This window comes from Micropterus salmoides, unplaced genomic scaffold (assembly GCF_014851395.1).
Source record: "Micropterus salmoides isolate LMB-PRFRI ecotype aquatic unplaced genomic scaffold, ASM1485139v1 Ms_hic_scaffold_18, whole genome shotgun sequence".
In the NCBI taxonomy this organism is placed as follows: Eukaryota; Metazoa; Chordata; class Actinopteri; order Centrarchiformes; family Centrarchidae; genus Micropterus; species Micropterus salmoides.
The window spans coordinates 19,910,609-20,054,787 of NW_024040928.1; the positions used below are offsets into that span (position 1 = coordinate 19,910,609).

Sequence of the window (144,179 nt, forward strand, 5' to 3'; positions counted from 1 at the left end):
GGAAAGGGAAAAAGTCAAAAAACATAATAGAAATAATTCTTAGCAACAGTTCCTTTGTAACCTTCAGCTGATCAACAGTCAATAAACAACATAGATGTAATCTCAGTATGAGATCCACTGCTATGTGAACAGAGCCCCCCAAAATAAGCTGCTTTTCCATTATAAAGTAAAGGCAACATGGGCTAAAATTACCAACAGCTTTGGGCTTCGTCTTTGCACCTGCTGATCCACTTGTATTTCTGCCACACAAAATGTGGCCCTAAAATAAGGCAACATGTGGCACAGATGTTGTAATCTTAATCCTGTTGCAATGATTGTAAAAGTGATGTTTTACAAAGTCCACTTTATATGTTACTTTACTGGTTACTTGCTTACAAAACATTCCAGATAATGTTTTCTAATGATAAAATGTATTTTGTGTACCGTACAGTATATGGCCATAATAACTCTGCATCAGTCCACATACTCCCTGTGGAATCTAGAGATAGGTTCTCTGATAGGATATAATACCATGTGATACAGTAAATTGATTTGCATACGAGGTGTTATGGTGTGAATATAAAGGTTGATTTGTCACATTTGTACTGAAATACAACTGCTGCTTTACTGAACGCTCAGTAAAGAAAAACATTATTTAGCAAATGGTTTTCTCAGGCACTTCAAATTCAGCTGGAGTCACACAGGTAGCTACAGTGGACTGTGGTGCCTCACCCCTGTATGATGAAAGCATGCATCACACAGTCAACTTCCCCTCCTTGGCAGCTAGAGGACAATCTTTCCCACACCCCCAAAAAAGACATGAGAAAAACGTTACATAACAGTGAAGCTAACAGGGGAGGAGGGGGAATCCTCAATATTTAACACCTCTCATTCCACATTCACTTTGACTCAGACCGAGGACTAACCTTCTGATCTCCCCCATCAAAGCTCACTCACAGTCACCTCACATCTCCCTCTATCCAAGTCTAATCGGCCCTGATTGGCTTATGAAAACCCTAATCATTGAAAATTACTTATTATGTGATGCCGGTATGTGTGGGTTCTGAATAACTTTGAAATGGTGATCAACTGAAGGAGGGTTTTTCTGTGTGCCTACTTGATTTGAAGTAGCTGTGTGCAGTCACTCTATATAGATGTGGTTTTGAAAGCTAATGAGACAGAGAAGACTCGTCTCCTCAACGGGGAAGGGGGCAGCCAAATCTCTGACAGAAAAACGCTACAATTTTCCTATTCTAACCTACAGGGACATAGCAAGCTTATGGACTGTATGGTACTTCATCCGTGACTTTACAGAGAGCTTGAATGTTGAATGATTTTCAGTGGTATCTAATATGTTACATTGACTTATACTATGTCTGTGTTGACAGTGAGTTAGTGACCTTATCACCTTTTAGTTTCATCGTCTATTCCTATAATTTGCTAAAGGCAGCCACTTAGAATGTGTCCATGCACTCAACTGTCAACTTGTGACTTTATCTTACGTGATTCCATTTTACTGTCTTATGGTAGCATGTACTATAGATAATTTTTTACCTTTCTTGTGTTTTGTTTCTGCTATTTAATAGTGGGATTACATTATTCATTATGCTTAATATTTTCGGCCACCCTAGCGGCGTGACTCCATGGATGGCAAAGTCAGTCGGACCCTCTGCATTGCTCCAGCCCCAAATCCCAAGCCCTGCCATCCTCAAGCTGTCCCCCAGATGCCATTGGACTTTTTTCCACATCACTTGACCTTTCACACCTAACTACACACCTGTTCTCGTCTCCCTCATCTGCTCTGCAGTTACCTGGCCTACTCCACCCACTCTCTCACTTGTTTCCACATTCCCTCAGCAGCCCTGCAGATACTTAACTGGACCTTTCCTACTCATTCCTTGCCAGATTGTCAAAGTTGCCACTGAGTATCTGATCTGTTCTGTTTTTTTTTGTTGTTGTTGTTTTTTTTTTACCTGTGCTGGATCTACATGGACTTTGACCTGCTGCAAAGTCCTGCCTGCCCCTCTAAATTTGTTTGCCTGTTTGGACTGTTTTGCTGGTGTTGACCCTTGTCTGCCTCATGATTTTGTAAGCCTATTTATTGTCTCTGCCTCAGTAATTGCTTGTACTCTACCAGTCAGCCTGCACTGTCTGCATTTGGGTCCTATGTCTATTACCCCCATGAAATCCTTAACTTCTTGATGGATTGCCATGAAATTTGGTATCGATATCCATGGTTCCCAAAGGAAGGATCTTAATGACTTTGATGATACTTCGGACTTTTCATTTAGCGCCACTAGAAGGTCAAAGTTTTCACTTATCCAGTGAAATACCTCAACAACTATTGGATGGATTGGTACATTTTATATACAGAAATCAATGGTCCCCTGAAGATGAATGCTAATGACTTTGGTTATCCTCTGACTTTACATTTAGCGCCATCATCTGGGCAGAATTTAAATCTGTGCAATTCTTTGGGTTTTATTTTGCATGTACTGCTCACTAATGGTAACAGTTTACTTTAGTTCCCCCTATTTTGCATTTCCCAGCAATATACTAACATGTAATAAATAGTTTATACACAAACTACCATGTAGTTGTAAATATGGGCATTTTAAGTGTTATATAAAGTAAAAACAGTATTGTCAACTATTGAGTTCTCCTGTGAAGACACAATTTGCATTCTTTCAACTGTATTGTCCTATATTGCCATTCATTATCTTATTATACACTTATGGATGTCTGTAGCCCTTATTAGCTAATGTTAACATGCTAATGTGAACGTGTAAACTAAGATGGTGAACATTACACCTCCTAGACATCAGCCTACTTGTCATTTTTGTCATCAGCATCGTTAGCATGCTGATGTTAGCTCAAACACAGCCGTGCCGAAATACAACCTCACAGTGGCTGTAGATACTTTGTCTTGTTTACAGTTTCATCTTCTCTGTCTGTAATATTGCTCTAGGACAGCAGCTGTTTGATCTACTGGCCTTGTCTTGCATGGTGGCATTTCAACATCTTATGGTGTCACATAATATACTCTTCATGTCTTAAGTAAATAGTAAGCATAGGCCTAATTATATTTTTATTTTTATTTTATCTCCTACAGAGCCACCTTAGTGTTGCTGGTTCCAATACTGGCCGAGTTTACAATGACCTGACCCTTCATTATGGTATTTTGATCTTCTATGACATTCTTATAATACTGCAGTCTGAGTACTGCTGGGATACTTACAAATGGCACCCTTCCCAAATTAATTATCACATTAGCTGTTTTCTGTCACGAATAATACTTCCACCAGTGCTGTTGCCTGTCATTTACCACAGAATATTCTGTGGAAAACTGTTGCTCAGTTAAAAACAAAAGACAAACACACACAAAACAACAGGGGCAAGAGGTGCCCGAAACAGATGGCTGTTTTCTCTACATAAGTAAATTGACTATAAATTAAATTCAGTTCCCCAGTGTGTGTGTGAGTGTATGTGAGAGAGACAGAAAAAGGGAGAAAATGTACATCTGTGTTCATCTTATATATTATATGGAGCTGGGAGTCACACTGAATTAAGTTAAATTGAATGTTTCTGTATCACATCACTGCCAATAAAGCTAATGCTAAATGATTTCTCTTTAACTATTGGCAGCAATTTGCTCATGTGTATTAGCTTGTAGGATACTAGAGGCTATTGGTTTCCCTCTTGTCACTCCAACGTATTTGAATTGAATAGTGATTGACAGAGCGAGGAGACTAGGAAACGGGAGAGAGAGAGAGAGAGAGAGAGAGAGAGAGAGAGGGGGTGGGTGGGGGTGGGGGGTGAGCCTATCCGGAGGAAGAAGCAACTAGGGAAGAAGCCTCAGCAGTTGCATTTGCCAAAGCGGCTCCACATAGCCAGCAGCCTGCACTCCTAAGATTCACCTTTTAAATTTGACATGACAATTTTTGAAACCATTTTGAGCCACATTCGTTCTGTCTCTCGCGCTGTCTTTGTTGTGATGGACACGCGGCTGGAAATAGGATTTCGTTCAACGTAACTTGAAGGCAGCAGCAGTTGTTGGACCGGCGTTTTTAGTGCCTCCTCGCAGCGGATTTACAAAGCCTCTCCGGAGCCTGCGATGATATTCAGCACCCTGGACAGAGACTAGAAGCATTTCAGCACGCTGGACAGTCATTAAGCGTTTCATCAACCCGGACAGAGACTAAAAGGTGCGCTGAAGGTAAGCCGGCAGAGTTGAACTGCAGCTTTTCGCCTGTATCTTCTTGTTAGTCGGGAAGAAAAAAAATCACTCAATACCACCACAATATGTTGAACGTGCTACGACTTATCGCAAGACTGCTTTCGGAGAGAGACAGGGTAGATACATGAGCAGCTACAAATGGGAATAGCCTAGGCTGGGTTAATTTATTTCAGTGTTTTAAGCAGTTCAGCCGAGTTTGTTAGCCTATGAGTTTAAAGGGAAAATGTCATCAGTGCTGCCACTTTCTACCGGGCTAGTTTGTGATTCATGAGGTGTGCTGTGGCAAAGGAGGCTGCAGTAATCTCTAAACATTATTATTATTATTATTATTATTATTATTATTAGCCCTGTGTTTCTGTATAAGGCGAGCTTTCGTTCGCTCTCCGTCAGTTTTATTTAAGGCAGCTCTTTATTTTGAAGAGTCAGCGCGTGCCCAGGCAGAAGTGGCTCGTGCCTCCAGTCTGCGCGGAAAATCAGCCCATCCATGTTTTGAGGCCCCCACGACCACCACCCGACACACACACATATGCTCACACCACCCCCAGGGCACGCGGCCAGCAGCCACTAAGAAAATATATAACCCCCGCGAAGCCCAGTGCTTTCTCACCACACCGATATTTCAGAATGACTATCGGATAATGATCACGAGAGAGGTGCTGCTGCCTTTTAACCTATGCATTGACATTGTATAACGTTTTTTTTTGCGATTAATTGCGTGATTTAATATGTGTGGGCAGCCTGTGGGTTTAGCTTTATTGGCACTTCATCAGGAAACATGGTTGCTGCATGGACCTTTGAGGGGCCTGTTTAACCAAGTGAGTCCAAAAGTTGATCTTACAGGTCTGTCCATTATAATGCTTAAAATGTTTGACAAATATAGGTATGTGTCAAGATGTTTTGCTCAAATGATTAGGGAATCTAAGTTTATGAACATTTTCTGCTTTTCTTCGTTGGACATTAAATAGTTGGAACTTTAGTAGACATTTTTCACTTTCACTTATTTCTAGAGGTTTGTTTTTTTTTTCATTTCAAAATGTGAAAAAAAATGTTAACCCCTTCTGGGTGGTGCCCTATGTGGCCATCGATGTTGTTTATTGGAAGTGCCGCCATCTGACCAAATGCTTAATCGACTGATCAAAAAAATTATAAACATAATAATCGATAATGAAAATACTCATTGGTTGGATCCATAGTTATAACCCTAATGCCTCATGTGTTGGTCACACTGTCACACTGAAGGACTTACATCCTTGTAATCCAAGCTGCACATTAACTGGTGCTGGGATTAGACATTATTTTGACCTTTTGGTTACCACACCGATGCTTGAAATTGATGTGGCCACACAGCTTCCGTTTTCTCGCTTGCTCCATGCAGCACTCGAACTGTATGCTGCTTTTGCACAAAGAAATTAATTCTGAAAATGTAAAGGGAGAAAAATGCCCATGTCAGGCCTGTTTGAATAAGAGGTGACCCCCATGCATTTTGCCCGCGGCATTCTAACAGGCTCTGATAGCCACACACACATACACACACACACACACACACACACACACACACGCACGCACACACAGACTGTAAGCATACACACACCCTGACTGTGTAAACCCAGTGATGTTAAGTCTTGGTTTTGAAAGCCTTGATTTTAATGATGTTCATTAGGATTTTGATTACACTGAATGTGTGATAACTCTCGGCTCGGCGTTAAGTGTGTGTGATATGTTGACTGAGACTGTGAGTGACAAGAATTTGGTGGGAGGAAGCAAGGCGTGTGAATCATAGCAGGGATGTTGCCACAGGGTTCCACTCCAGTGTCCTTGTAAGAAAGAAAGCACATTTTGATATGCCAGTTTTGTCTCTGGGTTATTAAGCTCTGGGCACTAGTGTATAGAAACTGCTGCTCTATATCATGGAGATGATGAACTAAATGCAAATTAATCTTTCATGCTCAATTTATTATCCAATAAACAGACTATGAATTTGAATTAGAATAGTGGCCCTACAGAGGGCAGGCCACACAATTGCCCGTTACCTCTCTCTAAACTGCCTTTGCCTAGTCAGAACTCCAAGGGTTGGATAGCAAGTCAGACACTGAATTCAGGGCATTTATGTGGAGGTGTATCTCGTACCATAAAAGCAAGGCCACTTTAACAGTCATTTGCCACCCAGAGGGTTACCTCTTCACTTGTGCACTGTCTCAAATTGTGACTCACTGAAAAACATGACACAACACACAACCTTGGCGTCATCAGTTACGAGCCCCCATTGCCATCCAGGAGAAAGCAGGATGATGGGCTCTGCTTTAGATTTTCACATTACATAGATTGAGTTGCTTTTCATGAGTGTGCACTTTACATGTTCACTGCACAGTGGATCATGTTACTGCATGCCTGGAATTCCATTTATGGGCCTCTTAAAATCCAGGCCCCTGCTAGTAACGCAATTAAATTCAACACTGCTACAACTACATGGTGGGCCAGTGTGAAAGCCAGAGAGCAGGCCGAGGCAGTGAATGCCCACTCACCCTCCTCACTCCACAACCCCTCCCCCTCATCCCGTCGCATAGTGAATTGTGGTCAATTTGAATGATCAACCGAAGACAATCTGGGAGGCAATGTCTGTCGCAGAGAATATTAGGCTGCAATGAGCCGCACCAATAAAAAGTCTGTGTGTCCGGAATAGTCAATGTGATTTTTCACTCCCCTGTGTGTTGTAGCTCCCTTTAGCACACATAGAAAGTAGAAAAATTAAAGTGCTCTGTCCGTGCTGTGCTAGACTCTACTCTGGGCTACGCTAAGCTGTATGGTGCTGTGCTGTGCTGCGCTGTGCTGTGCTGTGCTGTGCTGTGCTGTGCTGTGCTGTGCTGCGTTGTGCTGTGCTGTGCTGTGCTACGCTCTATGTCATTAGCTGAAACACAGCTGCTGTTCCATCTGATGCAGTAAGCACTCAGCTCATCTCATCGGTTCTCAGCCACTGGTTTTCCACTTCAGAATCACTGTGCTTCGGAGAGCTATAATCTTACTGACATAATGGCGTCCACTCCAATCAATAGCCAAATGGCAGGGTGAATCAATAGCTACCATACTCTACAATAACGTGGCCTGGGAGTGGCATAGGGGAAAGCAGCCTGCAACCATCACATGTTTAACTCTGGAAACTCTTTGAAAATATACTCCTTAATTATGGATCAAAAATACCAACCTTGTTAACGAGCCATGTATTATGAATTGCTGCATGATCTATGCTAATGTAAGCACAGTTGAAAAAAAAACTGGCACCTCTTTGCTTGCTTGCTTGCCTCTCTCTCTAATCACTACACATGCAAATGCACACACACACACACACACACACACACACACACAGTATATGCAACCAGAAGCACAAAAGTAAAACCAAAACTGAGATATAAAACTTTACGTACTTACAACAATAAGTATCTATGATTGGTCAAATAAAATATTCACTCTTTTTTAACATTTTGGATCCTTCTCATTGGCACACTTCTGCACAAACCAGGGAATTTCAACATTAGGCAAGAAGGCAGTGTTCACACATCCAACTTATTCAGTTAACGGGTTGTTGGTGTTCCCTGAGGAGCCAGAAAATTCACTGGCTTTTTAAGTGTTAATCAAGTGTTTATCCAAGCCTAACTTAAAAGAACTCTAAGATAAAACATTTTATATGTAACAAGGCAGCAGTGAAAACATTTCTGCAGTTTTATCTAAGAGAAAACAGCTAGTGTTTTACATCCTAGAATAAAGGTCCCTTAAACTATCCTGCTGTTTGAATTTTTTTGTCTGCAGCATCCTCAGAGATAATATTATGCACAGCAAAAACAGGCATAATGGTTTTGGCAACAAATGGAAAAGGTAACCAGGTAAAGAGCTCAGTTACTGCTGTTATTCCAACAGAGATGCAAATTGCCTTGAATGGAAGATAAGAAGTTTATCTTTCTGTCGGTACCGCACTTTAACACGGCAAGAACCAATGTGTGATTAGATCCAGCTTTTTTTTTTTTAAATCAATCCAACCCCAAATGGCAGTTTCTCTGGTGGAGGGCAATTTGGCAATCTACTCAGCATCTCATCAAGCAGAGTTTCAATAGCCACACTGGACGCTTATGAATCAAAGACTTTAAATCTTTAAAGAGTGTGAAGCTGGAGGAGAAAACAAATATGCCAATGTGGATTTTGACTTGTCACTGCCAGTGTTGAGTAAGACAGGTAGGTGTTGGTGGTATCATGAAATTCTGCACCATCTGTGTGGTGGTTGGATGACATTCCCACAAATGTCGCCATATAGGTAGCTGCTTGTGCTGTTCCACACACACAAGCACAGACTCACTGCCCACATACACCTACTTAGTTACAGCCTGCTATATACCCACCCATACCTCTTACAAGCACACACACACACACACACACACTTGCTTCCACACATTAAAAACCATGCTTTAAACAGAGTGTGGCTGTACAGGTATATAGCGGTGAAATATTGGAGCCACTGCAGCCCTCAAGGCAGGCAGTTATCAGGGATACAGAACTGATGGGAAATCAATCAGCTCAAGTGGAGTGGCCGGGCCCGTGGTGAAGAGAGGAGTCTTGTCTTTTCCAGATGCATGCCTGATGTCTGCAGCTCACTGTTCTAATCACTGAAGCAAAACAGCATGCATTTATATAGTAAATGCATGCACGTTTCCACCGTATGTATATATGCATGTGCTCTATCTATCTATCTATCTATCTATCTATCTATCTATCTATCTATCTATCTATCTATCTATCTATCTATCTGTCTATCTATCTATCTATCTATCTATCTATCTATCTATTCCCAATTTCTACAATATATGTACATGGTAACTATGACGGTGGAACATAAAGGTGGACATTAATTGAAGGTCACATGTCTATACACTTGCTTTCCCCTATGCACACTACTTCCTGCATTAGCTCTGAACTTTGGCGCTGATGGTACTAAGGTCATAACTAAAAGTCTCTGCAAGTCTCTGAGAATTTACCACTACCATATCTACTTTATGTTTGTTCAGCTCAATGTAAAGTGGGTGATCCAGTGTCAAACAGATCTGTTACATCCCTATGTCAACCTCAGATCTAATTCATGCTCTGTGGCTGCGCATATGTGTTATGATCACGTGATGATGTGTTATGAGGTACAATGGTAGCAGCTTTTGCCGAAGCCAAATCATATACAAAAATGAACAGGGCAAAGTAATGTACTGTAGCTGGAGGCTGTAGGGGATTTAAGTGTCCATAAACATTACAGTTTTTCTCAGTTGCTTTGGTACATTTCTCAGATCAGAACTGAAATTCTCAAAATTACTTGTTCTACCTCCACATCATCTCGTCACTTGTGTACATCATAAAAGCAATTTCTCATTGTTTTGAACAAATTGTAAATCCTTTGACACACTGATGCAAATGATTATGTACAATTGTCTGCTGTTTCCTACGTTATCAGTTTCTTATGGTTCTCTGTTGAATAGTCTTACCCCCCAAAACATCTAGGCACAAGTTCATTGCAGAAGTCACTACATGCAAAATGGATGAACACGTTGTCAAAATCGTAGTTAAAAAAAGTCAAACTTTATTCTCATTCTTCGCATTCAAGTAGACAGCTGAACAAAATGTTGTTTCGTACTACGGTAGCAACACAGCCCTCAATCATTCACCCGATATACACAATACCACACACAGTGAACAGTAACAATACACAGTGAGCAGTGAATAGTGCAATATATATAATATACGCCAGAAGATGTATGTACTTCTATCAATCATATTTTCTATACATTATTATACTTTTTTTTTGTAAATGTCTCCTTACTGTAATTGATAAAGATATCCATTGTGATGTGGACAAGAATCTGTGACCTGACAGACGGGAACATCAGCATAAGGAGTGTTTCACATACTTACATTTCTAATTTTGTAATGTCTTCTGTTATGCTATGCAGTGCTGTAAAACAGTCCTTTCTTTTTCTTTTCTGCATCACAATGACATGGTCTGTCAACAAAGTACAGTTTTTCTCAGTCGCTTTGGTGCATTTCTCAGATCAGAATTGAAATTCTCAAAATTACTTGTTCTACCTCCACATCATCTCGTCACTTGTGCACATCATAAAAGCAATTTCTCATTGTTTTGAACAAATTGCAAATGCTTTGACACACTGATGCAAATGATTATGTACAATTGTCTGCTGTTTCCTACATTATCAATTGCTTATGTCATGCTGATGCCACTGACTTTGGTACAGGTGATTGTGGGTTCGATTCCCGGTCAGGGCGGGGGTTATCCAGGTGATCCCTTAGGCAAGGTCCTTAATGCTACCAGACTACCTCAGACATGAGTGACACCGCAAATACAAGAGCCATACCGGCTCGGACGTCGCCCGGGTTAACAAGGTCCGTGTCAGGTGCTAGGGAACCAGGGCAACCTGATGACAAATGGGCTACTGGAATAAGACATTCATGGACTAGAGCAGAAAACATGGATCTGATGCAATGCTACTATATATATATAGTAGCATTGCATCAGAATGTTGTTTTCCCCTGACAACGGGATAATTAATTTTCTCGTGATCACAAGATAATACAGGGGCTGGCTGGTGCATTTCTTTAGGATAATTTCAAAGCAATTACTAGTGTCACTGGTTAGCTCAGTTGGTAGAGCAGAGGGCTCAGTTTTATTAGTTTGACTCCGGTTCTTGTTGACTTTCTTTTTCTTCTTTTGTGTGTTATTTATTATCCAATTCAGCAAAATTGTTATGAAGAGATTGAGGGGAATCCAATCACACATTTCCCGACGGCTATTTCAAAGATTCGTCCGTCAGGAAATGTGTAACGTTACATGGATTCCCCTGAATGAGAAGGAATTTCCTCTGCCTGGGAATGATGAGGAAATGAAAAGTCCATAGGTTGGTGGATGTGGACCAAACGCCAGAATGCATCCAGCATGTGCTTTACAGTAATGTGAGTGTCTTTTCAGAAGAACTTTGTTTAAGAGTATTATGAAAAATATAAAAAAGAAAAAGTTAGTCTTCAGTGAGGGTTGAACACACAACTTTAAATACACGAGTCCTGTGCTCTACTAAGTGAGCTAACCAATGATACTATAAGCCACACTATAATTACCATTATCGTTAACTTGAAATCATGAGAAAATTATTCCGTTATCATAAGAAAGCAGAGTAAAAAAATGTTTGATTGTTTGATTAGGGCTTCCGTAACTTAGGGCTTCCATATATATATATATGAATGTATATATAGATAGACATTCTATACATGTCTATTAGAATTTTTTTGTAAATGTGTCCTGAATTGATGAAGATATCTGTCGTGATGTGGAAGAGAATCTGTGATCCAACAGACTGGAATGCCAGCCAAAGGGGTGTATCCCATGCAACAGTCCTGTCTCTTTCTTTTCTGTATTATAATGACATGCTCTGTCAACAAATTACAGTACGAACAGTAAAAGCATAGCTGTGATTCCTGTCCTCTCTCCTTGCTTGTTCATAAACGAGACTCAAGGACTTGTCGTTCTGATGGCACTGACAAGTTCAATGACATAAAGACTTGCTTTTGAGAGATAGACTAAGGATTTTGAGCAAGTTATGGGCTTTTGTAGGTAATCCACTGTGTTGTGCTGTTTGTACTACCTGTTTCAAGAAATGCACTTAGTGTTTTACAAATGTTAAGGATGATTCCAAAAATGCACCAAAGCTAGAAAAACTGTACAGTACGAACAGTAAAAACTTAACTGTGAATCCTGTCCAATCTCTTGCAATCTATAACTTTATACTGTTGAAATTGATATGTCATATTGAAAAAGTGCAGCCTTGTGCATTTTCAATCATTCTCATCAAAACGTTAGCCATAGTTTACATCAGAAAACACTTTATAACACTGTTATATTGATAACATGACTCAACATTTTGATCTTGTTCATAAACAATGACACAAGGACTAGTCATTCTGATGGCATTGACATGTTCAATGACACACAGATTTGCTTTTGCGAAGTATTTTGAGCAAGTTACGGGCTTTTGCAGGTAACCCACTTTGTTGTGCTGTTTGTTTGATATGTTTCGAGAAATGCACTTACTGTTTTGCAAATGTTAGGGATGATACGAGAAATGTACCAAAGCGAGTGACAAAAACTGTAATATGTAATATTTCCCACAGAGACTGTTTCCTTTTTAATGATTTTAAGTAGGAATGTAAACCCATTTTCATGCAGAGTTCTCAATGGATTCATCTTGACAAGAGGCAGGGACAGAAAGTGTGTATGTCCGTCTATGCCCCATTTCAATTTTCACATTTTACTGAAACTCTCATGTGTGTTTGGCTGTGAATTCACATATGCACATACATCATTTCATGCAGAACAAGAGTGTAACATCAGTGCTCCTGTTTCTGGTATCTAATAATATTAGACAGGAAATAAACCGTATAGTATGTTTTGCTTCTGTTTACATGTGTCAGCTTCTCAATTCCATCCTCCTGTGTCAGTACTGCAAGCATGTGCACCTGTCCAGATGGGGTGTGTGTGTGTATCCACATTTGTGTGCTCCCTTTATGAGTGCATTTCTTCCTATTTGTGAGTATACAGTATGTGTGCAATGTGTGCGGGAATCTACTTGAGCATGTGTTTAGGAGAGCGTGTGTAAGCTTGTGCTGGTGTATCTACGATTTGTGCTTGTTTGTGCATTTGTGAGTGGGTAGGAAGCACTATCAAATAAATCACTTTGTGCAGTAAATAACTTTTAATTTGACACCAAAGGTCAGGGAAATCAAGTGAACATTTTAGAGTGAAAAGCATTTTGATATTTTCCACTTCTTTGAAGTTCTATTAGGCCGCTAGTGAAAGCTACAGATGGGTGACAAATTAGAGGGAACATAGGAATAAGTGATTGGAGAAAAATAACAAATGTATCCAAATGTCTAAATGTTTCCATACAGGTCAGGAGGGGGGACACTGAATGGCTTAATGATTATGAAAATTATGTAAATCATGTATTTCCAAAACGTCACATTTTCCTTAGCTAAGAAAAACTGACTTGTATTCAGCTTTGTGACGACGCATTTTTCAGATAATCGAATGAGCTGTGAAATGTTTTATTTAAATAAGGATGCCCAAAATTAACCTTTAGTTCGTCTGAAAATTTAAAAGAAAATTGGAGATATATGAAGCAAAACCTGTGAGCTATTTAAGGCAGTCAAGACTGTCGCTACATGCTCCTCTCCCTGCAACATATATCCAAAGCAACCTTTCAACCATGGCAGTGTACTTAAGCTGTCAGTGCTCTGCTCACTCTTTGCTGCCATGCCTGCTGCCACACCGCTCACCTGAAAGCTATGCTGTCACTTGCTGCTACTACTTCTGTTCATATAGCATTTCAAAAGCCCCTTCGTGACAGAGCGTCCACCTGTAACGAGAGTACATTCTCTCCACTCCCTGCTGTGACTGCATTAAAGGTGTACTGGAGGCTCACGGCATACCAAAATTTTTAAATCACATCACAAAAAAAAATCCCATCCAAATTTCAAAGTACGTTTTTTTAGAGAGTTATGACATTTACCACTTTTTTTTCTTTTGTCCTGGTGTTCTGTTAGCATGAAAGTGACATCTAGGTTCAGATCTGGGTCCCAGGGTGACAAGAAGGCTTGGCTCTTCTGGTGGCCCCGTCTGTAAGCTGCCATGCTGGTTAAGAAGCAAGACGAAATGATTGCATCTGGAAAACAAGCTGATCTGAAAATCAGCCAGACACAGTTTAATGTAGTATACATCAAGGGCCTGGGTATGTTTATGAGTGTAGATGTCCTCAAAGGGGAATCTGTGCGTGTGTGTGTGTGTGTGTGTGTGTGTGTGCGTGCAACCATGTGTCACCATATGTCTGTCTGTACAGCTGTGTGCTGCTCGAACAGATTACGGCGTGGTCCAGTAAGTTGAATAACAGGATAGATGTGCACGTATGTGACAAATTTCACCCAGCTGGAGGACATAGAAATATTATCATAGTATTATAATAACACAATGGCATATTGTACTGACAGTATCCTGATGTTTATCTATTTACTAATGGACAAAAACAGCCTGAGCGAAGGTTCAGCTAAAGCACTGTCCAAGCTGAATGCATACAGTAGATAATCAGGGAACGTCATTGGATCGTCCTCTAAACATGCTTACTAGAGCAAGTTGCAACTGTTCCTGTTGAAAATAATGTTTGGACAACCTTTGTCAGAGCTGGCACTGCCGTCCAGGTGCGGTTGTGGGTAATTACAGTGTGTTTGCTTGTAATTAAGTCAAGCCCACGGAGTCAGCACCCAATCCAGTCTAGGCTCCATGTGCAGTGCTCCAAAACACAGGCTCTCATGATTTAATTACAGCACAAACATACACACACATGCACACACAGAGAACAGTGAGCCAACAAACCGTGTCTCATACCATCTTGTATTGCTCTCTGTATTCCCCTCTCATTTGTCACCTGCCGGCCTTTGCCAGACCTCCACAAATTCAATGGCTTTCTGGGGTACAGGAGGATGGCCACCATGGCAGGGAATTAACCCTGCTATATGGGGCCACCTGACCTGTCTGTAGGACATTATTGCCTGTGTATTGTACGTTTCAGCCCAGTGAGCGCATTAACTATTGTGTATATCAGCATCGATACTGATCAAGCCTGACGAGGGGAAAAGTCAGACTCCCTCGGCTGGGCTGAAGCCAGGACTGGTGGACTGATTAGTCCACAGCGGTTGCTGGTAGTTGTTGCTGGGGGGATAAATGTTGCTTCTTATGACTGTGACTGTGGCTCTAAAAGGCAGAAGCAGCTGCTGCTGCTGTGTCACTGCCCCTGGGCTGTGGAGGGGGACTCTGGAGATATAGGGCCCCTGTCCACTCCTTCTCCCTCTTCCGTTACTCCCTTCCTCTATCTCATCTCTCCTCACCTCACCTCTCTTTCTACCCTCCCTCTCTCCCATCTTTATTTCTTTCTCAGGAGCACTTAAACACCAGCAACAGATAATGCAAGGACACACACATACCCGGCAGTGATGTACTCTCACATGTACTGCTTCGTTTTCTCTGTGTGGGCTCGAAAACAAAAGGCTTGTCCTTCTTATCTTTGCCCGTTGTCTTTATGCCTCTCAGTGGATGTGGATGCACACAAGCATGTGTATGCCTGTGCACATTTAGGAGAACGTAGAGGAGAATTATTCAACATACAAATGTGGGTAAGTGCTTGTGGGTTTTCATTTTTTCAGTGATGAGCAATGTATTTTTTTTCACTGGCCTGTCTCTCAACTCAGCACGGCACTAATAGGCATTCTGCAAGCCACTCTGCTCTGCAATTAGCTGAAAACCATGGGAAAAACATTGATAAACAAAGATGAAACAATTCATGCCTTGCCCGTCGCAAAGCCCTCAATCGAAGTCAAATGCTATCATCATCCCGGCAATGCATTTCGGCAGGTGCAAGCCCACTCTGCCAAACAAACTACTACGCCCTTGAAACACATCAAACAGAAGCAGATGCAAGTGCCTGTTTGTTCAAACACTTATTAAAAGTCCATATAGGCCATTTATGTGGGTGTTGTTGCTGGAACCGGAGCTTAAGCGGTGGTGGGTGCTTCATCCTTGTCCACACAGTGCTCTGGCAGTGTGGGCCCGGGGCTGCTGCCCATAGTTTCATGTCAGAGCCAGAAACAAGGACTGCAGCCACCACCAGGGCTGAAAAGCTCCATCATCCAGCAAACACGCTCATCCATCCTGAGCTGGCTGCAGAGTAAGAGATGGCTCGAGGAATTAAAAAAAAGAAAAAATAACATCAATTGTTCTCTTTTTTCTCATTGGCTTTCTATCTTTCCCTCATTCTCATTCCATAGATTTCTCTCATTTCAGGCTATTTCTCTCTTGAAAATATTTACACTTAATGAAACCCAACCAGCATACTCCCTGAAGCCTGACGTGTTTGAACATTATTGTTAGCCTCAGCAGATCAGTATCACTGTGTTACCCGTTCGTCTGTTTGCAATAGCTAAAAAAAAATTTAAAAATGAATTTTTTTTAACCTCAAAAACTCTTTGGAGTTGTGTGATGAAACCAGTAGCATCTGGGTCCTCCAACAGGTTTTTCATCTGAATGCTGTCAGGCTAAATAATATCTCTCGTATCTCATATAGCTCTTAATCTCTCGCCAATAATTGAAGTGTAACAATAATGAAATGCTCACACACCCAATCACAGCAGTCACTCACAGTGATGCAAGTTGATGGAAATTCAAAGTGTAGGCTGGAAACTGGACGATGGGCAGAGTTGTATCACAGCAGCAGACAGACAGCATATTGTATTGGTCAAACAAGTGCTCTGCTGGCACTCTGTTTACATCAGAGCCGGTCATCGGGAGTCAGGGAGGTGAATCGGAGGTTGACTGGTGCCTTGCTTCACTGGTCTCAGTGAGTTTTACATGGTATCTGTCAATAGCAGTGACATGCTACAAGGGACATTTCTGCACTCTTTACTGCATTGGAGAAACTGTGTGTCTGTATAGTGAAGCACAATGGGCAGCGCATAACACTAACAGTTCCCACAGGGCCAACACAGGAGTTTACTGTATGTATTTGTACAGTGACAAAATACAGAGGTAAAGAAGAAACAGGAATAAAGCGCAGGTGGAAGAGAAAATGGTGGTGATGGAACAGCGGATAAGACACATGCCTGTGGTGTGAGAGACCCAGGTTCAATCACCCACTGTGACACATTCACCAATGTGAACCAATTAGGATGGATAAGAAGAGTTAAGAAAAATGTAAAGAGCTTCAAACACTATAAACAAGTTAGGAACTTGTAGAAATACTAAAAAATATTTTAAAAAGCATGCATCAAATAGGATTATACTAATATCAAATGTAGCACCCACAACACCATTCATTATTGCTACATACAGGACAAACAGCAGCATTCATTAAAAATGTGCCTGACCCTGTTGTTTGTGCTTTGTGAGTCAAGACTGATTGAATGCTGTATTTAAAAAATAACTAATACATGCACTTATAGAGCTGAAAGAATTTGGTGATTAGTCAGTCAGCAGAATAAAAATTGGCAACTATTTCAATTAGAAATTAATGGTTCAGTAATTTCACAAGCACAAATGTCAAACATTCCCTGGTTACAGCTTCTCATTTGTAAGATCTGTGGCTTTTCTGTGTCTTATTTGATAGTAAACGGAAATATTTTATCTTACGGGCTCTTAATTGGACAAGTCAAGCAATATGAAAATGTCAGCTTAAGCTTTAAGTATTCATTAGTTGTAGCCATAATGTACTGTATGTACTACATTAAACTACATTTGTATTTAAGAATGTGTAGTTAAACTGGGCAAATGTTTGAGGAATTACTTAAAATGCTGTTAAAGTATTGTTGAAATTGTATATTGAGGCTGACAATATGAGCTCATTGAGTAATATTTATGTTGAGAGGACTGCCATTGATCAGACGAAAGAAAGATGTTGAGGCAGAAAATGAGGTGGCCTAAACATTAGAAAAAACAATTTAAAGCAGTCCAGTTCAACACAATGCAGACTACACCATTAAAACATTGTGTTGAACATTATTATCTTTGTAAAGTTCAAATTTATATCTGAGCTACTGCATTGGCTTGCATTAGAATTTACAGGTGTACTTAATAAAGTGGTCACTGTGTTTATGTTTTGTATGCTATTTTGTGTTTGAAGTTTATACTGAACATGAACATGAATAAATTGACTGAAATGGAATTATGTTGTGTAGAATGCAAGCTAAAAATTAGTTTGCAGAGGTAGCCCCCCGCTCTTTATCCCAGAGCAGAGTTACATGATTCATGATTATTGTCTGACAACAGCCTTGCATTATGTTCGCCTCCCTCCTTCCAGCCCACAGTTGGGGGCTTTGCCTGATCAGTGTGTGTTCTTAGCAACTCCATCTCTTTCTAATTAAAATATTTCACTGTGTTCTCCACTAGGATTTCACAGAAAGGTCAAGCTGACTGTTCTCCCATTTAGGTTTCGGCACATTCACAAAGGTCTTGTTTGTCACGACGATCCAGGCCCAGTACATCCACGTGACAAAAATATCAGTGACTGATAACATTAGGGGTTTTTGGAAGTGTGAGATTTTGGCCTGCGCCTCGCTCAACACGCTCCAATTCCATCACACTCACTTACTGGCGTAATCACCTCATGTTTCATCAGGGCTTTCCGATGGGACAAATGATCGCTATAAAACACAAGGAAACAAATTAACCACCGGTGTCAAGATTTTAATGGTTCCAATTAGTCAACACTTTGGGGAATGTGCATTATCAAGAACGATGGCATGCCCCTTCCAATCTGTAAATTCCACCTAGTTTGCACCAGTCAGAACAAATATGTCCAACAGTGTTTACACTTGTCCTACAGGCCTAACTTTACCGTAACTGGTGTTGATTAAGTACACTGTACATGATATGAGAACAGTGTATTCAGTCAGACTGACATCACCACCCTAAACACACACACACACACACACACACATATATCTCCACATGCCATCATCAATGAGGCTTATCATGTTTTCATGCCGAAAAGGATGGCAGCTAAATGTCCAGACAAATATGTATTTAAGGCAACAGTTTCTCATCTTTGTGTTCTTTCTTCTTAAGTGTTGCCCATCAGTAAAACAACTCAAAGAAACCTAGGCAACTGGATAGCAAATATTTCAAACTTTATATTACTTATGGTTTCCTCTAACTTGCTTACAGAACTTAGAGTTGTGATTTGTATGTACATCTTCCAGCTGATCCTGACTGATCCAGATTACATCCTTTGGAGCATTATTCTTTTGGCACCATCTCCCTTCTGTGCAATGGTCTGATTCCAGACAGTGACAGTAATCAATCAGTTACCTTTAGTAGGCTTTCCAATGGTTGTGTAGCCAGCAAGAGCTACTTCTATCATTGTACAGATAAAAGTTAGATAGACAGATAAAATGTATTATTTCCTTTAAAAACACTGAGTAATTTCAAGTGTAACAACATTTTGCATTTTTACACTAGCAGTTTTTTGAGGCTGTGGTGCTTATTGTAAGGACTGTTAGATATATAAACCAAAGAAACGGACACATTGAAATGTCTGCACCAAGTATCATGCGGTCGACACATTTCTTTCTGAACTACAAATCCGTTATTATAAACCGTATAATCCCCTATAACAATAGTAGAAGTCCGGTTAGGGAATCATCAAAGTCAATAGAATCTATCAACTGGATGTCATGAATTTCTGTGCAAAAATTGTGCCAATTCTTGTGGCAGATGTAGAGATACAGTATTTCACTGGAAGTGGAAGTGAAATATTGCGCTGCTGATGGAGTAAAACAAAAAATCAGGGGCTCACCAAAGTCAGAGAGAATTATCCTCTAGGGGCCATGAATATTGATGCAGAATTTTGCTGCAATCCATCCAATAATGAATGAAATATTTCAATAAAGTCCACATATGTCAACCTTATGGCGGAGCTAGAAAAAAGTTCAGGGACTCACCAAAGTCAGTAGGATTCGTCCTCTTGGGAGTTTGAATGTCAGCACAGACCAAACAACCAACATGGGCGTGTAGCTGCTGGCACGGCTAAGACTACAAAAAAGAGCGCTATAAAACGAGGTTTGTGACAGTGTGTTTAAAGAAAACACAAATATCATTGCCCAATTTTAAAACAAGAAAGACAGAAACAAATTAAAATGATAACCTAAAGACATTAACAAAATGAGCAGCAGAGATTCAAACAACAACAAGCTTACCACAGGGAGAAAGACAATAATATACATAAAATTAATGAGAGTAAGGCAAATAAAATAAATGTATTCACTTTGCAGAACTAAATCTATTAAAAGTACCTCTCAGGCCCTGACCGCGTGCCATTGCATTCTACCGATTTAGGCGTACTGTATTATTTGGCAAACCATTAGCACAGATTTCTGAGAAATACTGGACCTGTGTTAGCAGAATATATGGAATAATAGATTCCTTTTTGCTGCAGATATTACACACCCCAGGCCCATTAGCCAAATGGCACTGGAATAAATGCCTTTGCTCCACAAAGAGTCAGCTGGATGGAGAGGTCTGTAAATGGCTGGACTGCACAGGATCTGACTAAGACTTCCTATTTATTGAAATAGAAATAGAAATATGTTCACCCACATTTGGTTTTAAGGCTATGCTCCGGCTGAGACCCACACCTTGTGTATCTCTAACCAGTTTCCACCTCCAATGGCTCACCCATGCTTTTCTCATCCACCTCACCATGGCTTGTGGAGCGCTACACTGCAGGCAAGAGAGAGCAGATGAGGGCTCTGCCTTCCCCGCCTTAGCACGTTTCCCTCCACTCGTATCAACGAAGAGGCTTGCCAACTTCCTGTGTCACATAGGGGTCTTAGAGGGTGAGATGCTGCTCTTATATCCTCACCCTACCCATGCCTCCAGCCCCATCCCAAAACCCTCCTGCCGCACCTACCTCTGCTTCCTCAGCTAAAATGCCTTAAGGGAATAGAGGAAGGGCAGAGGAGACAGACAGTAAGCAAGTGTGTGCGCAGATGATAAGGCTGACGTGAGTGTGTGTGGGTGTGTTTGTGCATGTGCGAGACATATTGGCGCGTGTGAGAATTTGTGTATGTGTCTCAGAGCTCTGGCATGTTAGCATGCGAGTGAGAGAAACGGTATGTCAGATTTAAGTAAAACCGTAGAGAGATAGAAGCAGAGGAAGAGACTTAAAAGCACGCTGTAGGTGTGCGGCTGTGTGTGAATGATAGAACGCTTGTGACGCTCATCGTCTTTCTGCTCACGGCCGCGGTTAATTATTCACCGGGGTTGTGCTGCAGAGATGAACTGAGGGGCTCTGGGATAAAGGCACTGGAGGAGGAAGATGAAATTATAAAATCCTAATGACGGAACTCTGGCTGAATGGTAATTTCTTAAATTGATTTTGAAGAGGTGCCCAGACAGAACCAGCATGGAGAGACATTGAGATGAGGTGAGGGAGAGGATTCCTCCCTCTCTCTCGTCTCTCTTTCAATCTCTCTCTCTGGACATGTTCCAGCCCTCTTCACCTCTGGCCTAATCTTCCTTTTTATCCCTCACTTAAGCTTCACCGCCACACGTCTGTCCTTTTGTTTCAATCCCCTCTACTTAACCTCAACTTTTCACCTCCCTCTACCCACTTTTTCTGTTCACATATCTCTACGATGTGATTATTTTATTAACTATTATCTCACTTTTATGCACAGGACCTTAAGTCTCAATCCTCTTTGAGGTGAGCTGCAATGTGGTTTATTTGGAGTGAGAATGTAATCTGAACCAACAATAGAAAATGAGCATGAATGCATTTAAGTTATGCTGAAATGGAAGTCACCATCTGAAGGCCAACGGCCTTAAAACCAAGCACAAAACTATGGTGATGCGTATATTGAGATATTTCTTTAATGAATACATATTCCAACACATTTCGTGTTCATCATACACACAATATTGAGAAAGTGATGAAGGCACCCCAAAATGTTATCACGTTAGACAAAAATTTTAACTGACACAAGCAATCATTCTACACATTCTAACTAATAGTTAAAGTAAGTAGTAAGTAGTTCATTATTGTGGCAGTAAGATGACAAAATTGACATCAATCAAATTACCTGTTCATCTAAAAAGTAGCTCCATCACAAAACTACCCTTAAAGTCACACATTGTCGTGGTTACCTTTCATTTGTTTCTGACTTAACAAATGAGTCACATGTTAATTTGTGGAATTGGATGTGTTGGTGGGCTCATTTTTTAACTTTGGAGCGAGCCAAGCTAGCTGTTTCCCCTGTGCCTGCAGTCTTTATGCTAAGCTAAGCACATCCAAGCTCCAGCTCATATCAACATGTCTTGGTTCAAAATTTTAATAAATCTGTGCTCAAGTTATCTGATCAGTCAGCACTGTTTGATTTAATAACGAGGTAAAATGACGCAACGCGTGATACACTAGATGCTGCACCACTTTTGCTGCAGTTCCAGGGACATATGGGATTTTACATATACTGAAACACTCTTTTCCACAAATGCCTTTTCAGTAGCCTTAGATTGAGCTCATAGACAGCTTTGCTCTTAAAATCCATACAGATGGAGTCAGAATCTAAGAGTCACGAACTGTAAGATGTGATAGCCAAGGACAGTAACATCCTTACCGTCTGAAATGCTTGTGTGCAGCATGAATACCACTCTATCTCTTTACAACCATATATATACCAGTATTTTAGCATTTTATTTTTATCCTCAGGGTTAAATAACTGGTCTTGTGACTGAAAACCATCATTAGAAGCAGCTAGAAAAATGTGAGAGAGGAAGTTTAATGCATACTATTCCCCTCACACTCAATAGCTACTGTGAAGTTGCCACAGAGCCAAGTGCTTAACCTCCACCTGCTCTGGTGGAGTAGTTCAGTAGATCTGTAAACACGGATCAGAGGAAGCTGAGTTTACTTGAATTAAACACATTCTTCCTCTTTTACTCTACTTTTACACAGTTTTACACCACCTGTACAATCACAGCGCATGAATCCACACACAAGCAGAGATATACAAACACATGCCGCTTTGATCCTCCCTCTTCAAATCTCCCTCTCCTTCTGTCAGTTCCCTTTAGCATGTGTCCCTCTCCTCCCTGTCTGTCTTCTTTCTAGTCGTCTGTGACCACCACGCCATCCTGGCCAGGCCTGTTACCCTGTTATCCGTGCAGCGGGTCGCGGAGGAGAGCGAAAGCACAGTGATTGACAGAGATAAGGCCTCTAATTAGAAGCAGTGATTGGGCGCTCTGGAGGGGGCTTAGCTTCCTGGCAGGCAGAGACAGAGGAGACAGAGACGTACGTATCCAGGGCGCCCAACCCCTCCGCAATTAGCCACACATCTGCTATCAGCGATCAGCTCAGTGTCCCTGGAACGGGGAGACATTCGGCAGCACGTTGCCTGTCAATGTCATTCATTGTCCCTTTTCCTTCCCTTGTGCAACCCGCTGCCACCCCACCCGATGGATTGGGTAGATACTGATAGTGCCACGTAGACACAAACACACACACACACACACACACACACAAACACACACAGAGCATGATGAATATTCATACGGAGTTGTAAGCACGTCTGCAGGAGGACAGAGAGAGGCAGAGAAGCAAATACACAGTCATGCATATACTGCATATAGTGCGCCCACATGTTCAGTCACGGCTGAATACATTAATTCCATTGATTCCTTAATGTATCTCATGATATGTCTTATAAATGGTGCATGTAAAAATTCATACATACATGCAGACACCACCAGAGGATGGGTTTAAACAAATGGAATACATGCACAAGCAAACAAGAACAGACACACCCACTCTTACTGTATATGCACACATTTAACATACCATTAGCGTGTACACTCCTGACTCAGTACTCTTACCGAAGGCTTTGAATTTACAGTGTTAAAGGACAATCAGCCAGAGGAGATTTTACAGCCCGAGCAAAATGTCACATCATCTCAGCACCAAGTTTTATGACTCTGATCTGGGTGGCTGACACTGAAGCGGCACTCACAAGCATGTTCAAAATGGAATAATAGTACGTTATGACACACAAGAGCATACATCACAGGAGTTCTTTGCAGCAGGAATGTGCTGTCGGATAGAGCCAATTTATGAGCCTATATGTCTACAGCCTAATTCCAAATATGAGGGAGCCGTCATTTGAATAATCTACACCGAGGGAGCATAAGGCTAAGGGATATTTAACATGATGAATAAGCCAGAGCCGTACAACTTGTGCTATCTACTAAGGTCTTAAATCTAGAGTCCTGGCCAGGGCTAGAGGGGTGAGAGTGTGGATGGAATGAGTCCATGTTGGTCCAAGGCTTTCAGAGAGAGAGAGAAGAGAGAAGGCCAGACAGTTGACCTGGAGGATGAGTTCAGGAGTGAGACACAGGGGGCCAGCTACGCATGGACTTAAACTAAAGAGATTTCTCAACAGAGACATCCACTGAAAAGGCAAATTAGTATAGAAACAGGCGTAATCCATGTCTGTGAAACAGACCACAAGTGTTTTCTCTCCAGGGAGCAAGGTCTTCATTGAAGCTCTGTTCTTCAATATCACACTGTAGACTCTGCCAGGAGACTGGTCACCTCAGCAACCAAGGAATTTGGCTTCAACATGCTTTGTCAAACACGCCACGTCGTGTTGACTATTCGGCCTCCTCTGTATTTTAAGTCATTAAATAAAAAACGGTACATGTTGTTGAGGTTCACTTCTGATTCCAAGCACTTGTTCTTCCTCTCTTGCTATGTAAATATAAACAGCATGAACCTTGAACAAATGACCTTGAGCAAGGTCTGAGCAGTGAACGCTCAGCATAATAGGGAGTAGGAGAAGATTGTTAGCTGTGTGTGGGGTGATGAGGGCAGAGTCGTATCCCCTTAGCGCAGGTCAAACAGGCTCTGTGAAATAAGAAAAGGGATGCAAAGAGGTGGAGGCAGAGAGGGAGACAGCGGCAGAGAGGGAAGGGGGGGGGGGGGATCTGTGAGCTCACTCAAGGAGAGAAATGGGAGAATTGGAGCATTTCCCCCTCGTGGATACTCAACATTTATGACCAGACAGAGAGACAGAAAGAAGAAAGAAGAAAAAAGACAAATTATGTGTATTCTTTATACCTGTGTGTCTGTCTGTCTGTCAATCACATCTGTTAGGCTCCTCTCTTTAGCATTTTAGGCAAAATCCTTCCTGACACATGAGTCATCTTAGCCTAGAAAAGGTAGAACTGAGGTACAGTAAATAATAACACCAACACAGATCCAGACCGACCATCTGGGAACATACAACTAGCTCGCAATCATTGCCACCAAACTTTGTTATGCCTGCTTGAATTATCGCAGAGAGCCAAAAAATTGCTAATCTCTATGCAGTTTGCTTCAACTGGACAATATAATGTAATCAAAGTCTTTTTGAAAAAGGTGAAACATCATACTGGGGTTATTTTTCCTCATGATAAATGTTTCCAACAATACTGCCAAAGAAGAACAGTGATAATGAACAATAGTGTTGTAGTACTCGAGACTTGGTCTCATCTCGGACTCGACCGCATTTGCACTCGGTCTTGTCTCGGTCTTTCTCATTGAGGACTCAGGATTTTATTTCAAGACCAGAACTTAGGGAATATTAATAAATTGCTTTTGCATTGTCTAATTTATTTGTTAACATCCTAACTTTGATTGGATGTAAAACATATTGCTTCAAATGCAACCAATAACCCTATTTAAAAAATGGGTAACAGCTGTCACCCCTCTTCACAATGGTAAGCATGAAAAAGGAGTGTTGAATAAAGATGGTTAAGTTGATATCAGCTCTTAGTGTTTGTATGTGGGTGTTTTAATGGGACTGTGGATCTTTCAGATCAATTTAAGAAGTACCTGTAATGTCGTTCCACATTTATTGTGTCATGTAATGTGGGGAACTGGTCTCAGCCCCTAAAAGTCTTGGTCTTGTCTCGGTCTCAACAAACTCTGGTCTTGGTCTTGACTTGGTCTCGGTTTGGGCAGTCTTGACTTTAACACTACTGAACAACTCCCTGGATTACATTCAGTGACAACATTTTTACAATATCTTCACATGGCAACTAATGTGAGTTAAGGGCAAGATTGTGGAATGCATGACAAACAAACTATGGTTAAGGTATAGTTGGGGTCATGCAGCTAAAACACTGGGTCAAGGTTAGGGGGGAAATGTGGTAACAGTTACTGAAACAGTGAATGCTTAATGCAGGTCTGTGACAGGACACAAACTTTGATCTCCTGCATGAAAATTTGACATGCAACAAACTACCACCTCGAACCCTGTGACTTTAAATTTCTCCTCCTTACATTAAGCACACAATATGTCCTGCTTTGGCACATAATCATGAGGCGCAGAAAATATGTTTTTCATATTCATTTAGCCTCTCTGTGTCTTTGCCTTTCTGTTTTGATCTTATTAACTCCATGGCGTAGTGACACATTTGCATAGTATCTCAAGAGCACAGTAGAAAGACATTTTAATAGAAGTTTCAACACTTGCAGCATTAGAATTTAAAAGTACCTTTCTGCTGTATGCAAACTGAATATAGCAGCACTGTGACTGTCTCATTATTATAATTGGGGAGCTCTAGCATGTTCTGCTGTTACCAGGCTAATTTTGTGCGCCTTTTTCTAGCTCCTACTATTCTTCTCTTGTCAAGATGCATGTTATATTTCCAACTTTGGTGTTATGATATTTCAAGCATTGCTTGTGATGTGCCGAGGCGCTGGAGTCTCATAGAATCTGTGACTGTGAGGCGGAGTGAAGGCTGAGTATTTATGAATGGCCTTTAACAGCAGGGGAGAGATGAACTGTTGGATTTTCCCTGCTCTCGTTTCTTCTCCTGCACTCTCTTCTCTCTGCCTCTCAGCCCCCATCCCGAGTCAGTGTGCGACATCTCATTGTACGTGACATTCAGCCTCAGTGTGAAAATCAGCAGATGGGTAATTTTGTTTGTATGGTAAGTGTGTGTGTGTTTCTGTCTGTGTATGGAGAAAGAGAGTGGGTGAGGGAGAGCTAAGGAGCAGGGAATAATTTATGACCGCTGTACCCTATAATTAGCAAAAACTAAATTGCGTGTCAATGTAGGAGGCAGTTAAATAGGGCTCCACGTCTGTCAAAGGACATTAGAAACCTCAAAAAGAAATACAGTAGCAGGCGACTCACTCCCTCTCTGAGCTGAAAAAAAAAGGATTTCTAAAATAGGAGCCCATGGCCTGAATGATTTTAGACCCAGTTTGGCGAGACCAAACCGCCAATAACTTGCTGATGAATTGCTAATTCTCAATTACTTTTTGGCTTTTAATCTGTTAATAAAGGCGACAGCACAGCCCACAGGCAGAATCACATTTGGAAACACAGAGAACACTCTAAAGAAAAGAAAGCAAATTGCTGTTTTTTAATTCTTTCTCTATACACTTGGCTGCCTACAAAGGTGCAGGCTAGCCTGAGGTTTGTGTATATGTGTGTGTGTGTGTGTGTGTGTGTGTGTGTGGTATACATCAGCGTTGCACTTCCACAGATGGAGGTTGTTCTCATTTGAAAAGGCTGACAGCGGTTGGCTGATTGATCAGATTTACTTTTTAGCTCACAACAACCCCCTAAGCTTCATCTGAGACTTTGAGTAAGGACGGGCCAATATTTTTTCTCACTGTTTAAATCAATTCATGTCGCAGTGTTCACAGTATGACTCAAGCTTTAGATACAGAATTTAGATAAGAATAAGACTTTATTGACAACAAAGAACAGCTGTTAAAATTATTTATTAACAGCTATTCTTATTATTCTTACTATTATTATTATTTGATTCTCATCTTTAGATTTTTAGCTAATTGTAGGCCTGAACATTGAAGAACAATCTAACTAGGTTTTTCTTTTAACAGTGTAATAAACACATCTCTCATGGAATATAGGCTACATCATGTAAAATGTATGAATGTTTCAATGGTCAAGTTTCAATGGTCTTGAAATAAATTTGTGAAATCCCAATCATGCAAATTTGACTCAATATATCACAGAATTGTATCATAGTTGATTCATTATACCAACTTCTTAATATTTACCTTTATACTTACCTTTATACTAGACAAGATAGAATAACTCATTCATTCAAATCTCACAGGAATCCCAAAGCGGTTTAAGCATCTTCGAAAACCTTCAAAAATGACTAGTCCACACAAAAGTAAGCACAACTTCCTGCACATCAATAAACAGCAGTGGCAGACCAATTAAGTTTTTGATATTGGAGGAGTTTGTCAGCTGGCTAGCAGTGTAGAAGGCACCGCTGACAGTCTAAATAGTTGAAGTGTCTTCTCTGAAACTAGACCTCTGTGCTTTAGCCATCTGACAGTAAACTGGGAGGTGGATGCATTCTTAGGTAGATGGATATCTAGGAAGCCTGTGGATTTCTCCCTATGCAGCAAAACCTGTGTCAAGGGTTGTGGAGGTGTAGGAAAACACTTTAAAGTGCAATAAGCTACATATTAAGTACTGCAGTGTTTTTTTTCAGCCCCTTGATGCACAAAATCACATTCGTACATCACAATATATTGTGACATACAGCCAGATCAATACTTTTGAGCCAGAGAACAGCCATAGAGCACTTTGCACTCATTGAACATCCTCAAGCCTCAAGACAAAAGGTGGCTGGGCCTTTGCCAGGTGGACCCTTGTTTCCTTCCTGATTTATAGAGGCTGGTGAATTCAGCAACACATTCCTATAATTGCTTTATGCATAAACTGGCATTTACCATGCATTGTACAAACACGCTTGTTTGAAAATAGTTTTTCACAAGTTTCCATATTTCACAGTTTAATTGTATGCAGTCACATAATTAATAGCTCAGATTTTAATTGCTTATCTTAATGGCTCCTCTGCATTGTTGATTGTTTGTAAATTACTGCGTAGCATTGTTTGAAGAGCATGACATAACAGAAGATTATTAGTGTGCCCCATCTGCTTCAGGGTCTCTGTAGGGTTGTTTACATCAGACAACCTGATGTTCATGTCATTCTTTGATGCATGGCTTCAGATCTTCCTAACTGACAAGAAGATGCCTGCTTTAAGAATAGAACATGCTAGAATGTGCTGTTATCATTAAACGAATGCCAGTGATCCTTGATGTACTTGACTAAGCCCATTGTTAAGAAAGGACCTACTACTTCTTGCACGCATTGCATTTTAGGATTGATGGCATAGTCCATGCCAGGAATTTTCATTCTGTTGTGGGGAGTGTTGAGTTCACTATATGAAGCATACTTTTCACCCTTACAATCAAATAAAGTACAGTAGCAGATGGCATATATAGTGCACTGCATAGTCAAAAGGGTGTGATTTATGACACCGCCTAGTGCATCCTAAAAGTGTAAGTTGTCACTCCAAGTCGCTACAAAAAAATAGGTTATATGTGCCCACACAGTCAGACTATGTAGGTTCAGTGCAAAAATAGGTTGTAGGAGCTAAAGAGGGATGGAGGCAGCTAGTGTCCATTAAAAAGAGGAGGAATATGTATTTCTGTAACTGCAAGGTTGGACTATTTACATGCTGTGTCTTCTTAGCTGTTTTGCTTGCCACTAGTAACCCTAGATTCAGAAAACACCTGCATTTGGTTGGAGTTGGAGGGTGTGTGAAACAGCCACTGCTTCACTGGGAAGAGTGGAATCACTAGCTAGCTAGCTGTTGAGGTGTCTGTATGTACCTCCACACCGTATACTATCTGCGTCTTAACCAGACTACCTTGTCCTCTGTTTCTACACATGTTCACTACTATGCATCATGATGGATTTGTTTAAAAGGCACCGGTCTGAGAAACTAGTTACTTACTTTTGTAAAGTAATTATTCAATGAGTAAGGAGCTAGCCTTAAACAGAAGAGGAGTACTATGCATTCCTGTAACACCAAAGTAGTAGTCTTGTTAGCTGCCAGTTAGCCACCGGTAAGCTTACATTCAGGAATCGCCTGGGTTTTGTTCAGATTCGGTGGGTGTGTGAACCCTGCACTTTCACTGTAAGCGTAGAACTTTTGGAGTGCTCTCTGCAGTCACTAGGGAGTATCAGTATTTGATTAAAGTTTTCAAGTTGCTGTAACTGTTATGTGTGATAGCTGAACAGCTACTGCCTCACAATTGCAACACACAGCCAAATGATCCCATTGACATCAATTACGCAGCAAAAAACTCACACTGCTGAGAACATTCACAACAACATACCAAAAGCCACCACAGTATGTTCACAATGACACAGCCCATAATTTACTTTTAAATCCTTAGTAGACAACACTCATAATAAGGCCTGCAAGGTCTTATGGAGGATCAAGTCGACAAAAACAACCAGTTGTACAATTTTTTGTTTTTGGTAAACTTGTGAGTAAATATAAATAGAATCCCTTAGAATAGAGATGCACTTCTAAAGTTTAGAGTCACACCCAACCACAACTCTGCAGAAGCAGTTGCCAAGAAATGGGACACTCCCCAGAAAGTCGCACGGCAAACAATTGTCTAATCCTGAGTGAAATATTGTTTTCCATTTCATTATCATACTAAGCAGGTGTCGCCTTCAGCACACACCTTGTCCCTGAGACACATTCAAAAGTTTTGCAACGCTTTGTCAAATGCTGGTTTCACTTCACAGACGTAATAGAAAGCACATGAACAGAATCTGACAAAGATCCTCATTCACTGCCAAACATCTCCATTACAGTAAATGATCTTGTACTCAGTTTTAAAAACCTACCATCCTTAAAATGGGGAGCATTTCTCACACCATCAATAGATTTTCTTCACTTGCTTCATGGAAAATAAGTTTTTAAGACTGAATGTGAGATGAAATGACTTGTTGAAAGAGACAGTTTTTTTGCTTCTTTCACACTCTCATCATAAATCCCTTGCTGGTAATATTAAAATCTGTTTCCTCTGCAAAGCTATCCGTTTTAACTCCCAGCTCATTAGCAACACTTCAAATCCTCACTGTATCCCATCTCTTTTGCCTTTTATTCAATCACGTGGAACAGCAACCCTTGCTCTCTCGCAGCAATCTCTCACTCCCTCTCCAGCTTGCTCATCTCCTTTCTCGTTTTCTCTAGTTACTTTTCCCTTTGAGGACAATGAAGGTGTCCTGGTCTTGCCCTTTTACCTGCCAGTGCACATCTGTGTTATTCAGACTAGTGGGAACAGCAGGGTGAGTGGGTGTTTAATTGAGATAGAAAACAAAGTGAGCTTTAGCGGTTATAGCTGACAGAACTCAGAGGATTCTTGCTACATTTTCAGTCACAATGTGCAGCATTATCACATTGCCAAAAGGATAAATCCTGAATATGACCTGTGAGGTTTTGATGTCTTTGGGAAGTCATTTTACCCTCAAGTTGGCTGGAAAGCAAACAGAAAGGAAGCGTGACTGGAATGAGGTATGGATGCCACCTCCCTTAGGGTGGCCAGATTAGAAATGGCGACAGTGAATGCAGGAGGAGGAATTGCAAGGCATGGCAAAAGAGCAAGCTTAGGAGAGGAGTGGGTTATTGACACAAAGATTAAACGAATCTCCCAGTAACACCTCTGGATTAAAAATAACTATAATAATTTGGGTGTGTGTCCCTGGGTGATCCCACACTCAAATTATTATTAGAGAAATTAATACGAGAGCTGGTATCGCATGTGCAAATCAATATGCTTGTTAAACTCTTGCATCATTGCATGAGAGGATTAAAAGAGAAGTGCGTAATAATGTGTTACCATGGTACAGCTTCAATACCATGCCAATGATGTCTGTCTGAGTGTGTGTGTGTGTGTGTGGGTGTGGGTGTGTGTAAAGATGAGGGGTAATGGTAATCACTGCGGCACTTTATGCTCTTTTGTAGCCCTCAATTTAAAAAATTAAAGGGGGCGTCCAACAATCACTTGAGGAGACAATCCAATTATCAGTGTGAGGGGTAGTTACAGTGTGTGCTTGAAGCGTGTGTTGTTTTTTTTCACAGAAGGGATTAAAAGGAAGCTAGACTTAATTATTCAGGAATTCGTAATTGTTACTCAAGTTTAAGTTGCAAAACCAAAAGCAAGGGACACGGTAGCTGGGGTTTATGTGTGGTGTCGCTTCACTGACTGCAATGTGGGAATTTTGATAAAAATTAAACAAAATGAGGGGTTATTTCCAGGGGGTGAGGTTATGTCTACTTGATCAGAGCTCAGAGCAGCATTAGAGGCCAAAGCACATATGGGTATTAAAGTGTCTTTTATAGGTCAACTGAAATGTCCGAGACCACCTGCAATAATTCTTAAATTGAGTGTGGTTTCTCTTTATAAGATCGGGTTGAGACAGACGGCAGAAGTGGCAGTGTTTCCACATTTCTCACTGGGTTTATTTCCTCTTAAATAATGACAAAAGCGGTCTTCATAGGCTATAGAAAAAGCATCAATCAACTCAAGTATTGGCAGAACATCACGTTTTTTTATCTTTAAAGCTGCACTAATCAATAATTTTATATGAACAATGGCTCAAATGACTACATGCAGTTTGAAAAGGGTTGCTCATATGAATCTACAGTGAAATATCAGCAACTCTGCAGTTCCCAGCGGCTCTATACATAGTGTCTTCTAGCTTATTCTTTTGGTTTTATGGCCTGCAACTTCGTTTCCACTCTCACCACTCACTTCAACATGGTTTCCAGCTCAGCAGGAAGCTGTTTTTAGCAAAAAAAAGAGCTCTAATGAACTCACTGTACGATTACTTGTCCAACACCAAACAGCAGACAGACACAGTTAGTGACTAGCTGGTGAACATACTGTAGTGAAGCAGTAAGCAGCTAAAAAGCGAGATATTTCCCTCAGGAGTTGGTGGAAACCAAAAAAAAGAGGTAAATTCCATATTAATGCTGTTGCTCAGTGTCTGTTGGATGTGGAAAAGGGCCACACTTTTGTCATATAAACTTTGTTATACAGGTGAAACTCGAAAAATTTGCATATCATGCAAAAGTTCATTTATTTCAGTAATTCAACTTGAAAGGTGAAACTAATATATTATATAGACTCATTACATGCAAAGTGAGATATTTCAAGCCTTTATTTGATATAATTTCGATGATTATGGCTTACAGCTTATGAAAACCCCAAATTCAAAATCTCAGAAAATGAGAATATTGTGAAAAGGTTCAGTATTGCAGGCTCAAAGTGTCACTCTAATCAGCTAATTAATCCAAAACACCTGCAAAGGGTTCCTGAGCCTTTAAATGGTCTCCCAGTCTGGTTCAGTGGAATTCACAATCATGGGGAAGACTGCTGACCTGACAGTTGTGCAGAAAACCATCATTGACAACCTCCACAAGGAGGGAAAGCCTCAAAAGGTAATTGCAAAAGAAGCTGGATGTTCTCAAAGTGCTGTATCAAGGCACATTAATAGAAAGTTAAGTGGAAGGGAAAAGTGTGGAAGAAAAAGGTGCACAAGCAGCAGGGATCACCGTAGCCTGGAGAGGATTGTCAGGAAAAGGCCATTCAAATGTGTGGGGGAGCTTCACAAGGAGTGGACTGAGGCTGGAGTTACTGCATCAAGAACCACCACACACAGACGGGCCCTGGACATGGGCTTCAAATGTCATATTCCTCTTGTCAAGCCGCTCCTGAACAACAACGTCAGAAGCGTCTTACCCGGGCTAAAGAAAAAAAGTTTCTCAGTGGTCCAAAGTCCTCTTTTCTGATGAGAGCAAATTTTGCATCTCATTTGGAAACCAAGGTCCCAGAGTCTGGAGGAAGAATGGAGAGGCACACAATCCAAGATGCTTGAAGTCCAGTGTGACGTTTCCACAGTCTGTGTTGGTTTGGGGAGCCATGTCATCTGCTGGTGTTGGTCCACTGTGCTTTATTAAGTCCAGAGTCAGCGCAGCCGTCTACCAGGACATTTTAGAGCACTTTATGCTTCCTTCAGCAGACGAGCTTTATGGAGATGCTGTCTTCATTTTCCAGTAGGACTTGGCACCTGCCCACACTGCCAAAAGTACCAAAACCTGGTTCAATGACCATGGGATTACTGTGCTTGATTAGCCAGCAAACTTGCCTGACCTGAACCCCATAGAGAATCTATGGGGCATTGCCAAGAGAAAGATGAAAGACATGAGACCGAACAATGCAGAAGAGCTGAAGGCTGCTATTGAAGCATCCTGGTCTTCCATAACACCTCAGCAGTGCCACAGGCTGATAGCATCTATGCCACACCGCATTGAGGCAGTAATTCATGCAAAAGGGGCCCAAACCAAGTACTGAGTACATATGCATGATTATACTTCTCAGAGGGCTGACATTTCTGTATTTAAAATGCTTTTTTTTTTATTGATTTCATGTAATATTCTAATTTTCTGAGATTTTGAATTTGGGGTTTTCATAAGCTGTATGCAATTATCATCGAAATTATATCAAACAAAGGCTTGAAATATCTCACTTTGAAATAAATGAACTTTTGCACGATATGCTAATTTTTTGAGTTTCACCTGTAATAGGTCAGTGTTGTTTTTGTTCTTTTCAGGTATGTTTCTTGGCCCCATACATTTGTAATAACACTATGTTTTGTGCAATGCTTTCGAGTAAGCATTTATGTTTACAGACACAGGGCAGAAGGGAGTAGCCTGTGCTATGTGGGGAGCTGAATTGAAACCAGAATCCTCATTCAAAATCACACTGACATTTAAATACAAATGACCCAAAATCCAGCCTTGGAACTTATCCTTGTTCAAGAGTATGCCACGCAATTCACTCCAAGATGCCCATGATGGTCTCCAAGGAATATGGAGAGCATCATGGGTTAAATGTCACCAGTTTGACAGACTGAGGCCAGATGAGTGGCTATAGGGGTAAGATGCCAACAAAGGGAGAACAGACAGGAACGGCTGAACATGGTTAACATTTCTTAGACAGGTCACATCTAAAACTTTATAAAGAAGGGAGAAGAGAGTGTGGGTGGAATTCAAAAACCAAACATATCATTTTATGAATGCTGGAATCATGGTTACACTTCGATAAAAATCATAAAGGGTTCAAAATCGATTAGCAAGTGCTGTAGTAGGTACTCATTGATCGTAAAATATGGATGGTAAACCCCAGGATTTACTTTTTCAGAGAGGCAGATGAAAGAAACCCTCAATGAGAACACTGAGTTACAGAGGTTAATAAAAACCATGGCAAGGGGCTCTGGGGTCTGTGTAGTGCAGTAACTCAATGTACTAAGTTCATACGTTTGATGTCAGCCTTTTCCAAACTGCGTGTTAGGAGAAAGAAATACTTAAAGAAAAGGTTAAACTTCACATAGTCGATGCCACTTAAACAGCATCATTTTTGGACAGTACTTCATGAGTGTCTCATCTCATGTGTATACATCGGGAAACTAGTCATCTTCGCCCCCTGTGTCAGTGACTAACTGCCAGGCGGGATGTCAGAGGGCTGCTCTTCACTTTGATGATGACTCGCTGTGGCATGGTGCCTTTGATCCTCTCCCCAGCTTTGTGAATAAAGAATACACTTTGATTGACGCTGCGCACATTATGGCCGTTTGAGAGTTGGCAGGAGAGAAAAAGACATGTCTGTCATGTTGAAAAGGCCCCTGTCTCTGCTGCTCAGGGCCAAGTTGGAGGAAAGCACTTTTGAACTCATTTCAGCATCTAACCCCATACAATGCCTACTATGGGAGCTTACCCTGCACAGCAGCTATCTCTTCGTTGTCATGTGCAGCGTGCTTGATTTCAACCACGTTTGATCAACACCCACAGTTCTTTAAAAGCACAGACAGCCCGAATACAGATTTAGTTAGTTACAGTTATGTGGTGAAAAGAACCCTCACTGCTTATCACACACACAATGTGACATGGCAAAGTAGAGTGAGGATCAGCCTTAATCAACCATAATGGGTGATAAAATGAAACAAAGCAGAACACGGGCTGCTTCTTAGTTTGAGACCCTTCTCAGTATTCTAACCCAGTGCAACCTCATAAGCGATTACAAGCATATTATGCAGGGATGACAAGAAAACAAGAGAATGGGAATCTAAGAGCAGCGAGGAACATACAAATACGGTGGATTGTGTTTTGCCTAATTGAGGTGTGTGCCTTTGAATTGCACAAAATAGGTGGAAAGGACTGAACCTGTCAAAAATAATAACAACAAAATGCAAAACAGACATGTTCAGAATTTCGACACACCGCCACACTAATTCCATTAGATACAGTAGACATACACTGTGAATAATGCATCGCAGACGAGGCTAAGCCCCATGAGGGCAGCTGAGTTTGGTGGTTTAAATACGTTAAAGAAATGTGCTGAGCGCCTAAGAGATGTCACACACATTCATCAGTGCGACTGGGGGAATCAAGCTGACATCTTTGAATACAACCAGGTTGGTTATTGGAGACACTTCTTAACAAGTATTCAGGGATTTGGGGATATAATTCTATGCTATAGTCAGTACAGATGTATGTGATCAGTGCGTGGTTACAGAACATTGTCTGAAAGATGGGATTAAGACATGACCTGCAGATTGCCATCCTGTCAGCAACCTTTCAGGGGAGGAAAACGTATGTGTGAGAGCTTTCCTACATGCATTGCATATATGTGTGTTACGCTTCTGTGTGTGTAAAGAGCATTTGTTCAGCTGAGTGGTGCTCTGTGTACTGGGCGAATTCAAAGCAATCTGCCACCTCTCCCAAAACTAGCCAAGCACTGACTGTAACACAAAGGACGGTGCAGAACACCTGCTGAGATGATGGAGATGGCTGGCAGCCAAGACAACATATGGGTCTCATTCTGGCCCTAATAAAGACAACCTGACACAAATATCGGACAAAACGGACCACTCTGGAGACACGCACCGTCCCATTGCAGTGTTTCTGACATTGACATAAACATTTGATCATCCCTGGGGTGATGAGGGAGGAGAAAGGAGAGCAGAAGCGTGGAGAGAAAGCAGAGTTTGGGGTGTAATGCGATACATTTAATGCATAACAATGCAGCATCCCACAAGCATAAACATCGCAGTCTTGTTTGAAGCCTACAGGTAACAGAGCATACCATCCACAGTTGCAGGATGAAATGATTTTTCTGCTGTAAACAAGTGCTAGCTCACAGCCTCACAAGGTGTACAAAGTGTCAGAACACCTCAGTGTTAAAAGAAAAGCTTCTTGAAGCTTGGAAGACTTGACTATCCTTAAGCACTGAGCCTGTGTCAAAAAAGACTAACATCAAGAACACAGGTAATTACGTTAAGTTGGTGTTTGAAAGGAAACTGTTTTCGTGCATGTTCAAAAGCAGCACCTAGAAACAGCACCAGTTAAAAATCCTATACGCTTGGATTAGATTTTTTTTCTACATTGTAAGATAGTGGAAGAAATCTGAGCCAAAATACTGTTCTTCCAGTTGTGCTGACTGTCCTGTTCTTTGGCCCAAACAGATCCTTTTTTACTGTGTTTTTATAACAATTGGCAAAACAAACTAAAGCAGTAATGTCACTTGCTGCCCTAACCTTTGTCCTTGTTGTGATCCATGTTGAAGCCAGCAGCCAGTCAGGGAGGCCAACAGTTATATATATATAAACTATAAATATAATATAACTGCCTGACAAGAAAACGCTGGCTGTTTAGAGATAATGGCCTGGACCACTGTCACAATAATAGCCTCCCTCTGCGAAGGAATGTTGCACCGCCAGTTCACAGTCCTCCCTGTTGCCTATTTATAGTACACCATAATTAATACGTTGTAATTGAAGCATATAAGCAGAGCTGGAACATACAGCGAGCAGCACATAGAAGCCTCATGCTCTCACGAGGGGGAAAAAAAGTAAAGATGTGAAATGATAGTCGTCACAGCTGTCAAATCACATATCAATAGACATTTCTTTCCTTCTCTTTTCTGTTTCCCAGGGCTAATCTTCAGCCTCGAGTCATTATAAATAGGGAACAGAATACGCAAAATAGAGCAGTGCAATTCTGTCATCATTTCACACAGACAAAGGAACTTTTCCACAGTATATGACAGAAAGGATTAATAATCATCTATTACTGCCAAAGTTCATCAGCTTCCTGATTCGTGGGGTGCCCACGTAGCCTCAAATCACGCCGATGACATCTTGGGATCCATGTTTCGCTGCTGAAGTGATAATTCCTGGGAGGTTCAAACCATCCAATTTAGCACTCTCATATTATCACGCCGGCTGTAATCCGTTCATTAGGGAAACAATCTCAAAGTCCTTTTTGATAATTAATGGCATTTAAATGATGATGTGATGTACTGTATATGTGGGAGCAGCCTTCCTTATAGCATGTTAATGATACACAGCATTCTGCTAATCAGTCAATTAATCACCATCTTATGAATTTAATCTCTTACTTAGGCCCTGTTCTACATAATGGGTTTTAAACATTCAAATCCATGCTTGGATTACAAATGAGGCTCATTCATTGTGCCATGCTCTTCTTCAACAGGTCTTCCACTGACAACCTTTTTTTTGAAATGGATATGTCGCAGTAACACAGCACAAGCACAATGCATCTATTGAAATTTTTTGCAAGGATCTCTTAATCTATGGTTTTTTTCTTGTTTTTTTTTTCTGCCCTTTATGGGCGGATAGTTCATGTTCTTCAACGGTGGTATTGTCTGATTGAAAAAAAAAACTTCCCCACAATATTTGGATCTCTTTCAAAAAGCTCAAAAGCCCATTCTGCTTTGGTGATTTCACACAGCACGACAGAAAACAAACTCATGTTTATTTAACACGTACTTAAATCTCATATCAAGAGCTCAGTTTGTCAAAATGGCAGTGAAATAGAAGTCTTTAATTTAGAAAAGTAAACATGGTGGTGGAACAATTTGTAATGCATTGCTGGATTGGCTTTTAAAATGAATCCAATCAACATACAAATTTTAACTTTGGCCTTCAGCTTTTGTTAAAAACATTTTACTTGATGTTCCTTCCAACCTTGGTACCTTTTACAAAAGGATTTTAACTAATGACTAATGACTAATGACTTCATTAATGGCTAATGGCTAAAAGCCAAAAAGAATAACTTTTGGCTTACCAGGTTGTGAAAAAAAATGCTCTGGCACATAACCTCTCATAAAACAGCAAAGTGTTGTTTTTACACTTGATTGTAGCATGATTTTGTTACCTTTGGACAGAGTCAGGCTAGCTGTTTCCCCTTGTTTCAAGTATTTATGCTAAGCTAAGCCTGCGGGCTTCAGCTATGTATTAATTGGACAGCGTTAAACTCTTTATTTTACACCCAGCAGAAAAGGCAAATTAGCATATTTCCCAAAATGTTGAAGAAAATTCTTAATTAGTGACATTTATAACCACAGACTTGATGGCTTATTATAAAGTGTGTAACCCATGAGCGCCAATGTATTACTAACATTTATAACTGCAAAATTACCAAACAGAGACCCCAGCCACTCTCACTGCAACTGGTCTCCCCACCACCGTTTGCGGCCCAGGGCACAGTGCCCCAGGCTTCAGAGGCAGGTGCGACAACATCTTACAGCAGGGTGAGAGCCCCCCCCCCTCAAAAGTTATTCCCCTATTTGTCATCCAGCCTCTTTGCCACTCGTCGTTAGAGCACCATGGCATCGAACATAATGTGCTTGAAGCTCCGAGTGGAGCCATGATGTATTCAAACACGTGTTTTGTACTATCTTGGCAAAGGAGGGATGGACAGTTCTTTCATTATTGGTGGTTGTTTCTGAGCCACAGTTATTGCAAAATTTCTGAAGCCACACGCTGGAAATATTAAGCTTGACTGACTGAAAGTTTGTGTGCACAAGCAGTAATTGACAATGCATTAGAGACTCCTATTGGCTCTGATTGGATGTTTTGTTCAGGGAGCAGTGTATTCTTACAATTGGTATTAGGAGCACTAGGATTTGAAGATCTGTGGATTTATTTTTACAGATTATCTTATTATGTACCACTGTCATAGTATGTCATAGTGACAGTTTTAGCAAATATAACAAAAAGTTTTTTTAACAGAATTCCCTACTGCAGCTTTAACCACCAAGCTGGGTCGCCTCCTGTTGCTTTGATTTTGACCTTCTTTAAATCTGTCTCATGTAGGTCCCTCATTTTTATGGAAAAGCAATACTAACTCACTAGAGTGCCCCTTTAAGATCGATATTTAATGCTTATATGCACTCAAGGGTTTTTAACTTGTCGTTTTTTATCACATTGAGATATATTCTGAAAAACTGAAATAAGCTGGAACAATCCAACAGGTCAGGTATAACCTGTTCTTTACTGCACTGAGACACACTGTAGAGGCAGAAGTTTCATGGTCACTTTGCTTTAGCCAAACAAGTTTGGTTATTGGAGCGCTGCCAGTGCTCTCTGAATGATACAGTCGTATCTTGATTTGAAACGTACCTCAGCTGACAGAAACACTAATGTGATTTATTTGTGTTCTGCCTGAAGGATCCAGTGACAGGAGGAGTAGACAGAAATGAACAGAGAGAGCGACAGATAAATTGTAGTTTCTGCTGAAGCTCACCAAACTCAAACCAAAGCAGACGTTTCTACTCAATTAACACGTTTCACTTTCTTCTCCCCCAGCCTAGTTTCCTCTCTATGCTAATATTTAGACATGCTGTGTTTCTGACGGATGAGGCCAGTGCATAAGTTGGGCTCCTGCTGGCGAGTTAAGCGCTCGGCATCTGTACAGTTATTTTTTTTTTTTTCAGAAAGTGCTGTAAACATCCGAGTGGACTGTTGATAAGAGGCCTCCGTTGACCCAACCTGTCACACGCCTCGACACACACATCAATTGGAATATTAAACAGGTCAAAACAGAAACACCTTGAAACATCATTCAACAAAAATAGACTGTAAATGGAGCTTGAAGCGAAGGTAAAATAAAACAAGAGGAATGTTATTTATTATCAATATACAGTTTGGCACACTGTAGATATTGAGCATGCATGAAGGAGACATATTACAGTTGAAATGTGGTTTTGTTTTCTGTGCGATTCATTTTTATACAAAAGGATTTTGTAATTGGCATTTGATAAGGTTGCTGAAAATAGTTTCATATTTGTACCAAAATACTTTAGTATACTTTAATATATCAGTGTTTTGTATTTTGTAAATCATAAATACTTTGTGAGAAGTCTATGTGATGACATTATAAAAACACTGCCTCTGATTGGTGCCTACTCAGTAATTTTCCCAGACTTGTTGAGATCAGAACAGAAAATTAATATAGACCCGAGGAAGAAGGTCAAGGTGAGAAACATATAGGTTTCCATCGCTTCTCATCTATCTTTAGCATAAATTGCTACAATTCTTTTGGTGTTCATTTTAGTAGCCTGGGCTAAATCATTTACCAATTTCAAAAGTTCAAGTCAACCTGAGTTGCAGACCTCACAGTTAATGTTAGATCTGTTAACTGGTTGCATATTTCAGATTTATCGCATGAGAAAAGTTGTTGCTCTCAAACATTGTCCAACTGAGTGAGGGTACTGGTAAAGGGAAAGATCAAATAGTACGATAAAAGTTTTGCAAAGTGATTTGAGAAAGTATTTTTATCATTTTTGGAATACAAAAATACAGTAGTTTATTTTGATACATGACGTGGCTGCTGTATTTTGTAGTTTATTTTGATACTTAAAATTAGAGTATTAAAAATACATTTTGATGAAATTTTGCCCATTGCTGACTGCAATCACTGCATAATTTTCCTGTTTCATTTTAGAAACTACAGTACCTCAGATTGACTCAAAAAATGTGCAGGTAATAAACTCTTTGCCATAATTTTTCCCATTTACCCTAGGAAATATAGTGCCAAGTAATGCAACAAAAAAAAAAGAAACAGAGTTGCAGAGCAGTTCGCTATTGTATGAGACTTTAAAATTGGTTTCTACAATTTCTTGTAATAAATCCTCTATTAATTTAACTCCCAAAATTAAACTAGTCAGTATTATGGCCCCAAATATGCTGAATATAATAACATTACCATCTGAGAATATTAAGCCATGCATCCAGATGTCTTGTGACACATCAGACAATTGAGAGGTAATGACATCCTGGAGCAGTCTTACTGTAACATGCGCAATATGTTCTGCCCTATCAATAGTGAAACAGGCTATATTTGAGCCAAGCTGACACATTACTTGGCTCCTCATATGTAGAAGGCCGTTGGCAATGAAAACTGTGTTATATGGCCCAGTAGTGCTGACAGGTTTATTTCTCCTCTTCTACCCTCCCCCTCTTCTCCTCTTTATTTCTCCCTATCTAGGCTGGCACGTGGCAAGCGGAGGGGGGAAGGATGGATCTTCAGTCCGGTGTAAGAGCCTCCCCCCAGGGAAGCCAGCGTCGGACGCAAGGCCTCGTGGGCCGTTGACCTTCTGTCTTCGTGATTTATGGCGGCTGGGGGCCTCTGGCCACTGCAGACTCCTCTCCTCTCTCTCTTCCGTTTCCCTTCACACACACTGCAGGATTGCAAGGAGCCACACACACTGCACCACCGTCTACAGGAGTACCCAAAGTGGAATTCCTCGCACATGCTGAGCTGCAGCACTGGCACGCATTCATCCGCTGCCTCCTACACTGTCTCATACAAAAATAAACACCTCCATAAACATTACTACACTGCAGCACCGTGTCCTGCAATCCTATCGCATGCCCATTAGACCAAGCCTGCTCTCTGAGTAGACTCCATTTGACTGTGTGTGGATTACTATCAGTCATGGTGTGTCAGCTGTAGAGCCCTTGGTGTAGCTGCTGCTCACGGGCAGAGTTGGATCAATGGAAGTGCGCTGAGTAACGAGGTGATGTTCCTGTTTTCACATGGTCTGAAAGCAATCAGCAGCCAGCATCTCTCCGCTGACTCTACACACTGCTCTCCTTCTACATTGCAATAACCGTCCTCCTCTACGGACTATCAGTGCAGTGACTTATTGTATTATTTTAATATTAGACACACCAGCTGGACATTTGGTCCTATGCACACCAGAGCTGTCAGAGCACATTAAATATATTTTTTTTCTCCAGACGTAAAGGTGTATAGCGGACACAGTGCCGTATTTACCTTTTGGACTATTTTTACTTTTGAAAGCTGGGGACTGAGAGTGAGAGCCTGCAGGTGCCCTCACCATGGTGTTGCCACCCCCAGACAAACGCCACGTGTGCCTGACCACCATCGTCATCATGACCAGCATGGCCTTCATGGACGCCTACTTGGTGGAGCAGAACCAGGGTCCCAGAAAGATCGGTGTGTGTATTATAGTGCTGGTAGGGGATGTATGCTTCCTCATAGTGCTGCGATATGTGGCAGTGTGGGTTGGTGCCGAGGTGCGCACCGCCAGACGAGGCTACGCTATGATCCTCTGGTTTCTGTACATCTTTGTCCTAGAGATCAAGCTCTATTTTGTCTTCCAGAATTGCAAGGCAGACAGGAAGAGTTTGGAGACAGTGGCCCGGAAGGCCTTGACGTTATTATTATCTGTATGTGTACCAGGTTTATACTTGGTTCTTGTGGCTCTGGACAGTATGGAATATGTGAGAACTTTCCGTAAGAAGGAGGACATGAGGAGTCGTCTATTCTGGGTGGCTCTGGACCTGCTTGACCTGCTGGATATCCAAGCAAACCTGTGGGAGCCCCAGCGGACAGGCCTGCCCATCTGGGCCGAGGGCCTGATGTTCTTCTACTGCTACATCCTGCTGCTCATCCTGCCCTGCGTTTCACTCAGTGAAATCAGCATGCAGGGGGAGCACATGTCACCCCAGAAGATGATGCTCTACCCAGTTCTGAGCCTGGTCACCATAAACGTGGTCACCATCCTCATACGAGGTGTAAACATGGTGCTGTTTCAGGACAGCCGTGTTTCCACCATCTTTGTTGGAAAGAACGTGGTGGCCATCGCCACCAAAGCCTCCACCTTCCTGGAGTACCGCAGACAGGTCAAGGAGTTCCCCCACCCACAGAACGCCATGGCGCTAGAGCTGCAGCAGAACTCTGTCAGCCACACGCAGCCGCTACCCAATGCGACAAGTTTGCCACATGAACCTTCACCAGCGCAGGACGTCATTGACACATGACCGCCAGCGCTGACCTGAGCACCATTAGAAACTGACTGCTTTTTATGAAAGCTCCAGAAGTGGAGTTAGATAGAGAAATCAGCTGCATGACAGGATGATATTCTGTTCTTGTCAAGCCCACATGAACTGCTGCGAAACCATAAAAGAGATTTTCAGCATCACCTGCCTGTCAGAACATACTGTAAACCTACACTTGACTCTGAGTGCAGCGTGCAGACTTTAGAAATCAAGTCAAAGGTTTTTATCGTGCTGTTGTGTTTTTAATTGTTTCAAATGTTTTAAAAGTTCCAACATTTATTAAGAGACAATCTCCACACTGCGCAGCCCAGTGACATTATGTTGTGTAAAATGGATCGGTGAGTATCTTGTATTTTTTAAAGGTCACTTTTTCAACAGTGCATCTATGGCATTTCCTTTGAATTCCAGCACCAAAGGACATACCACTCAGTGTGAAGCACTGATGGAGAGGAGAGAGTGACAAGGGTCAGTCATGGGGTTCTATCTGGGCTGTGCTAAAGCAAGGTTGGTGGCAGACAAATGCTTTTCCTTCTGTGTTTGTTCTGCTGAGAAATGAGGTCTGGAAGCTGCTGCCTCGATCAGTGTGACACTTTACGACCAAAGGTCTGATTAAAGCACTGGAGCTCAGCACTATACCGTCAACTGCAGGCATCCAAGCGTGTGTTTTAGTGTGTGCCCGTGTGTCTATGTGCACGCACACTAGTCTCTAGAGTATGTATGCCTGCAGCCGTACCTGTCCGCCACAGGAGGATTTAGGTTATTTCAGATTGTTCTGGAACAGATGCAGTTGGTTGATGTGTGTGATGAATTGCAAATGAGACAAAATACGTAGAGATGTCAGAAGAATAAAAATATGATCGGGGTAAGATAATTTTTGTTTCCTGTACTGTACATTCCTCTAAAACTAGCTCAAGCCTTGAAGTCAGAGAATACGGAGATCAGAGTCCAGAGAACGCCTAACTGAAGAATTGACAAAAGATAAAACATACATACAAAAACATACAAACAGAATAGTTTTTCTGATGTTATTCAGTTTATTATTATAATTATCCTTATTATTATGTACATTCTTTACTTGTTGGAGGCCAATGACGTTTTAATAAAAGCATAAATAAAAGAATAATGATGACAGCATGGTTTCTTTTTCCAAATTGTTAATTATGTTTTAATAAATATTATTTTTGGGTGTTTGGTGCTTTTGTTGTGCTTGAAAGCAACATGTACACAACAGCAACAGTTACAGCAAAACCATTTGAGTTGTGTTTTGCATGGAAGAATCCACACAGCACATAAATATTTAGGCTGAGCATCATCCTCCTGGACTCTGGCATTCATTTCCTACCCCCAGGCTCCCACGTTTGAGGAAAGGAAGCAATGAATTCATCTTTAAAATGTGATAAAAATGTATGAACCTTTCCTCAAACCATTTCCCCCTTTTTTACACAGTTCTCTTTATCAACTTACCACTTGCCTTTTTGTTCTGTGAACACTAATCTTCTCTGCACCGACCCGGTGTCAGTTATCAAATAGAACTTTTACAGCTGATGAATTGCCTTCGTGTTCCATAGAGAATTTTATTAGCTGACCCAAGTGTTGTGGTGGGAGGTGGAGAAGGCAGCCACATGAGGACAGTCACTTTAGTGTCGTCAGGTTAACGAGGTTAACTGCTGACCTCAGCTCACGGAGACACACTCTCAGACCCTCAACGGCCCCACTCCATTAACGATAACTGTCAGCTGCAGAGTGACAAAGAGACTGGATGATTATCAAAAGAGTTTCGCTTCTTTTTACTTAACACAACCATAATGTAGGACATTTTTATAAAGATTATTCTGATTTCATCCATGCTTCTCTAAATAGTGGAAAGCCATTTCTAATTGAACCATTACAGCTAAATCAGACTGCAAAGACCAGAACAAGCTTCAGTCCTATTATCATTTACAAAAGGTACATGTGACGGCAATTATTCTTTGCCTTAAAGCTATTATTTATTTAAGTTGTCTTCATTTGTAGGGTTAAACCTACAGAAAAAGGACAGATTTAAGTAGGTTTGCTCACTGCATAGCCAAATATCCATAGCAAAGCAAAGACAACCAATGCAACAGCTTAATTATATTTTTATTTATATTCAGGTAAAATTGTGCTTGGCTGGCAAATTGCTACAAGACCAAAGTTATAGTTTATTTGCTTACTCGCAAAGTAAAGTTTTTTAGCAAAATATGCAAAATGCACAGAGAGGAAGACTCACACAACCTTGTTCAGTAAGGTACAGCACCGCAAGAAACTAAATATACACAGTGAAGTGCTGATATCATTTCTCACGCCCACTATATGGTTGCTTCAAGCTCATCAAACATCCAATCGCTTAACTGGGTGAGCAGGATCAGTTTGGAGCTTACGGTGTCTGTACAAACTGCCAGTCTCTTCTCTCAGAATCTCTTCTGTAGAAATATATTGATTGATCTTGCCGGTGGAGTGTTAAATATTTCTGAGGCATATCTCTCCGGGCACATCCAGTTCATTCTGGTTGTCTGTTTTCACTTCAGCTCCTATCTTACAGTAACTCCCCACCATGCGGCCTAATTACAGACTTGAGAGTGTGAACATAGTAAAAGAGACACAGAGAGAAAGAAGGCATTCATTCCAGATATTTCCTAAATTCCAGTTATTCAGGATCGTTCCGGTTCACAGTTTTTGATTCATGATTCCTATCAATACAAATAACATTTAACTCACAAAGTAAATTGCTGAGATCTGGTTACATGGAGACATCACAAAAAAAAGATCGGAGCAAATAAACATGTGATCAGGAGATGATACAGTACAGTAGTACATGCACATTTCTTTTTCCCTGCAGCGAGGGATTATTACTGATATTTTGGTTGCCCTGACTTTCAGTTTTACCTCCAAATAAAGTGGTTCAGATAATGGACTTTTTGGCTTGTTTACAACCGATCTGATCCTCCAATGCACTCTCATACAGTTGTCAGTTCTCCCAAAACAAAACATCTAAGATCCTTTTCCAAAATGACAGGTGGACCAGACCTTAAGTAGGTTACGTAAGTCATCTACAAAACAATTTTTAACATAAACATGTCACCTTTGACTTTACACACAGGACTCAAATCTCCATTTCTTGACAGAAACTTCTGAGTTTACTTGACTCAAGTAAGACTGCTTTAAAAAATAGACATTATAATAGATTATATTTATCAATTAAAGCCTAATGATTTTGCACTGTACTGTGTACGTAATGTTTGAATTGTAACAAAAGTCCTTGGTTAGACTCAAACCTAGGATCCACTGTTGCATAACTACATTGCTGCTGGACACCGGGGTACAATAGATTTTCTGTTAATCTGCTTTTTCACTATGCCTAAATTCGTTCTCCCCCTGCATGCTGATTTCACTGAGTGAAACGCAGGGCAGGATGAGCAGCAGGATGTAGCAGTAGAAGAACATTCTGTTTTCACATTAATGCAAACATTCCATTACACTGTTTACTGTCAGTCATTCGTCACTCACAGGAAGACATATAACTCTCCTGCAATAAGTAATCCCTCAAAATCTTGTCACTTTACACACTTTACTGTCATGCAGGTGTCTATATTTAGAACGTTCTTGTTAGCGGGGACAGCAGTTAATCTAGGTTTGACTCGGTGCAACGTAAACAAGTAGATTAGGGGAAAAAATCTAATTACACACCTCGTGCTCCACAAAATGATTTGTTAAATATAAATAAGCTATAACTCTAAATCTTGAAATGACACCGGTATCGTGTTTTACCGCTAGCAGAACAACAGACGCAGCATTGTGAGGTGACAAAATGTCTTGAGGCTTTGTAGCCTACGCTGATAGCTGATAGCTTGGTTGGCTTTCTGCAACTCACATTATTAAATCTCTCTTATGCTGTCTAAACAGTAGACTCAGCAAAAAAAAAAAATACTCAAAGAATGGGAAAGGAGGTCCAACATTTAATTAAAAACGTCCTCCTGTATGAATAAGAGCCACAAAACCAGTCCTTGGTAATATTTAGAACCTTTATGTCTGTGACTGTGATCAAATCTGTGTTGTCGTCTGGATCACAGCTCATTGTTAGGCTTACAGCATAATGCCACTATTGTTTGAATAATCTCGTCCGAGCAAGTGGTTGAAAGGGGGTGGGGGGGCGGTAAATGGCAAACTTGGGAATAGAATAAATTACCTGTGGCTGCCTCTGCAAGAGATCGCCTTTCCAAGATGCGGGGGATTCATCTATAAATCACCAGGGCTGCAAATCAGGAATGTAATTGTGCTCTCTCCATACGTAATAAGTGGGTACATGTGCTTTTTCTCTCTCTGCCTTTGATTTACTGTGTATCCATGACTTCCTGAAGCACTTAGTCTCTGCAAAATTTAATCAGAAACAATCGGATGAAGGTGGTGTTTCCAGTGTTTCAGACTCTCTCTTTGGACCACCCTCGGATTTGCTGACTTGTGGGAGTTTATCCACTCAGTTGCTGGTTACTCTCTCTGATTCACCCTTTTTAGTAAATGTCTCTCTGTTCTCATACCGTAATCACTTTGTTGGCCACTTCAACTTTACTATGCACGTTGTGCAGTAATCTATATGGAAATCACTTTGACTGTGCCTCTATCATAAAACTGCAACACATTTATTGTCCACAAGAGGCTGGGTCAACCAATAATGACCTTCAGTCCTACCAGAAGTTTCTAAAGGTTAGTGAGACAAAATGTGTTATGGATGATGACATTTCTGCAGCCATGTGTTTGCATATTCACAGCTCTCCATGATAATTGCTCTAGGCCTGGTGTTTGCAAACTCGTTAGACTTTGAGATTTATCCAGTGGCCAGAAACATGACTCCAAATGAATGCTTATGTTGCTTGATGTGTAAATAGGTAAATGTTGTTGTTACCACAATCAGGGGCATAGCACAAAATTCTGGGCTCTGTACATAGGCATTCTCGATGGGCCCCTCCCAGCATCCATGGCTATTAATTTTAGTATATCTGTGTTCTCAGTCCCCCCCCCCGCACCAATTTTACCAATATGTCAGTGTTGAATTTACACATTATTGCGCTGCCAAGTGGGGCACATACAACAGATTTATGTAATCAGGTAATGATGAGATCTTCTGCAAGAGAGACCTGAATGCAGCATATAGTAGGAAATATAGCATCAGAGTATCAGACATCGCATAAATAGATTTGAAGAAGAAACTTTATATTGTATCATTGTATCATTTAATATTAGAGATGGTTGTGGAGAACTTTGTCTTACACATTGGTCCAAAATCTTCCATAGGTGTTGAACTGGATTGAGATCTGGTGACTGTAACGGCCAATTCATTTTATTCACGTCATTTCCATACTCACCAAACCATTCAATGAAGTTTAGTGCACAGAAGCATTTGCATTCTCCTCTTTTATCAAGTTTTCCCTCTGTCTGTATATCTTGGTGCTGAAACAGATTAACAGCACACCCGCACACAAATAAAATAGCACTGATTTAATGATTTAATCATTTTCCTATAACATTACATATAATTCACTAACAAAGGGGGAGCAACCCATTTCAACTATGGATAACAATACATTGAATTATGACCATGGCTTCTACTGAAAACCAAGCAATGTATCTGAGTCAGCTTTACTGTTTTGATTTAAAATTTGATTTAATTCTGAGTGTGAATGTCATTTCAGACTACAATAAATGTAAACCTTGGACTCGTTCCAGTACTAATGTGTTCTTGCGATGATAGAGGTCTGTAGAATAGCCTAACAAAAGTCCATAGCACTCAGTGATCTATGGAACACTACACATGCTAACTTTAACCTTGATTAAAGGGCTCAGTGCATGACTCACCATTATTTTTTCTCAGCTGGTCTTATCAGAACTATCAGTCTCCATTGCACACTGCCAGCTTCACCAGGGCTGACTACACCTCATATTCATACATACATAGATAAGAAGGTATTGTGTTCTTCATGAACTGTACACCGTGTGCCGAATGGATTAATCACTGAGCCACAACGCACAGGGGAACAGACTGTGGGAGCTGTCATAAACAGATGCATAAATGAAAGTTGAGCAAGCATTGCAGTCATGCAGTTGTGAAAACAGCTGGCTGTCCTCTGAGTTTATGGCTTGATTTCTGTGCTGTTTTAAAAGGGGCTTTATTGTTGGCTGGGTTGCTAAAAAAAAGACCCAAAAAAGTCAGTGACCACAGATTACGGCTCTGATAATGTCACTGTCCTCATCATCATTCAGTTTATTTTAATTTGATCTCGTTTTAAAGTTTGCAGATGATTTAAATACCAGGGAAAGGTCACATGGTGGTAATTGAGTATATGATAGCAATGTACCACTTAAGGATTGTGGACTGTTAGCTTAGAGACTCAATGGACTTAATGGACTCGGCCAGTAGATTTTGTGTTTTGACTGCTGAATAAAAAAGGTGAGCCACAGATTCAAAAAGAGTTTCTGGGTGTGGATGCAAAGAAAACCACTAAAAAGAAGCAAGTGTTGAGATAAGTTCCCAAAATTGCCTTTAAAATGTTGCTGATGCGCAGTTATTGTTCATGTGTTAAATTGTTTCTATTTGAATGCTGTACAGTGCTTTGGAAAACATCATGAACTAGAGGGTTAGTTCACTACAATCAAACAGAAAAAAAAAGTTCACTTCTCTTCCAGATGACCTACCTAATTCAGCATCCCATTATAATAATACAAACAACAAAAACACCACATAACCCCACAACATGCTGTCCTGATGCATAAAATTTGTATTGTGAATCACTCGTTGAAATGGTTTTGTCATTTAAAATGGTGTGTTTTTGACGCAGGCTTTTGGAAGGACACCCCCATGGGGGCTGCAAGATAAATCTGAGAGCTCTTGGGTAAACAGAAAGCAGAAAAATATATGTTACTGCTAGATTTAGCACAGCTTAGAATAATGTGTAGTTTTCAGATTTTTTTTCAAATCATTTATTCGGGAATTACTGGATTAATTTTACGTTTACTCATTTGGCAGATGCTTTTATCGAAAGCGACTTACATTTGAGGAACAACATATAAGCATCAACAAAGCATCAATATAGCAAGACATCTACAAGTGACAATAGATACTAGTAAGAGCTGCAGGAAATACTAGTAAGAGCTAATAGCACGTATGGCATCAATGGGTTAAATATGTAGGGAAAGAAGTAAAGGTAAAAGGTAAGGTAAAAAACAATAGTGACATTTTACATCTGAAGGTACCTAAAACAAACAAAACAGTCTGAGGAGGAACTGACCAACACCCAGTGACATTTGCAATCTGTGATAAAGGGTGGTAAGGGCTTTATTTTTAAGAAGGAACAAGACATGAAAGGACTGAGATCCACTGCTTTAACAAACACTACTTCCTGGGAGATAGATTACACCAAAATCCAAATTACTTTCTGTCAACATTTTTTATCAAAACAATTTTTTAGTAAAAAGTAGTTCCAGTGAAAACTATTCATGGTGAAGTCTCTGGATTATCTTGCATAACCAGGATATTGTTTCTGGAAAGAGATGATGCTGTTGAATTTTTTTATGTTTTTTTTTTTCTTTGCTGTGAGCACCACAACGATTTCCCACTGGAGGCAGAGCTCTCAGAGACAATATCTCAAAAGCAAAACTATCTGCATGGACAAATAACAGTGAGTAACAGTGTAATATGGGTGATCTAACACTTCAAACAAAAATGATGCAGAGTTTACTTGCTAATGTCAGTATGCTACAGAGGAAGCCAAACCAGCCCAGTAGTTATGGACACAGGGGCGACACACAACGCTGTGTATTCAGTAGCTCATGAAGCCCTTTTGAGGGACTGCAGCAACCCAGTTTGCTCACCATCCATCACTGCAGCACAACAATTTACCCAAACAGCAGAGCGGAGTCAAAAATACTGGCAAGGCACAAACAAGGAGAGAAAATGTCCCCAAACTGTAACTGTGGAGGCGGTAGGGTGAACAGATAAACAACTTTTCAAAAGCAGGATTACGGTGCTGTATAAGTCGAGACCAGGACGCGTGGGCCTTGTCTCTAAATGTGGCACAACAAATGGTGTAGGGGAGCTAAGCCGCCGTTCACGGGAGACACGCAGTAGCTGCCCAAACAGGCTTGTTAGGGGGAAGAGAGGGAACTCGTCAGTGCACAAGATCACGGCTGACAGAGAAGCTTGTTAACTGCAGCACGGTAGCCAAAAGGGTGGCTCATTAGGGAGGAGCACCAGTAGCCTGCACAGGCCATGCTGGTCTCACCAGATGGCTGCCTGTCTGCTGGTTGATGAAGGCCATAGACATCTTTAACAAATGATGTACAGTAGCCAATGTTTTTTTTGTTCAGGAAATCATATAGAAAGCATTCATTCCAGTCACAGCTTGATATTTGACTGCCCGAGTCTTATTCACTTGGGTAAAGGAGCTCAATTTTCATTTCCTCCTGAGCTATTACAAAGTTGGTCTATGACACTATGACTCCTGTTGCAACATTGCCACCTACTGGTGCCAATAACTAAAAGTCAAGATTGATGGAGGCAAGATGAAATCAAACCATGAATTTTCCCTATCACTCGCCCCTCAATGGACTCTTCACATGTTGTCAGCCGTCACTATAAATAACAAATTGTTTGCAATCACCCTGTCTGGCTGAGTACAGGGCACTTCAGCTTGATTATCGCACAAGACAAGTTTCCAGTAAGGACCAATAAATCATTATTCTTCATTCACATGCAATTGCAGCAATGTCTGAATCGTAAGTGGGAGTCATTTAGATCTTTTCAGGGTTGCTTCAACTGATAGCAGATGATTTATTTGCTACCTAATCTCACACATATCTCAAAAATTAGTGAAGAGTATTGTTGCATGGTATTACTTTGGGTGTTGACTGAATTTATGCACAGCTGACTTGATTGGAAAATGCTGGAACTTTAATTAAATTATCAGTAAATTTTTTAGTGAATAAAAGCATGGCCAGCAGCATTTAAAAAAGGATGAGATGGCCAGAATATATAATTTTTTGAGGGGGCATAAACTACTATTCTTAAAAAGTGCTTTAATCACTGCTGGCGCAACAGAGTAGCCATGAGGAGTACATTAAAATCATTAACTTTACCTTAAGGGTCATTTCACCAAGAAAGATATCTCACATATCTTAAACTGCTCATATCAACTGTGAAAGCTGCACTGTGTCATTTTAGTTTAAGGGAAAAAAAACAAAAAAACTGAGTCAGCAAGTCTGAAATTTTCCTCCAGTTTTGTCAGTTCTTGTTAATTAAATCCTACAGTAATGAAGTAGAATAAACAGAAAAGACCATTTTAGTAGAGATAACAAGTTATGTATACCTTCGGAAAAATAGCATTTTAAGCAATACATTAATTAAATGAGTGGGAAACAATCATTACCAATAGAACTATTTCAAAATACTCCCATTACAAGTAAAAAGATGTGCTTAAAATCCAACTCAAGAGAGCCACTCCATCAATTTTACACATGTTCAATTTATTGGTCATGTGGAGTAGGCTACTACACAGCCTTTCAAGACAGTTGTATGACAATTGTCATACATGGGTGTTTCTGGAAAGACCTAAGGTTTGAAGTTACAAAGTTGCATTATGGGAAGTGGATCCAGTGTTTAAGCTCGACTCATACTAAGGTATCATGGCCCCCGCTGCTTCTATTTTGACCATTCCTTTCATAATCTCTCATAAGCCCCACCTACCCCCAAATGTATGGAACTGTACTATTAAATTGCTGGAGAACCCATTTAAGTATGTAAGTATTACTAGCAGAATGTACTTTAAATATCAAAACTACTCCTTTGGCAAAAAATATAGCTTTTTCTAATGTAAGATCTTAATCTCAGTAATTGAGTATACAGTACTCCCACCCTTGGGAACCTACCCAAACTATGGAGTAAAAGAGCCCATCTAATCTTTTTAAAACATCGGTACATGCTGTGAAAAACAAAACAGCACAAGCAACAGATACATGTACAAATGGCTTCATTTAATTTATGCATTTCACAAACAATCCAAGAACTTGAGACAAATGTACAGGAATTACTTTGCCATTTTATTTTTTTCTTCACATTATTGCTTTACAGTAAAATGCATTGATTGGATATGTCCAGTATAGCAAGACAATACATTCATATAAGTTATACATATGTCCTCAGTAATGTTATAGTAACTAACTTTACATTAAATATATTTTTTGATCATTTATTATTCTTGACAAACAACTCCCACGTCACATTGAGCTCACAGTGCATCAGGTCGCATTCAATCAGGAAATACATACCAGTCTTCTCGTGATCAATTGCCATTTCTATGTGTTTTCTCTAAATGTGTGCGCTTAGTTTGTACACAGGATTTCCATTCAATCTGGATTTATGCAGAGCTACGACAAGCATGTATCTGAATACTTATTTTTTCTCCCCCTCATTCAAAAAGTGACTTGGTAACAAAGATGCGAGTCAGACAACCGGTAAGAACACATACTGTGTCAAGATGAGGACAGAAATGGGATCACCATTTCTCTCCCCCCCTGCCGTGATGTTACCACTCAAACCTGGAAACCGGGACATGACCACACAGAGCAACAACAAAAAGTACCACTGCACATTCGGAATCAACTCAAGTGCAGTACAGACGTGCCTTCCTCACAAAAAGCATCAAAAAATTCTGTCCTGTATGTACAGAAGACCCACTAAAAAGGTTGAAGGGGTTGTGTACAAGGATGTCAGTGGGTGTATGGAGGAGTCTGTAGGCCCTGTGTGGTCACCTCCATCCAGTTAAAGCAGCCAATCGAACCGTGATAGAGTAGCAGCTTAAGGGGGTCCAATTTTTTTTTTTTTTTTAGTTCCTTAAAGTCTGCCCTCATCCAGTTCCTTTGAAAATGTCCCGAGGGCGGTGGAGTAAAGCCATCCATTCATCTATGCATTTCCTGCTGCCCCTCTGCTCCTTCAGCTGGGGTTGGTGGAGAGGTAATGCCCATGTGCAAGAGTAGACAACAGTGGAGAAAGAGGGAAAAGGAGGAGAGAGTGGAGGAGGAGAAATCAGACTTCCCTCAAAAGTCACAGTTCCAGAAACATCCATCCTTTGGGCTGCGTTCCTGTCACAAACGCACAACTGTGAGCTCACACATCAAGCACTAGTAGACAAACCAACGTCACATCTCCATGGGATCCCCCGTCTTTATATGGCAACCTTGCAGGGGCCTTCTGTCACATAGAATTCTTTAAACTGAGATTGCATATACAAGTGCCTGCTGCCAACAGTGCGGCAGAGGAATATTTTAAACACTTAAACACTCCCCACACACATTTCCGTTTTTAGTCTCTGCACCTCACTTGTGGACTCCTCCATAGGCATTTTTGCATGATGTCAAATGTCTGGATTGCAGTGTAGCTCGTAGCTGCCGATTTTTGTAAAGTGGGTCGGGCAGTTTCCATGGAGACGCCCATAAGCCCTCAGCCTTTTGCTGTGCTGGAGCTGCGTTTAGTGTCCCAGCATGCACTGCAGACAGAGGTGGGTGTGCTCATGGTGTTAGAGGTTCCAGTCTGTTCCAGAGTCTAGAGCCCGGTGTGAGAAACGTAGAGTGCGCCCATAAGGAGCGCACACACACACTGTTCTGTCACTCACACACATTCAGTCACATATAAACTGAAAAGACTCACGCACAGGAGGAAGCACTAGTTGATTCAGAATGAGAGGACAGCTGTTAAAGTGCAATATCTACACCAAATCAAGAAACCATCACTATTGCCACCTCCTGGAGTTGTCCGTCTTCTAGTTTCCCTGATAACCGATGGCTGTGGTTTGCACCCCTGCCCTGGGTAGAGGGGCTGCAGTACCCCCTACTGGTCAGAGGGTGTTATAGCAGACAGTGTTGAGAACAGTCTGGTTTCTTTGCATTTCCTAAACAACTACCTCCATTCTGCTGCTGTTTTAAGATGAGAACAGGTCACCAGATGATGGCAAAAAAACAAAAAAAAACAAACAACTTCCCACAGATCTGGAGCCACTTTTGGTTTCCAAAGTTGTGCAGAGGGAAAACGTGGGCAGACCCATCACTGAATGAAAATAACGCTGATGGGGAGTCGCCACCATCAGCTAGATCCCCCCTCTAAGTGGTCAAATCTCCTCACAGCACAAAGCAGGAAAAGCATTTCCATGTGCAATTTGTTTCAGTGAAAAACAGGCAATGTCCTATATTTGCAACAAGCTCTCCTCTGTATTTCTCTTCCGTTTTATATTTAAAACCTTGTTTTGAAAAAATAAATACAAAAAAAAGTGTTTACAAGTTTACATTGTGCCGTGCTGCATATGCATAACACCCTCACAGTCATCTGATCTGACTGTGACACATCTTGACAAAGTGTCCTGACAAAATGTCTTCTTTTTTTAAGAAAACAAAGCAGATTTGATCAAGCAGTTGAGGGTTGAGAAGAACTGCGGAGGATGAGTGAAGAGAAGCGCTAACAGTATCTGCTCCCTGATGCCAAAGGCCATGCCAGGGGATTTGGGTCCATGCTGGAGGAGGGGAGCTGCCAAGGACAAAGCCCTCCTCCAGGGGGTAGAGAGGGAAAAAGGAGTGTACTATTCTCTTTGGGTGCTGGGGTAACTATAGTTCTTTTGGGAATCACTTCAAGGAGAGTTCTCTCTACGTGGAGGGTTTTGGTTGGAGTCATTGATTTTTTTTTTTGCTCTTCAGACTCTGGTTTGGTTTGTGAAAAGGCTTTGTAAATGGTGTGTGGAAATCTACAATGTGGAAACAGACACCAAGAAACAGGGGCACTTATGATTCTGGAGGTCCCCGACATCTAAAAAGGCATGCTAGATGGGTAGAAAGTTAACAGGCGCTAAGAGAAAATAAGGATTTTACTGCAATAACAGGCAATGCCCGAAATAATGGGCATTAAGGACTGGCACTGTGTGACAAGAGGACAAATTAGACACATAGAATAGAGTTCACTATTACAGCATGTACTGCCTCTTGAGGAAATGAGATTCATGATTTGGGACTAAAGAATTACAGAGAAAGCGCAAGGGAGGAGGAAAAAGGAAATCTGCAGATAGGCCCAGTGTTATTGAAAAGATTTTTGGGTTGGTAGGAATCGTTGAGGTTCTGATATCCGAGGCATGCTGCTGTGCTCTAGTCTTCCATGCACATGGGCAGGTTGACAAAGGTGAAGACGTTGTACTCGATCATGACGGAGAAGCAGAGGAAGATAGCGTACAAGATCAGGGCGTACAAGCCCAGCTTCACGTCCAGCTTCCATTTATTCAAGTGGATTCCCAGCACCTGCACATATACAAATACAGAGTAACACTGAAAGGACTGAATATTGTATATCTTAACAGTACAGCCATTACACATTACATGCAAATCTCATCCTAAAACTGTAACCCACAAGAGGCATTTTGCCTCCTCCTTTGATCACTGATTACACTACAGAAGTGTGTCCATCATTCCTAGTATCTGTAGCTAGCACAAGACTGATCTGAGTGTGTTTGAGACAGCGAGGTCGGAAAACAGACACATGTAGTGTTTGTTTCAAAAGGGTCCGACTGCCGCATCTCAGACTTCCTTCCTCTGACCTCTGACCTCCTATAGCAGAACAAAATGACCACAGACATTAACTTACAAGATATTTAACAGTATATTATTATCAGTGGTGGACAGTAACTAAGTACATTTACTTAAGTACTGTACTTAACTACAAATCAGAGGTATTGGTACTAGAGTGTTTTCTTTTCATGCCACTTACTACCTGCTACTTCTAATCCACTACATCAGAGAGGGAAATATTGTACTTTTTACTTCACTACATTTCTCATCATAAAGCTTCAGTTACTAGTTACATTCTAAAGTAAGATGTTAAGATAAGATGTTAAGATGTTGTAAACTACTCCCATTTATAAGTACAGCTAGTATATTGATTGACAGAAACTTAATTGCCAACTATTTTGATGATCGTTTAAGTATTGTACAAACATTTCATGGGTCCATGGAAGTTTAAACTGACAAAACAAGCATTGCAAAGGCATCAGTTTGGGCTCTGGGCAATTGTGATAACATTGCTCACTATTTTCAGAATTTTCACAATCAATTAATGGGAGGAAATTATCAGCAGATGAATCCATAATGAAAATAATTAATTGCAGTTTGATACAATAGTTCAACCTCAACCAACTACAACAGTAAAATGCATAATTTACATTAATGCATGAGTAATAATATTCTAATGTTGTAATAGAAAAGATCACAGGACATTTTTCTTTCTGCTTTGAGTACTTCTAATACCTCAAGTAAATTTTTATGATTATACTTTTAATTAGCATTCAATGCAGTACTTTTACTTGTAAAAGTATTTTTACAGTGAGGTAACTGTACTTTTACTAAGGATCTGAATACTTCATCCACCACTGATTAGAAATTGTATGGCATTTAAGTTATGTAGTTAGTTCCTGTTTACACGTCATAAGTTTATTAGAACAGCATTTGTTGGAAAGCCAGGCAACTAATGTGCCACCACAGGCTGTATGCAGTAAACTGCAAACTAACTTGCTAACCTCTATGGGAAATTACAGTAGTCAGCTAATATGCCAGAAAAGCAGTGGCAACCAGTAGTGCAGTAGTGCCCTTGCCATACTGAAGTCGAAACATACGTTTAAATTAGGCCTTGTACATCTAATATGGGTGAAGGTTTAGCAGCTTGATTGCCAATTCCTCCCCTCAAATTTGTTCGTAAACAGATTTTGGCAGACTGCTAAGGTGAAATAAATGAAAGTTTACATAGCACGTTATCTTTCTGGAAGTGGTAAACATGTGTAGTGTAAACATAAACTGTTGCCCACCGTGAGGGCTACCGAGCCCAGCAGAAGCACCACTGAGTACACCAGGCCCCGACTGTTAATCATCACCTGCAACACACAAGACAGAGAGAACAATTTATCTGCATTGGTCAATACCAGAGATAAGGAGGAGGATTTAAGTTGTTTCTTACACACAAAAATACAGAAATGATAAGATCTGAGTTTATTTGTAAAGAAAAACTAGCTCCTTACCTCCGATCCATAGCTGACACACATAGTCTGGATCGCCCAGGGAACACCAAGTCCCACTAGAATATCAAACACATTACTGCCAATAGTGTTGGACACAGCCATGTCTCCCAAACCTGCAATAAAACAAAATGAAGTTATTAAAAAAGAAACTATAACTTTAAACAAGGGATAGAGTTTTTCCATATAGACCATCGTGTCAAATAAACCACTTTATTTCTGACTAAAGATGAATATTTTGCTGTTCTGTAGTTTCTAATCTTATATAGCTCAGAAGGCAGTGACGCAGGGCTACACTGTAATGTCAACAAACAGCTCTGCACTATTTTATCTTGTTGTATTCTGTACTTGCTAAACTCTTTTCTATGCAGTTAGGAGACAAACATCTGCACACTAGTCTGTTAGTGTGTTAGTAAGTGCACCCATTTGTAGATCTGGATGTCAGTAAGATTTGATCAATTATAGCTAAAGGTATACCACAAATGCATCTATATTTGATGTGTCTCTTTATTCCAATGACTCACCCAACTAACCAATAGGGATTGTCAAAGTTTGATATAATCGAATTATAAAAAAAAAAATTAAAAAAAGGATGTTTCTTTGTACTAGTGGTATCAAATGTGTACCACATAGCTGCAACATCCACGTGTATATAATAAATCCACAAAACTGCTCAATCCAAAAATGTTTCAGAGGGAAATGTGTACCTTGCCGAGCCACAATGAGACTGGCTATGCAGTCTGGGACACTGGTGCCTGCTGCCAGAAAAGTGATGCCCATGATGACATCAGGGATTCCCAGAGTGTACCCAATTATAGTTACCTGAGAGAAATGTACAGTGTCAGAGCTCAAATAAAATTATTTTGTCAGTGATAATCATGATGATTTTCCAGGCTAAACCAGAAACGCTTCAGGGGGAGTTGGAATTTTGGTTATTGATCATTTTACAATAAACGTGATGGATAAAACCCATGGATGGTGTAATAGGAGCACGCTTGGAACACCAGTTACAGTATAGTCTAGTTATTTTTTTCCCCCAGCTATTTATGTCCAGAGGGATCTACAAGAGTAGGGTTGAAGACTATTGATAAATTATATGGCTTATTGATGACATTTCCTCTCGACTGGTAATAGACCAAGCATAAACAGTCATGAGGAAATGAATCGCTCCTTGAATTTCTCAGGGATAAGTGCTGCGTCTTAAATGGCAGATTAAATACAGTTATACATCTATAACGTCAAGAGGAAAAGCGCTTGTGGATTATTTAATAAACCCCCATGGTTGTCTGGACACTTTCATGGACTTGGTGATCACCTCACCTTAGCTTTTACACCACTGCTTGTATTGACCTTATCAGATCAAGATGCAGGTTACAGGATCATTCCGTTAATGCTGACATTTAAAGTTAATGTTACAATGATGGATTCTTCTGAAGTAATACTGTGGTCATTCCAACTAAAAGACAACCTGTAATATTCCTAGACAGCTCCCTTTTTTGATGCGTTTTCTTGCTCTTTTGGAACTTTAGTAAACTAAAATGCTGTATACATTTTTATGTACATTTATGTAAAGAGATGAATACATGCCAACCCACAAAAACTGAGAAATTGCAATAATTTGTCTTCTAATGTAAGCTTTTATTGAGGTTTGAATAGTATCTTGCCAAAAATAAAGTCCATACCAAACAAAAGATAGGCCGCACAGTTGCACAGCTGAGAGCTAGTAATTCAAATATATTCAGGAGGGAAACAGTGTGTGAGCTATGTCATTTGGGCAAGGTGGAAAGTGAGCCCCATTTTCTTTTGTTATGTACAATGATGATGATTTAGGAGAGTTAATATCATGAAACAGTTTGACAAAACCCTGAAATATACTGATGAAAATTGGATGGGCTGTTTCATTTTGAAGCGCTTCAAAAGCCTGAAAAAGAATGCAAGATGGATATTTAATTAGTATTCATCGATTTCTCCGCTACTATACTATATACGTTTTTGTCAATGTCAATGATGAATTTTGTTGTAGACAATGACTGTCTGAAGATTGCGAAGAATCTGTTCCTCAAATGCCCTTTGAGCATTATCTGTACATTCTCTTTATTATATCCCTTTTATGATTTAGTTATTCTGCAATCACTTTACTGCTAACCAGGTTAACCACTGTGTTAGCTGTCTGAGGCTGTGTTGCTAATGCAGCTTATGTATATTACCCTTTACTTTTACTCTTGTGAACCATTTGTTTACTAGATTAATTACTGTTACGTACAACCTATACAGGACTTAAATACTTGTTTTACTGGTGATAGTTTGGTGGCATGAGGGACAACAATGTGACAAATTTGATAGCAAGTCTATATTTTTGTAAATACAGCTTCCATGTTACTGTACCAGTTATTTTACAGTAATTTTTTCAATGTCTAATCACTAGCATTAAATTTATTGTTTTCACAGTTTCACAACTGCTTCAGGTGAAAACTTCAGTAAAGGATGCATACAGGAGTTGGCCTTATTGAAGTTTGTATTTACATTGCAGCAGGGATGTGCACCTACAGTACATGCATAGTGTGGGCAAAAGACACTTAGTGACTTAAGATCCAGTGCCAGAAAATAATGCCCCCACAATTATCTAGAGAGCTTGATGAAGAAAAATTGCTTGTTTTGTGTAACAAACACTTCAAAACTCAAAGATATTCAATTTACAGTTATATAAAAAGCCAAACCACAAATCTTCATTTTTGATAAGCTGGAAACAGACTGATTAATAATTCAAGTAATTTTTCAAGCACAAATGCCAATTATATACATAATTAATTTTATGTTGACTAGACTCAACTAAAAACTTAAAGTTGTCCTGGTAAATGACTCAGAGTTTTTGCACTCCACGTAAACTCTGCACTCACCATCCAAACCATGAAGTAGGAGAAGACAGCAATCCAGACAGTGGACAGGATGAAGGAGAGCATGAAGAATTTCTCCCAGCGAGGCTTGGCACAGTTCGGGATGGTTAAGTACAGCAACAGGAGCAGAGGCCACGAAAGCAGCCACTTCACCTTGCTCCCCCAATTCCCTGCAGCAGAAATACACATTAGTGCAGGAGAATGTTGACCAGAGGTGGCCAACAGACATTGATCAAGACACATTTACAGTTTGCTTATTTTAAGTAAAGTGGAAAAATTGTTGAAGTACTAAATGCAGTTTTCTTAAAATGTGCCACAGGTTTTATTGAATTACTGTCAACAAATGTGATCCAAGATGACCTGTAGCCTCTTTCTCATGTCAGCAGCGCTATGCAGACCACATTTCCCACAAGTCTTTACGTAAAAAAGAAAGTATAATAAAACATGGTTTCCCCTCACCAATGATGTGAATCAATTCTTTCCAGCAACTGGATCACTAATGCCACTCTCAGGCAGACATGTTCTCTGTCTATTAAAAGTGCCAACAACATGTGCACTTCCCGTACATTTTATTTATTTTATATTGAGCCACTGACTTATTTGAGCGAGGACATCAATAACTGAAAGCTATGTGTTGCTTATTTCAAGTCCTTAAGTAATACAGGAGAATGTAGCCAACAATTGATTTATAAATATCTGAAATGTCAAAGACGTGTCACTTTTACTCCTTAAAAAGTATCCATCAATGTATGCCAAATTACACGTTCACCAAGTAAATGCACAAATCACAAACTTGGAAGACGAAACGGTGAGATGGTGTCGTTTTCCTCCGCCTCGGTGGGTTTGTCCTCTGGCACATTTCCATTCTCGATCTCAACCTTCCCGTCGATCACTTGCGTCTCCACTCCATTCGCAGCTTGGACCAACTTCTGGCGCTTTCAGAAAAAAGAAACTAAGTCAAAGAGCAGAGGGGCAGACACGCTGCTACGTTGACTGCTGCACTACCGCCAAGTGTTCTATATATTGTTTCTGCAGTCATGAATGAAAAACACAAATGCATGTATACTGTGTGAGTGAGATATGGAACTTCTTGGAGTTTAGTTATTGTCAGCTTTGTACTTGACATTAGTTTCAGACACTCCACTGAAAATAGTATACACTCAAAGGAAACTCTTAACAGAGCAGCAGCAGCTAAATCCTGTCATTGGAGCAACAACGCCCAGCTGTACCTCTGTAATGATGAGGCGACTGGCCATGCGCAGACGGGTCTTGGGTCCAAAATGGCTGGTGACCATGACACGGAGGCCAGCTTCTGGAAACCTGAACTTTGAAGGGCTGGCGTTAATGATCTCGTCCACCATCACCACCGACCCACGGCTATAAGTCTTGTTGGGTTTGACTGAGGGGTGGAGGGATATCAAATAAATATGGAAAATAAAAATAATTTAAACACATCAACGTACCAGATCAGATAGAACAGTCGCATTTATTTCTATATATTTTATTTGTTTCATTCGAGGTCATGTACTGATCCTGTCCTGACAGCGAGAAAGTTAACTTTTTACATAAATTGCTAATTAATAAACTTAAGACTACACTAAACAGGGTTGATTTTTAAGACGGGCATAGTCATTGAGTTATGCTCTGTTCTATAAACGTCACTTTTTAGTCTATAGCGCTACATTGTCTCAGGCCAAGTTACTAAGGAATATTAATGGACGCTAAACCAGAGCCATTTTGTCACCATGTCAGAGTTAAAGCTGCACCAGGCAAGAATTTATGTCAACATACACCACACCCATTACCCTAAATCACAGCGTGGGCTCAGTGTGGACCGTTCAATGCCTACACAAATCAAAACTTCAGAGCAAAAACTGGCCCTAAACACAAACGTGAATTTTTCGTCTAGACAAGTACAGGCTCTGAAAATCATTCTTCCCTTCACTCCACTCCTTCATATTCTCCTATGTGACCTGGAAATTGATGTTTGTGACGAGGAAACTCACTCAACAAACTAGTGTGTTCAATCAAATTTGCTGCACATGGGCCAACTGAGTTGTCACTGTTCTATAAAAACAATGCATCTCCAAAAACATCAACTTTTCATGAGTGAGTTTGTTGTGACAATGCACTTTTCAGACAATCTAAGGTGTTTTTAAGATGTAAATGTCTCAATCCATAAATCAAAAAATTAGAGATACATGGTTTTTACAGGACAGTGGCTATGTGAAAAAGACTCACCTGTGAACACATGTTAAGACTACACACACACACACACACACACACACACACACTATACCGTGCTTGGCTAGAAGTGTTCTTTTGTGCTTGAGTGAAATTCAGTTATGGTGGGACCACTAAAATAAAAAATCTTATGGTTTTGATTAAGTAGCAGATTAACCGTCTCAAATGATTTCTTATATTACTCCATTTTCATGGCATGAGGAAAAGATGAGGGTTAAACCTTCAGGGAATCACCCCTGGACTCCCTTTGGTATAAAACATCACACACCAGCTGGGTTTACAAGAGTGTGTTGTGTGCCGTTACTGACATCACATGATTTCTGGGCACTGAACTTCAAATATCTCTCCCAAATTGCCTGGCGCAGCTTTGAAGTTTGCCTACCGGTAGTGAATATTTATGGGTCCACCAAGATTGATTTCAAAATCTGCGACATGACAGACATAACCTCTGGCGTCCGACAATCTCAAACTGCTGTGCAGGTGGGCTGACATATTAAACACTTTAGACAATTTGTACTCTGATAATACATATTTTTAAATGTTTTATTGGCATCCAGAACACGTCATTTGCTCTATGCTCAGCTATAAGATGCAGTGTTTGGGGAATAAAAAAGTTCTACAGTACACTTATTAGTTTAGCTCAGCCTTAATTTGACTTATTATGCATGCAAGAATGCACATAAATTAACTGTATAAACAGAGCCGGCATAAACATTTCCTCTTGTGAAATTCATTACCACTTCAGGAGTGAGTGGGTCTCCGCCCCAGAGACCAGCAGAGGGAAAGTAGTATGCAAGCAGAAAGAATTGGCACACAGCAGCACAACACTGTTGACAATAAGCAAGAGTAAGTTTAGTAAGGCTAAACAGACAGGCGGAATGTGGACACTAATGCAGCCAAAGTGGGAAGGGTTAAATCTCTGAGGGGTTAAATGTTACTGATTAGACACTTCTGAAAGGTCAAAGGCAGGAAAGGAAGAAGTGGAGGACTGTGGCTATGATGAACTATCAGCCAAACATTACATTAAAGATATTATTTAGAAATGGATTCCCCCCCGATGTTTTTAAAAAGTTTGGAACCCAAGACAACAAAGTCCCCTGACATTAAATTGCATTACCGAAGGAAGATTCAAGAATATATTCATTATGCTGTTCCCATTTTGAATAAGAACATTTGATTTTGTGCCCCCCCCCCCCACCGTCTGCTCAGATAAATCACCCAGAAAAGGACTTTGCGGGCAGGGAAAATGAATGGAGGAACATTTATAACTTTTAAAATTACAAGCAAAAGAGAAGTCGAGACAGTCTCTTCAGGTAGTGCAATTCACTGAGGTCAAAGGACTGAAGTTTTCTTGGTCTGCATAATCATATTTGAAGGAATAGTTTAACATTTTTGGTTAATGTGTTCATTTTCTTTCTTGCTGAGAATTTAGAAGAGCCATACCACACTCATGTCCGTACGGTAAATATAAAACGCTACATACAGCAACCGGTAAGCATAGCTTCGAGACAGGAAACGGGGAGAAACAGCCACCCCCGCTCTCTACAAAAGAAAACAAATTTGTCTACCAGTTCACTAATTAATTCACTGGTTAATTCATACAAAAATTGAAGTTTAAAAACAGCAACTTGTTAAAATTGAAAAAAGCCAGGCTAGAAGGAGGCAACAGCTAAATTAGGCTAACCGGCTACTGACCGTAGCCTACATAGTGTGTGGTATCTACCTTCATCTGTGAGCAAGGAAGAAAGTTAACATATCTATAAAGATACATTTCAGCAGAATACAGTAGCAGCTGAAGCTATTCAAGTTAGTTCAGCAGAAATGAGCAAAAGTTAAAAGCCACAGTCTGTCTAAAAGAAGGAAACCACCACGGTCTTCCAGAGAATCAAATTGTCAAATACATTTCCACTTCATAGCCCAGGAGCCCCAATCTTATTCTATCATACACCATCTGATTAATTTCCTGGCAGAGAGTAGTCTTGGGTACCCAGCCTGTCTGATTAACCTTACCTGATGAGAGTAAAGGCGATGATGGGTCATCATCCCAAACATAGAGATAACTAGTATTACCGTCCTCCATCTCACTGCTGGCTGCAGCGTTACCATTGGCCACATTCTTCTTTGATCCCTTCCCCATGAAAAATCTCTGCATGCTGGTGTTGAATCTAGTAAATGGATGTAACATAATCATTAAATTAGAGAATAGTGGTCAACTGATAGTTGTGGCTATGTGATGTGTAATTTTGAGTTGGCAACAAATTTACACTGTTACACAAGCTGTACACTCACAATTTTACATTGTAGAACAGTGTCATTTATCAGTGTTGTCACATGATCAAATATTTACAAATATGCGAGGGTTGTACTTACTTTTGAGAGATACTGTACATGGTTATCTTAGCCAGTAATGTGTCATTTTAGATGGATTTTTATTCATGAAAAAATACATTGTTATGCTGTAGATTTCAGAACATAACTGGTGTTTAAGGGAGAGTGGGGTACAGTTTGTCAGAAGAGACATTCAACTGCATTATTCTCTACACTATAATAGTATATATTTAACACTAGCCAGTAATGGTTTTAGATTAGATTTGCTGTCATTTAGGATGGGAGAACGTGTTAACATTTAGAAGAAACAATGGGGCTCTAAAGTGACTTCCCCCCACCATCTTCCCAAAACTCACAAGGGCAGCACTAAAATTGTTACCACAGCAGCGACACTGACAAGACTGCCTGCATGTGTGCCTGAAGACATTTGTTTAACGGCCTTGTGAATGCAGGCATCGGCTGATGCCGATTAGGCTATGTCAAAATGCCAGATATCGGCTCACAAAAGATACTAAAATAAAATCAACCCTTTCTAGAATGAATTCACAGTTAATATGCCTTACTTTCTGAAAACTAGCATCAACTTACACAATACAAAAAATATGGCCAAAAATATCCTGTTCTAAATTAAAATAGAAAAGGAAAGAAAAAGTCAAAGAAATGTCCCCAGAAGCCAATCATGACTTAAGTCCGACAACAAATGCTCATGATTTGAGATTCAAAAACATTACTGGGGATAATAAGTTATTTTTATTTACGTTCCAAATCGGCAACAGCATGTGTGCTATTTCAGGAGGAGGAAAAAAACTCCCAGCCGAGCCCTAGAAGGGCACCTCAGAGCACCGATAGTGCTATATAAAACCCACTCTACTCAATTTTGAACAGCCCAAAATGTCAGTGGATATTTTGGGAGAGGGGAAACATGACAGCATATCCTACAGTAAGCACTTCTTTCCTCCAAATGAGAAAGGAGAGGAGTGATCCGGTTAAGCCTGTGCTCTTAGCCACTGCAGAGGGACAAAGATTAAACTCTTATGGCAGGGAGAGAGCAAGCTGCTGCTGAGTGTAACACAGATTACCCAGCTGGACAGAGACAGCGGCGCAGGACGTAGTGGTTGGCATTATGCACTTTGGACTATAAAGACAGAAAAATGGCGTAATACAGTAGATGGAGTCTGAATTTTAAGCAAACAACTTCCTCATACAAGCTGAAATTCAACAGATTCAGTAAAAGAGACGAGATTCCTGGGCCAGATTGTAACCCAAAGGTGTTACAATACATACCCCAGACAACTGAGCACTAAAAGACACCCTACTGAACCTTTCCTAATAATCTCAAAAGAAAGGCTAAAATATAATAGATTCAAGTATGTTTCATTTGACAACAGTTCTATTAAGATATACATTGAAATAAGGATTTTTATCTCATCTGTTGAAATTAAATCACTTAATGCCAGAAATGGTCAACTGGACGATTCTACATGTAGCATTTAAAAAATATATAATAATCTACGTATCAATTATTTTAAATTAATTTCAATTTTAATATCTTGTATGATTGTCAAAGATCCACAACTGAGAAGTTTGTCCTAACAGTGTGAAACTGCATCATAATTGTACATAATTCATAAGGGGAGTGATCTTTCCACTAGAAGCCTCCTGAGCTGAATCTGCAGCCAACATCTGGGTAGTCGACATGATTGAGACACCCTTCCCCTCCAACTGGAAACCCACTCATCTCTCATCTGAAACTACTGAGTGCACAGTTGGTCATACTCAGCCCACAGGTATTAATTAGTGTGCAGGAGTTAAGCATTCCCCCCAAATGTGCAGAACTTACTTCATGACAAGGATGTATCCAGCATACATGACCACCAGCACTAAACTCTCCCACCTGAAAGAGGAAAAATACAAGATGAGAGATGAAATGAAGATAAATTCAGGTTATCACATACCATAATACATAGAATATCCAGAAACATTTAGCTTATGAACATTTCCAGGTCTTATCTTCCTGCTGAAACCACTATTGGGTAGTCAGGAGACTGAAATCAGTTAAGTTAGATAAGAAACAATTTCAGGATAATAATTTGTAGCGCAACAGTAGCACAAGTGGTGTAGAGTAGTAAAACCAGCAACTTAAACAGTAATGATAGTTACAGCAATCTCTAATAAAGAAAGGAATCTCAGTGTGTGTCTGTATTTTTATAGGAACCGTTCATCCAATCGACTTCAAACGTGGCTGGTTTGTTGCTGCCGATACAAGGGAATGCAGTGTCGCAGTAAAGCATGTGCTCGAGTATGTGCGTCCCGGCAATTTGTCCACATCCAGCAAACTATGGACGCTTATCCAAAGAAGGTTACGAAGAAGTCAAGGGCAACTGGACTTGGTTGAAGATTCTACAAGACGTTTCGTTCCTCATCCAAAGGACTTCTTCAGTTCTCAACATCCAAAGGACTTCAGTTCAACTGAAGAAGTCCTTTGGATGAGGAACGAAACGTCTTGTAGAATCTTCAACCAAGTCCAGTTGCCCTTGACTTCTTCGTAACCTTCGTTGGATAACTATGACCTGGATGACTGAGAATCTTCACAGACAACTATGGATGCTTATTATTTTCATTTCCCCAGCATCTTCAGGCAAAAGAAATTCCTGCACTTCTCATTCAGGGGAATCCAATCTCATGTAACCTAATGGCGTGTTAAGCAAATCACATACTGTTTTGAATGTCTTTCAGAACTTTTCAGATTAAAAGCTCTCAATTCAACTCAAAATAAAGCATTGCTGCAAAAAAACTCTTGCGCTTTTATTTTGAAGGCACAATCACTTAAAGAGGTGGTATACTTTTTGGCTTTTCCCCTCTCCTTTGAGTTATTTCTCTTTTTTGTGCATGTAACAGGTTTGCAAAGTGAAAAAGCCCAAAGTTCAGCCCAAAGGGAGTTCCCATCTCCCACAGAAAGCTCTGCTCTGACCTGCTTGAAAAACGTTACAAACTCGTTTGTAGTCCTTCACTTCCTTTACTTGTGACATCACAATGAAAACACGTCATAAAGCTTGCCAAGCAGCTAGTGGGTCAGGCACGCCCTCAAACCAAGCTAGTCTCCGCGGAGGCCCTTTGGCTCGACTCGCCTTTGTTTGGTTTTCCACTGTAGAAATGTTGCACCTGTACCTGCTTCCAGGTACTTTTTTTTTGGATCACCTCACCTCGGTTGAGGTTCCAAGTGAGCTGAGGGATACTAAAATGTAACGTGAAAACACGACAGACTGTTGAGACTGCTGATTGGTCAGAGAATCTACACTATTCACTGCATCATCATCGCTATGACAAGCTAACGTTACGTACCATCTCTGGGTACTATCTACAATGGAAAACAGAGCAGGGCCGAGTAGAGTCGAGTCTGTCGATTTGCGCTATGGTAGCATTTTTCGGCAAGGCAGCATAGATCGTCAGAACACCGGCAACAGTTCAACGTTCAGTCCTGAAGGTAAGATGTGGAACAATGATGTTGTGTGGTTGTGGACTGGTAATAACTTATACCATCTGCTTACAGTCGCAGTCTGAAGCGACTTTGATTTGGATCACACTACCTTGTTTCTTACGATCAGCCCTTCTCTGCTTCTGATTGGCTAGTAGTCCTTACCTGGGATCTGCGAATGTGTAACTCCAAACAAAGATTTTGTACAAGTAGGATGCATCACTCTGTAGCTCAAGAGCGGAGCGTACAACACATAGGGCGAAAAGAGGAGCTGCAGCAATGTGCAGTATGAGGAAAATATGGTGTTTTTTGAAAATTAAACCATGTAAACCTGTTCAGGTACAACCCCTGATTAAGCATAATACCACCTCTTTAAGGGAAAGCGATTATGCGAGTGGCTGTTGCTGTCATGACAGATCTATTTCAGCCACCAGCTGCTATCAAAGTATTTATTTGGTTCACGGGCAACTGCTGTAGGTGAAACCTAAAGCGCGGGGAAGTGTCACGTCGGCCACTGTGAATGGGCACTGCACTAGTTTATCTAAAGTTTGCTAAAGTTAGCCACAATAAGCTAATAGTCATACTAAATCAAATAAGGCTGTAAAAGCAAAAGCATTGAGCATTTGTTCAATTGAGCAGTCGTGAGTTTTACTGCTTATAAATTTAGCTTTTCAATCAAATCGGACACAAAAATATAGTCTCACTTCAAAAAATGGACACATTTACAGCTTTAACTGGATGAGTAAGTTAACTTACCAAACAATTTTCTCATCGTAGATGAACTGAAAAATGAAGGGAATACAGTTCTTAGATTAGAATAAACACAATTCAAAGAAGAAAGTCACAGCTGGTGTTCATTAATAAAATGCTTGCGGTGAACTTGTCCAACTTACTGCAATCAAAGCCAAAACAGACAGGGTGTAGTAGAAGGAATCCCTGAAAACTGCCCACCAGGTCAAAATCACCACCTAAGATTTCACAGGGAAAAGTCATCTTTTTTGCATTTATGTGTAGTTCTATGAAAAACTTTTGGTATCAGACGTACTTAATATGCACATTTTACTTAACAGAAAGAGCTTAGAGAAGAAACAGATTTATGATCCATTTATGCCTACAGAGTTTCCCCATTTCCACTAAAACCAGTTCTGAGAACTCTTAACTGAAGCAGATGGTTTTGTTTCCCCCCAGCAAAAAACTTCTGCCACACATGTGCTGCTCTGCAGTCTATAAATAAACAGAATGATGCCGCTGCAGCAGGAAATCACTTCCTCCAACTCACACACAAAACATAAACACACACACACACACACACACACACACACACACACCTGCCCAGCAAAGATCCCGCAGACACCAATGATACAAAGGATGTTGAAGACAGCTGAGCCAACGATGGTCCCAACCCCCACATCACCGTGGGTGATGAAGACACCTGCACACAGGGAGGCATCCATTCATAACCAGCAATGACACCAACCATCTGGGAACGTCTAAGTGTATGCACAGTGTGTGTGTGTGTGTGTGTTTTTGACACTGTCACATTGCGGGAAAATGCAAGTCCTCAATGAAAAACATTAAATTTAGGGTGAAGATTTGACTTAAGGTTAGGGTATGGTTAGGTTTAAACGAATGTGGTCTACAGCCTGAGGGTGTAGGTGCACTGGCACAGGTAAAATTAAAACAAAAACAGATAAAAACACTCCTCTGGGTTAAGTTTAGGTAAGTAATTGTTAGGGTAAGTCTCCAGGAACTGAATGTAAGTCAATATAATAGTCTCTGAAGTGATGGAAACGTGTATGTCACGGTGAGGACTTTAACATGAATGCACAATAACTCATGGGGACTTGTGTCACTGTAGGGACAGAAAAAGAGGCTGCTTTTTGAGGGTTAAGACTTGCTTTTGGGTGTGTGTGTGTGTGTGTGTGTGTGTGTACCAATGATAGATGCAAACAGCTCTGGTGCAGAACTGCCAGCTGCCATGAAGGTGGCTCCTGCAACATCTTCACTTAGATCAAGTTTCTGTAGAAATACAAAAAGAAATGGCTGGTTTACACAGACCAACCAGCATTGTGTGACTGCAATACTGAAAGATGAAGGTGTACAACTCCCAAGTACCTCACAGATCTTCTCCAGCGATGTCACAAAATATTCGTCACATGTTATGGCGAGAGCCAGAAACATGTAGAGTGCCTAGAGACAGAACCAGCAGAGTTAAATTTGTGTGTGAGTGTAAGAGTAAGTGTTTGTGTCAGACATGGGCAAGAGAGTGAGAGTACAAGAGTGTGTGTATCCCTGTATAGATACATGTTTAATCAGAAATTAGCAGAGTTAATAGAGCCTTGGCAGAGCAAGACAGTCTCCTGCTAAAGGAAGGGTGAAGGGGAATCTCAAAGCACAGCACCCAATTTAAATACAAATATCAATTCAGTGACAAGTCATTTTTCCTTACAATTTTGAAAAAAATAAAATAAAATGTGCATACTCCCACCACTGTGAGAGAGGAGGGTGGATATGGGAGGCAACCTATTTCAGTAGCTGAGGAGATCTATAAATTATAGATCAGGTGTGACATCATCATGATCATGGCCTGGCAGTCCCAGCAGCTGTGCTCTGCTCTATGCTATCCACAGGGGGCAGTGCAGGACTGCAGTATGATCAGACACCTCCCCCATTTAATTTTTATCCTTTTCTCAGCAGTGAAGACAGGACACTATAAAGTCATATTTCAGTGTAGAACAAAGCTGGGGAGAGTAGTATACTGGATTGCAGCTCAAATCTCAATTTTGGTCCTATTTGAAAGAATACGCATCAAATCCTGGTCATGAAGATTTCTGGGTGTCACTAAGAAGAACTGTCTGACCTTACAGGTGAAATAAATGTTGGGTAAAGCACAAAACCAAATAGTGATCATAAGGTTGTTCAGTGTTGGTGTTGCAGTTAATGGTGGCTTATTTCAACTTTCATTAGGGTTTCGGAATAAAAAAAAAAATACAGCACGGTATGACGTCCTGATGTCAATGCAGGAAGTATCCTAGACAGGTATCTCTGCTGTAAGAAGTGTTTAACCATGCCGTGAGGGTAAAGTACTACAGTTCTTACACTTCTGCTCATACTGGCTCTCATTCATCATGTCAGCAAACTTGTTGAGTCTTTAAAAGCTAATATGAGGCTCCAGGAGTCTGAGTTAGTGGGTATCTCCCAAAGTTCATATTTTTAGTTTACCATTCCCTGTGTTCCTTTGCTGAGCTGCAGCCATAGTAACAAAAGGAGTCAGTTTTTGACTAAAAGACTAACTTTGAGACAGACTTTGTGAACCTATTCTTGAATCCAACAATACATTATAAGACCTCAGTATTTCGAAAATCCTGGCTGCAGGCATGGGTTGCATATATCAAAAAGAAACGTTTTACAGCCAGTTAAATCCAGCATGAAGCGCAATACATCAAGCTGAACAATACTGAATAACCCCATCCACAGGTGGCTTATGTCTTTATGTCAAGTCAGCGGAGCTTAGCATGACTGAATGTAGGCAATAATGGTTTTTCATGTGGAGAAGCAGCTCATACAATATAAATAATGGACATTTTCCTGTCTTTACCTCCTGACCCGGGCCTGTATTTATCAAGCCTCAGCATTTTTCTAATGCATAAATTTAAACTATGACTAAATATTTTCTAATACCATATTTATAAAGCTTTCACACACACACACACACACACACACACACACGTTGAAGCTCCCCTTTGAGACATCACTTTGACTCTCAGAGCTGTAAAAAGGAAATGACGTGTTTCTCTGCCAATGTGCATTTAAATGCATTCAAAAGGCTGTAAGGCTGATCTATCCGCAATTATATAAAATTACATCATCTTTGATGGCTGATTTTGATCTAGTGGAGCATCTTGTGCTGATTTGCTAGTAGGCCTTTTTTGTTTACTATATCAAAAACCCTATTATTCCCAGGGCTTTCAGCCATATCCCAGGGCCTTCCTCACCACAGATATGCATTACAAGAGATGCTTTTGCACAACCACTGGTTTGTCTCTAGTGCAAACTGATCTACCCATTTTTTTTTCTTTCCCCGATAAGTCTTCCTGAGTAAACATATGTTTACATCTATATTGATTCTTTTTGCACAAAAATGGGTATATGCTGATTTTAATGTGTGTAATCACTTGAGTATTAATAAGCTCCTCTGACAATCTGGCAAAAAAAAAAAAAAAAAAAAAAAAAACACGCTACCATCACCCCACATTGTGTGTTTATAGCTTTTAAAGCATAGAAGATAGTTAGGCTGCCATGTGAAAAGCTTCTAAATCTGCCTGCAACCAGGTGATCTCCACTGAGAGAGTGTAGACATGGGACCTATGTGATGAGTCGCAGGTGCAGCAGGTTAAAAAGAGAGTGAGGAGTTCTCTTACCGCTACGATGTGCAGCAGAACGGCCCCAGACTTTCGTTCTGGGTTGGTAAAAAGGTCATCGGGGAACTCGTGTATTGCTGAGGAGAAAGGAAATGTAACAGTCACTACACATCAGCAGCATAACAGCAAGGTAACATGTCCCCAGCCCACCCTGAAAGGACTGAGACATCATGATGGGCCTCTGTCTCAGTGGAGCCCTACAATGAATTAGTTCGGTTTTGGTACCTCTTTTCACTGGATTATGTAATACAGCAAAAATGTCTTGTATACCTAAAAACAAATCACAGTGAGTCAAACTCAAATTTAAAAGCCTATAATCACCCCCCCCGTAAATAAAGCTGGAACAATATCAAGTACTTTGAATAAAAATTTTTTTTAAAAACACTGAAAAGGCTATAAACACGTTATGAAAATCATCTTCAGTATGTCACACCAATGACTTCATACCTATTCATGGAAGAACAAAAAAACTGATGTAAAAACTTGGGCTATATTAAGAGCCTGAAGTCATACAGAATTAAAGCAACAAGGCAGAAAGAAATCTCCTTCTCATCATCCATAGCTCCAGCTGAAACACAGTGTGATCATGGTCCCGCCATATGGCTCAGATCTCTGGGAGCACAACCGCTCCACGGTATACCTGGCTGGAGACAGAACCAGGCCGTCTTCCCAATGGGACACAGCATCTGTGGCGAACAGCCTCTGTGTGACCTGTTACTGTTGGACCCGAGCCTCAGGCTCACATCTTGTGTCCCCTTGTAACAAACCTGCAACATAACTAGAGATAGCTGTAACTTGTATAAGAAATATGCTAAACTACAGTTATTCTGCCTGCAGTATAATGCTAAGGAAAAAAACACTAAACACAAGACTAAGAGTATACAGTCATATTAGCAGTCCTGTGAGGCTATATTTTAGGCATGGAAGTGCTTTGCATGCATTGCTAATATGCTTACAAAGAAAGATTTTAGCATGAGTTTTTACAGTTATAAGGGTTTTGTAGTTTCAGCTGTATTAGGAGTTTATATGGTCAGAGTAATTTTGAAGCTTCTGTGTTGGAGTTGTAGCATCTTTTGGCCATTTATGTCTAGCTGAAAAAGACTCAACCTTCATGTTGAGTATATCAGCTGTACAATACTGTTCACACAACAAAAAAAAAAACAAACATGAGATTTGAGCCCTTGTCACATATGGACTCATGAAGTGGAACAGTGCTCACCTGAGACTTCTCACTGCATCTGTCCCAACCTCACTAATGCCCGTTTGTGACATTCGATGGTGTGAACACATGACTGAATCAGCGCAGCATTTGGAACACTGCACAGACAAAGCGAATACTGCACAGTATGTAGTCCAAGCCCACTTATCGACTGCATGCCTCCTCAGTTTCACTCAATTACATCGCATATATGGAAATGTAGTGCATTTTGTCTCTCCATATGTCATAACACGTCATCTTTGCAGCTGAGCCACGACACAAAGAAACTACAGTGCCATTTCTGACAGTGGAACACAGATTGATCAGAACATGATTTGTTGGTGTTTTGGTGTCTCAAGTGCAACACTGCAGCGCTCTGTCTGGCGTTCATTCTCCGTATCAAATTCGACAACTCTGCCTCTGATTTGGTAGTACTCATTGCCTCCGTTGGTTTGGGTTGGTGTGACAGACCACCGTCACTATGGTTGAGTATGCACTGTGACTGCCATACCAACGAGCCTGGCTCTTTGGCGTTGCATGTTTGGTTTCCTGTAGGCAGGGGTTCAAATCCGGGTGGGGTGACTGCTCTTGCCTTTCCGTCACAGTTTGTTAAAGGGTAATTTCAGTATTTTTAAACCTCAGCCCCATTTTCACATATTTTGGTGTTGAAATGACTAGTAGGTACAAAAAGTTTTGGAATCCATGCAGTAACTAGAACTGGATAGTAAACCTGATGCAAAGTATTTTTGTGGGGAAATTGTCCATCAAAATTATGTGTTTGTCACGAAAGGCTCAGACCAGGTCTCCGACATCATCATGGAAAGGTAAAACCCAGTAACATGCCTTCAGAAGCTTAAGGACTATTCTTGCTGTGAAATCTCAAGAGGCATATTGTTGCAGGAAGACAACAGTGGAAAAGGGAGTCAGATGTGGAGAGAAGAGTTTATTGTGTTGTAATGTTTGTAAATTAGGTCTTGCTACCACTTCCTCTATGCACACAACAATGTCCTCGCTCCAAAACTCTGACTCACGTTTCTACCAGCGTCTTTCTGCAACAACTGTGTGAGAATTGTCCTTGAGTGAGACTTCTGTTTCTGGTTAACAGGCTCTGAAGGAATCCGTTGCAGCTATTGCAGCTGGTTCGAGACTGCTGGCTGAAGCCAATTACTGCCCAGCTTTAAAAGATTTTTGTACCTACTAGTTATTTTGACACCAAAATGTGAAAATAAGGCCAATAAGGTAGGGGACAGGACTTGACATAAAAGCTGGTGTCTGTCAAATGAGTTGTAGAAAATTTGGCACAATAAGTGCAACTGATTAGAGTATAGAATGGAAAAAAAAAAAATTGAATGCATGAGTAATGTAGATTATGACATTAAAATGAAATAACTGGGAGAATACCTGGATGACATTGGAATCTAATAGCAAGATTGACTGTGGCAGGCCACTTTAGCTCATTTAATTTCTGACAGGTTTATATGTGCTGAATGAAACGCGTCCGAAAGCCAACGGCCACAGAAAGATGCAATCAGTTACAGGATTTGTCAGATGTGCAACTCAGAGGTGACTGAAAACAAATTGATGCCAAGGCTAAACTCCTACTGATACCTCATGGATAAATAGCCCCACACCCATATATTATTCTAGCTGTTAAAGGGTTAGGGTTACCTGTTAACTGAAAACCATGGGTAAAGTATCAGATTTGAATTCCCTGCTGTCTGAGTCTTTTCACCTCCTTCCTCCATGTTCAGCTACCAAACCTGCAGGTCTGCCATTAATCAATAATTAAATGCCTTTGCCATCCGTGTTCTATAGTTAGTCTTGTTCAGCCCCATGCCACTGTATACAATCAGGTCTGGTTGAGTGTGCTAAAAATGGGTCATCACATTAAAAAGGTGTGTAAAGGGCGCCAGCGCTGGGAAAAGCAGAGAAATGACAGGCAGGCAGGGGTCACCTCCCAGTTCCTGTAAACTGTAGACAGCTTCTACAGGGTTCGTCTGTGTCTCCTTACTTTAGAGGTTAAAGCAGACACGAACATGCCTCCACAGCCGTTTCCCCACACAAGGACAGGACTTACACACAGAAGCATGGCGACAGACAGATTGCTTATGTGATGCCTCAAATAGAATCATAAATAACATGTTGCTCGATTGACTTTGTCATTGAAGTGTCATTTTTACAGAAATTGAATAAATTGGAGAAAGCACAGCGTTATGATGCATTGTGATTTATTGCAGAAATTAGTTGACAGAAAAATCTTTACTTTCAAACCATTAATAATTTATCAAGCAAAAATCAAGCTGCAACTAACTATTTTTAGCGATTTCATCTCCTGATTATATTCTGATTAATTGATTGATTGCCCTTCACACTTTTCATAAAGCCTAAGGTGCCATCCATAAATAGCTTGTTTTACTTGCGGCCCACACATATTCAGTTTATTATACAAAGAAAAGCAGCAAATCTTCACAGGTTAGAAGCAGGAACTACTGACTTTGGCATTTTTGCAACAACAAATGACTTCAGCTTTGAACTGATTCAGCGATCAGCGAATGGATTAATCACTTGTTTCAGCTCTTAAGAGTTTGCTTGCTGTTCACCATTTTAAATAAACATCTCTTGAATACTTCAGATGTGTCTCTTGGCACTCTAGAGTCTATGCACTTTAGAGTACATCACTGATTTTCATCATCATCACGTTGAGTTGCAGCACAAATTTATCATGCAATATGGCATTTAGGTCACTAAGATAGCTGCTTTCAGAATAAAAATCTGGCAATGAGGGAGAACGTGAGTGAGGGACGTTTGGTCTGGTGTTGCAGGCAGGAGGCAAAAAAATAAATAAAAAGTCCTCTTCAGAAGCTAAGCAACAAATCTATAAATAAATCTTGGATTCTCTGTTTGGACACCTGATTGTTCCGCTTATGCAAGAAATTACTGGCAACCCTTTTGTTCATCCGTCTCCCCCCTCCTCATCTTTTCAACCCAAGAAGTAATTACAAGTCCGCTCAGAATCTTCCCATAAAGTGTTGGGAAGATTTTAGAGACAGTGCTGCCATCACAGCTTTTTTTTTTTTTTAAAAGTGGTCATGTTATGTCCTGTCATTTTCAGATTCATAATTTTATTTATGAGTTGTACCAGAGTGAAGCATTTCACTTCAATTAGATTTTTGTTTAGAGTTGTGCATGTGCAGTAGCTACTACTACTACTAGCCAATCAGAAGCAAAGTAGGCAGGGTTCTGACAAGCCGGTAAACGCAGCTTTGGTTCAGCTGTACATGTTCTCAAACCAGCTTCACTACCTAGACTGGAGCAAGTTTTAGAGTGGTAAGTTTTTCATATGTAACAAGTTGATCTTACATATCGTTTTAACTCTGCACTGTCATAATGACCTCATTAACCAAAACTAACAGGTTAAACGTGTAAAAAAAAAAAAAAGTCTGCCCCATAATATTACTCAAGTTCAGCCCAGTTCACTCAGATGATTGAAGTAATAACTGGACAATCTGCTTTTATTCCATATATGTACAATAAACAAGTGTATACTTCCTTAGAAACTGAATAAATTCAAAATTCTCAAGTCTCATATTGCCTTTACACATCACTTCCTACAGTATATAACATAAACCTCGGATAACCTTGATTTGTTGACGCATTAAAGCCAGAGCATGCCAGCAATTCTATACATTTGTGTAATTATTCCATAATCTGGTAATATTCCAGATATTATGGTGCCGTTACATAATGGAGCTCAGTATCTGGTGCCGTCTGTTGTCCCAGAGATGGGACTAGCAGGACAGTGCACAGAGCAGGCCAGTCTTCACTCACTGTGGTGACATGGGCAGAAAAAACTATTTCTAGATACACAGAGTGAGATGGAGCCATTCAAATATGGTTTTATAATTCAGTTTCTTCCAAATCTTGAAATAGGTCATTCCATAGAGAAAACATAAATAGCCAAATAGAAATATGATGTTTGCAAGATATTTTGGCAGAGTGCCTGGTGCTACCTTCTGTCACAGCCCGCGCACCGACCCACAGACAAGCCAGGTCATTAACAGAATACAGTGACACTCCAGTACAGTAGTCAAGAGACTCTTCGGAGGAGTGGGATTCCTCTGGGTCATTAGTCCATTAGATAATTAGCTTGCTCCTGCAGACATTAGTGAGCAGCATGACTCAATTGTGACTGACATTAGCTTCTTGTAAACATGACAACGTCACAAGTTGCCTTACTGGGAAAATTTCCAAGTCACACAGAAAAGATAAGTTCTGAAAAGAGCAAGGGGCTTAGATACACACGATTATCCTGTTAGGTCAATACTTTCACATGCTCAAAACCTCACATGTACAGCAACTTCCATCACATGGTCATGGAAGCACTTAAAGACAATTTCATCTGCGTGAACACTCTCGCATACTATTCCTATCACACTGCTACTTTTAGCATGAATTCCCTTCAGCCTTTAGTAATTGTGACTCTGTATGAGAGTGAGTAGAGAGGTTGTTGAAAGAGGCCAAGTTGGTGTTCAAGACTCCTGGTTCAATAACCTAAAAGGGGACACTGCTGTGAAACGTATGCATTCAGCTGTGTAAAGAAGAAATAGGTAAACAACTTCCTCAAAGTGAGGTATGGATCTGGAACGACAGAACAGAGCTACCTTTGATGCTGTGACTATGTGTCTTAAGACCCAGTGAAATGTCCTTTCTACCCTCAGGTTTAATAAAATAAGAAGCTACTCCATGAAAGCCACAAGTAGAACAGAAGGGAAGTTTGAGTAACAGAGAGGCAGCAAATCTGAAGCAGAACAAAATGTGAATGAATACATAAAGAGGTCAGGCGTGTTTGCACTGCACAGTGTGGAGAGTGCTCTGTGCAGGTGCTCGTGCCTGCGCTCCCCTCTCTGCTGCATTGTTCCACCATTGGCATGCGAGGGAGAAGCAAAGCGAGGTCACTTTCCATTATGCACAGCAGCATAATCCCTGCTTGTGTAATTCCCTTTTTAAAAGCCTCCTTCTGGTGTTTCCCTGGAGTTGACAAACCAGCATTCCAAAGTGTGCTGGCCTATACACACTGGCACGCTTTATACCGCCAAATTTCTTGCCTACCCCCCCCACAAAAAGACATCTCACAATGGTCCATCCATGCGTTTGCCTCAAATCCAGCAGAAATCACCCTCTACTCACTAGCATTTACACAATATTCAACACTGCAGCTTTTGCAGAATTAGCCACAGTTCCTCTTCACCCACTCCATTTCTCATGCCTAAGATGTAGCATGTGCAGCCCCTACCCATGAGCAGATTTGTTTGATCTAAAAATCACTATAAGCAAATCTCAGATTAATTCATAGTACAAACAAAGCCATACTAAAACCTTTGTTCACTTCTACTTTTTGTGCTGTCATCTACTTCTACCAGGGCCAGTTATGTTAGGTTTAATATGACATCAGAGGAATCTTTATTTAAAGCAAATTATTCCTCCCACAGAATATCAGGCACGGTGTGCTGTCCCCCCCCTATAAGAGAGTATAATCTAATATTCTGTGTCCCCAAGCAAACCATGTCACTGATAATTTTTTTTTTTTTTTTTTAAGTTACTTTTGTTCCAGATTTATTGGAAATTTTAGGAGAAAAAGAGCACTTTTGTTCCATTTTGTCATTTGCTCCAGGGTAAATGCATGTCAAGGGGTGGTATGACTCAACATCTGAGTGTGATTGTTAAAGTGTATTTAGAGGTTGAATCAGCTCCTTGCAGTGTGATTTTGTCCTTTGTAGATCACAAGCATGCATTGTAATCAACCAGGAGCATGACAAAACTGTTTGGACAGCACCTAGACTTATCCAGGAGTTATTACTGAATGGCCAATAAAAGAGGCACTTATGATGAACGGTTGCCTTAGCAGCACAAGTCTCGGGACAAGCAAAACATTAAGTGCCTTGTGAACCCAGGAAATGGCTCCCTCGCTGATCACAGAAATAATGAGGAAAAGGCAGACTGGCCAAAGCTGACTGAGTGTAATCTATGCAGCCCACAAACAGAAGCTTAATTAAACAGAGCTTCAGAGATTGCACACACTCAGCATAAAACAAAACCTCTAATAATAATTCTCATCCAATTGAGCCTGGGTCCATCCACCGTTAGTGCTTTCCCCTTCGGGGTGCACACCAGTGCCATCACTGGTCCACTGCTGGCTCATCAGCTCTGGACAGACAACTGCACAGGGAATTAGGACACACACACGGCTTTGTGACAAAAACATGTGTCTCGCTTATTGTCAGAGTTGTACAATTCCTGTGGCTGATTCATCTAAAAAGATAAGAGATTCAATTCTTGCTAGAAAGATTTACTTTTTCCACAGACAATAGGCCATCTGATACTTCCTTCTCTCCCTAATTGGATTTTGTTTCATTAGCAATAATTCCCCTTGACAAAACAAGCTTAAGCAACACAACTTTTCTTTATTCACCACAGAAAGTGTGAAGTCATTTTAAGTTTTTCTGTTTGAGAGATACCTGTGTTAGCAACTGGCTGCCTGGCAAGTACATCTCTTTGACGCCAGCAATAAGAGCTACTCCAAGCAGGTAACTTCTGTTTATCATCACTCAGATTCAGAGACAAGAGTTTCAAATAATTTATATAAAAACATTTTTGGAAAACTTTAGAAAGTTTGCGTTGCTTGCCTCATTGATAAAAGTCACGATTCCCAAATCTCTACATACACAGTTTGAGCGCAAAGCAGAGTTGAGTAAATGAGTGCAAGACCCAGAGATTGAAAAGTATGAAAATTTTCCTTTTAATTCTTGTCCAGGAATCATGTCAAAACACAAGCTCAGTGTGATTTTCTCTCACCAAAAAAACCTAAATCAACTTGTTGCCAGACTTTTCTTGAATTAAGTTCCATTTTCTTGATGCTTGTGAAGTGATGGCAGATTTTGTCTTGTCTCAAGATACTAAGCTTCATTGCTGTACATCAGGGGTCGGCAAATAAGTCTGGCTTTGGGACAAATTTTTCTCAAGCCGTTACATGGCGGGCCAGAACACAGTCAAATTATTTCTACCCTTAATTACGCATGAGTAGGTTTAGTTCAGTCGGTAGAGTGCAGGACTCCCTTTGGGAAAATTGTATAATCGACATTTTTTTCCCTCCCTTGTTAAAGAAATTGATATGGACACTTTTGCACATGCTCACAATAAAGCATGTGCTGCAGTGTGTGCATGTCCCTGCGTTTGATCCGCATTCAGTAACCTATGGATGTTTATTTTCATTTCACTGAGGAAATTCAGGGGAATCCAATCACACGTTCACTGACGACTTTTTCCAGGTGTGTCAAGCAAGAGAGAGAGAGGGAGAGTGAGTGAGAGAATGGTCCATGTGGACATCTTTCTTGCTTGATGTATTTTCTGTCTTTGTGACGTTAGATGTCGTTCTTATCACACACGTGTTGGTTTCCCTCGTGGGGGTATAATGATCATAATCGAACTGGAGGAAGATTGGTGTACATTTGCATTCTGTCTATAGGAGCGCTTTGAATTTGTAAAACTGTACACTTGGTTATGTAATAGAAAATAATAAAAATATTGAAATGGAGAAGAAGGTAACCCGTCTATAGATTTTGTATTTCCAAAATCCAGAGAGAGAATTTGACCTTGGAGTCTAAATGACTTTGTTGCATCTTTTGCAGAATAAAGATACAGGCAACATCACAGCCCTCATTCTGCCCATAACGGACCAAACAGAGCAACCCGTCAGCTGAGGGGCCTGAAGTACGTGACTATGACAGGATTATTCACAAGACCAAGAACCAAGAATCATATGATCAGCTCACACAGATGAACAGTGGTGGGATAAGAGGGAGGAGGACTAGAGCTGCTGAGAAATGTGTGGAATGTGAAGCCCAATCTGGTGCCTCCTGTGTGGAAGACATGTGAATGGGGAAAAAAAAAAAAAAAAAAGAATATAATCCTGTAGGATTAGGAGGAAAACTTCAAGCACATAATCTTGTCATTTGGTGCTCATTTCAACAGGACCCCCTCTGTGACTTCACTATTCAGTACTGTGACCATTAAAATGTGAAATTGTTTAAAGTCAGTGGTGTAAAAATGTTTGTTTTGCTTTTATGTGAAATAGCTGGTAACAGTGCCAATGACTCACTAATCCTGAGGGATTCTGCCTTCTGTGGCCAAGAATGAAGTAATAGCCAGTTAGTCCTTACTGGGTCATTTGTGATGCAGCAAAAAAAAAAAAAAAAAACTGTACATTTTCAAATTTCTTCCTAAATTGTCTGTGTGTGCTAGTCAAATACAAATAATACACATCCCAATACTGAGTCGTACCCCATTTAAGCAAATTAAGTATTCAAGACTTAAATCTCTAGCCAAGGCAGCTTTAATGCAAAGCTTTTCCCACTGAGTCATGCAGGATCGCAAAAAGCTCAAGTGAACCAGTGGTCATAAATCAAAGAGACTAAGGCAATTCAAATGACATGGAAATGAAAAACAGACAACAAATGACACACCGCTGCTGCCAGTACTTGTATACCATTTCAAATCAATCATTTCATGAAAAATCTGGCTTTCATGTTTTTAGTAGCCTGATGCAGATGTCAGCAGTGTCAGTGAAACTGTCAATATACAATCCAGTATAATTATAGAGAATGCAGCTTCCTTTAAGTGTACCAAAGATGCTGTAACATAATATCTGACCGTTCATAGCCATTTCAGTGCTTATTACAGCGCGAGTGATCTAAATTGAGTCAGAATAATAGGAGGCCCAACAAGGAGATGAATCAAACTCAATTATCAATAATCAACTCAAAACTCTACAATTTATGGGTGTTTTGAGGAGAAAAATAGGAGTTCACCCATAGATGTCTGTGTATTTAATGATCTTGGGATTGTATACATCACTCCCTGTGCATTAATTGGTCGATTATGTGGTGATGCACATAAATCAGATCTTAAGAATCTAAATTATTGCATTTAAGAATTATTTCCTGGCTTAACTGGTCTTGAGACTTAATTTGTTCTGGTGTTGACACAATAAGGAGATCTTGAATATTTGAAATTAGTAATTTAATTATTCATTTTTTAATCCTCATAATGCTGTGGTAAATGTGTTAGCAAACAGGTGCCTATTTACACATCCAGTAGACATGGAGCAACATTAATATTTATTTGCAGTCATGTTTGTCTAACCTGATGAATGCAAGTCAAATATTCAGTCTCCTTTTAGCTTGTTTTGTTATCCATAAACAGAGCTCCTGAGGGAAATATCTGGCACATCACTTCTAAATGCACCATTACATTCACTAGCTAGTCGCTGAATTTGTTTCTGCTATTCAGTGCTGGGCAGGTAGTTTTTCCAGGGCTTTTTTTGCCGAAACAAAAAAAGACAGCTTCCTGTTGCATCTAGAGATGTGATTGATGAGAACAGTGGGAGTAAAAAAAACAAACAAAAAAAAATTGTTATGTCACAGGGAGTTAAATCAAAACAATGAACTGAAAGTCACTAAATGATCAGTGAGGCTGAGGAATCCTGCGGAGTCTGGTGACTATTGTCTGTGGATCCTCACTGTAAGCAGCCTCTTTACATTACAAAGCCATTTAAACCATTGTTATTTTTTGTACAAATGTTTATCTTACGGAACAACATTTGTTAGATCTTACAGAACATACCTGGCGCTGAACAGTTCTTCTGCTCCGTTTCATTGTCTGGCAGTGAAGCCATTAGCCGTCTTCCCCAATGTTCAACATCAGGATGTCCCTCCACTATCATCCCATGGCCTGAAACAAAAAAAAACAAAAAAAAAGCTTTGCTTATCATACATTCAACACAAATGAAACCTAAGCGTGTTACTTAGTATTTGTTTACAGTGGATGTTAATGTTAAAGATCTCCTGGAACGATTCTAAGTCTTTCCTTTTGCTGCAGAGAAACCTTTTTTCCAATTTTGCATGGTTTTAAAAATAAGCCACCACCAAAACTAACATGGCCACTCTCGCACAGAGTAGGTTTCATGACCCAAAACATCCATGATCACCACCATTAATCCAAATAAGGTTGCTTTGCTTTAATCCCTTAAAAGTTTTTGCTTATGCAGATATGAAATTTTCATCTGGCGGCAGCAATAATATCAAAAATGCAGCTGCTGTGCCATTATCTTTGGGAATGGGAGAGTGGGAGGAGGAGCATACAAGTTACATTTTTAAAACTGCTCTTAAGCCTCTGTAATGAGGACATAAAAAAAACGCAGCCCCAAGTCTATTATGTAAAATCCTACCAATGAGCCAAGCGGCATTTTAAACTTGCAATTTTCATAAAATGTGACCATGCAAATGCAATGTTGAATTGACAAAGCAATAACTTTACTGATGATTGAATGGTAGTGCTGTGTACACAGTTATGAGTAGATCACTAGGGAATGTCCTGTGAATTGATTGTTTAGTTTATTTACATGTCAGTCATCAACAGAATACCTATGTCTGGCAACAAAATAAATACCTTGAAAATGTAAAGACATTTAGGACATTTTACTGCTTAAAACATTCAAATGTTATATAGAGTACAGTAGAGCTAGGCTAATAAATAGGCATTAGCTTATTGCATCAACATCAGTATTGGTGTACAGTGTGTGATGAGTAATTGTAGCACATAAATGCTAAAGCCGACCAGAGACAACAAGAACACCTAAAAAATAAAATAAAATAAACCCACCTTGATTCATTTACCTGGACCTAATGGTGTTTTTGGTGTACTGACACAGAAATTACTTCATTAAATGGCTTTCATTACAGTAGAGTTACTTAGACAGCCTGACAATCAGCAGGCGCTGGACAAACAGATTGTACACAAGGCGACTGCAGCTGCTTCCGACAGCTCTCCAATCCAAAAAGACAAAACCCTCCAGTCAATGCTATAACCTGTTCCTCCTCACTAGCCAGTTCAGTTTACACTCTTCTTTTGCCTCCCCCCTTTCTGGTTTATTTTATCCAAGCAATAAAACACTGTCCAATTTAATACCAGGGGGAAGCACACGGATGCCAGTTTGCAAACACAACAAAACATGTGGACACTGTGCCAAGAGATGATCACTTGTCATACTGATCTTTCACATTTACACAACAAACTGTTTGGAAAATTGTTCATCACAGTCTGTCTAAATTTAATTTCTCCAGGCAGTTATGTGTAAAAATCGGTTGATGACAACAATGAAATTTTGTTGTTAAAGACACAAAACCTATTACATTTCCTGGAAGACTAAAAGAAAGGCAGCACGTGTGTGTGCGCGCCCTCCCCGTCAAGCATCTGAGAGGCAAAAACAATGAACACATGATTCTGTCAGTACTTCTAGCGAGGCTGGGGGTAAAATAAGGGCTGCAGTCTGTTGTGGGCATGACGTTGCTGGCTCATGCTAAGTCTGCTTTCTTCTCCCAGTTGAGTCATTTTGATTCATTGTCGTTTCTTCATGTTCAGTGACCCCCGGTGTTTTGGTGTCGTGAAGAACTCGGGGGATATTTTGATTAGCCCTGATTAACCTTTTATTAGTTTGCCAGCAGGAAATCTTAAAAACCTTAGATTTTCAAAAGGAATTTGGTGACTTTACTTCATTGCCATTTCATAGCTTTATAAATTCAATACCTTGAGCTTTGCTGCTGGAACAAGGAATATCAACAACTGGGGGGGTCACTTTGGGATTTGAGAACTTGTAAAACAAAAGTTATTTTATGGTTTGAAAGGAAAATATCATTAATGAGAATAATGATTTGTTTTAGCCCTTTAGTAAGTTTAAATTTAAATCTAACTTCTTTGTTGGAGTCAAGAAATCGGTGTATCCTTAGGTGCTGGTGTAAAAAAAAAAAAAGGTATTGTTTAGTTCTAGCCTCCCAAATGTGATTTTTTTTACTAGTCTTAGTCTTTAGGTTTAGACTGGAAAACAAAACATCTGGAGATAGACATTTTACGGTTTTCTGATGTTTTATAGACAATATTAAATTTCCCCGCCCCCCCCCCAAAAAAACTTGAAAGATAAATCGATAACTAGTTGAAGCCCTGTGTCAGATTTGAAATTGTTCAGCATTAGTGGAGGTTTACATCATATATGCCTGTTATTATATGCACATCTTATGTGTATACCACAAAAGATCAACCTGATATTCTGAAAACTGCAGTGCAGAAAGATGTTACATTAACGAGACGCTAAATCTACTTGTTCCTTTGGAGCAGAACCAAAAAAAAAAAAAAAAAAAACAAAACGATTCGACTACATCTCTCAGACTATACTGAATAGCAGAGGGAGACAAGAGTGTGCAAGCAACAACAGAGGTAATGTCATCCTCCAGGTCTGTTCAATCAGCTCAGCAGGGAGATGGACCAAGGACAACCATCCATCAGTCTTTCTACGCAGTGAACATGCACTCCTTAAACGAGTAGTTACCTTCCTGTTGCCAAACACCCCCAGAGCAGCCCCCCTCCACCCCCAGGCTATCACAGTCAACCTGCTGCAGCTACCTGTCAGCGCCGAGTCCTGCCCAGCTTCTCAAAAAACACCTGTTCTAGTCCCCCATGCGGACATCCATCACACATACACACACGCAGCCTGATCAGCATGCACGACAGCATGTCTTGCCGCACCCCTCTTTATGGAGATGTAACCCAGGAGTAGTACATCAAATCCCATCCATCTGGACCATTCAGCACATCAACACTCCCCCACACTTCTATCAATCAAATGGGTGGCACAGGCAGAGCACAGGTTTTACTGTGACATGACAAAGGCTTGTTCCTGTTGTGACAGCTGAAAGATGAGAAGGCCACAGCTATTCAATTAGACAGATCTGATTATGGTGCGCTTTGGGTCTCGTGGGTTCAGAGGGGATTTCTGTTTCCCTCGCTCGTCAAACACTTCTCATGCATGTCACCTTGAATTCCCACCATTCCCACTGCTGCTGGTCAAACGGCCTTAACAATTCACGAGTAATGCCTTCTGTCTAATAGCCCCACATGACTATCAATGTGCGGGTCAGGCAGGCTTGATTAAATGAAAAAAGGCAAGCCATTAGCGGCCGGAGGTGGGTGGGGGGAGCCTTACTTTGGCTCTCTGCCTGCCTTTGGAGATAGAGATTTGCACTTGCCTGTATGATATCATTCCACAATAATCTTTTAAGCCTCTTGTTGTTTTAATGTAATTAATAAAACTCCCAATACATCCCTTGGAGATCTACAGTCAGGCAGTAGATGAGTTTGTGTATGTGTTGGGGGGGCACCATTCTAGTGCTGTGTCAGATATCATTATTCACCAGCAAAATGTCAAGGTTGGTCGTTAGATTACATAACGTGTGTGTGAGGCTGTGTGGGATGGTCTGCGTGTCAGCGTTCGCACGGGCCCGAGATGAGAGTTGTGACATGTGTGCATGGGAGGGCATGTTGTTTGGAGTGTGTGCGCGCCTGCATGTGGGCATCGCGCGCATCACGATCAGCCATCTGAGTCGTTTTCACAGCGCACACCACGGGCAATAGTTATGAGTATTGTTGCAACATTCAAGCAAAAACACCCCCCCCCGTAGGCTAAATGATCGTCGGTGGCCTCTGCGTAAAATCAGCATCCCTCCGTGGCCATGCGGAACCTGGAAGCGTGATGATGCTCTGACTGAGGTGATCCAATGTGTGCAATGGTGTGTGAAGCCCCGGGCCAGGCGCAATGATGCCAGCATTAACCACGATCCTGAGCCTCACTTTAGTGTGGCCGACGATGCGCCTGGTGGCAAAAAAACAACGCAATATTTGGGAGAAAATAGCGAAACGCAAACAAACCGGAACCAAATTGTGTTTGTTCTGGGGTCGGTTACTTTATCGTTTCGTGCATGTGCGAGAGCCGTGATTATGAGCCTGCCTCAAATCAAAAACGTACCGCTGCCACGGCGCGCACACTGCGGCATATACGCTACGGACAAACAGACGCGTGTATATAGGCTACTCCAATGAGATTTTTTTTTTTAAACTGCTGTGAACTGACAACATGTGCAGCTGACTTTTCCTACTGGGGGGCGAGGCATAGCGATTTACTGCTATTTAATGCAAACTACAGACTTAATCTAAATTGGCAGACCACCACATCAGAGGCATGGCATATGCATTTCGGACAGGAAGACGGACTGCAAGCGAATGTAACGCTTTGATTCCATGCCCTTGACATTTAAGCGTATGGTCTCCTTATGTGATCGACCAGTGGTAGTTCTACAATTAACGGATATGCGTGTGGGTGCATGATTTCACTGCAGATTTCTGGGCCGTTCTGCTCCCGTCCTCGGCTCCCTGTGCCCCGGTGCATCTCAGCAGACCCCCCCCAACACACACACTCACCTGTCTTGGTCAGCACCGCCGACATGCTCCACGCCACGAACAGTACACTGCAGATAAAGCACACCTGAACGAAAAGCATCTCCCTCCTCTTGCGAACTTTGAATATCTTGGCAATTATTGTCTTTTTGGACGCGCTCACGGTGTCGGTGTCGTCCCGCTCCATGCCTCAGCAGCTCGGCCGGCGGCCACTTTTTTGCGTCCTTGAGAGCCGAAGAAACTGCCGCCCCGCTTGCCTCTTCACACCGATCACAGCCGGGATGTGGTCCTCATTTCAGGCCGTCCAGAGCGCAGATAGAGAGTAGTGAAGCGGACAGTTTTTCGCCCCTTCTCGTCTTCGCCGTTAAGAAGACGCCTCTCAGCTGCTGGGACTGCTGGAATGGGCAATGACACGGCGGTCAAATTCCGATTTAGGCTAGGTCTCCAAATTAATTCAACAATGCTCCTGGATTCGGATTCTGCAAGAGGACGAGTGTCGGACGGGCTCCCATTGCAACGAGTATCCTGTCCCGTGAAAAAAAGAAAATATCAGCTTCAATATCCTCTATCCGTGTAGTTTCTGTGTTTGGCATAAAATGCGTCAATGTCCGGTGATATACATGGAATCGCTCTGCTGCGCCGTATCGCAAACTCCACGCACCTGCGCCTGTTAAGTGGAACCAATCTGTGTTCATCAAGGTTAATTGTTAAATTCGGGCAGCAGTCGTGCCGCTCGCCTTGCTCGGGCGCCTCCCCCTTCACGTGAAATTCCTCCTCCGTGCAGAAACGCCGTGCTGGTGAGAGAGAACCAGCAGCTGCCCTCCTACCATGTGCCCTTCATCCCCTTCAATGAGACCGGGCCCCTTTAACTTTCCCGAGGACTACATGTGCAAAAATACAAATGACGCTTTTCTTCTTCTGTCTCTCGACTGTCCACCTTGAAACCCTCCGGACAGCCGCTCATCAATCACACTGGAAATCTGGCACGTTGTTTGCGCGTCGCCGTGAGATCAAACGTGGTTGGATTTGTGCGATGAGGCAAGCCCTATCATGCTGCTCCAAACGAGCCCAAACACACCTACCACTGCTGTGTTACGAAACCAAATCCAATATCTTTCTGGGTCCCGAGCAGAGCCCTTTTAATAACTGGCCTACAACTCACCTGCCACCCTCATTTTGAGACCATGCTGAATAATTGAGGTAATAGATCTTCAGGCTCATGGGCCCTCAGCTCGACAACCATGAAATAATTTCTCATTGCCTAAAGGTTTTTTTGCCAAGATTATAATGGTTCATACGTTTTGCCCTTCAGAAAATTGCTTCACACAAACAGAGCCGTTGGATCTGTATAGGCTACTAGAAATGAATAATGTAATGGCCACCTTTATGTCAGTGGCAATAATAAATTAAATGTGGGTAAAATATACGATAATTATATGTCAAACAATTACCATTATAAGGAAATACATAAATTCTGATATAGCCTATATTCATTATAAGTGCCTCACTTTACCTTTATGTCTCAAGAATTTTCCACAAATGTATAGTCAGCCTAAAATGTTGAGTTCAACTGGATTTAGCTTCCACTACACCCCTAATTAGTGTTTGTTAGTTGGTGGCCCTGCAAATGTGTCACCCATGCAGGCCACTGAGGACTTTGTAGACTCCATGTGACTGGTGAAGGTCATTGCTCACCTATTATTTGGTGTTACCTGTCACCTTGAGCTGTCACTTTGTTAATGATTATTTGTTATAGGAAATAACTGGATTGTTTGAGACTTTGGTCCATATTGACATGATAACATCACGCAGTTGCTGCAGATTTGTCGGTTGCACCTCCGTGATGAGAATCTCCCGTTCTACCACATCCCAAAGGTGCTCCATTGGATTGAGATCTGGTGACTGTGGAGGCCATTGGAGTACAGTGAACTCATTGTCACAAGAAACTAGTTTGAGATGATTTGAGCTTTGTGACATGGTGCATTATCCAGCCATCAGAAGATGGGTACACTGTGGTCATAAAGGGATGGACATGGTCAGCAACAATACTCAGGTAGACTGTTGCGTTTAAACAATGCTCAATTGGCAAGAAGGGGCCCAAAGTGTGCCAAGAAAATATCCCTCACACCTTTACAGCACTGCCACTAGCATGAACCTTTGATACAAGGCAGGATGGATCCATGCTGTCAAGGTTTGGCATGTTGTGCATTCAGAGATGGTATTCTGCATACCTTGGTTGTAACGAGTGTTTATTTGAGTTACAGTTGCCTTTCTGTCATCTCGAATCAGTCTGTCTCCTCTGACCTCTGACATCAACAAGGCATTTTCATCCACACAACTGCTGCTCATATTTCTATTTTCTCTTTTTTGGACCATTCTCTGTAAACCCTAGAGATGGTTGTGAATGAAAATCCAAGTAGATCAACAGTTTCTGAAATACTCAGACCAGCCTGTCTGGCACAAACAACCATGCCACGTTCAAAGTCACTTAAATCCCCTTTCCTTCCCCATTCTGATGCTCGGTTTGAACTTCAGCAAGTTGTCTTGACCATGCCCAAATGCACTGAGTTGCTGCAATGTGATTGGCCTATTAGCTATTTGTGTCAACAAGCAATTGAACTGGTGTACTTAATAAAGTGGCCTGTGAGTGTAAAGCTTTGCATAAAGACTGGAAACGGGGAAACAGCTAGCCTGGTTCTGTCCAAAGGTAGCAAAATCCACCAGCACTTCAAAAGTTAATTTTTTAATCCATCCAGAAAACCCAAGTGCAAAAAGAATTTGTGGTGTCACTCTAAGACCACACTGTCTACCTCTATCTGTGCGTGACAGCTCTCTCGATGAACTGCTGCGGCTCGCACACGTGTGGTGTAAACACAGACAGCGTTGTTGCTGCCAGGCCTATCTTTTAGGGATCAATTCAGCGAAGCCACTGGACCCCTATTGTTTTTGTTATTAGGGATCCAAGCAGCAAAGCTGCTGGAACCCTATTTCTTTCTTTCTTTTTCTCCGCTAAAAGTGTTTAGGCAGCAAAAACTGCTGGACGAAAACTCACCAAAATTAGCACGTAGGTTGCAAATTCCACCCACTACTCTGGCAAAAAAATGGCCCTCATAGACCTCATGGTGGCGCTATAACAATCAACTTTGCGTTTTTGCAATTATCTCAAAAACTGCTTCATTTAGAGTTGAACTTATTTCATTATTTTAATCTCTGGATTCATCTGCATCTTTGCTCCAATGGTCTTCTGCTGTCAAATTATACAACTTTTTATCACTTTTCTCTAAAACCTATTTTTGCAAACTGGTCCCAGACGGTATCGCCAATCGACCTGAAACTTTGGCAGAATCATCTACGAACGTCACTGATCAAAAGTTATCAAAAGAATTTTGATACGTCAATCTGTTTTTTTTTCATAAATTTCTACTTTTGTATATTTACGTACAATTTTACATAAATGCCCATAAATCAAAATTGGCTTAAGCTATTCTCACCAAAATCGACGCATCTGTTCAGATGCTCGGCCCGAGCTTTGCTGAGCAGTCCTGGGATATTCTTCCACTAGGGGGCGATACACTTGCAAAAAGTTTATACCTCTTAATTCGCTGGATGGATTTGTACGAAATTCAGTTTGTACAATCTCGGGTCACTACTCAGTTGATGTATAAAATTTGGTAATGATTGCTTATTACAAGAAATGTACATTTCTAGGCATTTCTCATTCCTAACATTCCTCAAAAAATCTAAGAAAATCATCCGTACCTCTTAGAGAGCTGACATTTTTTCAGCACATCCACTGATTTATGACGTTGATTTATGATCGTTTGCCTCACTGCAACCTATGGCCAATTCAGAAGTCAGTTGCTCTATATTTTTCAGAATATGCTAATTCAATTAACATCTATATCTCCCCAAGCCTTTCTTCAAACGCTGCCAAACTCGACAGAGTCGTTCTCTAGTTCAGAGGTCACTAATAGGCGGACCAAGGTCCAGGTCCGGACCCAGCCGCCGTACTTTCCGGACCCAGACGTACAGCCGATCTATTATTGAGAATTACTACCTCGTGACAGAGCGTTTCTATTTTAACCCGCACAGCTTTTCTAGCATTTACCGTACTGGTTTAGTGGCCCAGGAAACTCACAGACCAATTGCGTGTGTTCCAATCGTCTCATGTGATGCTGCTCAGCCAATCAAATCTGTGCATTCCGATAAGCATTGCCAAAGCCATTAACATCCCTGAGCATTGCGAGTCGAGTCCGTGAGTGACATAGGCCTACACAGGGAGAGAGGAGACGAAAGAGAAAAGAGATTTCACATGGCTTTTAAAAAAGAATGTACAGATTCTCACATGTACATTTTTCCCACAGAAAGTTCAAAACCAGAATATCTCATATATCTCTAATCCTAGCTAGAGCTCACATTTCTCACTGAACAAGAGAAAGTAGGGAAGTGGGAGTTTTATAAGAGGGAATGAAAGAGAAAGGGGGGCATTAAAGCTATGCATTTGTTAAGATGTGTTGAGTGTTAATTATAAAATTGGTTGCGACTGAACTTCAATCAATCAATGCTACAGGTTTTTTGGGTTTTTTTTTTGTGAAATTGAGCAACAAATAAAATTAATTTATTTTAAGATGCACATTTTCAAAAACGTTTTTTAAATGCAGCCTCTAGATTGGTGTTCAGGCTTACATTTGAGGAACAACATTAACATCATTAACAGAGCATAAAATACAGCACAAGATCTACAACTGACAATAGATATTAATAAAAGCATCAATAAATGCTAGTAAGCTCTAATGGCACATATCGCATCAATGGGGTAAATACCTAGGGAAAGAAGTTAGAGTTAACAAAAAGTACAATCAATACAAGGTAATTGTAGGGGACAGAAGAAGAAGAGCACAGGAAGTGCATGTTAGATGTTTGGAGTTAGAGGTGTTATAAGAGGAAGTGTTCTCAGAAGAGATGAGTTTTCAAGAGCTTAGATGAGTTTTCAAGAGCTTAGATGAGTTTTCAAGAGCTTAGATGAGTTTTCTAGAGCTGACAAAAATTATAATAACCCATTTTTTCTCATCTTTCCATGAGCCCACTATTTTATTGTAAGCTTGTTTAATAGTTTGTTTGATAGTAAGTCACCTTCTACAGCTAGAAATGCACGGATTGATCAGCTGAGGACTGAAATAGACCGGTTTCAGCTTAATCGTCATTGACCAGTGACCGGGCGAGCAGTGTCAAATATCCAATTTTCTGCTAGTCACACTGAACGTTACAACCACACTGCGCCGTGTTTCACGTGTGTTCACAGCAGACAGTAACCTAATGTCACCGCCACACACACGCTAAAACATGTATTACGTGCGTGGAAGTTATTCACTAGAGTGAAAGACGCAACGCCCACTATTTACTGTACATCTGCAGAGAAATACACAGAAAGAGATGCATTCCTGTATCACGTTAGAAGACAACGATGGATAATGCAAAGCAGGGACCAGGTAAAGACACAGTGAACACAGCTGTTGGTGATGACAGATAAAGACAGAGCAGACAGATAGGCAGAGGGAGAGAGAGAGAGACAGGTGTAGGTGTGTGAATGTGTGTCTGAGGGGAAAAGCCAGGTGAGCAGATTACTGTGGTTTATGATTAAAGTCAGGTGGAAAATTAAATAGTATTAAAACGGTGAGATTAGAAATAGGGTATTGTATTCTTTCAAATATTTTCAATTAAAATATATTTTAAAATGGCCTACTTTATAGGCTTTATAGGCACCCCAGTGAGAATAGCCAACATACTGGTGCTGATGGAGATCTTAATAAGAAAAGATTTTTCCAGTAAAAAGTTACAAAGATGTTTGTGTATGCTGTCAATTATAGTTTTTAGAAAGAAAGAAAAATGTAATCTGTCTATCTCTTACTACAATTAAGGCACTATGCTAATACCGTGATCTAGTGTTGGGTTGGGTTTTGCTCACTATGATATTTAAGTGGCAGATTAGTTGGCTTTCTGCAGTTAAATATCTAATTAAGAGTCATCCTTTGTCTCAGAAGAAACAAAAAATTGGACCCAAGATAATTAGGATAATATGACCTGGTGAACCTAAGTTATATTTAAACAAATACTACACAAAATAGTACACGTATGTACAAATTTGGCTGTATTATTTGTGTCCCCTCCAAAAATTTAGATGAAATTTACACCCATGGCTATATTACATTGAGTTTGCCTTTGAAAAATTCAATGCAATAAAATCCTTGATAACAAATGATTGGATTCCATCCACATAAACATAATATGACCTTTAATCTGAAACAGATCCAGGAGATGTGAGTTTAAAATGTTAATATTTATTTCATGTCTAACATATTCTACAGATGGTAATGGTCTGTACTAATATAGTGTTTTCTAGTTTCTAACCACATAAAGCACTTTTACATCTACATCACATTCAGAAACAATCACTACAACACATTCAAACATCGATGGCTATGCCATCAGCAGCAGTTTGTAGTTCAGTATCTTGCACAAGGATACTTGGACATGCAGATTGGGGGAGCCGGGGATCGATCCACCGACCTTCTTATAAGTGGATGACCCCCTAAGCCACAGCATCTACATCGCAACTTTAGTGACAGGTGTAATGTTGCTGGTATTATGTCCATATGATGATATATCAACAGATCATTCTCACTGTCTATTTTTGCTGAGAACCACACGTGATGCAGAAAAGTCACAATGCCAACTCTAGACAAAAGGCGAGATGCCGACTCAACAAAAGGGCGAGATGCCAACTCTAGATGAAACGTCAGACCCAGGCGTTATCGGGGGTTATGTGCTGACTATTTCTTGGCTGGGGTCAGTCACATCTTATCCACAACAAATGTGATATAATGTGTTAATTAGTGAGCTGCTGGTAGGCGGATTTTATTACATTTGGACAGAGCCAGGATAGCTATTTCCCCATTTCCAGTCTTTTAAAGCTAACCAACTCGTGACTGTCATATTTAATAGCCAAACATGAGAGTGGTATCAGTCTTTTCATCTAATTCTCGGCAAGACAGCGAGTAATCAAACAAATGTCTATCCAGCTATTCCTTTTACACTGTGCAATCTTGTCTTGAGATTAAAAACCGCACACATGTGTTGGGGAACTGCCCTTGCTGCTTTCAGGCCTGCTGCGGGTCACCTAAACTAACAAGATAACAGACACGAAAGCTGCCATCATAACCACCTACACATACAGGTTGACAAGGCTGAAACAGTATGTCAGCTTTTACAGCCACTACTGCTGCACACTTAAGCAAAAACCATGCAGCATGTAAGGGTCAAAGGCCTGACACTCCAACCCATTCCCCTGCAGACCAAGGTCATGTAAGATCAGGACTGTCCTTGTCAGTACAGTGGAGGAAGACCACAAAAAACATTCCCCACCATCTCAAAGGAGCATCCAAGACTTTGTGTGAAGGCTTCAAGTTAAGCATGAAAGGCGTTGCAAGTTATTAGTCAGGGTTTTCTGAATCTGTCGCCAGGTCTTGTCTTTATCCTGCAGCTTGGGTCTTCTGCATGAACACATACACATCAACATGTGTGACCCGTGCCCATGCCAAGGGATTAGTCCCCGCCTATGCCCACACAGCAGGCAGTCAATTGGGGAGCATTGCCAGGGCCTGCTTACAGAGATTTAGTGACTGCTTTACACTCCATGGCTTGGTCAAACATACACACATGGCCTCCTTTGCCGTCTGCTGGACACAGTGAATGGTCGCTGATCTGCACCAGAGATAATAATGTGTGCAAACTGTGGTTTTAGCTGCAGTGAGACAGTAATATATTGGCTTTGTTGGATTGTTTTAATGTGGGCAGATGTTAAAAGGAGCAGTCAGTGTAATGCAAATGTGTTGTTTAATATAAATGCCAACCATGTGTCATGTCTTTGCACTGCAGATCAGTAATGACTTAATGTCAACAGTGTTAACAATGAACTGCGTGAGTGTTGCACAACAATTGCCGCTTGACTCAGTGCTGCTCATTTCGGCTACCAATTCCATTATTGCTGTGGTGATTCATGTGGTTTATTTGCCTGTTTAATACACTGATTAAGATCCAGTCTTTAAGGGCAGTACAGCAGAACCCTGGCACGATTTACATAATGTTTTGGAACTGTGGAGATATTTTTTCAATGTGAAATGTACTATCTAGGCTTTTGAATAAGTACTGACACTGTGTTTTAGTTAAACACACTGTTGACGGATTTTCTCAATGCTGTCAGAGGTTTGTATGCAGTGGGTGTTGTGGTGGCAGCCTGGCTGACGGTGAGTGTCCTGTTTATTCCTTTTTGCTAGTGATTCTGTTTTCCTCTGGTGTTTCCTGTACTCTGCCTGCCTCCCTGTGTCTCCTCCCCTGCGTGTGCCCCCGGTGCCTCCTTACTTCCTTGGTCCCCAGTGCCCCCGGCTCCCTTGTCTCAGTCTCCTCAGTTCCCCGGCGTCCGCCTCTCCCTCACCTCCACTCCCTCAACCCCTTTTTCCCTTCAGTCAAACCTGTTCACGCTGAGTGTTGCGTTTGGGTCCACTCTGTCCCCACACCATAACAGTGGGTACATGAAATTGTAGATGTTCAAATATGTTTATTTCTGAGCACTTTAAATAAAGACCATGTAACTTTTTAAAGACAAAATAATACTATTACAATTAGGAAAAAGTGAAAAAGAGTAAGAAGTAAAATGCGCTTTTGCTCATTTCAATACACTGCTGCTTACTTGGTCTGGTTTGACCAGTAGCCTTTTGTCGGTAATGTGAGCTGATGGTTCTGACTCTTCTCTCTGTTTGTTACTGTTACACCATATATTGTCACAGGTAAAACATTTTGGTGGTTTTATTACAAAAGAAGCGGAAGTTGTGGTCTCATACCACTTGTTCTGACTTAGGTCGCCTAATTGATGATGTCATCAAAAGTAACTGACTCATGGGTATCTTAGGAAATGAAGGGACACTTGATGCGCCCTTATACTGTAATTGCCCCTTGTGGTCACAGGGGCTGCTGTTAAAACATCTGGGCAAACACCATCTGCTAGTGAAAATTGAAAATCTCCAGAACAACTATTAAATGAGACTGTCATCCCAAGAAAAGCTACAACATAGGTCGTAGCAGAAAGTTCCTTGAAACTACATACGTTTACGTAAGTGACAAAATTCTCTAGCATCTGTAGTAATTATAACGGGAGCAAAGAAGGAAACTAGGATCCTATTCCCTACTGTGGGTAAACTTTTCTGACAGAAGTTGTTCGATAACTTTAACCTTGTGAGAGCATAACAATGAACGTTCCCTTACCTATGAAGTACTGATTTGGAGGACTTGTCCTGTCTTTGTCTTGTCTCTTATACGTTCAGATCAGAAAAGATAACATAACCTTCAATAACTTAATTACTCATGAACTAATTACAATAACATATTTAAAACTCTGCCATACGTATAGCTTTAACTTGTCTCTGTGTTTATATGATACAGAGGGAGAAAAGGACAGTTGGAATACAGTACGTCCAGTGGCTGCACAGTGCTGGGATATCCCATGTATAAGTGAGCTGATTCTGCTGAGGTGTATTTGTGGTGGATAGCGATGACAAGGTGACACTGAGCCAAAGAAGGAAGTGTGACACCATTTATTAATGTTCTGTTGGCATGGTAATTAATATTTTACTAATAATGTGAAGCAAGTAAACAGATGGTGGGGAAAATATCCTCAGCTCTGAACCCTTTTTTTTCTCTGCCAACTAATTCTGAGCCCACTTTGGCCAACGGCTGCTACTAATAGTACAGTACAGGCTCGGTCCAAATGCACACACACACACAGGACATGTCTCTGCTGATTTTACTCCTTGCATAAGCTCCTCAGTCAGCTGCAGGAAAAATAAAATATTAATCATCAGTGTTGAGCATTCTGTGGCAGCGCTGCAGGTTTATTTGTATGCCCGCTCAGGTGTGAAGAGTAAACAAGGCAGAGAGGAGCAACAGAGAGTCTAATCTGTGTGTATTCTGGAGGCATCTCCTGTACTCCTCTCTTCATCTTCCAGGACATAAAAACTCACCCATACAGCTGTTGACAACATAAGGCAACTGAACCCCGCACATGAAATACAGGTGTATGCGCTCCAACAAACTGATCATTTATGTGTTTCATTCCTGCTGACTGATTCTCTCAGTTGAACTTAGTTTCATAACACATGGTAAGTGCCAGAGTGGTGTACAATAGGTGTCTTCTGACTTAAATGTTTTGTGTACTAATTCAGTAGTTACATAAATTCCATCAGCCCAGCTGTGTGGTAATAAAAGAAGCTTGAACTTGAACTTGAACATGGGGTGGACAAAATGTAATGGGCACTCACACAGTATGCAACTCAATACAGAAGCCATGCAATAGATGCTACCGTTGTTAAGATTATCATGTTTATTTTTCGTTGAGACTGTGTCTGAAATATTATATAAATAAATAATTTCTTTATCTGCTGTGGGAGACCGTGAGGTGTGGTTGAGAGCCAGTGAGTCGAGTCGACCTTGCTTTAAGATTTTGTTTGAAAACAACTGTTTCAAGGGCAAGAACTTTCATGCTCATTTTGAGGCTGTAGTTTGTGGTGTTGCATTAGAGTGATAAATATCGCAGGGCACTCATAATATTTTGTCCACCCCCTTTACATCACAAATGTCAATATGGACCTAATAATAGTAAATATGTTTTTTCTACTGTAGAAGACTTCTGATGAAATTGCAGTAACGTCACTTTTTCATTATTCTGGTGACAAACTCTATTAACAGCTCTACCAAACCTTCTTATTTTTCACTTTTCTTACTTACCTCTTACAAACTGCAGTTCTATCTGGGCCCCAGACATCAATTTAACTTTTATCATTTGAGCATGAGCATTGGGACTGTGTGAAAATGGATTAAGGTTTCCCTGTTTTGGGGCGCTGTGCAACCTAATGACAGACAGTGGCAAGAGGAAAACATATTGGCTATATCTGAGAGAGACTTAGCCTTATGTAAATAACATAAATAACTTCATTATTCTTTTGTCTTCAGAGAAGAAAAGGAATTGTAGGCACGCAAAGAGCAACCTTTTCCCCTTGCAAAGAACTGTGGAAATTCCCATTCAGACTGACCATAAAGGTTATCCCAGCAGAAACATGCAGCCCATTCATTGTGGGAAGATAGCATCAGAGTCGCAGAGACAGACTCCAAAGTTTGTATTAATAAAGCCCGCAGTACCCTGAAACAGAGGGCAAGTGAGTGTGATCTCTTTCATTTTATCCACTTGGAGCTGGGGGTGGAAGGGTGTGCAATAAAGTCAATGAGCCAGTAGATTTCCCTGCTGTGTGATTTCATCACCCTGAACACCTCCATACTGGACACAAAAGTTATGGGCACTCTGTAGTGTAGTAGGAGGATGAGTAGGAGTTGTAAATGTCATAGTGTTATTATTCATAAGCAGGCACGAGGAGTGGAACGTGCTGTTTGATGGAAAAGTAATCAGAAATGTTTTAGTAATAGCACCCCACCAATTCTTCACATGAAGATCAGTTAACTTGTTGTGAAGAGTAGTGCTCAGCCTGCAAAGACTAAGTGCTTCTGCTGCTCTTAAAGGAGTTTTTAAAGTAACCCTGATGTTGTAATTTATGTTGAGGCTTGAGACATGACATGTTTACCAGAAAGCCTGAGTGAAGAACTTTAGGTTAGAGTTTGAACGATATGGGTATTTACCAAGCAGGTTAGGGTTCTTACCAAAGACGCAGCTGAGTCGTAGGATCTAGTGTTTTTGAAGCTTGACCCATACTAGAAACTAAATGTCAGTATATCTCTGTTGCATCAATTTTGAAATTGATCATTTGAAGTTTCCAAAATGAATTAAAGAGCAATGCTGATGAGGTGCCCCTTTTCAAGACTTAGGTCAATCAAGGCAAACACAAATCACTTCTTCAGTAACAAGTCTTAAGTCAAGCCACAAGTCTTCATAAGCTAATTGCAAGTGGAACTCTCTCAGGTCACTGAATAATTACCATTAAAAGCTGTGTTGCTAGCATGTGTGGCAATGTAATCTCAATTTAAAGGTCCATTTACTTGCTTTTTCTTGAGATTTGAATCTCATCTCATGGCCTTTATTAGTTAATGGAGCTGGCTCGGGTCTCAAGTGACCTGAGGGTAGAAAATGTATGATAGAAGAAAGGAAAAGAAAATGTAGCATTCTTTCTTGTAACTGGACAATATCTGAACCTCACTTATGCTGTGCTACAAGTTAAAGCAAGCAGAACAATTTGTACATTCAGTTTGACCGAGATCAGTGGCCCCACCACTCACTAGTGCTGACATCTAACCTGAACGGCACGAAGATAAACAGTTGTAATGCTGCTGACTCACTTCTCTGGATTCACACTCCTCGGTCCAGCCTCTACTCATTTTCACATGAACATCATTCACTGCAGATGATTCAGCCTTATTACACGGCCCTGAGTTTAGGAAAGATGTCTACAGGGGTAAATACAGAGAGCAAATCCTCATCATGTTTTCTGTGCTTGAATTAACCATCGGCAGGGTCTCCTCACAGCTCTCAAGGCGCTGTCAGCCATGTCACATCAGATAGCGCCGGTTACCTCTGATGTGCTGAGCAGAAAGAGCAGGCCAGCCAGATTGCATTCTGCTGACTGGCTGGAACCACATGTCAGCCTGAATGCAGTTTGCTAAGAGGCTGATACTGCTCTCATCCAAGAATGTGTTTTCTGATCCCATTGCCTGCATCGCCTCAAGTTACGGACAACCAATTGGTCAGGTTTGTTTTGCTTGCTGAGAAGAATGCGCTGTTTGTACACAAGCCGAGCAAAACAATCTAATGTGATCTGTCCTAAATATCCAGTCAGATACACATGATCGCTAAGTCATCCACATGTCTCTGCCAGAGAGCCAGCCGGGATCAGTCCCGGCCATGAATGTACCCAAAAAACGCATTGTTTCATCAAAAAGGAAAAATGGCAGCTGCAGTATTGTGGACTGTGGATAATCTGGCAGCAAGAGCCTTTGTGGATTTGTGCTTGTGAGCATACCCGCTTTGTGGACGGGTGTGAAGAGCAGGTTGCATAAGAGGATCACCTCCGTAATGGTTTACAGTAATTCAGAAATTCTGCTCAACATAGCCTTTTAATGTGTATCTTAGAGTGGGTGGGTGAAAGTGGTTATTTTACTGAAGGACCATTACCACCGGAAGATGCTAGCACATAGGGATTACCCACAGAGGCAGGAATTATGGAAGAGATGGAGGAAAAAGCAAGTGATGGCCTAGAGGGGAATTAAGAAGTGTAGAGCAGGAAAACATGAGGAGGGAGAAAATTAAACAACTGAAAACAGGAAGTGGAACGCATATCCAAAAAACCTTTGAAATTACTTTGAGATTCTAAATTTTGTTTCAGAAGGCAACTCCAGACCAAACACATTTTTTGAGAAATAGTTGACAATGACACTTTTGGAAAAACACACTTATTCACTCTCTGGCCGAAATTTAAAAGAGTAGCCTACTAGTCTCATATCGGAGTCAGGAACTTAGCTAGACAGCTCTGTCAAAGTTAAAAAATATACCTATACCAGCTCCTACACTCACTAATTATATCTTGTTTGCTTCCAAAATATCCAAAAGTGGCAAGTTTCATGGGAAGTAATGTAATATAATTATTTCTTGGTCACTACTAGCCAGGTGCAGCAACTTCCTGTTAACCAAAAGTCTTATGGTGTGTTCAGACAGAAAGTGAAGTGAATATTCTCCTTGTGTCACTTGTGCGAATTTCACCACTGGATAATTTGTTTATTCATCCCAAACAGCCAATATACTGACTGTACAGACGTTAACTCTTAGCTAGCTAGCAAAAGACACCCAAACTGTGTGTGTGTGGGAGTGTGGCTATGTGTATTTGTGTGATGGCTTCACTTTGACTCAACTCACCAACTTCTTTCAGTTATTTCCCTCCAGTCTTTCTCTAACATTCCCTAACCCTTTCCCATTAGTTCATATTTTTTGCTAAAGTTGAAACTACTGGAACAAACATGTCTTCGCGTCTGGTCATACCCCTTTGGAGGAATTCACCTCCAAAATTCACCTTGCTTTATGTCTGAACACACAGTTCAGTAATACTAAATCTATTAATGAAACCACCAGCAAAACCACAACTTTTTTACATTTCTGCTTGTATACGGGTGAAACAAATAAGACACAACAGGCATATTTTTTAAACATTGGAAAGAGCCAGGCTAACTATTAACCCCTGCTTACAGTCTTTATGCTAAGCTAAGCTAATCAGCTCATGGCTCTAGCAATACTGCATTCACTCAATGTCAGCCGAAAGGGGAAAAACAGAATAGCTTACCAGTATACCAACTTGGGAGTGTTCACTCCAAGCTGTTTACTTCTACTGTGGCTTTGCAAGCATTTATGGTTTGTTGACATTTATAAGCTCATTAAACCAAGTGGGAAATATCTCAGACTCAAAATTACAATTAAGAGGCTGACAGGAATCAAAGTGGTATCGATCTTCTGTTAGCAGGAAAGTCAATTTTTGCACAATGTCAAACTTATTCCTTGAGCTCACTGTAACATTGGTTTTCTGAATCACTATTTGAGTCTTACATTACTCTTATAATTTCATTATTTTGCATTTAGTCAAAGGATGAGATAAAAGCATAATGGTAAGTATGGAGGCATGACTGTACACATTTTTAAATATCCACCAACAGTCACGTATCATTATGTCAAAGGACCGCTTTGTATTCATCAACAACCTGTGCTTAAGCTTGTAAAACAACAGTAATAAAGCTCCTGAAATTTCAACATGATGTCCATTTGGGCATAATGACAAGACCAAGTTCCATTTATAGAGCTGGATATCATGGGATTTTTGGGCCTTATGCTATGTTTGAATATTGTGAGGTTTCATAGAAATCCATCCCCTTTTCACATTATTACATTGATGTCATTGGCATTAAGTGGTCTGCTTAGTGAGTAGACCGGGAATTCAGAGGAGATTAAATTCATTCATCCTCCAATCCACACAGATGAATGGACACACATGATCAAGATGCTCCTTTCTGAGTACAGCTTTTTGCCAATGAGTATAGCGTGAAAGGCAGAGGGGAAGCTGGTCACCCTGGTGCCAGGTTATGGATTTATGACTTGCTCTGACAGATTGGCTGGGCACCTGTTGAGTTGAGAGCAGATCTCTCACTGGCCTCCAGGGGGCAGAGCGGCCTCATTGCCCCAGGACGACTCTACCCAGTGCTCTGGGCTTAGCTGCTCGTTACATTAAAACAGGGGCTTCTGTGACAGAGTCAGCATTATGAAAGCTAAGAGGATTAGCTGATGGACATTTCTGGCGTTCCCGGTCAATTATCAAAATGAAAAGCAGTGACTGGACAGGGCTGGCATGCACTGTGGCACAGAACAGCTCCTCTCTCTCCTCCTCATCTCCACTCTCACTCAGCTTCTGTCTGTCACCGGTTACTGTGGTTCGGGGGGGGGGAATAAATAAAGGCATCATTTGTGTGTTTCTGAACATGAAAGTTTTTTGTGTGCGTGTGTGTCTGTGTGCGAGCTACGGATTAAAAAAAGAGCATTTAAATTTTAATGTTTGTTAAGTGCAAAACTGTATGTTATGCAACTGTATAAAAAAGGCCTGAACTTCAGGCAGCCATCCGTGCTCACGTATAACTCCTCCAACCATGTGCCTGATTACCCCCCTACATGCACACACTATAACACTGCTTTGTTTCACTGTCCTGCTAGTGTGTGTGTGTGTGTGTGTGTGTGTGTGTACCCCCCCCCCCCCCGTGATTGCTTAAAAGGCTATCAGTGTAGGGGGAGTCTCCACTGCTATGATGCACATGTGATGTTGGAGAGTCGTGGATGATGAAGAGGAGTTTTGGGGATGCTGCGAGGCGGGGGTGGGCTGTTGTTTTTGATATATCCATAAAAGTGGCATTCCGCAGCTGCCTGTGTTAAGGATCTACCCCGGGGATTCACACAACGCTGCAAACGTAATCAACCGAGTCAATGTGCCACCACGGGTGCAGTGGACACATCTCTCCGGCAATGACACCCTGCCTCCCTCCCTCCATCCTCCGCGCCAGCAACATTCCCTCTTATCACGCAACTTTCTAATACACCGGTTGGACCTCACTGGAGCACAGCGGAGGTGAGGCTGTATATCCGTGTGTGCCTAAAAAAGATAAGAATGCAAACCGCTGAACCGTTTCATTATTTTTTTTTTACCCTGTCACAAACAGCCAGGGAGGTAAACAGTTTTTTTTGCTGCGGAAGACAGTTAGCTGAACTGTAAAGTGAAGAATGGTAATCCTAGCTCAATACATAGCAGGCCAAATTATAGTCAATCCCACTTATCACTCCAGGGACAATGTCATCTCACCACTGGATTACAGATGGTACTGCTGCATGGGCAGATTTGATATGGGTGTTCAGGGGCCGGTTAGACACAGCTGAAAAATGTCTCCATCTGGTGATAGTGCAGTACTAGCTCGCTTAATAGGCAGTAAATATTGTGTGGTGATAAGCAGCACATGCAAACCACAATCACATTTGTTTTTGAATAGGGCTGGGGATAGCTAGAAATGTTTTGATACCAAAATAAGACTTTTTAATATCTTAGTTTAAGGAATTAACTTTTTTTAACACAACAAAATATGGCAAACTCAATAGGTCAGCGTTTAAGGTGACTTCACTTGTCATGAGGAGTGCTATTTAGCCTCTTAAACAGCTCAACTGTTAAACAATTCTGGATGAGATGTGTCAAATTGAGAAGAATTACTCTAATGAGGTCATGAGGGTTATCACAATTTGGGTTTGAGACATCAGATTTATTACAGAATGTATCCTGCTTTACAAGCTGGAGTTGAGATCAGATGGCATTTTGGGAAGCGTAGGATTCTGCTTTTTTTGGAACTTCACCTAAACTACGAGCTAAAACTCACGATGCCGTGACCTCTGCTGCTTTGATTTTGACCATTGTTGTCTGTCTCTTGCAAGGTCCCCAACTTTATTAAAGTGCAATAACAAATCGCTCCACTCCTTTAATGTTGTTGTTTAACTTTGCATAAATTGAATGACTGGTGAATTTTTTAAATGCCCAAATAGACCGATTAACCTGAAAATATATGAGCAAAGAATACATAAATAAGACTAAAGCTTTACCGTAGAGTGAAATATATCTGTCCTTAGGGCCGGGCAATATGGCCAAAAAAATTATCACGATAGAAAATGTCATATCAATCGATAATTATCATAACAAATGTCAAATCATTATTTCTTCAAGTTTAAAAGCAGATTTTTGCTCCTGAGTGAAAGTTGAAGAAACCAAATGGTTAATTGTGGTTTTAAAAACTTTTCTTTATGGTCAGAACAAACACTTGTTGCCAAACAGTGATTACTTCACATATCTGAGGCAGAACATTAAAAACTATTATGATAAAATCAGTTTTCAACAGATGTGGAAAATTAAGTTAAATCTTTTTTCAGTCCCTTTTCCTCAACAAAATACACAAACAAAAAATAATTGCTATTGAACATGTGTTATATTGTTATTGAGGAAAAGTATATTGCAATAGTAATTATTGTTTTACTGCCCCGCCCTATCTGTCCTTTGCCATTTTATTTGAGTGTCCCAATTCTGAGTGTGAAGTCTGCAGTATAGTCCATGGCATACACACGACTTTGCAGATTTTGGGGAAATTAACAGTTGTGTGACACTAAGCCTTTCTGTGCAAAATGACAAATGACTCAAAAGTGTCCAATATCTCAATTCAGTGCTCACTATAGAGTAAATTTACTTTTTACTGCCCATTATACAGAGAGTAGTGAACGAGTAAAGAGATTATGGATAGAACTTTAGATTTTGATGCCAGCTTTTGATGCCTGTTACATTTTGTACTCACATACTGAGGTTCAATCCCCCGCCTTAACTGCAGACATTTAAGACAAACGTTCAACAGTGATACATATTTGGAAAAGACACGTTTTTAATGACACAAACGGAGGGGAAAAGCATTCTTTAGTCCATCCAGTGCATTGGGATTTTACTGTACAGTGGGAGGAGTTTTAGGAATATGAAAAACCTCAGTCTGTTCACTCAGAGAGGTCAGTCCAGGGGAAAGCATCTGCCTTTCACTTTGTGGAGGTAAACGAACAATAAAAAAAAAAAAACATTATCTGAAAAAAAACAAACTATAAAAATGGAAAATGTACAACATGGTTTGCAGTGGAACAGCTGGAGCCGCCCATGAGGCAGAGGTAGGACTGTGGTACACTCTTCTCCTCTGGGTAAAGTCCTCGTAAAGGATTGTTTGTGTTGCCGTGGTATGCTCTTCTGCAGCGTGTCCTCCTGCTGCTGCTGCTGCTGCTATACCACGGCGTACTGCTGATACAGCAGCTCCCGGATCTTATAGTAGTCGTCACAAAGGCAGCCTTCCAGGCCAATGCGTCCAGCCTCCGTCTGGACAAAGAGCACAAAGATGCACAGGTCATGAGGGTCCTCAAATAACATTCATTAACACAACACGGTTTCACCTAAAAACATAGATGTACAAGCCCTGTACGGCACACTAAAATAAACAATTCGTTTCCCACAGACGTTGACCGACTTAGGATTGAAATGTATAATGAAGCAGTCCACTTCCCATTTAGGCATCACACAAAGATAAGCACACAGCACACAAGCACACACTCCTTTAACAGTCTCAGTTCTCTTTGATTTCATTTTCTGGGTTGCGTCTATTTTAAGTTCTTGTCAATTATGCATTTTGTTGCTGGTATCTTGACTCACTCCTACTTTTCCTTTAGTTCTTAACTTTTGCCTTTTTCTGTGTTTTTCCTCTGAGGCGGGATGTCTTCATATGCCACTAGGTTTTTTTTTTTAATCCTACTTAGGCAGACTTTATTTGTTTCTTATTGTGTTAATGTTCCATTTTGCATTAAACGCTGGTATTTTAGTTTATAGTGTGTAAGTAAATAAACCTTAACCTTTAAACCATCAATATTTTATATTATGTTTATATTATCTGACTTTGTTGACCAGTCAACAAACCACAGTACATTGTAAACAACACTACTTAACTGCAATGCTAACAATATGATTTTGACTCCCTGCCAATACCACACATAGAGACGTTGATATACAATATCTACAGCCTATTGCCTCTGTCCACGTTTGTCGAGACAAACTAAGCTGCTGTAATTCTTACAGCATCATTAACAACTTGCCCACTACACTAAACACGCTGACTGCTCAGGACGCCCAATCCATCATCAAACAAATGGAGAAGCCAAATGCGTCATACTGCTTAACAACAATATTAGTATGTCGTATGTCTTCTTTTGATGAGTCAGTCAACAGAATCTTTGGCAATAAACACACATCACTGGACATGTATTCATTCTGTGCACATTTGTTGCAGTGATAAATTATTTTCTGCAAGTTCTTTCTAAGGCTTTGAAGGGTACAACAGAAGTTTCTGAAGGCTACAGACAGTAATAAGCCAAAGGCCTTTAAAGTTACATTTGTTGGAGGTACCTTGTCTGGACACTTAGTTATTTTAAGTGTTTTGTACAGGTCCTTTAATTCTACATGTCATTAAAACCTACCTATATATCAGCTATGCAACTGCTTTACACAGAGACCAGTTGTAAATCTAGAATAAAACCAGAACATTTTGATTTTGTGGATTTGGCAAAAAAAAAACAGCCTGTGCCATAGGTCTTCTGTGCTGGCTCCTGTTGAGGAGTAGTGGCAACTAGCGTCGCAGGGATCTGATGGATAGCGTGCTTGCTGAGCCAGTGGCAAGGACACTCACCCTGCGGACGGCCACCATGTTGTTGCAGACGAGCACCCCGCCCACAAACTCAGCCTGGATGCCCTCTCTCAGCAGGACCTGCTTGAAGTCAGACAGGCGAGGCTCGTTGATGAACACCGACTGATGCCCTGGAATCTGGAGGGAGAATGGAAGAGAGCGCAGGTCAGGCTGAGAGCTGTCTAAATTGCTTATACGCCCTTGTGGACACATACAATCTGAATCACATTTCAATCCCTTCTAGCCTCTGTAACTTTGGCAAAGTCTTCCAACCTCTTTAAATGGAGTCTTGGGACATGAAAATCAGAGTTGTTGTCCACTGGCTGCATCGGCAACCCATTTGTTGCTTTTACCATTTCATTAGCCATTAGTATTTTGTGTGACTGCCAAGACTCTTGAAATGGGGTTACCTGCCAAAATGAGAAGCAGGGAGGACAAGGCTTCCACACAGACAAAATCTTTCTAAGATGAATTAAAGGCTTCTTTCCACTTTTTATGACCTAGTCAATCCGAGATGGGACACTTGATATAATGAGAGTATCTGACAACAAAATAACAGAATGTAAAACTTGTTTTTACATGAGTCCCAATTCACTCTGTAGAATGATGTAAGCACAGAGTAAACAGCACATATTCATCTGTTGAAGGGGGAAAGTTTCTCTCTGCTCACCCTAAATCTGAGTTTATGGCATGTTTGTACGAGGATGAAGGAATCCAATATACAACTTACACAAGTGTGATGTGGGACCTTGAAGCTGTTAGATCGCACACACTGAGAATGTGCTTCTCAGTGAAGTGTGACACATCTTGTGACCAGAACTTACACTTCTGAAAATCTTTGCATATTCATAGATTCTAGTTTTTTCAATTAGGCAGACAGTAGATTCTTTTTAAAAGGTCAGACACAAATTCCTATCACATGCAGGGTGGAGAGAATCTTTATACTTTCTAGCAACAAATGTTGATACTTAAATAAATATTTAAATAATGATCATTTCAACAACTTTGCTGAACAGTGTTGCCCCGCCTAACCTCGTGTGGAGGCAGTGGCTCCAGAGTGGGAATGACATCGCTCTCTTCAGACTGCTCCTTCTCGTCCTCCCCGAACAGATTCTTAATGGCGCGCTGCGCCGCCACCGCTGTGGCGTTGTGGTCGATGTCAAGATCGGGGGCGACGTCCATGGCCAGCTCTCCGCTGCCGTCCTCCTCCTCGTCTTTCACACCCTCCTCCAGCATCACGCCCGTGTCCACCTTCACCACGCGCATGTCCAGTACGCCATCAATCCAGGCCAGCTCTGTGTCTTTGGCCTTGCAGAACTGCAGAGAGCTCACCAAGGAGTCTTTCAACCGCACCTTTACCGCGAGAAGATGAGAATAGATGAAGAAACCGGCCTGTCATAGAAGGCTGCTTTTATGCGTTAGCAATGGTCATTGCTAAAGAAATCAACCATGCAGGCTTTTACTGCGGCTTACTTGGTAGATGTGTGTTTCACTGGTGGCGTCTATGGTCTCTTGCAGTTTGGGTGTGTAGACTTTGATGTCCTTGCTGAAAGCTTTGCAGGACTCCGCCAGGTCAAGGCTGGCCTCTGGGGGCCCGTGAACGATCACCAGCTGTCTGGGCTTCATCTGATTAATAATCTTCTTGATGGAGTCGCCGTCAGAACGACCTTCATAATCTATGTAGGTTACCCTCGCTCTGTAGGAGGAGGAAGACAGATCAAGTCTTTTTAATACTGCTGATTTGTCAAAGATTGTTTACTACCAACTCATGTTTCTTGATAGACTTGTGATGTATGCAGGAGGGGTTTGCTGAGTAGACATAACCCTTTTCAGCAACAATTGGCCTTGGTTATACTTATTCACACCTGGAGGCCATCCAACACACCACAGCACTCCACCGTTGGCCACTGATCCAGCTCTAGTGGCCAATGGTAAAGTTTATAAAAGGGAGTTCTTGTTACAGAGGCAGACAGATTTAAAGCATCACTGACCTAATTTCAAGATTTTCTACACTGGAGATGCATTTGGTTGGAACGACAGAGAGATCCTGGTCCATGGGCTCATCACCGTTGGTCAACCCGGATTCCAGTTTGCTTTTCTCCTCCTCCGTGGCTTGTAGTTCAGGAACTAGAAACTCTTCTAGCCTGTGAAAGATCAATAATGGTTCACTGATGATGGCAGGAAACACAGATCAGAGTGTTTTTTCTATATACATATTTCTGTACTCTCGATGTTCACATGTACCAGTATTATAGTACCTGATGATTTCCCCATACTCGTCCCATTTGATTCTCTCTTCATGTGTGGGGAACATTGGATAAGATTTTTTGGCTTGTTTGAAGAAACTGCCTTTGCGGCTCCCCTCGGCCTTCATCATCAGGTCGTGGTGTTTCATTTTCACAGCAACTGGCTGATCCAGATCATCGTCCATATCACTCTCATCACTGGAGTCTACATCCACCCTGCAAATGCATGAAATAAACATTATATGTGTACATAGGAGTTGGGCAAGATACTGAACCCCAAAGTACAGTCCATTTACAATCATGACTCAACTCCTATTTACAGATATCCATTTAAATAGCTGGTTTTAGATTTGCAACCTAATTTCTGTTGGCTTTTTACATAAGCTGTCATTTAAACTGCTAGCAGACTGCAAACTTAGATGAATCAAATGGTTTGTTATATCAGCATCATCAAAGACAGACATCTAACTCCTAAGCACCCAGGTGACTTGTGTCTATTTCTACTGGGACTTACTCTTTTGCTTGTTCAAGCTTTTTAGCTGCTTCTTTCTTCATTTTATCCTTTTCGAGGTATTCTTCCAGGTCCTTGCCTTCAAGCTTCACTCTTTTCCTCACCTGCCATAATGAGAAAGGTGAAAGATGGATATGGTGCAAATGATAAAATGACACATTTTGTTGTTTCCCCAGCTGGGTCTGAATGTGAGAGATGGGAGCTTCCCATGAGGTAAATGAAGAAATAAAACTAAATCCCCTGTCATAGCAAATCAGCATCGTGACTGCTGTTCTGACCTCCAGATCCAGCATCTTCTCTCCGGGGTTGTCGATGAGGTAGCGGGCTAGGGTTCCAGGTGTAGTGCGGTAGGTTAGGATTACGGAGTTTTTGGCATCTTGGCACCACTGAATGAAGAGTTCTCTGGAAAAGCCAGACTCAAGGTCTGGCTGGCTGCAAAGCACCACCTTGGGGCTCGGCACCCGGGCCAGGTCTGCAAGACTGTGGCACAGGGTCAAGTGACGGAACTGGAAGGGGTTGTTTCTTTTGTCTTCAAAACACCTCATGAGCTTGTCACTCATCCACTCCACCTAGAGAAAGACAATAGATTAACAATTACGACTGGTGAAAAGAAATGACCAAACTGTCATGATAAATTAACAACTGAGCATGAGGAATAATACAAACTCAAAGTGTGACAATCCATGATTGATACCTGGGACTTGGAGAACTCCACCACATTATAGCTGACATTGTTAAGCAGTGCAAGCGGGTAAGCTCCAAGCCCAGCATCCTTTGTCCTCCAAATCTGGTCCAGGAGCTGAGCCAGCTCCAACACACGTCCAGCTGTGTCCACAGCAATAAGGACATTACCATCACCACGAAGGGTCTCCATTACATTGGCTGTGAGTAAAAAATATAGGTTAGTGTAAATAAACAACATCTTTCTCAAATTGTATGTTAAGTTTTAAATTTAGCAGCTTAATAGAAATAGAGGAAGGGCTGAGAAGAACAAAAAACACAGCTCATTTGTTTGATCACTGGACCATGTTAAAATATATCAATATTTAATTGAATAAATATGCTATTAAATTTATGTATTACTACTATAGAGGCTTGTGAAGATGACTTACTAAGGAGCATTTCATCTCTTTGTTTGCGCCGTGGCTGTACATATGTAGCATTGAAGGAATCTGTAATAAGTAGTGAAGGACGACTTATGCTCTCCAACGTGCAGCCGTTGAGGTGGCTAGAAGAGAGAAAAGGAGTAACAATGAGGACGAACTAACAGCCAAACTAAAAACAAAACCAACACAACTAAAAGCAAAATTCCATTTCATATGAATGTTTCATCTGTGCTCACATCTCTCTCTTATGGTTGAAGTCCACAGCATAAATAATCTCCTCCTCCCCGTCCTTCACAATTTTCCAAATAGTGCCTCCAATCATGTGACCAGCTGGAAGAGGAGTGATGGAAAGACCATGCCCTTTCCCTGTCAGGTAAACCAGAAATATATAAACCACGTTGGAGCCAGTGATACATAAAGTGGGGGGAGTCCTGACCTATAAGCGTCTAACTACTAACTAGCGTCTAGCAACTAACTCACCTTTCAGATTGACAATCTGAGAGTATTTCAGCTGCTGGATTTTATCAAAAGCACAGTCGACATCATCAAGGGTGAACAGTGTGAAATCTTCACTGTTGTTCCGAGACTAAGTGGAAAGAAGGAAATGATAATGAAGCAATGGTAATCATGCAATCAAGCTCTATTAATAAACAACCTGACATCCCCCCCTTCCTACCTGATACAGATCATACATAAACATCTGACCCATCTTGTAGACAGGAATTGTAGCATAGATAGTGCAGTTTAGACCCAGTTTCCCCACGGCATATGGCAGGGCTCCCAGGTGTATGGGGTCAGGGTGGGAGAGGAGCACAGCATCGACCTGATGAACATATCTGGAGGGGGAAATGAACATCACACAAGGAACCGAGGGAAACTGAAGTGTTTAGCTGATGTATAAAATAATTACCGTTTCATAGCATCAATGATGTCCATTGAGAAGTTCTCATCCCAGCCACAGTCCAAGAGGAAGCGGAACTCATCCACCTGCAGCAGGTAACAGAGGGCCGACTCCTCCTGAACCCCTGACACGGCTGTCAGCTTGATAATGGACGTCATTTTTCCTTCAATTTTTACGCTGAAAGTACAATTAGATTAGCATTGGATTATGCTGACCACAAGCAACCATCCTAACAAACAAAACAAAACCATCTACATTAGTTGATGTGGCTCTTTATCACTTTGATTACAACTACGCACAAAACTCGTTAAATCCAAGGAATACAAACAAAGACATGGTTCGATTGTGAACTGAAATTTTACAATGTTATCGCAATAAAATCGGCCTGTAAAATATGTGGCCTGCAAGTCGAGTAAGTAAATAAATTAAAAGTAAACAGTTTGGTTGCTAGCCACAGCTACTTCACACACAAGCAATCGCGTTAACAAATTACCCGGCAAAGTCTGTGTATTTTAGCATGCTAGCTACATTTTTAGCTAGTGGATGTAAACTAAGTGACTTAGATCGACAAAGACGCGTGCAACATACCATTAAATGTGAGATAATACAAATGTTCTCCCGTTGGAAAAGAAACACAATGACTGGGTTTTCTATAATTCAAAACATTAAGACATTTTGGCTCGGGTTGTTGAACACACACTTGACTAGCAGACCATTAGCGGCTGCGTCATGTGTGAAAGGGCAAAGGAGCGTACCATGTAGGGCGGGTTTAATTAAACTTAATATTATGACAAAACAGCCAATACGCATTTTATCGTACAATATTTTAAGAAATTGCTTTAATATTTTCAATCCATAACGCTAGGTTGTACGTGATGCAATCACCCACCACTAAGGCCATTACGCTAATAGTGGTGTTTTTATTGTTGAAGTACCACTGCCGTGTTTGCACAGTTGGTAGAGTCCAATGTCCTCTGCCTGGTGAATGAAGTGCTGAAGGCCACGGCTTGGTGTAAACAGAAGGTAATATTTTAGATATCCCAACGTCGTGACTCTTAATTGTTTGAGTAATTGTGCTCTAATGGGTTACCTGTGCTAAACACAACTAACACTCTTTTTTCTACAGGGAAGCCATTCTCTACGAAAACCCGACACCTATTGCTAATGCTAACTAGCTGACGTTAAATGATAGCTAGCCAGTAGCTGCTGGCTGTGGTGCTTAGTTGGTGTTGCAAAATATATTTTCAGTGTCTTAGCTTCATTTTGTGGGTAAGCTGGTTATAATGTTATTCCCACTGCAAATGGGGAAATGAGAGCTACACCATATATGGTTTGAAGTAATCTTTGTTACACTCGCTGCTTGTGTGTGTGAATATAACTACATAAAAGTTATAATTAATTATGTTTGGAGATTGCCCTGACCTTCCACCAATCAGCTAATAGCGCTGCCTGTTAGCAACAGTGAAATATCTACAGACCTCCTTGCCCTAAAGTATTTGTCTGTCCACACAAGTATGCTTGTCCAAAGGCTAAGGCTTTTACTTACTTACTAGTTTCAATTGTGTAATCCTATCAATTCCCAATCAGCAGCTTTATTTGTGCAATGACCTTAGTGTCACAATAGTTTTGAGGAGGTCCCATATATAAACATGGCTTGTCCTAAAACAATTGGTAGGTCTTTCTCCTGTATAGGTTCGCAGATGTGATGGGGAGATTGTCATTTTATTTTGGATTATCTTTTCAAGCAGGGCCAGTATGATGCCACCTTCTGCAAAACATTATAGTCTATTTCTACTCATTTCAGTGTCACTTTTCCAATGTCCAAATTGGCTGGCAGAGCAACCTACATGGCTTAGGGTTTTCAGCAACAGGAGCAGTAAAATATATTACACTGGCCCCATGTTATGTGGGTACTTAAATGTAACCAGTATGATTACCAGATCTACACTGCAGAGAAGCTACATCAATGCCATGATCTTTATTAGTAATGTCACAATTTTTTTTAGATTACCTGTAATGATTCTCTGTTTTAAGCATGTGGGAAATTGAACTGATTTATATCAAAGTGGAAAGAAATCAGTGCCACAGAGTTGTTACAGTGTGTCTTCCGCTTGCTTCTGTAGGAACCATGGTGAACTTTGTAGCACTTGCCCGGGAGCATTGGGTGAACATACTGGTGCCCATGGGCTTTGTGATTGGATGGTACCTTGACAAACAACAGGACCAAAAGTTGACAGCATTCAGGAACAAAAGTGTTCTGTTCAGCAGGTAAAAATAAAACACACATTTCCACCTATGTTTAAAAGGTAAAAAGTCATGTGATGATTTTTGCTACTGCATACGCATTTACCCACAGTTTAAACAAATTACTATGCAAATAAGTCAGCAGAATGAATGCTCAGCGACAAAGGGAAAACATGTACCCAAAACACAGTTACAGTACTCCACTATGGTAAACCCCACCAAATATTTATTAGATGGCACACATTTTAGTGTGGTACCAAAAAGAACATTACAGCTCGTAGTTTTGTGCTTTACCTTGTCCATTTTCCTGTGTCTAAGCCACTGTAAACATAAAATCTTATTATAATTTGCTATTTTTGTATTTGATTGTGCTATCAAGCATTTCAATACCAATTTAATGTCATTGTTACTCTGGGTGTAAGCTTATGCAATTTCCTAACTTCTGTTCTCTTTAGGGAGCTAAAGCCTGGTGAGGAGGTGACCTGGAAGTAAACTGCCCCTACATGGAATGTGTCCTGTCATCTGTGGTGTGAATGATCAGAATGAAATCAGAATATTTAAGAAGACGTATCTCTGTTTTTGAGTTGGATCAACCAATAATCTTTACTATTATGTGTTGTATCAGCCATTAATAAAAATGCCCTTTCTCATCAAAATCATTTGGTACATGTTGATGATGTTGGTTTCCAAATATGACAATTTAAATTTTGTTTTTTAAACTGGTTTATTTGATGCGGAACAGAAAGAAAATTCATAAATGGATTGCTTTGAATGACTGCAGTAAAGGTAATGATGACTACATGGGACAAAGAAGTGGTTTGTATTAAAGATCTTATTTAGCACAGTCAAAGTCAATTTGAATCTATTCATGCAGTCAGCGTGACTGAAGGATCTGTGGCCACACTACAGAGGTTCTGCAGTGTGGATAATTCCCCTCTCAAAAAGAAGCTCAGCCAAAGTGATCTGGGGGGGTAAAAGAAAACCATTTGAGTAACAACTAAAATAACACAGGCTCATATTTATCATTTTGAATAAAGATCCATGTAAAATGAGATGGTGAGAGTGACATTGTCTGTTACCAAAAGACTTGCATAAATTGGCAATGCAAGACCCCTCCCACCAAAACACGACTGTACACAGAACAGAAACAATACATGAATGTAGAGTATCACATCACAGCTCCAAGTGTATACATAAAACATACCCTGTCCTCTGCAGAATCACATGGGAAACTTCCCACTGTCACAAATTTGGGATATGAATGGATCAGAAACTCAATGGCATCTGTGTACTGAAAGAAAAAGAAGTATACAGTAACATCAGTAAGAAAAAAAAACTTACGTCAGAACATCAATAAGAAACTATGTACAAGACACGATTTTCACAGATCTTCAAATATACCTCTGCTTTTACTTCAAAACTCTTGAGCTCCTCTTTGTGGTAAACTCTGGAGTTGTCTGTCGTGTAGTAAAGATGAACAGCTTCTCCATCGCTGCATAACCTGGGGAGAGAGTGAGCTTATAAGCCAAATCGCTTGATAAACTTACATTGCCTTTTTACATGTCTGCTTTAATGGATCATTGAAGCAGGTGTTGTTGACAACATACAGTCAAAGACCATATACTCCACATTTTGAATAGTCCATTCCAAACCTGCATGGTGTGAATGTGCTTTGAAATGTAAGAATACCTGGCACATCCAGCACGCAGGACTCTGACGCGGGTCTGGGTAGTGATGTGTGCGCCTACATCCATAACTTGCCCACACTCCCACCTAGCAGGCGCTCCTTTCACACTGGTGGCCAACTCCTCTGTGGGAGATGGCGTGAAATATTCTGAATCAGAAAAGTTCTGCATCTCATGCGGCACAATTTTAAAGCATGGACACTTTCATGGAATAGCACAGTTTTCCTCTGAATTAACTGAATTGAAAGGGAGTTCATTCCCAAAACCCAAGTATCCGTCAGATACCTGGAGTGAGCATGGGAGGAAGACAATCATGGAGGAAGTCTCTGGCTTTCTGATCCACAGCAGCATCGACCGGGGCATAATTGGTTAGCTTCTTCATCAGACTCTCAATCCGCGAGAAGAATTTTGTCCTGCGTGGGTCATCCTACACACACACACACACACACACACCTGATCAATAAGCCAAAGTTGGTGATGGTGATGGGATGTGACAAGTAAATACACAATAACTGATTAATTACCTTGTCAGAGTTCTGCACTCCCATGTATGTGAGGTAGTCAAGAGGTAAGCCCTGTCTGAACTCCACATCCTCCTCCAATGCTATATCCAATGCTGCCGGAACCACCTGAAAAAAGTGGAAAGACCAAAAAAGGTGGATAGAAAAACATAATGGAAAAACTGTCTAAACTTGCTGATGGTAGGCCGAGAGGCTGAGAAAAACAATATCAAACACCAGAAATTATTAGAACCATCTTTCTCTTAAGTCCATATACATGTACTGATTGTTTATACAGTAGTTTTCATTCATGTGGTTTAGTTTGATGAATATCCAACATATTAAACAGCCAGCGGACTACGCTTCGTTAACTTTACTTTTAGTGATAACAGGTTTCTTGTAATTTGGGTTACGTCGTCTTGTTTTTGTCTTAACTGGTGAAGAGTGCTCATTGCTAAGGTGTTTCTGCAGCCTTAGTCAGTTCGTGGGGTGATAATGAAACATTTTTTCCATGGATTATCTCCTGATTTAAAGTTGCTGCAAACGTAAAATGCATAATTTCCCGGGCAAATGCACTTCAACAGAAAATGTAAAAATGTTATTTTACCCATGCCCAATTGCTGTACTTTGTGAAGCACTTAGGTTTCTGATCAGAGCCTTAGCCTTCATCTGTAGGTGTTATTTTTAAACAAAATTTTTTAATGATAATCCCCAGGGCTGTTGTACTTTGGATTTTGTCTTTGCTGCAGAGCACTCATTGCTGTGGTGTTTTATGCATTGCACAATCTGCAGATTAACAGTTTGGGTTAATTTCCCATGGATTTGTTGAACCACATGTCTTACCACAGCATTTCTTCTTCTTTTTAAAAGAAACGCTGATGCTGCAGTAGCAAACAAACAAATGCACAATTTTGCTGCGGGCCCAAGTACTTTTTCTAGGAAGAACTGAATGTGTTTAGATCAGCAAATGTTTTCATAAAGTGGCTACAAGAATAAATGACATTAATTAATTTAATTTTACACAAGCTCTTACACTATACCTGTCAAAATAATCCAATAACTGTTTCATGTAAAAAAAATAATTGGCATCTTCATGCCCCGATGCTACCTTTTTTTTTTTTTGACCATGTAGCTTTCCGATTAGAGCCTTGGTCACAGGGTATTTACCTTCTGTAGCAGATCCCCCCAGCTGTTTTTCTGATAAGAAGAGATGGTGATGTGGAGCGAGTGAGCATCGGGGAGGCAGTCGCCCTGGTGGATGAATCCTCGGGGAAAGTAGAGGAGATCCCCAGCTTCTAGCACGACTTCCAGGATCGGCTTCCCAATGTCTGCCTGATCATAGTTTGCTGGAGAGGAAACGCAAAGCAGTCATGTCTGAGAATGGGTGGCTGTCTGCTTTACGGTTTATCAGCTCTGAAGAGATCATGTTGGGACCCCCTTAAGTATTAGCAATTCCTTCATATTCGTACCTTCCTCTGTGTAAATATGTGTAAAGCCAATACTGTACAGTAAATAGTTCCCTTTAAATCCTGTTCCCAACCAAAGTGAAACAATTTAGCTAATCCTTTATTTCACAAGAAAAAAAGTATGAACAAACTCATTTATTTTACTCACGACTTGAAAACACAGGTAAGACTTCATCTTCCGTCCTAAGAAAAAGTCAGAAAAATAAAAAACTCATCACAGACTGTTTCTTAGTATCAATCCCTGACTTATTTACTGATTTAGATCAAACTACTCAGAAAACATTGTTTAGTGTATCATGAGCCACATATGATAAATGTAGTGCATAAAAAGCACACTGGTGCATCTTGCTAGAAAAACCTACAGATTTATAAAATAAATAAAAGGTTTCATTTTATTTTCTGTATTGCTAATGTGGCAAAAGCAAGCTGGTGTGAATTTAACTGCTCTTTTGAACAGTTGCTCACTGTTTCTCACCTTGGGTTGTACACCCTCCAATGTTTCTTCCCCTCCAGCTGAACCACAAAAGCCTCAATGTCGTCGTAATGTGGAGCAAAGCCTTGTGTTCCAGGTGGTGTCAGGTATCTGGTTAAAAGGAAAACACACATTCAACGGAAATTGATAGCACTCAAAAAATAGTTTGCCGAGATAACTGCTGTCCTAGATACGTACATGTTGGCTCCTGCCATGCTGCCAAACTGCTCTTGAAGGATGGACAACACGCCCCACACTGTGCAGGAGAAAGCCTGGGGATTCAGCATGCGGATGGAGCAGCCATTCTGGGAAACAGAGATCCGATGATGATTATTAATCTACAATGAGAGCGCTGTGCAGATGGTGTACTGATAAAGCTAATACACTTAACACAAAATTACTTGCAGCACAGAAAATATTAAAATTAATATATTACTTCATACATAAACATGCATCTAAAATCTTTTTAATGAATGTGCTCCTAGAAAATGTAATGGCCCCCACAGAGAAAGACAGTGCAGCTTACTCACTGCAAAGGGCCCAATTATAAGGAATGTAATTCAAGACCATTAAAATGCAGAATCACAGTAATGCTACATTAGAAATAAGCACATACTGTAAACAGATCTGCTGCCTGCATCAGTGTTGCCTTACCTCATAGAACTCCCACACAGTGAACGGCAGAGCTCTCCCTGGAGGATTGTGCGTCTCCCTAGTGCCGTTGGTGTAGCTCGTGACATCCAGGTTCACGCCATACTGAACATCCTCCTTAAATTCAACAACGCACACATGTAGTTCAGTGTGACAGATATCCGTCTTCATTCAGGTTTTTATTGTTGTTGTTTTTTTTAAATCAACTATTAAAGAACATAATGCAAAACACGACCAAATCTTGCAGTTAATCATTGAAGAACAGGTAACACAACAAATGTGGGCACACAGCTAATATAAATAATATAAGTACAAAGACCATACAAATAAAATACAACATAATATACAACAAAACATATTTTTACTTCATATTGTTAGATAGATAGATAGATAGATAGATAGATAGATATGCATGAAGACACATGCTTCTTTTTTTAATTCTTTCATCCATGAGTCTTTCAGTGTTTTGACATTTTACTGGTATATGACAATACCCATATATGTTAATAAGATTTGTCTTGATAACATGCCAACAAATTGCAACACAGCTTAGGAAATGATTGATAAATAAAGGATGGATGAGGGTCAAAGTAATATTGATCCTTACCTCTCTTAATATGCGATCAAACTCCGCTGTAGAGAACAGTCCTTTGTAGTAATTGGGATTCTTACGTTGAACAAGAATGGGCTTCTTTTCCCATGTTTCCCTTTGGAAATAGGAAAAATATTAGCTGGTGAAGGCTTCTAGAAATAGATGCCACCTTGTACAGGGGGTATTATTTAAAGTTGTCTGTATTGTTGTAATTTTGGACTAAAAACCTTCTTAATCCATTGTGTGACCCCAGTGTTTGCTGTGCTACAGCCTAATATTTGCATTTATATGACTGCTCAGAGTTAATGCACATTTACAGACAGAAACACTGCCAACACACTCATCTGTACCTGAAGAAGGACTTGGCAGGAATAGGGTTGATGAGCCACTGGAACAGCTTGCTCGCTCTCTCCTTGCTGTTGCTGACTTTCGCCAGGTTGGCCAGCAAAGCCTCTAAATCCTCACCATCTCCGTTTACACACTCCTCCTGCATTTGAAGAATAAAGACTCCATGAACCTTAACGGTATAGTACAATCTTTTCAGGGTCACAAGAAATACTACTACTACTACTAATAATAATAATACTGACATTAACATGCGATGTGGCCCTGAACATAGCACTCCATAGCATCTAACTTTGTATCTTTGCGGCAGGTACACACTTACTTCTGTAACTCCCTTAAGGCTCTCCTCTCTTTGTGCAGACTTTAGGAGTTTCTTTCGCATTTTCTTCCTTTCAGGCTTTAATTGAGCTTTAACTGTGTTGACCTTACTGGCCCCATTCTCCTTTTTCCTTTTCTTCTTATTTGCCACCTAGAACATCATATACACAGTTAACATACGGCTAAACAAAGTTAAGCCAGTCTGGAGAAATGAAGAGCAGGTAACATGGTGTAATATTACACTAGCTATCAGGAAGAATATGTTCCTCCTGCAGATGTGACAGACTCGTCTATCACAGCGCAGAGCACCGGGCACTGAACCAATATCGACCTTGTATTTTACCTGCAGGGGAGGCTTAGCAGCGTCTGCTGAAATCGTTTGATACAAAGCAAAAGCAGACATGTGTTTTCTCTCCATTTTTCAGTTCATACGTCATCACTCTGCGACTGTGTGTCCCTCTTCTTCTAGGGCCGTTTCTGTAATTTGCCTCTCTAGTGGACTCACTACTGCCACACATAGACATGTACTGCAAGTTACAGCCCAGCTTCATAGAACCGTCTGAACTTGTGTTTTTGTTAACACAATGAAGGAAAGGGGGAAACAAAAGAAAACATAATATGACCTCTTTCAACAAATGCATTAATCAGATTTTTTTCAAAATACATGTAAAAGGGAACAAACAGAAAATGAGATGAACACAAGAACACTTACATATAGTCCATGATAGTATAGAAATGGTTAAAAAAACAAAAACAAAAAAACAGCATATACGTACATTAAGAAATTATGTAGATTATATTTTTCCCTTAATTATAAATGAGCAAGACAGTGCAATGGTCCATCAAGCTATAGTTGCGGACTAATAAAAGATTCTGGAAACAACAAAGGCTGGTATGTTTTGCTCAATGTCAATAAACAGAAGAAAGTAAACAATTATTATCAGATTTAGGCCTGTTTATTTTTATATACATTCTCTGCCAGAATTACAAACTTGGCTGCCTTTTAAAATAAATTTTCTTCATATTGCATGTCTCGTGTGTAATGCAAGTTTATAACTGAAGTATTATAATCCATAATCTGTTATGCATTTAAGCAAGCGCTTCTGACATGTCGTCATAATTGTAAAAGTGATTTGTTTCTGTACATTTGTACATTTCCCATTAACGGCATCCTTGTTTATGGGCTTTGCCGTACTGTTGTGCTTTTTGTTTTAAATTTTTCATGAACAATTTGCTTCATACAAACAATCAGGCAAAGAAGTATTTTGCAATACAGTACTGAATACATAACAAAAGCAGAAACACAAAATATCCTGAAGAGGTGCTGAGATCAACAAGTCTGAGGTCCGTGCACATGATTCAAATCAGCAACAAATATGTGACATAAAATAAATAAAACATGAATAAAACAATTACAACTTTTCAACAACTATTTCAATGAACAAATGAACACAAAATAATAATGTCTCACAGAAAGATGATCATGTTTGTAGTTATTAGGTGCGTTCGAGATGACTGCGGCTGTCATTCGCAAACTTGATGGTCACACGTGAGTTGCAGGTGACTGCAAGGGTGTGGAATAAAAACGGTGCTGTCAAGTCGGACACATTCTACCTGGCTGAGCTTACTGTGAGCTGAGATCAATGACTGATCTTGCGGCGTTTTTCTTTCCAAATGCCACAAGATCAGTTATTGATGTCAGCTCACCAGACAAAAGTGTGGTTCTAGCGACGTTTTAATGTCATGTGACATGGTGCCGTTTTGCAGCGCATGCAAAATTCGGACACAATTTCTAACCAGCATGCCCTATTTTAAGTTCTGCATGTTTCACATTAAGTCAGCACTGCACAGCACCGCATGAAGTTAAACGCACTTATTGATTTGGTTTGAAGTTTTAGTGACATCTGGTGGAAAGGGTTGTGAATTGCATCCAACTGCTCACTCACCGCTCACCCCTCCCTTTGCAAGCGGTAGGAGAAGCTATGGTGGCCGACACGGTCTGTTGGCTCTTGTGCTAAACAAATAATACATGTGGTCCTCCATTTGTCCACATTTCATGTCTCTTCTTGCTTCTAACAAACCAGATGACTACAACTACTATTTCTTCTTCTCATATTCTTCGTATGTATTCAACATATTGAAGAAACTCGCTCACCCACGGTGTATGCAGATATAAATGGCTCATTCTGAGATAACAAAAACATGTTCATTAACTGTTCGTTAAGGTCTTTATACACCACGGAAAAAAATATTTTGTATATTATATTGCATTTTTGAAAATAGATATATTACACATTGGACGTTTAAACATATGATCAACTATCATATATTTTATAACTTCGTATTATCTTATATTTATTATACATGTGAAATATATAATCATACATTATTATATATTTTGTTATAAACAAGCTTTGTCCCCTTAAGTGTCACTGCATTAGTACCCACACTGACCACTAGGTGGAGCATTCTCCCAATATTTTAAGCATTTGAATTGGAAGTTTAAGCAACACCGTTTCCCACAATGCTTTGCGGCGGGCTGTCGGTGCTGTTTGTCCAGCCGTAGCTCCAACAATGCAGCTTTTAATGGTGCTGTGAGCGGTGCGAACTGAAAACGCTGCAGCACCGCAGGCTTGTCCGGAGACTGCAGTCGTACAAATCCAGCACAACGACGTTTTTACGGTTTGACAAACCCGCCGGGCGGCTGTGACTCAGTTTTTAAGACATCCTGCACTCTTCGGCTGGGGTGAGTAGCTGCTGAAGCTAACATCGGTCTGCCAGTGTAGTAGAGAGCAAAATTGTTATGACCATTGCTGGCTAGCAGGCTAGCTAATTGGCCAGATGAGACTTATGGACTCTTGTGTCTTTCCGCTACAATCCCCCTGTGTGTTTTTTTTATTGTGTCTTAGATGCAGAATTTATAAGTGGTGTAAATGGAAATGGTTGGTAGTTTTTTCAAAGTCTTTGAGGCTGTTGAGTCGTCCCCTGTGGTCGCTGCAAGTCGTGAGTCTGTTTTGCTTTGATCTCGGCTGAGGCACACGTCAACCAAGCCGGTGTAGTCGGCGCTTTGCTTGTATGTGGCTGCCATGAGCTGGCCAAAAAAATGTTGGTCTTCTACATGCATTTTTAATATTTGGTTGTCAAAACCACCACCCGAAAACGTGCCGCTCGTTTACTATGTGAGAAAATGTCACGCATAACTCCATTGACAAAAAACTGGCAATTTATTGTCGAGTCTGCTTACTGGCAAGCGTACATAACTGGCGTGGTAATTTATGCTGAAAAGCATAATGAACTTATGATTGAGGCAACATGCTTTAATGCACCGACAAACGTTTGTGCGACGTACTGTCCGTCATTTTATATATTATTGCAGGCAAACTGTTATTACTGCTATGATAAGTGACGATCCAATTATAAAACTAAATGATTGGAAATAGAAGTTCTGTTTGCACTGTTAGGATAAAGACTAGGGTTTCTGTCTACTAATAAAATATGTTAGAATAAGTTTCTGCCAAGTGTTTCATGTCTAGTCTTACTAGACTCTCAGTATAACGCAGTGCAATTGAACAGCACCATCAATGACAGTCTTCTAAATCTTCCAGAAAACTGAATCTCTAAAACACCAAAATCTGACCATTACAACCTACATGGCTGTTACATTAGACTGCATTGGTTTACCTATCTGCACCTCAAACTGGAAACTGAGTGCAGATGTTGTGTAATTTGCATTGTGGCAATCAACCAATGACTGATGGGACAGAGGAGCTTAGCACAACCTCTGCAAGCTTTCTCCTCCACACACAGAATATGAGTTGAAAGAGGGGAGCCTGGGAAATGTAGCCCAGTAGCTACTATTAAGGCCAGGCTTAGCCAGCATGTTTGTGGGAACACTGAGGTTACTTCCTGGGGGCACTGCTTTTATAACATGTTTCAGTAACCAGTAAATCGTTTTCACTCAGATTTCTAAGCCCAAAGTTGAGCACTTAACAGCGGCTTTGCCGGAGTTGTTGGCTCGAAACTGTGTGCTCAGTTTAATGTGGCTGTAAGGGATTGTGTGCCTCATCAGAGAATGCCTTTGTACATTTTCACTTGACAGGAGGATGCTTTTGTCAAATCTTAATTCTTTAATACACAATAGGTAATGAGTTAACTGCATGAGTCACGTTTAAGTGTTTCAATATGTTATTAATGAAGTCTCTCAAAGTCTGAAAAATGGTGGGAAAACAAAGTTGCTGAGCCTGAACATATACTGTGCATGCACTGTCCTTGAATATGATGATGTAAAGAAAACTAAAAAGGGACTGCAGGGAATTTGTTGTTCACCTATAGAGGCAGCAGAAGTTCAGATTTCACGTCGCTGTATTTCCTCACTTCCAAACCAAATATTCATCACGCTTTAAATATCAGTTATATTTGTCTTGTGTTATTAGATTTCTAAATGTCTGTGTGAGATGTTGAGGGCTGTAACCTAAGGCCGAGGTGTTGATTGTAGTTTTTGTAGGTCAGTTGCCTCCCATATAGTTAGTGCTACAGCCTGACAATGTGTTACTGCCGATGCTAGTGTTGGTTACAGATTGGTGTTTTTATTTGCAGGCATTCCACTCTCTCTGATATTCTGCTTGGATATATAAACAGCACTATGTTATTTCAATGTTTGGCAATGAAGGCTTATTTTTTTGGTCAAACTCGAACAAATGTCAGTGTAGATCTGTCCAGAACAAGGATGCTCATGTTGATTTATATATATATCATTTTGTTTATATCCATCCATCCATCGTCAACCGCTTATCCTGCGTACAGGGTCACAGGGCATTTTTATATATATATATAAAAATTAACAAAACATCAAGGAGCCAGTTGTATGATTTGAACTCCCCCTTGTTGTGGTCAGATTGGGCCACAGCATGCATTAACACGGACTGTATGGGGGACACTGTGCATCCCACTGTGGTCACGGATATTGATGTTTTTCTCATAGGCATGTGATTGCCACGCTGTCTTTGAATTATGTTTATTCCTGTGTGGTCACATAGTAATGAACAAATGCCACAATGCAGAATAATGGGAAAATCAGCCTTTCATTAAGTGACAAGGTGCTTGTAGACATGCTGCCCTCATTAAACACTTGGGTGCCCACCAGATGCCGCGATTTACAGAATTTGTATGTGTATGGGGCCTTCTAGTGCCATAATTAGTTCTGTTTGATCAATGTGGAATATTTTGGCCTGATACAGATGGTGATAATTGGACAAAAAAAAACTAGTTCCCATTGAGTTGCTAGATGTCATAGCAGCTTTTTGAAAGGCATTTTCTTCTGTGGGTGCTGATGACGAAATACAAACGTTCCCGTTTCAAAATCATTTTACCACATTATTTTAAGCATCTATAATTGGCATTTTTAATAACAATGTATCAAAAGACAATGTGAAAACGTGTGACATTGTGAATGGGGTCGTTTGTAGTGATGAACATAAGAGAATTATCACCTGAATCTGCAGCTCCCCACTGAGCTTCCACTCCTTGTTGAGCTGTCCAGTCCACAACTTTACTGTTTTCAGCAGCACTGAAGCTCTAAAAACCCACTGTACACACTACCTGCTCAGCACCAAATGGCAGGCAGACACAGTTAGCAACTAGTTGGTGAACTTACTGTAGCATTTAGCAGCGATAGAGCCAGATATTTCTCTCAGGAGTTGGTAGAGACCAAAAATGGAGCTATTGGACTTGCACTTGGAAATGCAAACACGACTCAAAATGATAAGGATGTTATTCTGTAACTGCTGGATGTATAAACAAGCAGCTATTTGTTAACAAGTTTGTCACACAAACTTAAAATTTGATATACTGTGTTCCTGATTCTGCTACCCCCCAAATGGCCAAAAAAATCACATTTGTGAGATATAAGGTATCATCTGACAAAAAGACTCATAAAGAGTGTGCTCTTAAATAATTAATTATTAGTCATTTAGCTGATGCTTTTATTCAAAGCAATGTACAATTGCTATATACATATACATGCCTTTTTATACCAGGAAAAGCACAGATGTAACTGGTGACAGTATTGATGCTTTTCTCCATTGAATTGCCCCAGTAACCCATGTCAGTGAACCAGCATGCACAATGCCAATGCCCTGTGACATGTTTTTCCATGATGACATGTCAGAGTGTCTGCTTAGTAAAAAAAAAAAAAAGGTTTGTGTGAATAGCCAACAGAACTTGAGCTAAATATGAAGAAAAATAAACTCCACTTTCATCTGCGGTCAAAGGCAACTGAGAAAAGGTGCCGGTATACATATATTAATATTTAGTTAGATATGATGGGTTGACCTCACTCTCGCTGTATTAATAGGCTGTTTTAACTTTGGTGGAGGCATTTGGCAACCAGGCTGTAGACTAGCTGGCAAGGGACAGTTAGAACACCTTAACTCTCCAATCAGCGCTTTAAAGGACAACTAAAACCTCCCTTCTCATGGAGGTCCCTGCCTCTGAATTAAAGGGTAATTTCAGTTTTTTTCCCTATTTTCACACTTTTTTTCAAAATGACTAGTAGGTACTAAAGCCCCTTTTCCACCGCATGGTACCAGCTCGACTGGCCTCGACTCAACTCGCCTTTTCTTTGGATTTCCATTGTGGAAAAGTTGTAGCTGCTACCAGGTACTTTTTTTCGTATAACCTCCGTTGAGGTTCCAAGTGAGCTGAGGCGATGCTAAAATCTGACGTAAAAAACACAGCAGACAACTGATTGGTCAAAGAGAATCGTCACTGTTCACTGGATCATCATTGCGTGCCCGACAGAGGTCAGCAACAGAAAGTTTTATATTTTACAACTTTCATACGTTATTTCATCACTAAATCCACTTCTGAGAAGTATTGAGTTGAGAAATCAGCTGTGTAGAAGTGATGGCGGAACAAAAATGTGCTTGAATATTTTCGGAGTTGAGGAGCTCCGCAAGTGGCTGCGGGGGAAGCCTGTGCCAACCCGCGGGAGGAGCGTGTGAGGCCGGCCAGCCGCCCGCTCACAGAGCCCTCTGCTCCCGCCGTCACACAGACCGCTGCAGCAACAACGGCAGAGGAAAACACAGCTGGAAGGTTTTCATACCGCTTATCTGTCTTTACATCCTGAGTAATGTTGAAACTCTTTAACTTAAAATAAGAGACAGCTGTGTGTAGGTCGCTGGTGTGTGTGTCGCATTGAACGTTACATCGCGGCAGGTGTGTGTGTGGCATTGCTATGACGACCAGCTACGTCGAGTGGTACTATCTGACATGGAAAAAGGGAGGACAGCAGACCAGAAGCGAGGTGAGGCGAGTTGAGGTTGTACTGGTAATGGAGAAACGGCAGAAAGGTTTTGGAATCCGCGTAGAAGATGGCTTCAGCGTTTCTTGCAATATCTCGCCTCTCGTGAGATTTCAGTAAGAATTGAGTGCTTGAGTGAGACTTCTGTTTCTTGATTTAAAAAAAAAAAAAAAGTGTCACCCATGGGGATTCTTTTTCATATGTTGTTAGACACCTTGTATAACATTCTGAGCCTGTCAGTGGCAAAAGAAGCACTTTTGTTTTGGACGTAATTTTGACAAGCACAATTGTCCCAAATTAATACTTTGCAGCCACTGCAGCAGGTTTGCAGCTGCCGGCTGAAGCCATCTACTGCACGGATCCCAAAACTTTTTGTACCTACTGGTCATTTTTACACCAAAATATGTGAAAGGGCACATGTCGAAAAATACAGAAATTATCCTTTAAAGACAGTTCAAACACCTTTTGGCTGGCATGTGGTTTGGTAGGGATGTTATGTTATGTAATATCAGGGGTGGAGTATACTTCTTTATTGCAGCCCTGATTTGTGATCCTAGTCTGATAAAAATTTCACAGGCCAGAGTAAGTGAATTTGGCTGCGGTGTTGAACTTTGAGCTTTGTGTATTAATTGCTGTGTTTGGAATGGGGGTCTGGCTCAATGACCAACTCTTGACTTCTGTCAAACTGTCCTGCTGTCATCTGAGAAAGTGCAGAAGTGTAGCTCTACTTGAAAAACTGAGTGTTCCCGGTGTGGAGGTGCGAGCTCTTCTACTCCAATGAGCATCTGCTTTAAGAAGCTGGAAAAGTTAGGCTATGTTAACCGAGGACAGCTTGTTCTGTATGTTTATTGAATAATAGCTGCAATTTTTTTGCATTAGGCAAGAGAGAAATTAATGGCATGAATAAGACTTCTGACAAGAACAGATGCAGCAGCTCATAGCTGTGAGAGGAGAAAAACGCTGGAGAGAGAGAGATGGACTAGTTTTATTTTTGGCAGAGTAAGTAAATGGCAGCTCCCTGTGACATGCCTGCTAGTCAAGCAGTATGATTTCTCAGCTCATGTTCCAAGCAACAGTATTTCCTCAAATAAAAGCACCTTTTGCCTACCTTCAGTGGATCTTGGTGTACGTCACTGCCAAGTTCAAGGTACCTGACGTATCGAAGCAAATAAACACTCAGTATTTGAATGTCAGCTAGGGTGGGGCGATGTCTTCTAAATTTTCATCGGACGATGTCTACAATGAAACATCGGGATGGACGATGTCATCGGGTGTGCGGGCGTGTGCACGCGTGCGTTGGGGGAAGCAGTCTTCTTATGTGCATGTGTTCTGACACAGGCTTCACTCGGTAAAAAAAAATTGATAGACTGTTAACTTACATTACAAATGGCGGTGCATGGACCAGATAAAGCAACAGTGAACACACAGAGATGTTGGTTTCAGTTGTTTGATAGGCCGACGTGCGGCTTACCTGCTGCCGTGATAACTGATCGTGGGTAGAAATATACGGGAAAAAGACAAATTCTCAGTGGAGCGAGTTTATAAAACATACTGCTGATGGAGAAAATGGAGCAGACGGGGGAGAGAGACAGAGAGAGGCGGGGCAAGCCGGGATGTTTACCTGAGGTGTAGGTGTGTGTGAGTGTGTCAGTGTGGGGAGAAGAGAATTCCGAGGCAGGTGCAAACCATACTTAAAAACAATAATAAGAATGTTCGTGGTCATTAAAACCTGCTTTCACAGGGTGTCTTAATGTGAAAAATAAAGATTTTTTTTTACAATTTGTGGTTTTACAATCACGATGCTGTCTCAACTTTGTGATGTCTGCCGGCCATCGCTGGACAATGGCATCATCTATGGGCCCAACCCTAGTGTCATCCCTTTCTCGAGATCTTTTTTTCCTGCAATATGAAAAAATACAGAACATTTCACCAGGTGTGTTATTCATGTACAGATACAAATATAACAACCATAGTTTTCATTATTTGGGTTCTTGAAAAGTCTGTCCTCTTCTAACAAAACCAAAAAAACCCTCCTACTTCTACAACATTTGGTTCAGCCCTCTGCCACCTCCTCCAGAAATCAGCTTGGACTCCTACACTTTCTGTTACACATTATGGGACTCTGACACCTGCATGGACAAGTGGAGAGAGAACAGGTGCAGTTGTGTGGTTTACATAAGCTACCATTTCTAGAGATGTCGGATTTGACATGCTTTGAAAAGAGCGCCATCTCTGTCAAAATTAGGGCCATCACTTTCTCTCACTGACTTTATTTTAGTTTTATTTTCTTACTTAAATGCTGAGTGGCGGCACACTCCTGCCATTTGTTGTTTCTGACATGCCGAGTTTAAGCCCACCTCATTTGCTAGGCTGAATGGGCGTTAACAACATGACTTAAAGTAGTGTGAATGCCCGATGTTGACACTCAGGTGCAATCTCTTTTGGGGTGGTACACTGCAATATAATTCTCCCATGTCAGGGGCTAATCACCCTGGCTCCCCTCCCACAATCCATCAGTGTCTGGAGGACGAAGCTTGCAGGGTTCTGGCAGCTGTTGTCAGGCTGAGTCAATCTGTTATGGTCTACGCCACCCTGCACAGGAGGAGGGAGAGGAAGAGCTCTCAGGAGGACACAGCAAGCAAGGCTGCTGCCACTGCTATGGCGAGATAACAAGAGGATTTATTTGTTAGGAGGGCAGGATTTCAGGGCTTGTGTGTTAATTTTGCTCTGTGTTGCCCACTAACTGTTTTCTCTGTAAAGTATTTGCAGGGGGAACCCAGAAGAAGGAGGAAGGAATTTTAAGTACACTTTTGAGATAGTGGTGCTAAAACAATTAGTCAATGGACTAAAATGAATGGCCAACAATTTTGATCATCATTTCAATAAGTCATTTATCAAGTAAAAAATGCCAAACATTATGTGGTTGAAGCTTTTCCAATGTGAGGATTAGCTGCTTTATTGTATTTTTATAAATTGAATATCTGTGTTTTCTGACATTTCATAGAGTAAATGTTGAAACAATAAACCAATAGATGATGAGTAATGAAAATAGCAAATGATGAATAGTATTGGAACAGTACTGGTATAACTGCATCCTTACCTCATAATGTCCATGACTAAACTGCCTTTACAGTCTGAAACCGTCCTCTGTATGTTTTATATTGTGCCCATGATGCCCAGTTTTTAACTCAAAGACATAAAGACAAAGACAAAAGATTTTCACCCTAACAGCATCAAAGTGATATATCTTTAAATTGGTCTTATTTAGGGAACGTGGACAGTACTCTGCGGATTTAAATCACTTTTGAGTGTTAGCCAGCTATTTTTCTGTGTGATTATCACGGCTTACAAACTAGTCCTGTTTATGGATTTAGCCAACATGCTGATATTGCGGGTCTGGCACAGAGTGGTTGTTGATGCTGGGAGAGGGAATTGGCAGAGACCTCACAATTAGATACAGTCGTCAAATATTTGAAGTCATACTTCCATTTGCAGACTGATTGGCGTGCAAAGCTATTCGCAACTTTTTGAGGGCAGACGGAGGTGAAAGGCACAATAACTTATTTTGTGTATTCTACTTCCTATGACATTTGTAGATGTAACACCACACTGAGGGGGAAATAAAGTAGACTGGTCAGTGAGGGAGTTTGAAGCTGCATACAAACCAGTAGGTGAACTGGAGGAGATACTGGGGGCTTCTGTTTTAAATAGCAGGAAACGCACAGGTGTAAGTAACTAGTAACTGTTCCATTTAGGTGTGCCAGTAAGCCCTGTAGATGAGCCTTTATGCCCCATACCATGGCCTTGACACATTTGTGGTATTTTTTACATCTGTTTTTGACAAGTCAGAGCATCTGGTGTTGGGGGGGGGGTGTGAAATGTTTCAATGTCACCACTAATGTTAGTCCCATATGTGGACAGTTGTTTGTGATGCTCTGCTTTAAACCTCTTCCTGTTCATTTGTAAAGGATTGTGTCAGTCAAGAGAGAAGTTCTGGCTGGTACTTTCCCCCTCATTGCTCCTCCTTCCTCTCTGAACATACCCACTCCAAAAAGGTTTTCTAGTGTACAGTGTAGCAACACATGACGTCATTTCATTGGTAGAAACTGTTTTGGCTTTAAGAGAAAATTGCTGTAGTAGTGGTAGTGCTGAACAGATAATGGAAATCGAAATTGCAACATGGCCTACTGCAATTATCAGATCGCAGGATTTGAAAATTGCAGTATTTGTTAAAGCCGAAATGTGTGTAAAAATACAATGTTAAATTAAATATTGTCTAGCTGCATAGATATCCCGGCCTACACATTATAGTCTACAGACTTAAGAAAACTTCTTTGTTTGATATAGATCCTTGCAAAAATCACACCATAATAATTTTTTGTCATTGAAAATAAGAATAAAGATTTAAATATGATCATTCCCCCTAATATCGCATATCGTATCGTATTTTTTCAAAATTTCAGTTTTCCCACAGCTCTAATGTTTTTTGGGTGGGTTTCAGGAAATGTAGAATCATTTAATAATCAGGAGATGAGGAGATTCAGTTGTTACATTTTCCATCTCCCATGTATCTCTTCTTAACGTGCGCCCTGCTTACATGTAGAAAGACGAGATCTCTGGACACTGTGTCTTGGTGCATCTTATTCAACTTTACCTAGATGTTGCTGCAGTGAGAGAAAGAAAGGGGTTTCTTTTGACACACGAGAGCCTCTGTTGCAGCGAACTTGACATGTATTCGATCACCGAATAGCTTCCACTCTGGAATACAAAAAGACTATTTCTTTTTTCCTGCCCTCATTCTTCTTCCTGTCTTGGACAAACTGTTGTAACACGGAGCTGTTGAAGTTCTTGTAGTTGTGATTGATTCACTTTGCTCCAGATAAAGCACGATTATAACCCAGGTGACTCATTAACGCGTCCCTGCCCTTCAAAATTGTGACATTTCAGCTTGTGAAATGTCTCAACCACTTGATTAATGAAAGCAATTTACTTTAATTTAACTCTGCGTTGATGAAGCAAGATATTTAAAATTCACCTGGTTAGAAAAATCTGGACAACCTGTCTTTATTATATGGTATAACTATGAAGGAAAAAATGCTAAGCTGAAATCCATAATGCTTATAGATATCCCTCTGAAGGAGGGAAATACTATTGATCCATTGGGATATAATTGCCTAATTTTTACACATTGAAATTGAAAAGCAACCCAAGAAAGAAAATAAAATGAATTTTTACGGAGTCTGTCAGAATTGATGATGGTGAAGTACTTACTGTACTTAGAAGTTATTTAGTGAGGGCTGAGGTGATATAAAGTAGCCTAACACAGATTTAGAGAGATCTGTGTTAGTCTAAAGAATGAAAATATAAGCATGAAAATATAAATATGAAACTGTTTTTGTTTCCGTTTTAGGTGATGCCTTACTTGTGTCTGCCATGGTGAGCCAGTGTATGACAGGCCTATTTGTAGCCTCCGACTCTTCTGTCCCTTTTCATCTCTGCCTGAAGCAATTATATAGACGCAAATGGTTAAATGAGTACCATGTGGCAGCCTGTAATTAGATTTTTGCTAATGAATGGGTCAAATGCCAGTTGCAGGCATTTGGGCACAGAAATTCCCTCTGAACACGAGGCTTGACAGTATAGTTGGTGCGTCACGACTAGTCACAGGACATGGCTGACAAGCTTGTTAGAACTTTGGTTATTGCCAAAAATTGCTTGTTCATGAGAGCTATTTATGAGATTCCCAGAATATTAGACCTGTTGAATACAGGAAATATTGGCTGGTCAATGCTGCTCAGAGGGAGGTTTACACAGCCACCTTTTTTAAATGTCAGCCTGAAAAAAACCTGTAAATTATGCTTCACCATGTTCAAAGAAGCGCTTAACCCTGAGTGTTATTATAAAGGAAACTAAACCAGGCTCGTTTAGGCAGAGCACAGTTTGGACATTTTGGGGAATAAACAAACATTTATTTTTTACACTATAAGTTGGCACTCAAATATTTATCATGTACGTTTCAAAAGATAATTCCTCCCTACTGAAAGTTAGAAAGTTAAATGTTGAGGAATATATTCTTAACAACTATTACATCGTCTGTAACTACATGTTCATGTAGTTTCTTCCCCTGATCAGTCAACAAAATCAGCTCCAGTGTCGCTGATTAATTCAGGAAGCTCATCAGCACCAGCTCTGTAGACTAATCAAGTAAGCTAGGTCAGTTAATTTATTTGCGGGAAAACAAACTGCACATCAACAACCTGAGAAGCAAATTTTTTTCTCTGCAGATGTGTCTTTTTCTTTCTCCTCTCTCTGTCACCCTGTCAGATTTTCTACACTGTTGGATAAAGTGAAAATTGTTGAAAACCAAGTCAATAGTTGCTACCGACATGTATTTAGGCATACTCTCTTTACAGAACTGGGAGACATGGGAAATTCAGGAAATACTCTCCACACCGACACATTAAAAAGACATTTAACTCTTGAGGCACACATTGATCGAACTCAGAGATGCTGTAGATAACGCCAGTAGCATTCCCGCTCATAAATTAAATTAATTAAGCAAACGACAGCTAAATACATGACCACGCTGTGCAGGCAGAGGAAAAGTCAGTGGAAAAAGCCAAGAAAATGATCAAATGCTGCTTTTCACATTACATCAAGTGCAATTGGTTGTGCATCTTGCCTGGAGTCTGTAACTTAAACACATTCCCTTCTCTTTCTTACCTTCCTCTGAGGACTGGCAAACTCTTATTCTAAGTCTTTTTGGTTTTTTTACATTAATTTAAATACACACTTAACTTTACTTTGGTTAAAAAAAGATTCAGTGAAAAACATCATGTATATTGGACTTCAAAAAGCAATACCAGTAGAACCATAATGAAAGGAACGAAAGGAGCAAAACAGCTGCAAATTGGCAACTTTGTTCTTTTTGTTTTTTGGGAGGAGCAAAGTAACAATGCTAACCAACCATTTTTGGGAAACTGAAAGGATACATAATTAAAATGTTTGCCTACTGTGTTTCTGGCAAAGAAAAGGCAAGTAGAAATTAAAACCACCAATGTTTACCCCTTTAGAAGTATTTAGCAGTTGGAGCTCATCAAATACACGAGCTGTTTAAAAAAAAAAAAAAAAAAGTCCTGTGTTTTTGTGTGTGTGTGTACGTACGTCTGTTCCAACTCTAATTGGCTGTCACATTCTCAATTCTCACCAACACAGTGAGAGTCTCTCCCCGCCTCAACCCTGCGTGGCAGCTCGTGCCACAGCAGTTTTACAGCAGAGGCTTCAGTGACAGATTAGCACTCGGTGCAAAGCCAGTGTGATGCGTTGGTTTATCACTCTCCCAGCCCTTACAAACACACAGCCTCGCCGCTGAAGATTGGTCAACAGATGTGTTCAAGTTGCCAGAGCAAAATTTTGGGATGCTGTGGGAGATCTTTCTTTGCATCCATTTTACATTTGTTTTACCTTGTATTGTGAAAGACGGACATTTGCAATCTCGCAAGGACATGGACACCTTTTTGTTTTTAAATTACTCTCCTGTGTAATCTTTGTCATATTGCGGGAGCTTTGGAGGCTGGAAGGCACCCAGGCCCATCTGTCATTATGAACTCATTCCTTCTCCCCCTCTCTTTCTCTGGTTATCTCTCTCTTTCTGTTTATCTACATCTCTCTCTGTCTCTGCTCGTGCAAAATGGTATTCGGCATAGTTATAAATACACATCGCCAGACACAAGTCGAGTGTGATGTTTGTTTCCATACAGCGGGGCAGTGAAGGGTGGGATTTCTGTCTGTCTACCTCCATTTGTCTCTCAGTCACTATTTAACGCGCACACTGCGAGATAAAGGTCAGCACGCTCATATATTTTGCACCGGGTAGTAGGCGGTCCACACGGAGGCTGATCTTAATTGCTTCTGCGCTGGGTCATCACTGCAGCGATACTCCTGATGATCAGAACGGCCTCATTGTCATAGTCTCTGCATCGTTAGAAAAAAATCAAAGGAACAGCAGGAAGCAGCTCCCAGCAGCATTACTGGAAGGTTTTCAGTGCTGATACAGGATGTGGTACTTAGTTTTTATGCTGTTATTAACACTGTAATGAACAAAACCTCTTTAATTACACTTGTATAAGAATTTAATTCAGCAGTTGAGGATGAACCTAGTGTGGTTTCTGTCTCCCTGGACTTTGTCAAATGTGGCCTCTCCATCTGATCCCCAGTAAAGGAAAATAAGAGCAACCATATAGTTTATTTTCTGTATTATTGTTGATGTTTTGTCCAAAACCCTTGAATGACATCTTGATATGAGTTGTTTTGTACAAATTTTAATAACCCCAGTATTCAGTGTAAACAAACGAAAGGTAAAAAAGGGGTTAAGAAGCAAAATCCTTGCATTTGATATAAGAAAGAGAATGAATTCCCAAAGAAGTCAAAGCATGCTGATTTGTTATGGCACATGTAATTAAACATATCGGTCACACTACTATCTTTAGCATTAATCAACACATGAGATTTTCACGGCCACAGCCCCCCACCACCACCAATAATACAATAAAAAGAGTGAAAGGAAAGTAAAAAAAAATAAAGAAAAACTTGCATTTGATCTATTTTGAAATTTATTAAAATTGTTTGTTCAGCTAATTGCTTGAGCTAAAAAGATCACATAGTTATGTTGCCTAGTACAGTACTCAAGAAGAGGGAAATCTGAAAATGGTTGGATCTAAAAGTCTCTTTTTCTGACTCTTCATCACATTTTTGGAGTACCATTCCACAGCCCTACAGTCACCCCTGTTATTTACGAGTGAAGAAGGTCCTTGAGATGGCTCAGTCAGCCGGCAGCAGATGAGCTGTGATCCATGGCTGCAACAGCTGCTCCCCTCACACAGCCCTATGTCTGTGCCTTCCACTGCAGCTGCCTCCATCCCTCCCCTCCATCACCTCCACACGGAATGCCCTACCTTGTTGCTCTCCATAAAATTACAGTTAATTATGGGAAGGTTTGTCTGCGAGCACAATGAGCCTTAAGGGGAGAAATGCATCAGGGTAACCTGGAAGTCCCAGCAGGCGTGATAATTTTCTGCAGCAGAATCCCCTACAGAGGCCTGTGCTGCTGCAATAAGCTAGAATTGTGTATATTTATATTTAAAACACTTATATGCTTCAGATTTCACTAGTATGTCTGTTTCTTCAAAGTACAGCTTAGGGCTGCATCTAAAGATTATTTTCATTATTGATTAATAAATTAACTGGGCCATAAAATGGCTGGAAATTGTGAAAAATGGCTGTGACAGTTGCATAAAGCCCAAGGTGAAATCTTCGAATGTCTGTTAAACTCAAAGATATTTGGTTTCAAATGAAATAAAACAGAAAAATCAGTAAATTCACAGATTAGAGAAGCTGGAGGAAGGAAGGATTTGGCATTTTGCTTGGAACAAGTTAAGAAAATCTCTGAGAAAAGGTTTAAAAGGCTGTGAGGCTGTGTCCTCAGCACCCGTTCTAATATAATATGTGTAAAGAACATTTATTTATGGAGAAAGGGGGGGAAAGAACTAAGGTATTTTTGTTATTGATTTCACTGCGTTTACAATAAGTGGTCTCAGCACTACAGTACATATAACCTTCCTACTGCTGCAGTGGAAGCTCTAAGTGGCTGACCTCAGAAACACTCAGTTATTAATGCTCCTGAGTCCTTCTTTTTGTCCTTGGACAGGTTTCTTTCAGGCTGCTGTGATTTAGATACATTGTAAGCTGTGGCAAATATGGGCACAGGCGTTTTCTGTCAGCCTCAATATAGACATAGACAGACATTCACTGAAACATCTTCGCAGTCTTTGTTGTCCAAAATATGTACGGTGATCACTGCTTCAGAAAGACTTGCAACACTGTAGATTCTCCCTTTAAACATTATGATACCTCTGTACATGATGAGGAGCCAATTTGGGTTTGAAACAGTCTACTCTTTCTAAATGTAGTAAAACATGTTTAAAGGGAGCATTGTTGCAAGTCTTTGGGAAGCAGAAATTATTCAAATATCTCGACAACCTTGGATGGATGAATTGTCAATTTAGTGCAGACAAGCCTGTTCCCCTCAGGATGACTTGTTTGGCACTAACCTGTTGCTGGTACAACTTGCCTCACCTCGCCTCTACTCGCCTCTACTCAGCCCGCTTTTGCTGCCTGTCCTCCGTTTTCCATTGCAGATATAGTAGCCCCTAAATGTAGCTGGTCCTCATAGTGACGCCAAACGAAACTGCCTTTCTGTAATCTCCAATCCGAACCACTACGTTTCGTCAGCAACCCAACAGAGGAACATCTGCACCTGCTCATTTGATCATGGTGTGGTTTTACAAGTTGCCATAATAATAATAATACATAATAGTACAAAGTGTATCGTTACAGTTACAATCTCGCTATCTCTGGTTAAACTATTTAAAAATGGCGGGTTTGTTCAGGACACCCCATCTGGCGTGGGCAGTGATGATGCAGTGAATAGTGACGATTCTCTCTGACCAGTCAGTAGTCTGCAGTGTTTTCACGTCACCTTTTGGTATTGCCTCAGCTCGCATGGAACTAAGGGACTAAGGGACTTTTGATCTATTGACTTTTCAGTCCGGTCAAAATTTCAGTTTGTCCAATACTTTGGTTTGTGACCAAATCTCTGTAAAACTAATGACATTCCCATCAGCCTCAGCTGTAATTTGTGATAAGTACTAATAAACCAGTGTTTACAGGCTCACACCCAGAAGCCCGGCCAGACTAATTAATTACGAAGGAGCTGTCTGACCAATTACAGACTGCCTTTATAATAGTTTGTCTATGTTGTTATTTATTTTCAGATTGATTTAGCCGTGAGTCATGCATAAAGCAGTGGAAGACAGCATTTCAAGTGGTGAAAAATCTGCCAGTCTTATCATTAAAAGTGAGCTTTTTTTTTTCTTTAAGACATTAAAAGAAAAATCAAAGATCCATCTCCTTAATATTTCAGTCCTTGCAGTAGCTACCTCTTGGAGCCTTGCTACCCGGGGCCTTATTAAAAATACAAGCTGTGTGATCTTTTCTGTCGGCCCTCAAATCCTTCAATTCGTCTCACTGTCTGTCAAAAGCTCAGATGCCTCAGAGAGAGGCGGGAAAAACACCAAACACCCTCGCTCTCAACTTCACTCTCACCCCCACGCCTCAGAAACTTCCCTCATTCACGAGCTGCTACTGCTGCCTTTCCCCATCTTCCCCACATGGGATGCAACTTGTGGTCAAATAGAAACCTGTTACATTTGGTTGTCAGTTCTGTCATAGAGGAATTTCAGGACCATCTCAGAAAGCACAGCCAGTGTGCAGAGAGACTGTTCAAACATTCATACAAATGCTTGCCCTCAAATGTCTGGGAACTTGGAAGCAGCATCCCACTTCTTAATTCAGCAGAGCTCAGCACCTGCTGCTTTTATTCTTTTGACTTTTGTTGCAGATATTATTGCCCAGATCTGCTTACTCACAAATGATGCATGAGTGCTTGCAAACATTACATTCTTTCACCCTCTTTGACTTGGCATGAGCTAAGAACGTTATCTTGATTGATTTTAACGCCTGTGTTAAATGCATATTCAGTCAGTTTTTATATCTCTAAATCAAATGAACAGGCTGCTAGACTAATGCAGTTATTCATAGGCCTGACCAGTAATTTGCTGACTAAGTCATTGCTTGCTCAGTGCTCACCATGTGGAGCAAAAGGTTTTCTATCTGGGTCATTGGTGAGGCGGCTCCGCTTCAGTTTCTCCTTTCCCCTGAGAAGACTACAGACCATTTGATATATGAAAGTGTTGCAGTATTTTGCAGCCTGAAAAGGGGCTTGGACTATTAAATCTGCATTTATTCTCAGTATGAGTAATGGAATATTCATACTGTAGTATACAGAGATTAGTCGTCATCTGTGAGGAAGTAAGTTGACATTGCAAAATCATTATGATATGCCACTTGGTTTCTGCAGCCATGCAGTGACTATAGCACAGTGGCTTTATATAATATAGTAACTGCAAACTGTGTTGTGTAAGGTGAAGGCAAAGACAGGCAGTATCTCTCTGTGAGTGCAAATATTTTTTTAGTGCACCTGTGCTGCCATGTAAGCCTAAAACCTACAAGTGAAAATGGCTACAACGGCAGCCCATTTAGGTGCTTAACACCAAACCGCCTTGCAGCTCAGCGATAGGTAATGATGGCATTATCATTGAATCCCACAAACCAAGTCCAGAGCTTCCCTGTGTGTTTTCCACGCAGAAAGCAGTCAGATTAAGCTGACTGTAGCGGAGAGAAGACATTCTGCAGATTAGAAAGCTACATCTGAAGAGATTGAGATTTAGTCCGTGTGTGTGTGTTGCTCCGCTTCCCAGAAGCAGCCACGGGCAGAGCTTTAAAAGCGCCATTGGTTTTGGCTCCAGATTAAGCTTAGCAACAGCATTTGCCAACATCTGTGTGCCGTTACCCCTGTGATACTGGCAGTCATGCAGCAATTAATCAGGCACTGTTGTGATAGTTGCCTCTCGGCCACTCAGCACCTCAGGCACATCATTAAGCAGCAGGATGAGGGTCAGTGTTCAGAGGGTCACATGTCCTGGGAGTTTTTTGCTGTTTAATGTTCCTTTCACTTACACCAAAAACCACTGGCCTGTATTTACTTTGCTCTGTTTCCTCATTTGACTGTGGCAGCACTTCTTGGCAATTTTTATTATTTTCTGACAAAGCCATTAATCTCTGAATCAGGAAATTAATTGATAATCGGGGGGGGGGGGGGATACTTAGGCTAGTTGCAGTCCTTTTGTAAAATTATTTTTATGTGATGATAAGAAAAATGTGTGGACACAGATAGGGCTGGGCGGCCAAAAATGTTACCACGATAAAATTTCATGTCATTTTGATATCTATAATTATCGCAATAAATGTCAAATCATTATTTCTTTCAAGTTTAAAGGCAGATTTTTGCTGCTGAGTGAAAATTGAGGAAACCAGATTTTAATTTAATTTTAATTGTTAAACTATTCTTTATGGTCAGAACACAAACACTTGCCAAACTTAACAAATCTGAGATAAATCATTCAAAACAATTATCATAAAATCTATTTGGGTTTTTTTTTCAGTTCCTTTTCCACAACAAAATAAATTAATAGAAAAATTAAGTGCAGATTAATTCATGATTGAAATGAATTAAATTGAACATTTATTGAACATTTGTTATATTGTTACTGAGCACAATTATCACAATAATTATAAATTGTTTTATTGCCCAGCCCTAGACACAGGTGTGTTTAAAGTACATTATAATTATAAAGGCATTTATTTGTGAGCAGAAAACAGTTTTCACGGTTAACATCATTCACCCTGATGGTATACAAGGTTTAAGGTGCATTCAGACATGCAGGTACAAGGAGACAAGTAGCAGCAGGTTGTCGGTAATTTCAGGCTAGATGAAATCATGTGCCTTCCATATGATTGGCCAGTACCTTTCCTCATTCCTCTCCTTGACAGACACACACATACACAGCCAGCTATATAGCAAGATGCTGTTTTTCAGGAGAGTCAGGTGAGTCATAATCTCTAAACATCAGAAATGCCCATCACATTGAGGCAGCAGGGAGAATTGATTACTTGATTCAGACAGAATGAAAGATGGCTTTTTCCCTGTGTTTGTTTTTCAAGATGATATCTGTGTTCCTTTTGATCTAACCAGGCAGTAATGAAAGTGTTACAACTGCAGAGGTTTGAATTCACCAGTAGCCCAGGGAATAATATCCTTATCTAGAGGAGCTGTTATGTCAGTATAGGTAAACATCACCTGCATTCTTCCGCCTTTTTATCACCTCTGTGACTGTCACTCTGAAATGCACTGCTTAATCAAGGCTCACTCTGTGTTGTGGGGTTTTTAATGCAAGAAAGAAACAAACTGTGCTGAAATTTAGATTATGCTTATAATGTAAGAAGCAGGGATGTGATTTTTCCGGATTAATCTGGAATTCCGGGTTTTCCGACCTGAAAATGTGATGCACATGAATCATGCACATCTGTAATAAAAAAAAATTAAA

The 144,179-nt window shown here is 40.6% G+C and overlaps 6 protein-coding genes across 8 annotated transcripts in view; 3 read left to right on the forward strand and 3 right to left on the reverse strand.

Moving 5' to 3' along the window:
• The first annotated feature begins 3,834 nt into the window (after window positions 1-3,834).
• tmem121ab (transmembrane protein 121Ab) lies at window positions 3,835-45,013 on the forward strand. Its single transcript, XM_038726199.1, has 2 exons — window positions 3,835-4,195; window positions 42,093-45,013. Exon 2 carries the CDS (start codon window positions 42,950-42,952, stop codon window positions 43,892-43,894), a length of 945 nt encoding a protein of 314 aa, XP_038582127.1. The 5' UTR covers window positions 3,835-4,195; window positions 42,093-42,949; the 3' UTR covers window positions 43,895-45,013.
• Window positions 45,014-53,995: 8,982 nt separating this feature from the next.
• On the reverse strand, window positions 53,996-90,753 carry slc24a4b (solute carrier family 24 member 4b). 3 transcript variants are annotated; one of them, XM_038726984.1, is made up of 17 exons: window positions 89,935-90,747; window positions 85,252-85,359; window positions 74,376-74,452; window positions 72,070-72,144; window positions 71,889-71,973; window positions 71,283-71,386; window positions 70,848-70,922; window positions 70,711-70,736; window positions 68,320-68,373; window positions 66,222-66,316; window positions 63,137-63,306; window positions 62,701-62,836; window positions 61,911-62,077; window positions 59,721-59,835; window positions 59,017-59,129; window positions 58,807-58,872; window positions 53,996-57,250 (listed from the first exon to the last, which is right to left on the reverse strand). In XM_038726984.1, exons 1-17 carry the CDS (start codon window positions 90,095-90,097, stop codon window positions 57,101-57,103), a joined length of 1,779 nt encoding a protein of 592 aa, XP_038582912.1. In that variant the 5' UTR covers window positions 90,098-90,747; the 3' UTR covers window positions 53,996-57,100. The 3 variants fall into 3 exon arrangements, with proteins under 3 accessions (XP_038582912.1, XP_038582911.1, XP_038582913.1); XM_038726983.1 differs by having other exon boundaries at window positions 62,701-62,842; window positions 89,935-90,745; XM_038726985.1 differs by lacking the exons at window positions 53,996-57,250; window positions 58,807-58,872; window positions 59,017-59,129; window positions 59,721-59,835 and adding an exon at window positions 60,631-60,934 and having other exon boundaries at window positions 62,701-62,842; window positions 89,935-90,753.
• Window positions 90,754-107,731: 16,978 nt separating this feature from the next.
• On the reverse strand, window positions 107,732-115,271 carry cpsf2 (cleavage and polyadenylation specific factor 2). Its single transcript, XM_038726679.1, has 15 exons — window positions 115,132-115,271; window positions 114,553-114,720; window positions 114,319-114,478; window positions 114,123-114,228; window positions 113,879-114,008; window positions 113,649-113,764; window positions 113,231-113,418; window positions 112,815-113,105; window positions 112,540-112,640; window positions 112,038-112,241; window positions 111,771-111,923; window positions 111,253-111,475; window positions 110,812-111,132; window positions 109,783-109,917; window positions 107,732-108,425 (listed from the first exon to the last, which is right to left on the reverse strand). The coding sequence occupies exons 2-15, from the start codon at window positions 114,699-114,701 to the stop codon at window positions 108,333-108,335; spliced, it is 2,370 nt and encodes a 789-aa protein (XP_038582607.1). The 5' UTR covers window positions 114,702-114,720; window positions 115,132-115,271; the 3' UTR covers window positions 107,732-108,332.
• A 147-nt stretch (window positions 115,272-115,418) lies between these two features.
• On the forward strand, window positions 115,419-117,443 carry LOC119908809 (NADH dehydrogenase [ubiquinone] 1 beta subcomplex subunit 1-like). Its single transcript, XM_038726681.1, has 3 exons — window positions 115,419-115,566; window positions 116,667-116,811; window positions 117,243-117,443. Exons 2-3 carry the CDS (start codon window positions 116,672-116,674, stop codon window positions 117,277-117,279), a joined length of 177 nt encoding a protein of 58 aa, XP_038582609.1. The 5' UTR covers window positions 115,419-115,566; window positions 116,667-116,671; the 3' UTR covers window positions 117,280-117,443.
• A 49-nt stretch (window positions 117,444-117,492) lies between these two features.
• Window positions 117,493-123,286, reverse strand: riox1 (ribosomal oxygenase 1). The gene is made up of 15 exons (XM_038726680.1): window positions 123,160-123,286; window positions 122,821-122,967; window positions 122,504-122,640; window positions 122,169-122,268; window positions 121,565-121,678; window positions 121,109-121,215; window positions 120,914-121,021; window positions 120,587-120,621; window positions 120,140-120,318; window positions 118,997-119,101; window positions 118,758-118,899; window positions 118,477-118,597; window positions 118,189-118,288; window positions 117,992-118,078; window positions 117,493-117,750 (listed from the first exon to the last, which is right to left on the reverse strand). The coding sequence occupies exons 1-15, from the start codon at window positions 123,232-123,234 to the stop codon at window positions 117,691-117,693; spliced, it is 1,617 nt and encodes a 538-aa protein (XP_038582608.1). The 5' UTR covers window positions 123,235-123,286; the 3' UTR covers window positions 117,493-117,690.
• A 2,071-nt stretch (window positions 123,287-125,357) lies between these two features.
• Window positions 125,358-144,179, forward strand: part of extl3 (exostosin-like glycosyltransferase 3) — a 32,729-nt gene continuing 13,907 nt past the window's right edge. The window contains exon 1 of the mRNA XM_038726329.1: window positions 125,358-125,562. The gene's annotated coding sequence lies outside the window, so the exon portion shown is untranslated. The remainder of the gene's footprint in view (window positions 125,563-144,179) is intronic.

What these genes read in the sequence shown, in the direction of transcription:
- LOC119908809 (XM_038726681.1), top strand. Translation starts at nt 116,672, where the DNA reads ATGGTGAACTTTGTAGCACTTGCCCGGGAGCATTGGGTGAACATACTG. An exon ending in AAAAGTGTTCTGTTCAGCAG is followed by an intron (nt 116,812 to 117,242) that starts GTAAAAATAAAA and finishes TGTTCTCTTTAG; the next exon opens with GGAGCTAAAGCCTGGTGAGG.
- cpsf2 (XM_038726679.1), bottom strand. Translation starts at nt 114,701, where the DNA reads ATGACGTCCATTATCAAGCTGACAGCCGTGTCAGGGGTTCAGGAGGAG. An exon ending in TTCAACCATAAGAGAGAGAT is followed by an intron (nt 113,765 to 113,878) that starts GTGAGCACAGAT and finishes TCTCTCTTCTAG; the next exon opens with CCACCTCAACGGCTGCACGT. An exon ending in GAGTATGGGGAAATCATCAG is followed by an intron (nt 111,924 to 112,037) that starts GTACTATAATAC and finishes GATCTTTCACAG; the next exon opens with GCTAGAAGAGTTTCTAGTTC.
- tmem121ab (XM_038726199.1), top strand. Translation starts at nt 42,950, where the DNA reads ATGGTGTTGCCACCCCCAGACAAACGCCACGTGTGCCTGACCACCATC.
- slc24a4b (XM_038726983.1), bottom strand. Translation starts at nt 90,097, where the DNA reads ATGGAGCGGGACGACACCGACACCGTGAGCGCGTCCAAAAAGACAATA. An exon ending in GAAGAACTGTTCAGCGCCAG is followed by an intron (nt 74,453 to 85,251) that starts GTATGTTCTGTA and finishes CTTTCTCCTCAG; the next exon opens with CAATACACGAGTTCCCCGAT. An exon ending in TTCTGCTGCACATCGTAGCG is followed by an intron (nt 72,145 to 74,375) that starts GTAAGAGAACTC and finishes TTCTGTCTCTAG; the next exon opens with GCACTCTACATGTTTCTGGC.
- riox1 (XM_038726680.1), bottom strand. Translation starts at nt 123,234, where the DNA reads ATGGAGAGAAAACACATGTCTGCTTTTGCTTTGTATCAAACGATTTCA. An exon ending in GCCTTAAGGGAGTTACAGAA is followed by an intron (nt 122,641 to 122,820) that starts GTAAGTGTGTAC and finishes CTTCAAATGCAG; the next exon opens with GAGGAGTGTGTAAACGGAGA. An exon ending in GAGTGCAGAACTCTGACAAG is followed by an intron (nt 118,900 to 118,996) that starts GTAATTAATCAG and finishes GTGTGTGTGTAG; the next exon opens with GATGACCCACGCAGGACAAA.